The 144,179-nt window shown below is 38.7% G+C and overlaps 2 protein-coding genes, 3 non-coding genes and 2 pseudogenes across 7 annotated transcripts; 5 read left to right on the top strand and 2 right to left on the bottom strand.

Moving 5' to 3' along the window:
- Positions 1-34,181: 34,181 nt before the first annotated feature.
- LOC148568792 (uncharacterized) lies at positions 34,182-37,166 on the top strand (annotated as a pseudogene).
- Positions 37,167-37,244: 78 nt separating this feature from the next.
- Positions 37,245-38,132, top strand: LOC148568793 (uncharacterized). Its single transcript, XM_088484785.1, has 3 exons — positions 37,245-37,254; positions 37,348-37,874; positions 37,956-38,132. Exons 1-3 carry the CDS (start codon positions 37,245-37,247, stop codon positions 38,130-38,132), a joined length of 714 nt encoding a protein of 237 aa, XP_088340911.1.
- Positions 38,133-39,500: 1,368 nt separating this feature from the next.
- LOC107639550 (thioredoxin-like 4, chloroplastic) lies at positions 39,501-44,182 on the top strand. Of its 3 annotated transcripts, none has more exons than XM_021121407.2 (6): positions 39,501-39,968; positions 41,470-41,526; positions 42,034-42,258; positions 42,589-43,227; positions 43,325-43,378; positions 43,860-44,182. In XM_021121407.2, exons 4-6 carry the CDS (start codon positions 42,757-42,759, stop codon positions 43,986-43,988), a joined length of 654 nt encoding a protein of 217 aa, XP_020977066.1. In that variant the 5' UTR covers positions 39,501-39,968; positions 41,470-41,526; positions 42,034-42,258; positions 42,589-42,756; the 3' UTR covers positions 43,989-44,182. The 3 variants fall into 3 exon arrangements, with proteins under 3 accessions (XP_020977066.1, XP_020977068.1, XP_088342036.1); XM_088485910.1 differs by having other exon boundaries at positions 39,602-39,968; positions 42,085-42,258; XM_021121409.2 differs by lacking the exons at positions 41,470-41,526; positions 42,034-42,258.
- A 457-nt stretch (positions 44,183-44,639) lies between these two features.
- Positions 44,640-88,511, bottom strand: LOC107636764 (uncharacterized; annotated as a pseudogene).
- LOC148568794 (small nucleolar RNA R71) lies at positions 66,253-66,360 on the bottom strand. Its single transcript, XR_015882436.1, has one exon. It is a non-coding gene; the product is annotated as a small nucleolar RNA R71 (small nucleolar RNA).
- Positions 88,512-106,858: 18,347 nt separating the features above from the next.
- Positions 106,859-106,966, top strand: LOC148568795 (small nucleolar RNA R71). The gene has a single exon (XR_015881482.1). It is a non-coding gene; the product is annotated as a small nucleolar RNA R71 (small nucleolar RNA).
- An 11,871-nt stretch (positions 106,967-118,837) lies between these two features.
- Positions 118,838-118,944, top strand: LOC148568796 (small nucleolar RNA R71). Its single transcript, XR_015881883.1, has one exon. It is a non-coding gene; the product is annotated as a small nucleolar RNA R71 (small nucleolar RNA).
- The last annotated feature ends 25,235 nt before the right edge of the window (positions 118,945-144,179 follow it).

Below are 144,179 nucleotides of genomic sequence, written 5' to 3' on the forward strand. Positions count from 1 at the left end.
AAGAAGCGCTTGTTGGGAGGCAACCCAATGTTATTTAATCATATCTATTTTATTTTCTTTTTGTTATTTCGTAATTTATTAGGTTGATGATCATGTGAAGTCATAAAAACTATTGAAAAATCAAAAACAGAATGAAAAATAGCATTAAAAACAGCACACCCTGGAGGAGAGCAGTCTGGCGTTTAAACGCCAGAAACAAGCATCTGTCTGGCGTTTAATGCCAGAAACAAGCACCAAGCTGGCGTTTAACGCCAGAAACAAGCATCTGCCTGGCGTTAAACGCCAGAAACAGGCTACATTTGGGCGTTTAACGCCAGAAACAAGCAGCAGTCTGGTGTTAAATGCCAGAATTACACAGCAAGGGCATTTTACACGCCTAATTAGAGCAGGGATGTTAAGTCCTTGACCCCACTTGATCTGTGGACCCCCCAGGATCCCCACCTACCTCACCATTCCAATTCAAACCATTTCCCTCCCATACCCACCCATTCACACTTCTCCTTCTACTCCCTTCTATCTTCTTGTGCTCGAGGACGAGCAAACCTTTTAAGTTTAGTGTGGAAAAAAGCGTTGCTTTTTGTTTTTTCATAACCATTTATGGCACCTAAGGCCGGAGAGACCTCTAGAAAGAGGAAAAAGAAGGCAGTTGCTTCCACCTCCGAGTCATGAGAGATGGAGAGCTTTATTTCAAGGGTCCATAGTTCAGTGGTAGAGCATTTGACTGCAGATCAAAGAGCTATGAGGGAGGAGCAACAAAGGCAAGGAAGAGACATAGAGGAGCTCAAGAGCACCATTGGTTCTTCAAGAAGAGGAAGATGCCACCCTCATTAAGGTGGACCCATTCCTTAATCTCCTTGTTCTTATTTTCCTGTTTTTTGTTTACTATGCTTCCTGTTTAATTATGTTTGTGTCTTTACTATATGATCACTAGTATCTAAGTGTCTATGTCTTAAAGATATGAATGTCTTATGAATGAATCCATCACCTTTTTTAAATGAAAATTGTTTTCTGAAAAAGAAAAAGAAGTACATGAATTTTGAATTTTAAAATAGTTTAATTATTTTGATGTGGTGGCAATACTTTTTGTTTTCTGAATGAATGCTTGAACAGTGCATATGTCTTTTGAATTTGTTGTTTATGAATGTTAAAATTGTTGGCTCTTGAAAGAATGATGAAAAAGGAGAAATGTTATTTGATAAACTGAAAAATCATCAAAAAGATTCTTGAAGCAAGAAAAAGCAGTGAAGAACAAGGCTTGCAGAAAAAAATGCGAAAAAAAAGAGCAAGAAAAAGAAAAAAGCAAGCAGAAAAAGCCAAAAGCTCTTTAAACCAAAAGGCAAGAGCAAAAAGCCAATAGCCCTTAAAACCAAAAGGCAAGGGTAATAAAAAGGATCCAAGGCTTTGAGCATCAGTGGATAGGAGGGCCTAGAGGAATAAAATCCTGGACTAAGCGGCTAAACCAAGCTGTCCCTAACCATGTGCTTGTGGCGTGAAGGTGTCAAGTGAAAACTTGAGACTGAGCGGTTAAAGTCGAGGTCCAAAGCAAAAACAGAGTGTGATTAAGAACCCTGGACACCTCTAATTGGAGACTTTAGCAAAGCTGAGTCACAATCTGAAAAGGTTCACCCAGTTATGTGTCTGTGGCATGTATGTATTCGGTGGTAATACTGAAAAACAGAGTGCTTAGGGCCACGGCCAAGACTCATAAAATAGCTGTGTTCAAGAATCAACAAACTGAACTAGGAGAATCAATAATACTATCTGAATTCTGAGTTCCTATAGATGCCAATCATTCTGAACTTCAAAGGATAAAGTGAGATGCCAAAACTGTTCAGAAGCAAAAAGCTAATAGTCCCGCTCATCTAATTAAGACTGATCTTCATAGATGTTTTTGGAATTCATTGTATATTCTCTTCTTTTTATCCTACTTTGTTTTTAGTTGCTTGGGGACAAGCAACAATTTAAGTTTGGTGTTGTGATGAGCGGATAATTATACGCTTTTTGGCATTGTTTTTAGGTAGTTTTTAATATGTTTTAGTCACTTTTTATTATATTTTTATTAGTTTTTAAATAAAAATTACATTTCTGGACTTTACTATAAGTTTGTGTATTTTTCTATGATTTCAGGTATTTTCTGGCTGAAATTGAGGGAGCTGAGCAAAAATCTTATTCAGGCTGAAAAAGGATTGCTGATGCTATTGGATTCTGACCTCCCTGCACTCAAAGTAGATTTTCTGGAGCTATAGGAGTCCAATTGGTGCGCTTCCAATTGCGTTGGAAAGTAGACATTCAGGGCTTTCCAGCAATATATAATAGTTCATACTTTGCGTGAAGATAGATGATGTAAACAGGCGTTCAATGCTAGTTCCATGTTGCAGTCTGGCGTCAAACGCCAGAAACAGGTTACAGATGGGAGTTGAACACCAGAAACAGGTTACAACCCGGCGTTTAACTCCAAAAACAGCCTAGGCATGTGAGAAGCTTAAGTCTCAGCCCCAGCACACACCAAGTGGGCCCCAGAAGTAGATTTCTGCACTATCTATCATAGTTTACTCATTTTCTGTAAACCTAGGTTACTAGTTGAGTATTTAAACAACTTTTAGAGATTTATTTTGTAACTCATGACATTTTAGATCTGAACTTTGTACTCTTTGACGGCATGAGTCTCTAAACTCCATTGTTGGGGGTGAGGAGCTCTGCTGTGTCTCAATGAATTAATGCAATTACTTCTGTTTTCCATTCAAACACGCTTGTTTCTATCTAAGATGTTCATTTGCACTTCAATATGATGGATGTGATGATCCGTGACACTCATCACCATCCTCAACCTATGAACGTGTGCCTGACAACCACCTCCGTTCTACATTCGATTGAATGAGTATCTCTTGGATTCCTTAATCAGAATCTTCGTGGTATAAGCTAGAATCCATTGGCAGCATTCTTGAGAATCCGAAAAGTCTAAACCTTGTCTGTGGTATTCCGAGTAGGATTCAGGGATTGAATGACTGTGACGAGCTTCAAACTCATAAGGGTTGGGTGTAGTGACAGACACAAAAGGATCAATGGATCCTATTCCAGTATGAGTGAGAACCGACAGATGATTAGCCGTGCGGTGACAGTGCACTTGGACCATTTTCACTGAGAGGACGGATGGTAGCCATTGACAATGGTGATCCACCAACACACAGCTTGCCATAGGAGGAACCTTGCGTGCGTGAAGAAGAAGACAGGGGAAAAGCAGAGATTCAGAAGACAAAGCATCTTTAAAACTCCAACATATTCTCCATTACTGCATAACAAGTATCTATTTCATGCTCTCTTATTTTTCGCAATTCAAACTGATAAATATAATTGATATCCTGACTAAGAGTTACAAGATAACTATAGATTGCTTTAAGCCAACAATCTCCGTGGGATTCGACCCTTACTCACGTAAGGTATTACTTGGACGACCCAGTGCACTTGCTGGTTAGTTGTGCGAATTTGTAAGAAATAGTAATATTGACATTGATATATACAAATTCATGCACCAAGACCCTTACCTAACCCTAGACTCAGTGAAATCACACCGAATTAGTCCCTACAATGTTTGGGGCCAGGCCGGGTCTTCGGGGCGAGCCGAACCATGCACACCCCTAATTTAAATGCATACTATAAAATAATTAACATTTCCATCTAATCAACACTTTATTGATAAAAATCTGAAAAATGGCTAGATGTTGGTTCTTTTCCGAAACCATTAGTTTTAATAATGATTTGATGATTGCTTTGAATCTGATTTTGTATATGGTAGCATGAGTCGCTGGTTTATCCGGCTCTGTATTTATGAACTTTACTTTTATCTTTCTCTTTTTATGGTTAACGTTGAAGTATTCCTTCCATAGCATAGATGGTTGTTGTACTGAATACATGAAGTCATTCATGGACCTAATAAGATCAATAAGCATGCTAACAAATATATGTATATATATGAATTTTGACAATATAAAATCTTAGCAGATAGGAATTGCGACTGAACTAATATTTAGCATCAAATACACATTGGATTAAGTTATTTTCCATGGGATTCATGTCTGTTGTGTATACAGCACGGGCAATGTGATACTTCAACTTTCTATTGTTGATCAAACTCTTATTGTATGGTTGACTAATGAAAAATCTGCTACTCAAACTCTACCTTTTTTTGTACTTTCACCTCAGAGACTGGAACTCATTTTTGTACAAACTCCTTTGCTAACAAGAATAAATCTAGTTGAATTAATCAAGATTGCAACAACTGTTTTCAATGGCTGAAATAACCACGGAATCGGAAGACCCCTTTTACTAAGTTTTCATTGTCATTGAAATTTCAAACATCTCAGGTGACAAAGGTAGTTACAGAGTGATCACACTGATGACTAAGACAAAAAATGGGAGTATAAAAAACTTGAAGAAGTTAATTGTTATAGGAAAGAGTCTTAATATAATATTGGTGTACATGTTTGTGAATGAGAAGTGTGAGATCCTAAATCCATTTGAGTGAATAAGTGAAGAGTGTTGAAAAGTTTAACTAGAAACATGGTAAGTTTTAGTCTATCAGTATGTCTCGTCTGGTTAAATATGGAGTAGTATTTAATAACAGTGATTTGATATGTGTTTAATTATGTAAAAATTTACTGTTTGTGACTCTGTATTCGAGTTGAGATTATTACAGCATCTTTTCCATCTGGAACTAGTCATTGCATTAGGTCGAATTGCAAGTGGATGGATGATGATCATCTATTATTGTTAAAATCTGGTTTAGTTATTTACATATACTTAGGTTGTGTAACTTCTTAATCCGTTGTACGATTTTCTTCATTGACATCCGCCTTAAATGTTTATGACACCGAATTTATGCAGCAATAATAAGTAATCAATATATATCTATTTTTATACAAAGTCGGACTTTCTATTATTCAAAAATGTTTATGCCATGTAAAAATTTTGTACGAGGACATTCTGTACTATGACTTTTCATAAGCTATGTTGTATAACATGTACGAAAATTAATAATTAGTAATACTTGTCATGCAACAACGGAATTTTAAATCTTTTTTATTTGATAAATCAAATTGTTTTGTCCTACAAAATAACTGAATGTAACCTATTTAATTTAAATTATTTTTCAAAAGGGTTACAAAAAGATTACTATTACATAATAATAATAATAATAATAATAATAATAATAATAATAAGAAGAAGAAGAAGAAGTAGTTTTGCAAACACAGTAATTTTATTTTTTGTGATACATTTTGTAGTTAAATAATTTTATGTTATGAAAGTATTATTCATAGTTAGTTTGTTTTCAAAGTTATTCGAGTAAAAAAGGGGATTTTGATTCAACTCGACTCCTTCTTTGTTTATTAAAACATGGGAGATCTTTAAAGAACCACATTATGCTTTCTTCCTAGTAGAGTCAGCCTTTTGTTAATTCTACTAAAATACAAAAGAATACTGACAATATTAAAAAAAATAATAATATTTATTTAAATATCTTTCATAAAAATATAGGGTAACTAATAATAATTATATAAATTTATGTGCGTTAGAGTTTTTTGTTTTTTATAAGTGCATCTGAATAATCTGCTCCAATCAAATGTTTACTAGGTATTAAAACCCACTTTTTTGTAAATTTATTTTCTACTCTATTAATTGTTATATCTAACTGCACATTTTTTAGTGTAGCAAAGTTAGCAAGACAACATACAAGTTTGATGGTGACTCACGTCGATAATTCATACATACAAATATATTTTATAAGTATTTTAAAATTAAAATATAGAGATAAAATTGCATTAGAATTGTTTCTCTTAGTTATAAATATCAAAGTCCCGAGAATTGATCAGTTTAACTGGATTAATCAACAATAAATTTTCAGATCGATCCGATTGAAGTAAAAAAGCACGAGCAACACAACATCGGTTTCGAGTCTGCATCAGTCATACCGTACATTCTAACAACAACCTATAATAAAAATAAATATATAAAATAAAATAAAAACATGAATTAGACAAACCAGTAACTTCCTTCATAACTAAAATTAACATATTAGCCTGTACAAATATTGGTGGTTAAACGTACATTTTTTCTGGTGAGTGTATGCTACCTTCAGAAATCCCTCCTCGATGCACATCCGAAGGGTAATCGCCGTCATCAACGGTCCGGATTTCTTCCCCCTTATCCGAAGGTGTCTTAGGTCCGTTGGAATCCAGATCTCACTGACAACTTGATTTCACAATGAATCAAACATTAAATCACAACGAAACACACGGAGTTTCAAGATCAATAATGCACAAATTCACACTTCTGAATCCAAGAAGATAGGGTCGAGGACTTACGATGAAGATCGGACCGTATGATACGAAATAAGGGGTCGATGATTTTGATTCTGTGTATGATGAACTGGGGTTAGGGTTTTCATTATTTTTTTTATTTTTCACGGTATCCCCCAACCTGACAGGTAAAGGACTAATCCGTTGCGGATCTGAGCTTCCTTTAAGGGTCTGTCGCTGGCCAATGAGTTGTTGCATGCACAAGGCGGGATTCGAACCCCCGACACTTATTTAAGCGGACGAGTGAGCTAACCACTCAACCAACCCAAGTTGGTTCAGGGTTTTCATTATTATTTACCGGTGCCTGCTATCTTCTTGTTTCACCTTTTTTGTTTTCTAGGTCTTGGGCTAAGCCCAAAAAATCCTATTGATAAACCACTATTTTATGGTTTATTTTGTATCGAATTGAGTGAATTTTATCAACTATTCTCACACTTATCCATATAAATTGCATGGTTTTATAAATCCTTCCGAATTTGTGCTATGATTGAAAACACGCTTCTTTGGCCTTAAAATTGCTAATTTTCAATCTTCCTTTATTACCATTCGATGTCGTGATATGTGTGTTAAGTGTTTTCAAGGTTTATAGGGTAGGAATGACTTAGAGAATGGAAAAGAAGCATGCAAAAGTGGAAAGAACACAAGAAATTAAGGATTTCAGATTTTGGTAGGGACGCGCACGCGTGACTGTGCAGCAGACAAATGACGCGCATGCGTGGCTGATGCCTACGCGTGGCTAGGTGCAAGGTTTAATAACGCGTACGCATGGCTGACGCGTACGCGTGACAGAGCGTCACGTGTTGCATTAAACAAAAAACGCTGGGGGCAATTTCTGGGCTGCTTTTGACCCAGTTTCAGGCTCGAAATTACAGATTAGAGGCTGGGAGTGGAGCGAAATCAATGATTCATTTTTCATTCATTCACACATTAGGTTTAGATGTAGGTTTCTATAGAGAGAGGCTCTCTTCTCTAGGTTTTAGGGTTTTTAGTCTTGTTCCTTCTCAAATTCAGATTTTTACCTTGCTTTAATTTAGTTTTCTTCTACTTTTATTTGTTCTAGTACTTTAGTTTATCTACTACGCTTGTTGATTTCCTTATGTTTCCAATTTAGTTTATGAAGTCTTCTTGTTTCCTTTGATTCCTATTAATGCAATTTATGTTTTCATGTTTGTGATTGCTTCCTTTAATTTGCTGTTATTGTTTTCTTGCAATTGTCAGTCTTAGATTTTACATTCTCTTATTACTTTTCTATGATTTTATCTTGTGCCTTCTGGTGCACGAAATTGTGTATGTCAATGTCAATATTACTATTTCTCACAAATTCGCACAACGAACCAACAAGTGCACTGGGTCGTCCAAGTAATACCTTACGTGAGTAAGGGTCGAATCCCACGAAGATTGTTGGCTTGAAGCAATCTATGGTTATTTTGTAATTCTTAGTCAGGATATCAATTATATTTATCAGTTTGAATTGCAAAAAATAAAAGAGCATGAAATAAAGACTTGTTCTGCAGTAATGGAGAATATGTTGGAATTTTGGAGATGCTTTGTCTTCTGAATCTCTGCTTTCCCCTGTCTTCTTCTTCACGCACGCAAGGTCCTCCTATGGCAAGCTGTGTGTTGGTGGATCACCATTGTCAATGGCTACCATCCGTCCTCTCAGTGAAAAAAGTCCAGGTGCGCTGTCACCGCACGGCTAATCATCTGTCGGTTCCCACTCATGCTGGAATAGGATCCATTGATCCTTTTGCGTCTGTCACTACGCCCAGCCCTTGTGAGTTTGAAGCTCGTCACAGTCATTCAATCCCTGAATCCTACTCGGAATACCACAGACAAGGTTTAGACTTTTCGGATTCTCAGGAATGCTGCCAATGGAGTCTAGCTTATACCACGAAGATTCTGATTAAGGAATCCAAGAGATATTCATTCAATCGAAGGTAGAACAGAGGTGGTTGTCAGGCACGCGTTCATAGGTTGAGGATGATGATGACTGTGACGGATCATCACATCCATCATATTAAAGTGCGAATGAACATCTTAGATAGAAACAAGCGTGTTTGAATGGAAAACAGAAGTAATTACATTAATTCATCGAGACACAGCAGAGCTCCTCACCTCCAACAATGGAGTTTAGAGACTCATGCCGTTAAAGAGTACAAAGTTCAGATCTAAAATGTCATGAGGTACAAAATAAATCTCTAAAAGTTGTTTAAATACTAAACTAGTAACCTAGGTTTACAGAAAATGAATAAACTATGATAGATGGTGCAGAAATCTACTTATGGGGCCCACTTAGTGTGTGCTGGGGCTGGGACTTAAGCTTCTCACGTGCCTAGGCTGTTTCTGGAGTTAAACGCCAGGTTGTAACCTGTTTCTGGCATTGAACTCCAACTTGTAACCTGTTTCTGGCGCTGAACGCCAGACTGCAACATGAAACTGGCGTTGAACGCCAGTTTACGTCGTCTATCCTTGAGCAAAGTATGGACTATTATATATTTCTGGAAAGCCCTGGTTGTCTACTTTCCAATGCAATTAGAAGCGCGCCAATTGGACTGCTGTAGCTCCAGAAATCCATTCCGAGTGCAGAGAGGTCAGAATCCAACAACATCAGCAGTCTTTTTTTCAGCTTGAATCAGATTTTTGCTCAACTCCCTCAATTTCGACCAGAAAGTACCTGAAATTACAGAAAAACACATAAACTCATAGTAAAGTCCAGAAATATAAATTTTTCCTAGAGACTAATGAAAATAAACTAAAAACTAACTAAAACATACTAAAAACTACATGAAATTAACCCCAAAAAAGCGTATAAAATATCCGCTCATCACAACACCAAACTTAAACTGTTGCTTGTCCCCAAGCAACTAGACAAATAAAATAGAATACAAATAAGTCACGAAGCAATAATATCTCAGAGTTTTTGAGTGAAGCTCAGATTCTAATTAGATGAGCGGGACTAGTAGCTTTTTGTTTCCAAACAGTTTTGGCATCTCACTTTATCCATTGAAGCTCAGAATGATTGGCATCTATAGGAACTTAGAATTCAGATAGTGTTATTGATTCTCCTAGTTCAGTATGTTGATTCTTGAACACAGCTACTTTATGAGTCTTGGCCGTGGCCCTAAGCACTTTGTTTTCCAGTATTACCATCGGATACATAAATGCCACAGACACATAATTGGGTGAACCCTTTCAGATTGTGACTCAGCTTTGCTAAAGTCCCCAATTAGAGGTGTCCAGGGTTCTTAAGCACACTCTTCTTTTTGCTTTGGACCTTGACTTTAACCGCTCAGTCTCAAGTTTTCACTTGACACCTTCACGCCACAAGCACATGGTTAGGGACAGCTTAGTTTAGCCGCTTAAGCCAGGATTTGATTCCTTTAGGCCCTCCTATCCACTGATGCTCAAAGCCTTGGATCCTTTTTATTACCATTGCCTTTTGGTTTTAAGGGCTATTGGTTTTTTCTGCTTACTTTTTCTTTTTCTTTTTCTTTTATTTTCGCTCCTTTTTTTTTCTACAAGCTTTTGTATTCACTGCTTTTTCTTGCTTCAAGAATCATTTTTTATGATTTTTCAGATTATCAAATAACATTTCTCCTTTTTCATCATTCTTTCTAGAGCCAACATATTTAACATTCATAATCATCAAATTCAAAAGACATATGCACTGTTCAAGCATTCATTCAGAAGATAAAAAGCATTTCCACCACATGTAAATAATTAGAATTTTTCTTATTAAAAACTCGAAAGAAAATTGCCTCCTTATTCTAAAGAAAATCTGCTATTTTATTCATGTTTAATGATGATGAGAAAAATAAATTATAGCTTAATTGGAGATAAAATCAAAATATAGATACTAATTACTACTATTTATATATAACTTCTAAGGTAAAACTCAAATAAGAACAATTATCACAGAGTTAAGGCTAAGATTAGAACTCAACAACCTTGAAGTTGGGAAGTGGATGCCTCTTTAGTCTGTGGAGTGCTTGGCCCTTTAAGAGATAGTTTCTGACGCTTTAATTCCTTCAGTTCACGCCCTTGCTCTTCTTGTTCTCTGAGCAGTTTGCAGAGCATGCTGTTTTGATTTTGCTGTTCTTCCTTTATTTGGTCCATAGCTTCTTGCAACTTAGTAACAGATGCTTCAAGATGTTCCCAATATTCAAATTGAGGGATTTCGGGAGAAATTCCTGTGCTCTTCTCTTGATGGGGTCATCCTGCACTTGTTGTTTTTTCATTGTGGTTTTAGTGATTGGTTGCTCCACTGAGATATACTCCGTTATTCCCATCCTTACTCCAGCATCTTTGTAGAGCATAGAGATTAAGCTTGGATAAGCCAACCTGGCATCTTTGGAGTTCTTGTTTGAAATTATGTAAATTCACATGAAATCAGTTGATGAACTTCCACTTCTTTTTCCAACATAATGCAATGGATCATCACTGCTCTTTTAATGGTGACTTCAGAACGGTTGCTAGTGGGCAATATAGAACGCCCAATGAAGTCCAGCCATCCTCTGGCAACTGGTTTGAGATCTTCTCTCTTGAGTTGATTTGGAACGCCCTTGCTGCTGGTGGTCCACCTGGCTCCAGGGATGCATATATCCTCTAGAATCTTATCCAGGCCCTTGTTTGTTCTCATCATTCTTCTATTGAAGGAGTCTGGGTCATCTTTCAGCTGAGGTAGCTTAAAGATCTCCCTGATTTTGTCAGGGTGGATGTGAACAAAATTTTCTCTGACCAAAGTCCGATAGTCATAGAGGGTAGTTCCAGATATTCTCTGCCTATCTATTTGCCACAGATTAGCGTAGAACTCCTGAACCATATTCCTTCCCACTTTTGTTTCAGGATTAGCTAGGATTTCCCAGTTCCTATTTCGAATCTGCTCTTGGATCTCCAGATATTCATCTTCTTTCAGATCGAACTTGACTTCAGGGATCACTGATCTTAGACCCATTATTTTGTAGTAATGGTCTGAATATTCTTTGGTTAAGATCTTTCCTTGATTCCAAAGTGGTTTTGGAATACTCTCTTTCTTGCCTCTTGGATTGGGTTGTTTTCCTTTAGGAGCCATGATCTTAGTGGGTATGGTTTAGTGATCACGGATAAATACACCAAACTTAGAGGTTTGCTTGTCCTCAAGCAAAAAAAAAAAGAAAGGAGAGGGATAGAAGGAGAGCTAGGCGCAACTTGTGGAGGAGAGAGGGAGAGGCCGATGATGAGCGGATATTTTATACGCTTTTTGGGGTTAATTTCATATAGTTTTTAGTATATTCTAGTTAGTTTTTAGTTTATTTCCATTAGTTTTTAGGAAAAATTCATATTTCTGGACTTTACTATGAGTTGTGTGTTTTTCTATAATTTCATGTATTTTTCTGGCTGAAATTGAGAGAGCTGAGCAAAAATCTTATTCAGGCTGAAAAAGGACTGCTGATGCTGTTGGATTCTGACCTCCCTGCACTCAAAGTGGATTTTCTGGAGCTACAGAACTCAAAATGGTGCGCTTCCAATTGCATTGGAAAGTAGACATCCAGGGATTTCCAGCAATATATAATAGTCCATATTTTGCACAAGGATAGACGACGTAAACTGGCGTTCAACGCCAGTCCTCTGTCCAATTCCGGCGTCCAGCGCCAGAAAAGAATCAAAAATTGGAGTTCAACGCTAGAAATGGATCCAAACCTGGTGTTGAACGCCCAAAACAGCCTTATGCACGTGAATTGTTTAAGTCTCAGCCCCAGCACATACCAAGTGGGCCCCAGAAGTGGATCTCTGCACCACCCATCATAGTTTACTCATTTTTTGTAAACCTAGGCTACTAGTTTAGTATTTAAACAACTTTTAGAGACTTATTTTGTATCTCATGACATTTTAGATCTGAATTTTGTACTCTTTGACGGCATGAGTCTCTAAACTCCATTGTTGGGGGTGAGGAGCTCTGCTGTGTCTCGATGAATTAATGCAAGTATTTCTGTTTTCCATTCAAACATGCGTGTTCCTATCTAAGATATCCATTCGCGCCTAACTATGGAGAAGGTGATGATCAGTGACACTCATCACCTTCCTCAATCCATGAACATGTGTCTGACAATCACCTCCGTTCTACATCAGATTGAATGAATATCTCTTAGATTCCTTAATCAGAATCTCCGTGGTATAAGCTAGATTGATGGCGGCATTCATGAGAATTCGAAAAGTCTAAACCTTGTCTGTGGTATTCCGAGTAGGATTCTGGGATTGGATGAATGTGAGAACTTCAAACTCGCGAGTGCTGGGCGTAGTGACAGACGCAAAAGGATAGTAAATCCTATTCTGGTACAACTGAGAACCTGCAGATAATTAGCCGTGCGGTGACAGGGCATCTGGACCCTTTTCACTGGAAGGATGGATGGTAGCCATTGACAACGGTGATCCACCTACACACAGCTTGCCATAGAAGGACGTGCGTGCGTGAATCAGAAGACAGAGGAAAGCAGAGATTCAGAAGACAAAGCATCTCCAAAACTCCAACATATTCTCCATTACTGCATAACAAGTAACCTTTAACCCATACTCTCTTGTTTATTCGCAATTTAACGGATAAATAAAAATTGATTTCTTGACTAAGAATTGCAAGATAACCATAGATTGCTTCAAACCAACAATCTCCGTGGGATTCGACCCTTACTCACGTAAGGTATTACTTGGACGACCCAGTGCACTTGCTGGTTAGTGGTACGAGTTGTGAAAAGTGTGATTCATAATTCGTGCACCAAGTTTTTGGCGCCGTTGCCGGGGATTGTTCGTGTTTGGACAACTAACGGTTTATTTTGTTGCTTAGATTAGGAAAAATTTCTCTTTTCTTGTTTAAAGTCTCTTATTATTGTCGTGTTAAAATTTTAGAATCCTTATTTCCTTTTTTTAAAATCTTTTTCAAAAATAATTTTTTTTATTAAACCTTGTGCCAAACTTTAAGTTTGGTGTTTTCTTGTTGGTTTTTCTTAAAACTTTCGAAAATTTATTTTGGTTTTCTAAAAATTTTAAGTTTGGTGTTCTTCCTTCATGTTCTTGTGTTCTTGTGAGTCTTCAAAGTGTTCTTGAGTCTTCCTTGTGTCTTGATCTTAAAATTTTTAAGTTTGGTGTTCCTTGGTGTTTTTCCCTCAAAAATTTTTTTTTTTCGAAAACAAGGAGTATTAGATCTAAAAATTTTAAATCGTGTGCTATCTTATTGCTTTTCTCTCTATTTTAAAGCATCTTTTTCGAAAATCAATTTTTAAAATTCAGATTTTTTTCAAAACTTCCTAACCACTTTCTCTCTCCTCAATTTTTCGAAAATCTTCACCCATTTTTATTTATCTTTATCTTATTTTCGAAATAAATAAATAAATAAATAAATAAAAAATATAATATTTTCTCTATTTTACATCATCTCCCTTTCTCCATCATCGATCTAAGAGGAAATGAACAGTCCAGGAGGACTCTGGGATCATATTCTAACCCCTCTACTGCTTCATATGGGAGTAGCATCTGCATACCCTCCATTGGAGTCAGTAGCTTTGAGTTGAATCCTCAGCTCATTATCATGGTGCAGCAAAGTTGCCAGTATTCCGGTCTTCCACAGGAAGAACCTACAGAGTTTCTGGCACAGTTTCTACAGATTGCTGACACAGTACATGATAAAGAAATAGATCAGGATGTCTACAGACTATTACTGTTTCCATTTTCTGTAAAAGATCAAGCTAAGAGGTGGTTGAATAACCAACCTAAGGCCAGCATAAGGACATGGAAACAGCTAACAAAAAAATTCCTGAATCAATACTTTCCCTCAAAACGGATGACACAGCTAAGGCTGGACATCCAAGGCTTTAAACAAGGAGATAGTGAATCTCTTTATGATGCCTGGGAGAGATACAGAGAGATGCTACGAAAATGCCCTTCTGAAATGTTTTCAGAGTGGGTTCAGTTAGACATCTTCTATTATGGGCTTGCTGAAGGAGCTCAGATGTCTCTAGATTACTCAGCTGGTGGATCTATCCACATGAGAAAGACAATTGAAGAGGCTCAAGAGCTCATTGATACAGTTGCCAGGAATTAGCATCTGTACCTAAGCAGTGACCCTTCCATGAAAGAAGAGGTTAAAACAGCAACTGCTGAACTCAGTCTTGTAAAACAGGCTGCTGAATTCAATCAGCAATTGGACTTTCTAACAAAGCAGTTAGCCGAATTCAAAGATAGACTACAAGAGACAAGGATGGCTAATATACATATGGAAGAACAGTTTAAGCAAACAAAGCAGCAGCTGTCAAGGCAAATAACAGAAGAATGCCAAGCAGTTCAATTAAGAGGTGGGAAAATAATAAATACCCCACCTCAAGGCAGCAAAAAGCTAAGAAATGAGCAAACCACCCAAAATTCACCTGAGGATAGTAAGAGCCCAGAGAAAAGTAATTCTGGAACTAAAACGCCAGAAATTTGGTGGAAGGCTGGCGCTGAACACCCAGACCATGCTCAGGACTGGCGTTCAACGCCAGAAACAAGGCAGGACTGGCATTCAACGCCAGAAATAGGCAAGGATCTGGCGTTGAACGCCCAAAATGGGCAAGATCTGGCGCTGAACGCCCAAAATGGGCACAGTTCTGGCGTTCAGACGCCAGGAACAGACAAGGAGTTGGCATCTAACGTCACTCCAGTTTCTAACTCTGGCACTCAATTGCCAGTGAGGGATCAGACACACACAAATGCTGATAGCAACCCCTCTAAAAAGGCATTTTCAACCACTTCTGTAGGCAATAAACCTACAGCAACTAAGGTTGAAGAATATAAAGCCAAGATACCTTATCCTCAAAAACTCCGGAAAGAGGAGCAGGATAAGCAATTTGCTCGCTTTGCAGATTATCTCAGGACTCTTGAAATAAAGATTCCATTTGCAGAAGCACTTGAGCAAATACCTTCTTATGCCAAGTTCATGAAAGAGATCTTGAGTCATAAAAAGGATTGGAGAGAAACAGAAAGAGTTCTCCTCACTGAAGAATGCAGTGCAGTCATTCTGAAAAGCTTTTCTGAGAAGCTTAAAGATCTTGGGAGTTTTCTGATACCATGCATATTAGAAGGTCAATGCACCAAGACAGCTTTATGCGATTTTGGGGCAAGCATCAACCTAATACCTGCATCCACTATTAGAAAGCTTGGCTTAACTGAAGAAGTTAAACCAACCCGGATATGTCTCCAACTTGCTGATGGCTCCACTAAATACCCATCAGGCGTGATTGAAGACATGATTGTCAGAGTTGGGCCATTCGCCTTTCCCACTAACTTTGTTGTGCTGGAAATGGAGGAGCACAAGAGTGCTACTCTCATTCTAGGAAGACCCTTCCTAGCAACTGGACGATCCCTCATTGACGTCCAACAGGGGGAAATAACCCTGAGAGTCAATGATGATGAGTTTAAGTTGAACGCTGTCAAAGCCATGCAGCATCCTGACACATCAAAAGACTGCATGAAAGTTGATCTTATTGACTCTTTAGTAGAAGAGATCAACATGGCTGAGAGTCTCGAATCAGAGTTGGAAAACATCTTTAAAGATGTTCAGCCTGACTTGGAGGATTCAGAGGACATGAAAGAGCCTCTGAAATCTCTTCTGGAAGAGGAAAAACCTCCTAAACCCGAGCTCAAGCCATTACCACCATCCTTGAAATATGCATTTCTGGGAGAAGGTGACACTTTTCCAGTGATCATAAGCTCTGGTTTAAATTCACAGGAAGAGGAAGCACTTATTCAAGTGCTAAGGACGCACAAGACAGCTCTTGGGTGGTCCATAGGTGACCTTAAGGGCATAAGCCCAGCTAGATGCATGTACAAAATCTTATTGGAGGATAATGCTAAACCAGTGGTTCAACCACAGAGACGGCTAAATCCAGCCATGAAGGAAGTGGTGCAGAAAGAGGTCACCAAATTACTAGAGGCTGGGATTATTTATCCTATTTCTGATAGCCCCTGGGTGAGCCCTGTCCAAGTCGTCCCAATAAAGGGAGGCATGACAGTGATTCATAATGAAAAAATGAACTGGTTCCTACAAGAACAGTTACAGGGTGGCGCATGTGTATTGACTACAGAAGGCTCAATACAACTACCAGAAAGGATCATTTTCCTTTACCATTCATAGACCAGATGCTAGAAAGACTAGCAGGTCATGATTATTACTGCTTTTTGGACGGCTACTCAGGCTATAACCAGATTGCAGTAGATCCTCAGGATCAAGAGAAAACAGCATTCACATATCCATCTGGAGTGTTTGCTTATAGAAGGATGCCATTTGGGATGTGTAATGCGCCTGCAACCTTTCAGAGATGCATGCTCTCTATTTTCTCTGATATGGTGGAAAAATTTCTGGAAGTCTTCATGGATGACTTCTCAGTATATGGAGACTCATTCAGCTCCTGTCTTGATCACCTGAAACTTGTTCTGAAAAGATGCCAAGAGACCAACCTAGTTTTAAACTGGGAAAAATGTCACTTCATGGTGACTGAAGGGATTGTTCTTGGGCATAAAATCTCAAACAAGGGAATAGAGGTGGATCAAGCAAAAATAGAGGTAATTGAAAAATTACCACCACCTGCCAATGTTAAGGCAATCAAAAGCTTTCTGAGGCATGCAGGATTCTATAGGAGGTTTATAAAGGATTTTTCAAAAATTGCAAAACCTCTAAGCAATCTGCTAGCTGTTGACACGCCATTTGTGTTTGACACAGAGTGCCTGCAGGCGTTTGAAACGCTGAAAGCTAAGCTGGTCACAGCACCAGTTATTTCTGCACCAGACTGGACATTACCATTTGAGCTAATGTGTGATGCCAGTGATCACGCCATTGGTGCAGTGTTGGGACAGAGGCATGACAAGCTTCTGCACGTCATTTATTACGCTAGTCGCGTTCTAAATGATGCCCAGAAAAATTACACAACCACAGAAAAAGAATTACTTGCAGTGGTTTACGCCATTGACAAGTTCAGATCATACTTAGTAGGATCAAAAGTGATTGTGTATACTGATCATGCTGCGCTTAAATATCTACTCACAAAGCAGGATTCAAAACCCAGGCTCATCAGATGGGTGTTGCTTCTGCAAGAGTTTGATATAGAAATAAGAGACAGAAAAGGGACAGAGAACCAAGTGGCTGATCATCTGTCCCGGATAGAGCTAGTAGGAGGGACGCCCCTCCCCTCTCTTGAGATCTCTGAGACTTTTCTGGATGAGCATTTATTTGCCATTCAGGAAACACCATGGTTTGCCGATATTGCAAACTATAAAGCTGCAAGGTTCATACCCAAGGGGTACAACAGGATACAAAAGAAGAAATTAATTACTGATGCAAAGTACTACTTGTGGGATGAACCCTATCTCTTTAAGAGATGTGCAGACGGAATAATCCGTAGGTATGTGCCTAGAGAAGAAGCACAGAGGATCCTGTGGCATTGCCATGGATCTCAATATGGAGGCCATTTCGGAGGTGAGTGAACAGCCACCAAGGTCCTCCAATGTGGCTTCTATTGGCCCACACTCTATAAAGATTCCTGAGAGTTTGTACGTAACTGTGACAGTTGCCAAAGAGCTGGTAATCTGCCTCATGGTTACGCCATGCCTCAACAAGGAATCTTGGAAATTGAGTTGTTTGACGTATGGGGAATTGACTTCATGGGACCTTTCTCACCATCATACTCAAACACTTATATTCTGGTGGCAGTTGACTATGTATCAAAATGGGTTAAGGCCATTGCCACACCCACCAATGATACTAAAACAGTGCTGAAGTTCCTCCATAAACATATCTTTAGCAGGTTTGGTGTCCCTAGAGTACTCATCAGTGATTGGGCACTCACTTCTGCAATAAACAGCTTTACTCTACCATGGTTCGGTATGGAATTCGCCATAAGGTGGCTACTCCATATCATCCACAAACTAATGGGCAAGCTGAAGTCTCTAACAGAGAATTAAAGAGAATCCTAGAACGGACAGTAAGTACCCGTAGAAAGGATTGGGCACGGAGCTTGGATGATGCTCTGTGGGCTTACAGAACAGCATTCAAGACCCCTATAGGGACCTCTCCATACCAACTTGTGTATGGTAAGGCATGTCACCTGCCGGTGGAACTGGAACATAAAGCCTACTGGGCAACCAGATTCTTAAACTTTGATGCCAAGTTAGCAGGAGAAAAAATATTGCTCCAGTTAAATGAGCTAGAGGAATTCAGATTCACAACTTTCGAAAATGCCAAGCTTTATAAAGAGAAATAAAAAAAGTGGCATGACAGAAAGCTGTCATCTAGAATCTTTGAACCAGGACAGAAGGTTCTGCTGTTTAACTCTAAACTCAGGCTATTCCCCGGGAAATTGAAATCCCGGTGGAGGGGACCATACGTGATTACAAGTGTATCACCATATGGTTATGTGGAGCTTCAGGATATTGATTTTGATAAGAAGTTCATTGTAAATGGACAAAGAATCAAGCACTATCTTGAAGGCAACGTTGAGCAAGAGTGCTCAAGGCTGAAGCTAGATTAAAAGCTCAGCAAGGTCCAGCTAAAGACAATAAAGAAGCGCTTGCTGGGAGGCAACCCAACCATGGGGCATCAATCCTCTAAGCATTTTGCCCTATCTTTATTTTTTTTATTTATTTATATAGAGTTCATTGATAACAAGGTAAAGAATTAATTGCATAAGTTCACAGGGTTACAGAAGGAATCTGCACACAAAACAGAGAAAAAGAGCTCACTGGCAAGAAAACGCCAGTAAGGGCCTATTTTGGGCATTCAGCGCCCAAAAGGGGCAGCCAGTGGGCGCTGAACGCCAGTAAGGATAGCAATCTGGCGTTCAACGCCAGAAAAGGGCAACAACTGAGCGTTAAACGCCCAGGAGAACAGCATTTGGGCGTTGAACGCCCAAAACAGGCAGTGTTTGGGCGTTCAAACGCCAGGATGATGGGGAGGAGGTAAATTCATTTTTCTTCATATTTTTTTCATTCTAATCTTAATTTTCACACTTCAATTCATGATTTCTTGCATAAACATGTTAAGAACCCTGATTTCCAAAATCCCTAATTTCTAAAAACCCTACCTTAAAAATATCAAATATATCTTAATCCATAAGCACCAACCCTCTTTTGCAAATTCAGTCCAACTCTTTTTCAAATTTTCAAAACAAATCTAATTTTTTTTCAACTAATATCTTTTTTTTAAATCTCCACATTATCTTTTTCAAAATCTAGATTTATCTTTTTCAAAAATCTTTCATATCTTTTCAATTTTAAACTATATCCTCTCTTATCATATCTTCTATCTTATCTTTTCCAAATCAATCTTTTTATCATATCTTTTCAAAATTTTCGAACCCACCCCCCTCCCTTTATATATGGGTTCGGCCTCCACCCTCCTCAATCAACAATTGCACCTAGCTCTCCTTCTATTCCTCTCCTTTCTTTTCTTTTGCTTGAGGACAAGCAAACCTCTAAGTTTGGTGTGTTTATCCGCGATCACTAAGATCATGGCTCCTAAAGGAAAACAACCCACTCCAAGAGGCAAGAAAGAGAGCGTTCCAAAACCACTTTGGAATCAACGGAAGTTCTTATCTAAAGAACATTCAGACCATTATAACAAAATAATGGGTCTGAGATCAGTGATCCCGGAAGTTAGATTCGATCTGAAAGAAGATGAATATCCGGAGATCCAGGAGCAAATTCGAATCAGGAACTGGGAAGTCCTAGCTAATCCTGAAACGAAAGTAGGGAGGAACATGGTTCAGGAGTTCTATGCTAATATGTGGCAAACTGACAAGCAGAAACTATCTGGGACTGCTTTCTATGACTATCGGACCGTGGTAAGAGGAAAGATTGTTCATACCCACCCTGACAGGATCAGGGAGATCTTAAAGCTACCTCAGCTGAAAGATGATCCAGACTCCTTCAATAGGAGAATGATGAGAACAGACAAGGGCCTGGATAAGATTCTAGAGGACATATGTATCCCTGGAGCCAGGTGGACCACCAACACAAAAGGTGTCCCAAATCAACTCAAGAGAGAAGATCTCAAACCAGTCGCCAGAGGATGGCTGGACTTCATTGGGCATTCTCTGTTGCCCACTAGCAACCGTTCTGAAGTCACTGTTAAAAGAGCAGTGATGATCCATTGCATCATGATGGGAAAAGAAGTGGAAGTTCATCAGCTAATCTCAGCTGAACTCTACAAAATTGCTAACAAAAATTCTAAAGAGGCCAGGTTGGCTTATCCAAGCGTGATTTCTCTGCTCTACAAGGACGCTGGAGTAAGGATGGGAATAACTGAGTATATCTCAGTTGAGAAACCAATCACCAAAGCATCAATGGAAAAACAACAAGCACAGGATGATCCCACCAAGAAGAAAACACAGGAATTTCTCCCAGAAATCCCTCAATCTGAATATTGGGAGTATCTTGAGACATCTGTTACCAAGATACGGGAAGCTATGGAACAAATAATAAAAGAACAGAAGGAACAAAGTCAAATTCTTACCTATATGTTTAAAGAACAAGAGGAGCAAGGGCGTGACTTAAGGGAATTGAAATGCCAGAAGTTATCTCTTGAAGGACCAAGCACCCCACAGATCAGAGGAATACCCACTTCCCAGAATAAAGGTTGTTAAATTCCAATTTCTGCTTTAACTCTGTGATAGTGTCATTATAGAAGTTCACCTTAGGAGTCATATAGTAGTAATTAGTATCTATTTTGATTTTATCTCCAATTAAGCCATAGTTTATTTTTCTCATCATCAGCAAACATGAATAAAATAGTAGATCTTTTGAATAAGAGGCAATAAAATTTCGAGTTTTAATAAGAGAAATTCTAATTAGTTACATGTGGTGGCAATACTTTCTTTCTTCTGAATGAATGCTTGAACAGTGCATATGTCTTTTGAATTTGATGTTTAAGACTGTTAAATATGTTGGCTCTTGAAAGAATGATGAACATGAGACATGTTATTGATAATCTGAAAAATCATAAAAATGATTCTTGAAGCAAGAAAAAGCAGAAAAAAAAAAGCCAATAGCCCTTAAAACCAAAAGGCAAGGGTAATAAAAAGGATCCCAAGGCTTTGAGCATCAGTGGATAGGAGGGCCTAAGGGAATAAAATCCTTACCTAAGCGGCTAAACCGAGCTTTCCCTAACCATGTGCTTGTGGCGTGAAGGTGTCAAGTGAAAACTTGAGACTGAGCGGTTAAAGTCAAGGTCCAAAGCAGAAAGAAGAGTGTGCTTAAGAACTCTGGACACCTCTAATTGGGGACTTTAGCAAAGCTGAGTCACAATCTAAAAGGTTCACCCAATTATGTGTCTGTGGCATTTATGTATCCGGTGGTAATACTGGAAAACAAAGTGCTTAGGGCCACGGCCAAGACTCATGAAATAGCTGTGTTCAAGAATCATCATACTGAAATAGGAGAATTAATAACACTATCTGAATTCTAAGTTCCTATAGATGCCAATCACTCTGAGCTTCAATGGATAAAGTGAGATGCCAAAACTGTTCGGAAGCAAAAAGCTACTAGTCCTGCTCATCTAATTAGAATCTGAGCTTCACTCAAAGACTCTGAGATATTATTGCTTCTCAACCAATTAGTCTTCTATTTTATTTGTCTAGTTGCTTGAGGACAAGCAACAGTTTAAGTTTGGTGTTGTGATGAGCGGATATTTTATACGCTTTTTGGGGTTAACTTCATATAGTTTTTAGTATATTCTAGTTAGTTTTTAGTTTATTTTCATTAGTTTTTAGGAAAAATTCATATTTCTGGACTTTACTATGAGTTGTGTGTTTTTCTGTAATTTCAGATATTTTTCGGGCTGAAATTGAGGGAGCTGAGCAAAAATCTGATTCAGGCTGAAAAAGGACTGCTGATGCTGTTGGATTCTGACCTCCCTGCACTCAAAGTGGATTTTCTGGAGCTACAGAATTCAAAATGGCGCGCTTTCAATTGCGTTGGAAAGTAGACATCCAGGGCTTTCCAGCAATATATAATAGTCCATACTTTTCTCAAAGATAGATGACGTAAACTGGTGTTCAACGCCAGTCCTCTGCCCAATTCCGGCGTCCAGCGCCAGAAAAGAATCAAAAGTTGGAGTTCAACGCCAGAAATGGATCCAAACCTGGTGTTGAACGCCCAAAACAGCCTTATGCACGTGAATTGTTTAAGTCTCAGCCCCAGCACACACCAAGTGGGCCCCAGAAGTGGATCTCTGCACCACCCATCATAGTTTACTCATTTTTTGTAAACCTAGGCTACTAGTTTAGTATTTAAACAACTTTTAGAGATTTATTTTGTATCTCATGACATTTTAGATCTGAATTTTGTACTCTTTGACGGCATGAGTCTCTAAACTCCATTGTTGGGGGTGAGGAGCTCTGCTGTGTCTCGATGAATTAATGCATTTTGTTTTCCATTCAAACATGCGTGTTCCTATCTAAGATATCCATTCGTGCCTAACTATGGAGAAGGTGATGATCAGTGACACTTATCACCTTCCTCAATCCATGAACGTGTGTCTGACAATCACCTCCGTTCTACATCAGATTGAATGAATATCTCTTAGATTCCTTAATTAGAATCTCCGTGGTATAAGCTAGATTGATGGCGGCATTCATGAGAATCCGGAAAGTCTAAACCTTGTCTGTGGTATTCCGAGTAGGATTCTGGAATTGGATGACTGTGACGAACTTCAAACTCGCGAGTGCTGGGCGTAGTGACAGACGCAAAAGGATAGTAAATCCTATTCCGGTACAACTGAGAACCTGCAGAAGATTAGCCGTGCGGTGACAGCGCACCTGGACCCTTTTCACTGGAAGGATGGATGGTAGCCATTGACAACAGTGATCCACCTACACACAACTTGCCATAGAAGGACGTGCGTGCGTGAATCAGAAGACAGAGAAAAGCAGAGATTCAGAAGGCAAAGCATCTCCAAAACTCCAACATATTCTCCATTACTGCATAACAAGTAACCTTTAACCCATACTCTCTTGTTTATTCGCAATTCAACGGATAAATAAAAATTGACTTTCTGACTAAGAATTGCAAGATAACCATAGATTGCTTCAAACCAACAATCTCCGTGGGATTCGACCCTTACTCACGTAAGGTATTACTTGGACGACCCAGTGCACTTGCTGGTTAGTGGTACGAGTTGTGAAAAGTGTGATTCACAATTCGTGCACCAGCCGAGCCAATATTTAAGGGGTAGGGGGTGGGTTTCGAAAATTATTTGAAAAATATATGATAGAAAAAGTGATTTAGAAAAGATAAGTATGATATGAAAAGATGTGATTTAAAATTGAAAAGATATGAAAGATATTTGAAATAGATAAATCTAGATTTTGAAAAAAATAATGTGGAGATTTGAAAAAGATATTGATGAGTTGAAAAAATTTTAGAAGGAAAAGAGATTGATTTGTTTTGGAAAATTTGAAAAAGAGTTGGATTGGATTGAAAAATAGGATTTGTGTTTATGGATTAAGATACATTTGATATTTTTGAAATAGGGTTTTTAGAAATTAGGGTTAAAAGATTTTTGGAATTGAGAGTTTGTAACATGTTTATGCAAGAAATCATGAATTGAAACATGAAAATTAAAATTAAAATAAAAATTGTGAAGTAAAAACGAATTTACCTCCTCCCCACCATCCTGGCGTTAAACGCCCAAATGCTGCATGTTTTGGGCGTTTAACGCCTAAATGCTGCTTCTCTTGGGCGTTCAATGCCCAACTGTTGCTTCTTTCTGGCGTTGAACGCTAGGAACTCCTTTGTCATTGGGCGTTTTTCTGAACGCCCAGGATGCTGTAAATCTGGCGTTAAATGCCCAGATGGCTATCCTTACTGGCGTTCAACGCCCAGTAGATGCTTCTTTTGGGCGTTGAACGCCCAAAATAGCCTTTTACTGGCGTTTTCTTGCCAGTGAGCTCCTTTTGTCTGTTTTGTGCTCTGAATCCTTCTGTAGCCCTGTGAACTTATGCAATTGATTCTTTACCTTGTTAATATTAAGCTCATGTAATTAAAAATGAAAAATAAAATAAAATAAAATAAAATAAAATAAAATAAAATAAAATAAAATAAAATAAAATAACAGAAAAAGTCAGCTGATGGCTGGGTTGCCTCCCAGCAAGCGCTTCTTTATTGTCTTTAGCTGGACCTTGCTGAGCTTTTAATCTAGCCTCAGCCTTGAGCACTCTTGCTCAACATTGCCTTCAAGATAGTGCTTGATTCTCTGTCCATTAACAATGAACTTCTTATCAGAATCAATGTCTTGAAGCTCCACATAACTATATGGTGATACACTTCACATATGGTCCCCTCCACCGGGATTTCAGTTTTCCGGGGAATAGCCTGAGCCTAGAGTTAAACAACAGAACCTTTTGTCCTGATTCAAAGATTCTAGATGACAGCTTTCTGTCATGCCACCTTTTTTATTTCTCTTTATAAAGCTTGGATTTTCGAAAGCAGTGAATCTGAATTCCTCTAGCTCATTCAGCTGGGGCAATTTTTTTTCTCCAGCTAATTTGGCATCAAAGTTTAGGAATCTGGTTGCCCAGTAGGCCTTATGTTCCAGTTCCACGGGCAGGTGACAAGCCTTACCATACACAAGTTGGTATGGAGAGGTCCCTATAGGAGTCTTGAATGCTGTTCTGTAAGCCCACAGAGCATCATCCAAGCTTCGTGCCCAATCCTTTCTACGGGTACTTATAGTAAGTTCCAGGATTCTTTTTAGTTCTCTGTTAGAAACTTCAGCTTGCCCATTTGTCTGTGGATGATATAGAGTCGCCACCTTGTGGCGAATCCCATACCGGACCATGGCAGAGTAAAGCTGTTTGTTGCAGAAGTGAGTGCCCCCATCACTGATTAGTACCCTAGGGACACCAAACCTGCTGAAGATATGTTTTTGGAAGAACTTCAGCACTGTTTTAGTATCATTGGTGGGTGTGGCAACGGCCTCTACCCATTTTGATACATAGTCAATTGCCACCAGAATATAAGTGTTTGAGTATGATGGTGGGAAAGGTCCCATGAAGTCAATTCCCCACACGTCAAACAACTCAATCTCCAAGATTCCTTGTTGAGGCATGGCGTAACCATGAGGCAGATTACCAGCTCTTTGGCAACTGTCACAGTTACGTACAAACTCTTGCGAATCTCTATAGAGTGTAGGCCAGTAGAAGCCACATTGGAGGACCTTGGTGGCTGTTCGCTCACCTCCGAAATGGCCTCCATATTGTGATCCATGGCAATGCCATAAGATCCTCTGTGCTTCTTCTCTAGGCACACACCTACGGATTATTCCGTCTGCACATCTCTTAAAGAGATAGGATTCATCCCACAAGTAGTACTTTGCATCAGTAATTAATTTTTTCTTTTGTTGCCTGCTGTACTCCTTGGGTATGAACCTTGCAGCTTTATAGTTTGCAATGTCTACAAACCATGGTGTTTCCTGAATGGCAAACAAATGCTCATCCAGAAAGGTTTCAGAGATCTCAATAGAGGGAAAGGACGCCCCTTCTACTGGCTCTATCCGGGACAGATGGTCAGCCACTTGGTTTTCTGTCCCTTTTCTGTCTCTTATTTCTATATCAAACTCCTGCAGAAGCAACACCCATCTTATGAGCCTGGGTTTTGAATCCTGCTTTATGAGTAGATATTTAAGAGCAGCATGGTCAGTGTACACAATCACTTTGGATCCTACTAAGTATGATCTAAACTTGTCAATGGCATAAACCACTGCAAGCAATTCTTTTTCTGTGGTTGTGTAGTTTTTCTGGGCATCATTTAAAACACAGCTAGCATAATAAATGACATGCATAAGTTTGTCATGCCTTTGCCCCAGTACTGCACCAATGGCATGGTCACTAGCATCACACATTAGTTCAAATGGTAATGTCCAGTCTGGTGTAGAAATAACTGGTGTTGTGACCAGCTTAGCTTTCAGAGTTTCAAACGCCTGCAGGCACTCTGTGTCAAACACAAACGGCGTGTCAGCAGCTAGCAGATTGCTCAGAGATTTTGCAATTTTTGAAAAATCCTTTATAAACCTCCTGTAGAATCATGCATGCCCCAGAAAGCTTCTGATTGCCTTAACATTAGCAGGTGGTGGTAATTTTTCAATTACTTCCACTTTAGCTTAATCTACCTCTATTCCCTTGTTTGAAATTTTATGCCCAAGGACAATCCCTTCAATCACCATAAAGTGACATTTTTCCCAGTTTAAAACTAGGTTGGTCTCTTGGCATCTTTTCAGAACAAGTGTTAGGTGATCAAGACAGGAGCTGAATGAGTCTCCATATACTGAGAAGTCATCCATGAAGACTTCCAGAAATTTTTCCACCATATTAGAAAAAATAGAGAGCATGCATCTTTGAAAGGTTGCAGGCGCATTACACAGCCCAAATGGCATCCTTCTGTAAGCAAACACTCCAGATGGACATGTGAATACTGTTTTCTCTTGATCCTGGGGATCTACTACAATTTGGTTGTAGCCTGAATAGCCATCCAAAAAGCAGTAATAATCATGACCTGCTAGTCTTTCTAGCATCTGGTCTATGAATGGTAAGGGAAAATGATCCTTTCTGGTGGCTGTATTGAGCCTTCTGTAGTCAATACACATGCGCCACCCTGTAACTGTTCTTGTAGGAACCAGTTCATTTTTCTCATTATGAACCACTGTCATGCCTCCCTTTTTGGGGACAACTTGGACAGGGCTCACCCAGGGGCTATCAGAAATAGGATAAATAATCCCAGCCTCTAGTAATTTGGTAACCTCTTTCTGCACCACTTCCTTCATGGCTGGATTTAGCCGCCTTTGTGGTTGAACCACTGGCTTAGCATTGTCCTCCAATAAGATCTTGTGCATGCATCTAGCTGGGCTTATGCCCTTAAGGTCACCTATGGACCACCCAAGAGCTGTCTTGTGTGTCCTTAGCACTTGAATTAGTGCTTCCTCTTCCTGTGGATTTAAAGCAGAGCTTATGATCACTGAAAAAGTGTCACCTTCTCCGAGAAATGCATATTTCAGGGAAGGTGGTAATGATTTGAGCTCGGGTTTAGGAGGTTTTTCCTCTTCTTGAGGAAGTTTCAGAGGCTCTTTCAATTCCTCTGAATCCTCTAGATCAGGCGGAACATCTTTAAGGATGTTTTCCAGCTCTGATTTGAGACTCTCAGCCATGTTGATCTCCTCCACCAGAGAGTCAATAAGATCAACTTTCACGCAGTCTTTTGGTATGTCTGGATGCTGCATGGCCTTGACAGCATTCAACTTAAACTCATCCTCATTGACTCTCAGGGTTACTTCCCCCTTTTGCACATCAATGAGAGTTCGTCCTGTTGCTAGGAAAGGTCTTCCTAGAATGAGAGTAGCACTCTTGTGCTCCTCCATTTCCAGCACCACAAAGTCAGTGGGAAAGGCGAATGGCCCAACCCTGACAATCATGTCCTCAATCACGCCTGAAGGGTATTTAATGGAGCCATCAGCAAGTTAGAGACATATCCAGGTCGGTTTAACTTCTTCAGTTAAACCAAGATTTCTGATGGTGGATGCAGGTATTAGGTTGATGCTTGCCCCAAGATCGCATAAAGCTGTCCTGGTGCAATTACCCTCTAGTATGCATGGTATCAGAAAGCTTTCGGGATCTTTAAGCTTTTCTGGAAAGCTTTTCAGAATGACTGCACTGCATTCTTCAGTGAGGAGAACTCTTTCAGTTTCTCTCCAATCCTTCTTATGACTCAAGATCTCTTTCATGAACTTGACATAAGAAGGTATTTGCTCAAGTGCCTCTGCAAATGGAATCTTTATTTCAAGAGTCCTGAAATAATTTGCAAAGCGAGTAAATCGCTTATCCTGCTCCTCTTGGCGGAGTTTTTGAGGATAAGGTATCTTGACTTTATATTCCTCAACCTTAGTTGCTGCAGGTTTATTTCCTACAGAGGTGGTTGGAGAAGCCTTTTTAGAGGGGTTGTTATCAGCACTTGTATATGTCTGATCCCTCACTGGCATTTGAATGCCAGAGTTAGAAGCTGGAGTGACGTTGGACGCCAACTCCTCACCTGTTCCTGGCGTCTGAACGCCAGAACTGTGCTTCCTTTGGGCGTTCAACGCCAATTCCTTGCATGTTTCTGGCGTTGAACGCCAGGACTGAGCATGGTTTGGGCGTTCAACGCCAGCTTTCCACCCAATTTCTGGCGTTTGAGTGCCAGAATTATTCCTCTTCGGGCTCTTACTGTCCTCAGATGGATTTTGGGTAGTTTGCTCATTTCTTGGCTTCCTGCTACCTTGAGGTGAGGCATCTAATGTTTTTCCACTTCTTAATTGAACTGCTTGGCACTCTTCTGTTATTTATTTTGACAGGTGCTGCTTTGTTTGCTTTAATTGTACTTCCATATTTATATTAGCCACCCTTGTCTCTTGTAGTCTTTCCTTGAATTTGGCTAACTGTTTTGTTAGAAAATCCAATTGCTGGTTGAATTTAGTAGCTTGTTCTGCAGGACTGAGTTCAGTAGTCACTATTTTAGCCTCTTCTTTCATGGAAGGTTCGCTGCTTAGGTACAGATGCTGATTTCTGGCAACTGTATCAATGAGCTCTTGAGCTTCTTCAATTGTCTTTCTCATGTGGATAGATCCACCAGCTGAGTAGTCTAGAGAAATCTGAGCTCTTTCTGTAAGCCCATAATAGAAGATGTCTAGCTGAACCCACTCTGAAAATATTTCAGAGGGGCATTTTCTTAGCATCTCTCTGTATCTCTCTCAGGCATCATAAAGAGATTCATTATCTCCTTGTTTAAAGTCTTGGATGTCCAGCCTTAGCTGTGTCATCCTTTTTGGAGGGAAATATTGATTCAGGAATTTTTCTGACAGCTGTTTCCATGTCCTTATGCCAGCCTTAGGTTGGTTATTTAACCACCTCTTAGCTTGGTCTTTTACAACAAATGGAAACAGTAATAATCTGTAGACATCTTGATCTACTTCCTTATCATGTACTGTGTCAGCAATCTGTAAGAACTGTGCCAGAAACTCTGTAGGTTCTTCCTGTGGAAGACCAGAATACTGGCAACTTTGCTGCACCATGATAATGAGCTGAGGATTCAACTCAAAGCTACTAACTCCAATGGAGGGTATACAGATACTACTCCCATATGAAGCAGTAGTGGGGTTAGCATATGACCCCAGAGTCCTTCTGGACTGCTCTTTTCCACTTAGGTCCATGATGGAAAAAAGGGAATTGATGTGAATTGCAATTAAAATATATTTTTATTTTTATTTTATAAAAAGAGAACGAATAATCAAAAAAATAAATAAAAATGAAATAAAATAACTAGAAATTAAATATAGATTTCGAAAATTAAGAATAAAAAATTTTAAAATTAAAATAATTACTTAATTAAGAATATTTGAAAAACTTTGGATATGATTTTTGAAAAAGGTTTTAAATTTTGAAATAAAAATCTGAATTTTAAAAGCAATTTTCGAAAGTTTGCTTTAAAATAGAGAGAAAAAATACTTTTGAATTTAATAAGGAAAGAGAAAAATAATAAAGTAGCACAAGATTTAAAATTTTTAGATCTAATGCTCCTTGTTTTCGAAAATTTTGGAGGGAAAATACCAAGGAACACTAAACTTAAAAAATTTTAAGATCAAAACACAAGGAAGACTTAAGAACACTTTGAAGACTCATAAGAACACGAAGAACAAAAATTCAAAGACTCAAAAGAATCAAGAACATAAAAAGAACACCAAACTTAAAATTTTTAGAAAATCACAATAAAATTTTTGAAAACTAAAGAAAAGCTAACAAGAAAACACCAAACTTAAAGTTTGGCACAAGATTTAATCAAAGAAAAATTATTTTTGAAAAAGTTTTAAACCCAATTACCAAGAACATAAACACAACGCTCTAGCCAATTGAGTTATAAATTTAAAGTGTTTTAATATGGTATATAATAAATAATATATATATATTTTTTAGATACTAATAATTCGAAAAATGCACAAGAAAAACAAGAAAAATCACAAAACAAGAAAAACTAAAGATCAAACAAGGAAAATAAACAAGAACAACTTGAAGATTAAGAAAGAACAATGAACACAATTTCGAAAATTTAAAAGAAAATAAAAACATGCAATTGACACCAAACTTAAAATATGAAACTAAAGTCAAACAGAAAAACTCAATTATCAGTTTATAAAATTTTTGAAAAATTTAAAAAGAGAAAATAAGGATTTAAAAAAAAATTTCAACCAAAAACAATAATAGAAGACTCTAAACCAAAAAGAAAAAATTTTTCCTAATCTAAGCAACAAAATAAACCGTCAGTTTTTCAAACTCAAATAATCCCCGGCAACGGCACCAAAAACTTGGTGCACGAAATTGTGTATGTCAATGTCAATATTACTATTTCTCACAAATTCGCACAACGAACCAGCAAGTGCACTGGGTCGTCCAAGTAATACCTTACGTGAGTAAGAGTCGAATCCCACGAAGATTGTTGGCTTGAAGCAATCTATGGTTATTTTATAATTCTTAGTCATGATATCAATTATATTTATCAGTTTGAATTGCGAAAAATAAAAGAGCATGAAATAAAGACTTGTTCTGCAGTAATGGAGAATATGTTGGAGTTTTGGAGATGCATTTTCTTCTGAATCTCTGCTTTTCCCTGTCTTCTTCTTCACGCACGCAAGGTCCTCCTATGGCAAGCTGTGTGTTGGTGGATCACCGTTGTCAATGGCTACCATCCGTTCTCTCAGTGAAAAAGGTCCAGGTGCGCTGTCATCGCACGGCTAATCATCTGTCGGTTCCCACTCATGCTGGAATAGGATCCATTGATCCTTTTGCGTTTGTCACTACGCCCAGCCCTTGTGAGTTTGAAGCTCGTCACAGTCATTCAATCCCTGAATCCTACTCGGAATACCACAGACAAGGTTTAGACTTTCCGGATTCTCAGGAATGCTGCCAATGGAGTCTAGCTTATACCACGAAGATTCTGATTAAGGAATCCAAGAGATATTCATTCAATCGAAGGTAGAACGGAGGTGATTGTCAGGCACGCATTCATAGGTTGAGGATGATGATGAGTGTCACGGATCATCACATCCATTATATTAAAGTGCGAATGAACATCTTAGATAGAAACAAGCGTGTTTGAATGGAAAACAGAAGTAATTGCATTAATTCATCGAGACACAGTAGAGCTCCTCACCCCCAACAATGGAGTTTAGAGGCTCATGCCGTCAAAGAGTACAAAGTTCAGATCTAAAATGTCATGAGGTACAAAATAAATCTCTAAAAGTTGTTTAAATATTAAACTAGTAACCTAGGTTTACAGAAAATGAATAAACTATGATAGATGGTGCAGAAATCTACTTCTGGAGCCCACTTGGTGTGTGCTGGGGCTGGGACTTAAGCTTCTCACGTACCTAGGCTATTTCTGGAGTTAAACGCCAGGTTGTAACCTGTTTTTGGCGTTGAACTCCAACTTGTAACCTGTTTCTGGCGCTGAACGCCAGACTACAACATGGAACTAGCGTTGAACACTAGTTTACGTCATCTATCCTTGAGCAAAGTATGGACTATTATATATATCTGAAAAGCCCTGGATGTCTACTTTCCAACGCAATTGGAAGAACGCCAATTGAACTCCTGTAGCTCCAGAAAATCCATTCCGAGTGCAGAGAGGTCAGAATCCAACAGCATCAGCAGTCCTTTTTTCAGCCTCAATCAGATTTTTGCTCAGCTCCCTCAATTTCAGCCAGAAAGTACCTGAAATTACAGAAAAACACACAAACTCATAGTAAAGTCCAGAAATATCAATTTTGCCTAGAAACTAATGAAAATAAACTAAAAACTAACTAAAACATACTAAAAACTACATGAAATTAACCCCAAAAAGCGTATAAACTATCCGCTCATCACCTTCCAAGTGTTTGATAAAATGCTTGGTTGGATTTTAAATTAGATTTTTATGTTCTTGACTTGGATTGATTAATTAGAAAATTTTGAATTGTCAAAGTTTCTTGTTGAATGGCAATTGAAGATTGCCGGTTAGCTTGAACTTCACTAAATCTAGTCTCTCATTATGAGTTGACTAGGACTTGTGAATTCAAGTTGATTGTATGCACTTGACCTTCCTCCATTGCTTAGAGGCTAACTAAGTGAATGCAATTCACATTTACCATCACAATTGATGATGATAATGAGGATAGAATTTCTAATTCTCAATCCTTGCTAAGAGCTTTCTTAGTTATTAGTTTATTTTTCTCGCAATCTATATTTTCTTGTTCCTTATTTCAAAAACCCCAAAAATATACTTTTCCATGACCAATAATAAACTACACTTCCTTGCAATTCCTTGAGAGACGACCCGAGGTTTGAATACTTTGGTTAATTTTATTGGGTTTGCTTAAGTGACAAACAATTTAAACATTGATTGAGGATAATTTGTTGGTTTAGAACTATACTTGCAATGCGATATTTTTGTGAAAATCTTTACCGACATTTTTCCTCTGTCACCTATCCAAACCAAAACCCTAGCCCACCCGACCCAAACTCCACCTGATCGTAGTGAAGACAGGGCACAAAGCTTCTTCTTTCCATGGCTGCTGCCACCAATGATGACCAAAAACAAAATCCAAACAACAACGGCCTAGTCCAACTCCCTAAATCCAATTGGGGATCTATAAAATTGGCTCCTTATTCCCTGTTTCCAATAGCTGGCTCCCCCTTCAACAACCAAGGTAGACAAGCTTATGAGCTCTGCCAAGCCTGTTCATTACAACCAACATTTTGCCACTTGTCAACACATCCTTGCATCTGTATGCATAAATTTGTACCATATAATTGGCCTCTAATTTTTCATAGTCATTCACACTATGGTTCTAAAAACTAGATAGGATCGGTCAATCGTACTGGTTCAATCGTAAAATGGCAGCACAAACGGTTCTATTTGTTTTGTAAAATTCCTGCCTCCAAAACCGGACGCGAGCCGCTGAACTGTTTAGGAACCAGTCGGTCGAACTGGATGGGGAACTTGGCCGAGTAAATACTCATAGTCGTCCCTGAGATTCACGTAATTACTCATAGTAATCCCTAAGATTCCGATTTCCCCATTGTAGTCATCCAGATAGAGCTCCGAGCACTCAAAGTGGTCCCCGGCCATATTTCAGGTGATGACTCATCACCGGAGTGCTGACGTGGCCACGGATTGCCATGTGGGAAGTGGTCCAAAACGTCGTCGTTTTGGGTTTGGCGCCCTTGAAAGCAAAAAAAGACGCCGTTTAGGTGTTATTTAGTATGAAAAACAGTTTTCTCCCCCAACACAAACACTTCACTTCACTCGTCTCTTCTTCTTCCACCCTCTGACTTCTTCTTCATCTCCCCATCAATGGCGTAGTCGTAGGGTTGTATTCGCTGGGTTTAGAAAAATTTGAGAGAAGAAGCAATCCAACCAGAAGTTGTTATCGTTCTTCCCCTGCTTCACCATAAGTATGAGGTTCTGACTTTGTGATTGAACTCAAGGTAACCTTCATCTTTTTTACTTTGCATTTTCAATACAGTATTGGTTGATGATATGCAAGTTGTTAGTGTAGTTGAGGTTCTGGAGTTTTAGTGTCATTGTAGTATCTAGGGTTTGAAGGCAGGCTGGGGTTTGTGGGGTTGCTCTATTTAACCCGAATGAAACAGAGATGAAACAGAGAGTTGTATGCAGGATTGGAAAAATATGTTTTCTTGTGGTGATTAATTTTTTTTAATGCATTTGTAGGTTTTCAAATTCTTCCTGTACTAAGGAAAAATTTAAAATTTCTTGCAGATGGAAGAGAAGTTGGACATCATGTTTCATCATGGGGGTGACTTCAAGAAAAATGCAAAAGGCTTTATGGTATATTCTCTGGACATCAAGGCCTGTTTAGGTGATATAGACACTGATACTCTAGATGTCTTCTACATACGGAACTACCATAAGGAGCTTGGGTACAATGACATAAAACAGTGCAGATGGTATGTTCCTGGAAAAGGCTTGGATAATAGGTTGAGAAATGTAAACAGTGACAAAGAGATAAGAGAGATGGTGAATTGTGCTAGGACAAATGAGGGATTGATTGATGTATATTTCGAATATGGAGTGTCAGTGCCGGAGGTGTTAGAGGGAGACAACACAGTTGTGTACTTGGATGACGATGGTGGAGAGGGGTGTAATGTAGGTACAGATGCTGATGTGAGTCCCCCACTCAATGAGACTAATGCACTCATAGTTGCTCCTATCCCGAAGGTTGTACCCAATAGTTCTCGCAAATTCATTCCCAAAGAAAACAAAACATCTCCACGGCAATCACAACCATCACACTCCAAAACCAAGATGCCTACAAAAAATGTAATCCTCCCAAGACAACCAACTCTCGCAAGAAGACTAACCCCCAAAGCCCACGAAGCCCACCAAAACCAGCCAGCCCACGAAGCCCAGTCAGAGTACTAAATCAGATAAGAGCAACAAGCAGAAACTGTCCAAGAGATCAAGTATTTTCAGGAGACCCTGTACACGGTCAGCTGCTAGAGGATTCAGGAGCAAAGTGTTTAACAATGAAGTTCCTTTTAATGTATCTTCTGACTCCTCTGACAATGAAGATGATAGCTTGTTTAAGCTAGGTCCGGATGAGGGTAGTTCCTCTGATTCTGAGGCTACAGGGAATGATCCTAAAACTGGGAGTAGGATTAGGAGAAACATAGTACATGCAGCGGCGGGTAAGAGAAATACTAATCCACTAGGTAAAGGCAAGGAGAAGATATTACATGAAGATGACGGTTTGGTGCAGGAGGTGAGAGATGCTGAAGTTGACCTTGGGTTTGTGGGTTGTGTTCATGAAGGTGCAGAGGATGGACTAGACCCAAGTGTTGACTCAGATGGCACCAATTCTTGGTACTCAGAGGAGATGAAGATGCCTCCAAATTCAGAAGATGAGCTGGAGGATGGAAATGATTCTAAAGAGGCAAGTTCGCTGTTTAGGGAGGGTGCAAGGTTTGGAGAGCTGCATCTTGAGGTTGGCATGAAGTTCGGAACGAAATGGGAATTTAGAGAAGCTGTGAGGGAATACACAATCCAAGAAGGTAGAAGCATAAAGCTAGTGAAAAATGATAACATAAGGTGTAGGGCGGTGTGTAAGGTTGAAGAGTGTCCATGGGTAGCTTATGCATCAAGAGACCATGAAGACACCTGTTGGCAAATTAAGACCTTCAACGATGACCACACTTACCCAAGAGAGGACAAGAATAGGGCTGCCAACAGGAATTGGGTATGCAGCAAGCTTGTAAAGAAGGTGAGAAAGTATCCAAATTTTAGACATTGCGAGGCTACAACTTACTTCAAGACACGGTTTGACTTGACACTGAATAAGAATTCAATATCCAGGGCATTAATGGATGCTAGAAATGTAGTGTATGGGGATGAGAAAGAGCAATATAGGATGGTTAGGGATTATGGTATGACGCTGTTGAAGACTAATCCCGGTTCTAGTGTACAAATATGCACCACCCCCCAACCAGATGGTGAAGTTACCTTTGATAGGATGTATGTATGCTTAGGCGGCTGTAAAAATGGGTTCAAGGATGGCTGCCGTCCATTGATTGGTCTGGATGGTGCTTTCCTGAAGACAAAGTTTGGTGGCCAGATTTTGTCAGCCGTGGGGTTAGATGCAAATCACCATATCTATGTCATAGCCTGGGCTGTTGTGAGAGTGGAGAATACAAAGACATGGAGATGGTTTCTTGAGCTACTTCATCAGGACTTGGATTACTATAAAGATCATGACTGGTGCTTCATATCAGATATGCAAAAGGTATATGCTTATATTGGATATTCATTGTTAGATGGTCCATTAAGAATTGTGCTGTTATATGCTTATATGCTTGTATGTAGAACTTGTAATTATGGTGTGTAAACTCAAACTTTGCTGCTATATGGAGAATGTTGCTTTCATTGGATATTGATGCCGTTAACAATTGTGCTTTCGTTATGCTTGTATGCTTATATAGAGAACTTGTAATTATTGGCTGAAATCTGATTAATCAGGGTGTCCTGTAAGCATGTTATATACTGCCTGAGTCATTATGTGCACGCTGGATAAATGTTAGGGACTTGTATGGGTCACGACTACGAATTGTAGGGACCATTATGGAGATACTAACCAAATTTCAGGGACTTTTATGTGTCACGATTATAATTTCAGGGACGTTTATATGCAAATTACTTTTATAGTCATGTATGTATAATGTTTATAATGTTGCAAGAATCTGGCAGGGACTGATATCAGCAGTGAAAGAGGTGATGCCTAATGTGCATCACCGTTTCTGCGTCTGGCATTTATAGAAAAATTTCAACAAGAATTGGAAGGACTTACAGCTACGGGGACTTTTATGGGAATGTGCAAGGGCAACAACATACCAAGAATTCAGGGATGGAATGGACAAGATCAAAAGGTTAAATGAGGATGCTTGGGTATATTTGGAGAAGTGGCCGATGGATGCTTGGACCAGAAGCTTATTCAGCCATAAGCCGAAGTTGGATAATATTTGTAACAACGCATGCAAGGTGTTCAATTCTAAGATCAAGGATGCACGAGCCAAACCCATCATAACATTGCTGGAGGAGGTAAGGATGTTTGTTATGCGCACCATAGCGAAAAACAAGGTAAAACTGAAGAATCATACTGGAAAGCTCACACCAGTTATAAAGAGCAGGCTGGAAAAGGTTAGGAAAGAATCCAAACATTGGAAGCCTATTTGGACTGGGAATAACAGATAAGAAAAATTTGAGGTGCACGGACATCCAACTAACCATGTTGTGGACATAGGAAAAAGATTGTGCACCTGCCAATTTCGGATGCTAACGGGTATGTTGATTGTGTAACACAATTGTCTTTATGCATTTTACTCACTTCAACCATAAATATTATAATGTTCATGTCAATATTTGGTACCTGTAGGTATTCCGTGTGTGCACGCTTGTGCTGCCCTCTCTCGTGTGAATAAGCAGCCAGAGGACTTCTGTCACAGATGGCTGACCATGGAATCATACAGGAAAACTTATAACCACCACATTAATCCAATTCCAGGGCAACCAATGTGGGAGCAAGCAGAGTACTGTCACATACCACATGCCCCTAAAATCAAGACAAAACCTAGAAAACTAAAGATGAAGAGGATGATGGATGCAGATGAGAAGAGTGGTTTTGGACCTAAGAAGCCTAAGGTTGATCCAAAACTGTCGGGCAACACTGTAGATGGTGTGCACCTAAAAAGACAACTGGGGACCTTTACATGCAGTTTCTGTGGTGAAAAGGGGCATACGAAGAGAGGCTGCAAAAAGAAGAAAAATGATGAAGAACATCCTGCGCCTGAGCAGCCTATTCAGCAGCACCAAGACGATTCTGGCCAAGTAGATTTGGAAAGCAATCCCCAGGAGATCGACATAACTCAGCCTATTACTTCTGAGCAAGAGGATTCTCAAAAGGTAACTAAAATTTTACATATTCAAGCTTTTATTATTTCCATGCATCAATCATGTTTATAATGCCAAGTTTTTCTCGTATAGGATCCTGGACAGAAAAGACATTCGAAGCTGTCACCAAGAAGACGATCCTCTCTGCCGCCAACCGCACCAACGGTGGACCTTTTGCAGGGTGCATCTTCAGCCACAGCTTCAAAGTTTGCCAACTTGATGCAGTTCATCCCAATGCCAGGATTTAAATCGCCAAAAAAGAAGAACTGAAGACTTTAGATACATCTACTTAGGAGTTTCTTTTTTGTGTTATTAGTCTTCTCCATCGTACAATGACCAGATCGTGAATTGTGATCCAAAGGCCTTTTTGATATGCCTTGGCCTTGCTTTTGATGAAACTACAGAGTGTAGCATAATGGTTTCTAGGCTACCTTTTACCTTCATCTTTTGTTCTTTTTTGACAAACAATAAAATTTATCTTAATATACTATGCTTTTTGGTTTACCATTCAAGCAGCAATTTTTTTATTTTTTTCATAAACAATAGAATTTATCCTAACAACAGTTTCATAGTTAATAGCATTTTTTATTCCATCAAGAAGCAGTTTTTTTGATAAACAATGGAACTTATCTTAACAACAATTTCATATTTAACAACATTTTTCATTCCATCAAGAAGGATTTTTTTACATTTGTCGCTAACAGGGAACCCTAAACCACCAACTAATTCATCATTTACAATACAGGATCACCACCAACACTATCAATACAAACACAGCTAACACTAACATATGGGTAATCAATTTCTGCATCTGGACATCCTCCTCCAACCTTCGAAGTCTCCAATCAAAGTTCATCTTCACTTCATTCCCATATGATTCTGACTTCTCAACCTGTTCCTCATTCACAGAATCTGCCCACACAAAAAGCCCATACCATCTCTTCCCACTTGTCTGTAACCAAGAAAGGATTAAAGTTCAGAGAGGAACAACACAAGAACAGTCAGGGGAGGAGAATCATAACAACACAAGTAATTATTTTAATCCACATTATAGTTGGGGCAGCCATAAAACGGTTTGTTCGGATTCGAATCTGTGCTAGACTATCTGAGGACCGGCCTACAGCCACAGCCGCACCATTCTGGCGGGACCGATCTTCTGCTCTTCGTTTGCGTTCTACTCCGGTTCCAGCTAGATGGGGGAACGAACAGAGCTTCCACCTACAGTGCTACCACCGCCAATAATCGACATGAGTAGCAGCCCCAACTGGAACTGTGTGAGAACAGGAAGAAGTGTATGAAAAAAGAAGAAGAAGAAGAGATGAATAAGACGAAGGGATGAAGTATCTGAGAATTTGGGAATTTAGGGTTACATATAGTACGAGGGACCAATATGAGTACAAATTGCAAATTAGCCAGTTCAGCTAGCCGTTGAGAGCCCTCCAACGTGGTAATCTGCGGCCACGTCAGCGCTCCAGTGATGAGTCATCACCTGAAATATGGCAAAGGATCAGTTTGAGTGCTTGGAGCTCTATCTGGAGGAATACAATAGGAAAGTTGAGATCTTAGAGATTACTATGAGTAATTGCGTGAATCTCAGGGACGACTATGGGTATTTACTCGAACTTGGCGAGTTCTCCCAAACGGCGCGGTTTCATTCATATCAAAAAAAAAAAAAAAAAAAAGAAGAAAAACAATCACTTCAGTTCAGTAGCTGAGCCAAGCCCATTCTCCCCTTCTCCAGAACTCAGAAGCAAGGTCCGAGAACCCTTGCCTCTCTTCGTCCGTCCGTCCGTCCGTCCGTCCGTCGAGCCACTATCGCCGTCCGTCGAACACAGGGGCTTCTCTTCGTCCGTCGAGCAGAACTGCGAGTAGCCCTAGCCCCTCACTGAACCTCGCAACTTCTTCGTGGAGCTTGGCGGCCGTCGTCTTCGTCTGCTCAGCCGCGCTTCCACCTTCGTCCGTCGCGCTCAGGATATTCCGTCCTCGCCTGGTCGCCAGCCTCCAAGTCTCGAACCCCTCTCATTCCCCAATCGTGTGGTCGTCCTCTGGTCTTTGCCTGGTCGCCGTCTTCCGTCGTGCTCAACCGCTCTCCGGCGTCCGTGGAAGGTCAGTGCTCACTGCTAGTGCTGTTTATTCGTTTTTTATGCTCTGTTCAGAAATCAAACCCTCTTCCTGGTTTTTTTATGCTCACTGCTACTGCTAGTATTTTGTGTTTTTATTGAATAATTAATTGATTAGCTCTGGCTGCTCTGCTGTGCTGCTGTTTTGTATGATCCACTTACAAATCCTTTTTATGATCCACTTTGTATTTGGAATGTGAAGCATAGAAAGAATTAATCTAAATTATTTACTCAAAGCATTGAACTGAGTGCAAATTATAATCAGAACATTTTTTATCGGAGAGTTGTGAGAAAACCCTAGTCGATCATCAAATGAAAAACTTTGAGGCTGATTTAGATTCTACTTCTCCAACAAATGTTGGTGTGCAAGCTTGAAGCAACAAAACTTTCGTAGAGAATGCTGGGAAGAAGAAACTAGATTAATTGAAACTAATTAGCACTTTTGTTAAAAACTCATCATATGTATTTTGGATATGTGATTAGTCGTAGGAGCTTTTCCAAATCTTAACTAATTATAAGAAATTTCTTCAGGTTAGTTTATATTTCGTTGGTTGGTTAAATTTGTTTCAAAGATGGAAATATCTTGATTTTAATTATTTTGTGTGCTTAGGCTTTTACTTATGCTTTTGGTTCTATCATCATGGAGAACATTAGTAGGGGATCAAGTAGTACTAGTACTTTATTAGCATATAAGCATCTAATTTGGTTCAGATGGGACAATAATTGCTTAACAAAAAAGTTATTATTATTATTATTAATTTCCATTCTCATCAATAATGAGATTAGAGTTAGATTCAAAATATATTCAAAATATATTCTAATTTCATCTATCATGGTGGAGCTAACATAGTGCTTCATTTCTCCCTTGATCGTCTATTTATTATGTAGGTGTACTATGAAATGAAAAATTAGATTTTTACTTGTCAAAGTAGACTTTGGGTTTTTCACAATTTTTCTATGTTTATTTACTCTTACATGTGCTTTTAGTTTATTAACCTTTGTGCATATGTTGACTATGAATAAGATTGTACTATGGTTTATGTCTCTGCTGCTGATTCTGATGAAAAGGAATGTTACTTGAAAATTTATCCATGAAATCTTATTGAAATTGACAAGAATAAATTTGGTTATGAAGTAAGACAACATTAATAAAATATAATGCAAGGTTAAAGTACCAAACCTAATATGCTTTTAGTTCAAAGATTAAGCCAAGCTGCTGCACAATTAGTTTTGCTTTCAAACAAATGCATGCACATTTATCAAACAAGCAGCGCAAATCTAAAAGTTGAATGGTTTAATTTCTTTTAATTTGATGCCTGAAAGTTGCTGCATCTATATTCGGATACTATGAATTAAATTTTGTAGCACTCTTATTCATTGGAGAGAATGAATTTAAGGAGGATTTGATTTTCTTCTTCTGAATGGAGCTGAAATTATTTCGTTGACTTGTGTAATTAATAATTAATTAAGTTCTACTGCCTTTGCAGCCTGTAACTGAAAACAATGCCAATCTAAAGACATGCTTTTTTCATGTTCTCTTCAAGGTTTGGTTTATCTGATTATTATCTCTTGCCATATCTTCCTCTTCCTATGAGTCATATCTTCCTATTAGTGTGGATGAATAATCAAATGTGTTTTTGTTTTATTTTTTAAATTATTTAAAGTTTGAAATTATAAGATTAAAATTAGTTGAATTTTCAAATTTGATTAATTTAAAGGGGTAGTTTTTGTTTAACATAAAAAAAGATATTTAAGCCTTTTCATAACATTTAAAAAAATATTTTTATTTTTATTAAATTATAAGGGTATTTTAGTAAAAGTATTGATATGATATATATTTTTTGAAAAAAGATTAGATGCTGACGTGGAAAATATAGTCCACGTGTCGTTTTGTTATTTGTCCACGTTCTTAACGTATCGGTACGTATGAATTTATCATTGTACCGAAATAAACACCTTTGATGTATATTGACTTCTGCAATAGAATTAGATGTCACAATGAAAATAATAATAAATATTAATAATAAGATAATGAATAATCGGAAAAACAGGGAGGATATGGTGAGTGCGTGTCTTGTTCCCATTCGAAGTTAATTGTGCAGAGAGATATCGCAAAAGCATGCTTTTGGACAAATCCCCTCCAACACCAAAGCAAAAGAAACTGTGCCTTCTTCCTTGCTTATTATTCTCTTCTCTTCTGACACCAATCCGAAATTGATTCTGAGAGCATCTTGTCTTTTTTATCTGCAAATTAAAGGCACCGATGTGTTTCCCAGGTAAGACATCATTGCTATCTTGTTTTTTGCTCAAATTAAGATTCACTAATGGATCAAGTTAAGTACCTTCTGAAAAAGCATTAGTTAGGTAGAGCTTAGGAGTTAGGTAGTGACTCTGTGGCCCTCTCTCACGATCCCAAGTTAGATCTAAATACAATTCGCATCCATCAAATCAAAATACTACTAGTTTGAAACTACAACTCTTGCTGATTCACTTCAAATGTTTAACCCTTCAGTGGCTTTGTTCTAATCTTAGTAATTTATTCATCACTAGTTGCTACTGAATCACAACCATTTATAATATTTTATTTATTTTCATTTTCCAAATAGGTGGTGTGTCTTGACTTGCGTCATTTCGTTTGTAAATCGTACTCAATCTAGCTTGGGAAAGTGGAAGTCATGAACGCTTATGCTCAACTTCATTAGCCCTTTCTAAGAGATATCAACAGCTAGCAGCAAGGATTATAAAATTTTGATCACAAGCCATACAAATAAAAGATGCCACAGGTTGTAAATCCCAGGCAGGGTATTTTGCATACCTATTCCTTTGCCTGTTTCAGAGAGCACTTGAAGGAGCCAGCTGATTCTAGGATTTCCCATGTGGTTTTCAGCTTGTTTTCAAGGCACCATCGCGGGAAACTTTGTCTTGGTGACACAAAAATTAAGCCTTTAAAATTGATGAGGCGCACATTATGCCCTTGTAGTAGAACAGGAGTTGTTGCAGATGAACATCAAGAAGACTTTCCTGATGAAGATGAGGACCTGTGTCCCGTTGATTGTGTAAGGGAATTCACGACGGATGAAGAGTTCTGCAGGATTCTGGACAAGGCTAAAGGAACAGGATCTTTGGTGGTAGTAGATTTCTACCGCACCTCTTGTGGAAGCTGCAAATATATAGAGCAGGGTTTTGCCAAATTGTGCAAGAAGGCTGGTGATGATGAAGCCCCGGTTATTTTCCTAAAGCATAATGTTAGTATATATAAATCAGTGATTCTTATCTTTTGTTGATTACGGGACTGAGCACTCATGCTATCTAGAAAGTCTTTTATAACGCTATTCCTTGCAGGTAATGGACGAGTATGATGAGCAATCCGAAGTTGCAGAGCGACTAAGAATCAGGGTATCTCTCTTTAGTTTGTTATGACATGTCGTTGTAATTTTTCACAGAATCCTCAAGGAATTCTAAATCAGACAGTTTGGTCCCAATAAATCTTTATTCACTAAAAGTCCTCAAGAATTATTCTCATAAATACAAATTGGTCCCTCCATGATGTTCAATTAGGTAAACTAATATTATTATAAGATAAATTAATTCCTCTTCAAAATGACAAAAGAACCAATATGTCCAACGTAAATAACTCTTGAAGATTTATAAGAATAAAAATTTATTAGAGGTTCTTTGGGTACCAATTTGAGTGTTTATTCTTTTTTTAATATCTCTCGAAATATCCTCGTTTCTCCCCTCTCTTTTTTGGATGATCAATCTTCTCTATGTATGGCAGTAGGTATTTGATAATGTATCATTTGTGCTGAAAACAGCATTTTAAGTCTTCATGTTTTATGATCCTAGGAATTCTAAAATAGTAATTCAATTTATGCAGGCTGTGCCTCTTTTCCAATTCTACAAAGATGGGGTCCTGTTGGAAGCATTCCCAACCAGAGATAAAGAAAAGATTGTCGCAGCCATCCTCAAGTATTCATCTCTTGAGCCCCAAGATATTGTGTGTTAATTTTATGGGAAGGGATCACTCATGCAAAATTAGTTCTACATGACACAAGTTCTTTAAACATAATTTTGTAGACCACAAAATATTTTAGCCATGTGATTATATTTCACTTAATTGGAACACTTGCTTAGTCAGTGATTCTCAATTTCTCATAGACCCTTCAGGGGGTTTCAATAAATATTTTTTTTTCTTGTTAACCTTGTACGTCTCGTTTGTTTATATTTGACCAAAACCTTTCACTGCATATAGATTTAAATAATAGTTCAGGCCTACTGGTCTACAGTGCCTGTGGATGTTATTTAATTACTAGTAATACGATAACTTGTGTGTGTATGTCATTAGGAAGAAATATATATGTCCTATTTACATAAACCAAGAAGGGATATGCGATAGCTTTTTTCCATTCCAGGCCACTTTTTTTCAGGAAAAGAAAAATTCATGTTAAATTCAGGTCATTTTTAAGATTGTACAGAGTGTATTGTAGAATTTATCTACACAAATTACAAATATCACCGGTATTAGAAACAGAAATGATTAATCGTATTCATTCAGCATTGGGCGGCACACAATAAAAAACCTTTCCGATTAAAGCTGAACCTGTAAATTGACCTTAGCCCTATTCGAGGCAAGAAATTGATGTTCAAACCAATTAAATTATGCCCTTTTTCCATATGACCTTTCATGGACCCGCACTTCTGGTCCATATATCAAAGGACAATGCTGAACCAACCATCTTAGAGGCTACCTCCTTGAAGAACATAGATGCAATTTGACCAACAGAAAAGGAACGTTGATTAGTCACCACCCGAAAAATACATAATAATGTTAACATTGATTTTATAATGTTAACATTAACGGAGTTTATTATGATGGAATGAGCTGCATAGTAGATTGTATGAACACAGATGCAGGCATATAAGAGGGTTAGACATGTCAAGTTAACATAAAAGTGAGGATAGAATATTGATTCCAAGAAAGCATAATGACATTTAAAATAAGTTGATCAAGACAGATACAGAATGACAGATGTAACACCCTACCATACTTAATCTTATGCTTAAATTATAAGAGTGAGATAGTAAGGTATTATGACCTCAAAAAAAAAAAAAAAAAAATATATATATATATATATATATATATATATATATATATATAGGAAAAGAGATACTTAACTAGGAGCCTTGAAAAACAGATAAAACAAAATCGCAAAATTTAAAAGCGCAACCCACAGAAAACGTGGTTACTTGCGTGAGAAGAAAACTAAAGTTCAATAACATATATGTACAGATGATACGAGTAGAGGGCCAAGAACACAGCATAACTAGCTCCTGACCCAAAGTAAAACACTTCGCCGCAGAACCTTCAGACGCCTACCGAGGTGCCGCTCGACCTGCATCTGAAAACAACAACACAGTATGGGGTGAGAACCGGAGGTTCTCAGCATGGTAAAGGTGCCACACATATAATATATAAGGTCTTGGGAATGCTAGAGGCAATCCTAGAACTCCAACATACAGTTATAAGTCTTAAACTCTAAGCAGAAGCCATAAAAGGGTGGTCTTCTAAGGGTACCGAAACTTAACTAAAACTTGACCTACACACTAAACCCTTCTATTCTTCCTCCGTTCCTCCATCCCCGGTAAATACAGGGACAAACAAACAGACAAGGCAAACACATGTAAAATACAGATAATACAGATATCAATTATGACAATTAGCATATTATAATCAATTAGGCAATCTCAATTAATGCACAAACAAGTCATACATGCAAATGCATATGATGCATGCCTGTCCTATGGCTGTTGATATCAACTGTCAGTTACGTAGCCATCCCGACATGTTCTCAAGCTCGAAACTACACCATGGGGAGAATTCCTAAGCTGACATGGGGAAGAGAATGCCCCCAAGCTCAATAATATCCATGGGACAAATCCCAAGCTGACATGGGGAGAAGAGACAACACCCCAAGTTGACATGGGGAAAACAATACCCCAAGCTTAATGTTATCCAATCTTTAGCTTACATATGCAACCCCGGCATACTCGCGACACTACTGCACTTTCTTAATAAATACCACGGGAAAATTCCGGCTGACATGGGAGAGACAACGCCCCAAGCTCAAGTCATTCAATCGTTTCTTACAATTTATCATTTTCAATCTTACAGTGATTCATATCTCATCTCATTATTCTCAGTTTTACTTAACCCATTGATCATACATTTTCTTATTCTTGATTAATTATTAACATTATCAATTCTCAATTCCTTACATTACTCTCTTACTTGCCTCATATACTTCATAATGTAGAAAATTAATCATTCAAGTCGTAACGTCATAATTCATTCCTATATACACCTTCTTATACAATTCATCATTTTTAACCTTTACTTCATTCCCAAGTTATCTCTATTTTCTAGCTTTAACTAATTACTAGGTTTAATATCCCTTTATATGACTAAAGGAATTAAAATAGAGGTTTGGAAGTCTGAAATTTGATTTTAAAACACATCAACCAGTTTTGCAAAAAACAGGGGCCACGCGTACGCGTGGTAGTATGAAAAGGTAGCATGCGCGCGCATTCCCTTACCATGCGTACGCGTTGGTGAGAACATCATGTCACGCGTACGTCTGGGTCATGCGTACGCGTGGTCATGCATGTGGACTCACCGCGCGCACGCATGGGCTATTCGCGCATGCGCAGTTTAAAATGCCATGCCACGCGTGCGCGTGGATGTACGTTTTTCCAAAAAAAATAACTGATTGCCCAGAAAGCTGCAAAACCAGAATTTAGCCACCTGCATACCCATTTTTCACACCAAACTTCTGTTGTCCATAACTTTCTCTACAAAATTTATATCGTTCAAAAGTTTGCAAAACCATCTTTTATTTGAAACAAACCGCATTTCCATCCAAAATTTGAGGAGCAAGCTATGGACTTCCAAAGTTCATCAAAAATCACTTTTTACCAAATTACACCAAACCTCATTTTTTACCAAAACCACATTTTTCCTTTCAAATCTCTTTTTCATTCAACTTAACATACCATAACCATCAATCTAACTAGCCTTTAATCATAGCACAACAATCCTATCATTTCCTTAGCTCATTAATATCTCATTACAATCCAACTCTACAAGTTTTAATCACAACTAACATAATATTCTATATGCACCTATTGTCACTACCACAAAATTCTCCAACCATCAACACATCATTAATCATCATACCAATGCCAACAAATTCAAATAAACACCACTCAACCTCAACCACATCATTATGATATCCAACCTACATTATTAATTGCTCAATTATAACCAAACACCAAGAAAACATCACACATTCACCATATTCCTCAACACATACTCAACATCAATTTATCCAACAATATCATAAAGACTAATCATTTAACACCTTTAACCACTTCAACCTATCCTATAGTTCTCTAGCCTAAGTTTTCACAGAGCCTTACATATTAAATGCGTGAAACCTAAACCATACATTGGCCGATCGCTATATTTAATCCAAGACAGCCACACTAGTCACAAGCACAGCCCCTCAAGCTTGAGAAATCAACCAAAATCTTAGCTCCAATCACCACCAAGCTTCCAATGCTCACAATTCAAGCTCCAACATATACACTTATACACCTAATTTCACATATATCACCACACACTCAAAATTCACAATCTAACATGCTAGAACCGAGATTGGCTAGGGTTGATGAACCTTACCTTGTATATGCCTCAATCAAACCAAAGCCCACCAATTTCTCAAGTCAATTTGATCCTATAACATCAATTTAACCAAAATCTTACCACACCAAAAACCCTATCATTTCAGATTTGAAGAAGAGATAATAGGAGCTGAGATTATGATTGTTTCACCTTGAAAGGTATCGGGTTTTGTAGAGCTCATTACTGTGAACGCGTGGCCACAAACGGGGCGGCGATCGGAGCTTCGGATCAAAATTTATCTTGGTTTAAAGATTGAGCTAGGGTTTGAGAATCTCCTTCCTTCTCTCTTTTCATTGTGCAGCGTGGAAGTGATGAAGAAGAAGGATGAGCTGAAACTCATGTTTTAAATATATTGGGCTGGGCCTTGGGCCAATACGGGCTCGGTTCGTCCGGTTCAGCCCGTTCGGCCCAATCTTGGGCCAAATCCTTTAAAATTGGTGTCAAAATTCTCGTTTTAATTAGCTCTATCCTATTTTACTATTAAATTTGCATTTCTAGTTTTCTTTATTAGAATTTAATTTATTGACTAATTATTCACTAATTTAGCGGGGTTTACAACAGAACCATACCTATATGTGAAGTGGTGACTGAAACTTCAAATCTACCAAAAAATAAAGATTGCAAGTCTCTGGAACTGGGCCTTGATTGGATTTCCATATGTTTATCAAATGATCAAACAGTGTACTTGATGAATCTACATTTCATGATATTTATTTGTTCTATTTGGGTGGATTTCATCAACTTTTCTTGCACTTATCCATTAAAATAGCATAGTTTCATGATTTCTTCCTAAATTGTACTTGAAGGTAAAAACATGCTTTTTAGGCCTTTTAATTGCTAAATTTTATTCGCTTTAATCCTATTTGGTGCCTTGATGTATTTATTAAGTGATTTCAGATTTTCAAGGCAAGTATGGGTTGAAGAAGTGAGAAAAAGAGCTTGCAAAAGAGAAGAAACCATGAAGAAATGGAGTTTGGAAGATTCAGCAGCCGTGGCGTACGCATAGTGATGCGTGCGTACCGTCAGGTGTGAGCTCATGGCGACTCATACGTGTGACTCACGCGTACGCGTGAGGATGAATTTCGCCAGGTGGTCACGCGTACACGTGACCCTTGTCACGTGAGCTCATTAATTGCAAATCGTTGGTGGCGAATTCTTGGCCTCCAAAATCCAGTCCAACTCATTTTTGAAGCTATTTCAAGCCAAAGTGAGGAGGAATGAAGGGGAGAGCAATTAGGGTAGATTAGAAACATGCTTTAGGTCATATTCTAGAGAGAGAAGCTCTCCCTTCTCTCTAGAATTAGGGTAGATCAGGTTAGATCTCTCTGAGATTTAGGTTTAATTCTTGTTTTCATTCAGTTTTCTTTGCCATTTATTGTTATTGCACCTTGTTCTTTACTCCTATTTGTTATTTCCCTTCTTTTGTTCTTTTATTTTATGGTACTTTGTTACTTTTAATTTTAATTAATGCAATTCATGTTTTATGTTTCTTATTGTTTAATTTAGTTGTTATTATTGTTTTCTTGCAATTGGTAGTTGTAGATTTTATTATCTCTTGTTATTTTACCATGCTTCTCTTTTAGGCCTTCCAAGTGTTTGATAAAATGCTTGGTTGGATTTTCGCCTAGTTTTTCACACTCTTGGTTGGGAAATTGGGTAATCAGGTGAACTTGAGTTGTGGATGTCCATTCTACATTGTGTTAGGATTGTTAGTTAATTTGGTTTCCACTAACTCTAAGCCTTCCATTAATAGAGTTGGCTAGGACTTGTGGATTGAGATCAATTATGCTCACTTGACCTATCCTACTATCGTAGGTGGGAGACACCCTACCATGGTAACATTGTTCTAACTCTTCTCTATTTGTTTATAGTTCTTTGACTTAATTGCTTTTTGTTATGTTGATTCACTTAGGATTAGTTTAATCTTTGAGTTACATAGGTTAATTTGCTTATGGGTCATGAATGTTTGAATGTTTGTATGTTTGGGGTTGAAATTTTGATTGAGCTAAGGTTGAGTACCTTAGAAATTAAGAAATTTTTTTGGAAAAATAGGGGATCGTGCGTGCGCACAAAGCCTCTATTTTCTGCATCCTGTGCGTGCAAACCAAGTTGTGCGCGCGCACACTCATGTTTATGCCCTCTGTTCGCAACGCCCGCACGGCTTGTGCGTGGGCGCTCCCCTGGTTCTTTTGCGCCTTGTGCGTGTGCACCTGCTTGTGCGTATGTACGCATCACTCTTTCGCACACTCTGTGCGAACGCACAGGCTTGTGCGTCCGCACACCAGCTTGCAGCCATTCTGTTGGGAGCGCTAGCACAGCCTGTGCGCATCAACCCCTGCAACTTTTCGCCCTTGTGCGTGCGCACGGACTTGTGTGCGCACGCACACATAACCCTTCCCCAATTAATTGCAAAAAAAAAAAAAAAAGAAAAAAGAGCTACCTGTGCGCGCGCACAACCTTCAACACACCCATCCTGTTCGTGACGCTCGAACCCAGTGTGCATGGGAACAACCCTTTAATTTCCCTTGTGTGCGCACACACACACCCTTGTCCGCGCGCACAGACCTTGATACCTCTTTTGTTCGCAGCGCTCACACGCTACTGTGTGTTCGCACACCCTTCCATTTCCCTAGTGTGCATGGGCACAAAGCCTTGTGCGTACGCACAAGGCACCTTTCGAACGTTAATTTGAAAGGGGATACCATCGTGCCCCATCAGATAACCCCCCAAAACCCCTTTCTTCTTCTTCCTCCTTTTAGCCCAACCTAAACACACCTCCCAATTACCCCCCGTCCGACGACAACACCACCGGCGACCACCGTCGCCTACCTTCCCTCTCTTCTTTCTTCTCTTTCTTCCCCCTTCCACCATTTCTTCTTTCGCTGCGCGCGACAACTCTACTTTCTGCACGCCAGCCCTAGTCCGTGCTCGTCAAGTTTTCGGCGAGCAACCACCAGCGGTGGCGAAGTTCTGTGCCACCGCAACATCACCACCACCCTTAAGCTTACCCCATTCTTCTTCTTTCTTCATCAACGCAGGTTCTCTTCCTCAGTTCCCTGTCGTTCTTTTCTTTATTTTCACTGCTTTTTAATTTTGATTTTAGAAATTTTAGTTAGGCTTAGTGACAGAGGAAAAATATCAGTAAAGATTTTCATAAAAAAATATCGCGTTGCAAGTATAGTTCCAAACCGACAATTAAACCTCAATCAATATTTAAATTGTTTGTCACTTAAGCAAACCCAATAAAATTAACCGAAGTATTAAACTTCGGATCGTCTCTCAAGGAATTGCAGGGAAGTGTATTTATTATTGGTTATGAAAAAATATATTTGGGTTTTTGAAATAAGGGATAAGAAAATATAAATTGCGAGAAAAATAAACTAATAACTAAGAATGCTCTTAGCAAGGATTAAGAATTAGAAGTCCTATCCTCATTATCATCGTCAATTGTGATGGTAAATGTGAATTGCCTTCACTTAGTTAACCTCTAACCAATGGAGGAAGGTCAAGTGCATACAATCAACTTGAGTTCACAAGTCCTAGTCACTCGTAGTGAGAGACTAGCTTTGGTGAAGTTCAAGCTAACCGGCAATCTTCAATCACCAATCAACAAAAGAGTTTTGATAACTCAAGAGTCTCTAATTGATCAATCCAAGTTAAGAATATAAAAATCTAATTCAAAATCCATCCAAACATTTTATCAAACACTTGGAAGACATAAAATAAAAGCATAGAAAATTAATAAGAGATAATAAAATCTAAACAGCCAATTGCAAGAATCAATGACTATCAATTAAAGAGAGCAACAATAAACATAGAAAACATAAATTGCATTAAAAGATATCAAACGTAACAAGAGCTCATAAACATAAAAATGGTGAAAAAGGGAAATTAACAAGAGAAGAAGATGAACTAAAGTGCTTAAACAAATAAAAGTAAGAGAAAACTAAATTAAAGGAAGATTGAACCTGAACCTAAGGAGAAATTGAAAGAAAAAACCCTAAAACCTAGAGAGAGGAGAGAGCCTCTATCTAGAAACCTACATCTAAATCTAAAATTGTGTGAATGAAAGTTAGTTCCCTTTCCAGCTCCACTCTGTAACATCTAATCTGTATTTTCGGGCCAGAAACTGGGTCAAAAGCAGCCCAGAAATTACCCCCAGCATTTTTTATAAATTGCAACACGTGACGCTCTGTCACGCGTACGCGTCGTCCACGCGTACGTGTCGTCCACGTGTACGCATTGCTGAACAAATTCCTGGTCACGCATACGCGTCATCCACGCGTGCGTGTAGCTTGTCTCCTGCACCAGTCACGTGTACGCGTCATCTACGCGTGCGCGTTGCTACCAGATTCTGAAATACTTAATTTCTTGTGTTCCTTCCACTTTTGCATGCTTCTTTTCCATCCTCTAAGCCATTCCTGTCCTATAAACCCTGAAAACACTTAACAAATATATCACGGCATCGAATGGTAATAAGAGAGGATTAAAATTAGCAAATTTAAGGCCAAAGAAGTATGTTTTCAATCATAGCACAAAATGAGGAAGGAAAATATAAAACATGCAAATTATATGCATAAGTATGAGAATAATGGATAAAACTCACTCAATTCAATGCAAAATAAACCATAAAATAGTGGTTTATCACTTAGGTTAGTTAAACTTGTGTATCTGGACTGAAATTATTGTTTGCTGTTTGAAACTAATGCACACTACATGTTCAGTGAAATGCCTGAATGGAGTTTTTGTTTTGATTCTCAAGTCTGATAAGCATGAGCTTTAAATTTTGTTTTCATTAGACATTTGGATTTGTACTTGTGCAATTTTATATAATTTATGATGATGTTTAACATGAGATTCTCTTCTGCACTTGATAGATATTCTTGCTTAACACCAAATTGAACTGAAATTTTAGATTTAATTCCTTGTTTGGTGTTATATGTTAAGTGCATACAGAGTTAGCAAGTGAATTGATGATATTGCCTATCCATGTAGTTGTTGAACATAAATGATCATATACGCAATCACTTGTGTCTTGAAATTTTTGAGCAATTCAATTTGATTTTAATCAAGTAATTGCTTTTTAAACAAGGATTATGGTTATATGATTATTTCCTACTTCTTGACATGGATAAGCAAGCTCCTTTAGTGTTGAATTGGTTGTTGCCTTTGAGCTAATTTTTATGAAATATTACACTTTCAAGGCACAATTAGGCAACAATCAACTTTTGATTCAATTCACTCTCCCTATTTCTACCTATTCCAAGGGTTACCTGAAACTGTAGGTCGATCTCGGACGAGATCTTCTGTACTGGTCGGAGATGACGTGTCCGGCTGGTGGGTGGCGGCCGGAGCTGTCGTGTCCGACTTGTGGGACTGGCTGCACTGCTGATCCTTCGTCACCAGAGGGTGGGAGGTACTTGCAAGAGACTCTGATGCTTAAGTTAGCATGGGTATTAAACAGGTTTTTTGTAGAATCAGAGTATGAGTTATACCTGGGTGCCCCAGTGTATTTATAGTAGTTGTAGAGTGACCTTTTTAGATAAGATAAGTTAGTTATCTTATCTTATCTTATCTTTTTGAGTTGAGGTCAGCTTATCTTCAAGGGAACCGCCCTTATCTCTATAGGCTTGGGCTGCCTTTGGATTCGGGTCGTGTTCCTCTATTTGGACCCTTTACTGGGCTTTCCTGTCGATTTGTCCGAGCTCTTTGAGAAGAGGTCGGATAGTCGGACCTGAAGAGGTTGGTCGCTTTGTTGCTAATCATCCCGGGTCGGACATTGTGACCCAGGGTATGAACAGTGCCCCTGCTCGAGCTCGGTCTTTCTTCTGGGAGGTCGAGTCTTTGACTTCGAACTTTTTCTAGTGAAGCCGAACTCGAGCATTTTGTCGACTTCTTCTTTGTAGATTTCCTCATTTTTTGAATGCGGAACGTTTTCTTCTAAAAGCGCGCGCTTTTGTATTAGCGCTTTGTTCTTGGGAACGTGCGAGGGTTTAATACCTTCATTAATTGGTATTAATTGCCCCGTTTCTCTTGGCTTTATTTTGAATTTTTGCTTATCAGAAACGATTTCTCTTCCTCGTAACCTCTCCTTACTTTTCTTTCTTTCTGTTTTTCGCCTAGACTTCATAGTTTCTCCGAAGCGACGCCTGCTTGCTACTGCTTTCTGTAGAAGAGGGGTGATTCTGGATTTCACCTTCCGTTTCCTACTTTTGGCGAGTTTTTTCGTTTGAGGGGTGGCTCTTTCGCCTACCGCTTCTGCTCTTCAGCTTTCTTTTGAGGTTTTCTCCTGTTTTCCCAGGTTTGATTTTTCTCCCTCTCTCTTTTCCGTGTCACTTTTTCATGTTTGATTTTGAGAAAGTTTGGATCTTTCTGCTTTTGCTGTGCCTGATTGCTGTTGTAATGTGTGTTCTAGGAGTTTCTTCGCCCTTTTGCATGAACCTTTTCATCTTTCCTGTTGCTTGATGCTCTTAGGGCTTTTGCATGTTATCACCGTTTCTGTTTGTGCTTTTGATGATGATTTTGTTTGATTCTAAAAAAAGGTTGTGCCTTTGACGATTTCCGCTTGGCGTGTTTGATGTTGTTGATGCTTTTTGCTGATAGACTGTAAAAAGATAGTGGCTTTGATGACTTTATGTGTTTTGTCTTTCTCCTATGAAAATGTTTGCTGTTTGAAATCTTCTTTTCTTGTTTGAGAGATGCCGGGACGTAAGCTGTAGATTTTTCCTGAAACCTTGCTTTGTTACTGCCTCCAAAGGATGCCTCAGGACTTTGGTTTGAGTCTTGGAGTTTTTCTTTTCTGTTTGTTCTTCTGTATCATATTAGTTGAGTTGTTTTGCCCCTCGTCTGAGATGTTTTTTAGTAATCCAATCTTCTTTTCTTATTGTAGGATTAGTTGGCCTCATGTCTTCTCGCAATAACATTATAGAGATGTCTTCTAAAGTTCCCGAGGGGATGTTCGATTGGCTAGACTCCCTTGTCTTAATGTGTGTCTCTGTTGTTGATGCTGAGTTTTGTGTAGAGCTGAGGAAACGTCATAGAGTTTGTGGTGGTGGTGCCCGAGAGAGAGATTATGAGCTTGTGGCGCCTGACTCTGACGAGACGGTTTATTTTCCTACTTCTGTCGAGGGGGAGCGTCCCTTTCTTCTATGCCTATGAATATTTCTTCAGCCAGTTGGACATTACTTTTCCTTTTATTGCTTTCGAGACCGACTTGTTGTGGTCGTGTAACATTGCCCCATCCCAGCTTCATCCGAATTCCTGGGGTTTTATCAAGATTTTTCAGCTGCTTTGCCAAGAGTTAGGCATAACACCTTCTCAGACTCTTTTCCTCTATCTTTTTGTTTCTGCCAAGCCTGGAGGTTCTTCCAAAAAGAAAACTTCCTGGGTTTCTTTCAGGTCGGCCCAGGGGCATAAAGTTTTTTCCATGTACGATGAGTCTTTAAGGATTTTAAGAATTATTTCTTTAGAGCCCGCGCTGTGGAGGGGGCCCGCCCCTTTTTCTTGATGAAAATGATGAGCCTGCTTTTCCTCTAGAATGGCAAAGGAATGTAAGAGTGTCTCGCTATACGTGGGAGATGCTTGACGAGGTTGAGCGGGCTTTTGTAATTGTTCTTGAAGATTTATGGGGGGAACCACCCCATCTTGATAGAAAAAAGTTTTTGAGTGACCCGTCTTTGGTTCGAACTGCTTTGGGTACTGTTCGACTTGTTTCTATACTTGCTTCTTAGTTTTGCTTCTTCTAGATTGTAACTCATCACTACGGTTGATTCTGTATTTTCAGAGATGTCAAAAAATAACGATTCCATGAAGGCATTCAAGAAGGAAAGGAAGGCTGCAGCTGCTCAAAATATCTCGGCTAAGGTGGCAGGAGAGGGATCTTCTCACGTTTCGGTGAAGCCGCCCGTGCCGAGTTCTCCTGGGCTAAGGAAAGTGATCCCCACTCCTCGAGTTCGTCTGGCTGACCCTCCACAGACTTCTGCCGCTATTTTTGGTGCTCCTCCCAACAAAAAACAAAAAAAAATTGAGTCTTTCAACCTTGACGCTCCTGACTTTGATGCGGTGGAGTTTGTTGACCAACAGATCGGTCCGTATGGTGCCCTCCCCATGGATGATGTTTCGCTCCTCCGCCACTTAGATTTTATAACTCGGAGTAGCATCAAGATGGCATACATGGGAGCTGCCCTATATCGGACTGCTCAAAATCTTCCTCTCCATGCCACCAAAGCTTTTATGGAGGAGGCAAAACAGGAGTTCGACCGGATGAAGGGCTTGAAGGAGGAGCTTGAGGTGAAGGTGGCCAAACTGGAGAAGGATCTGAAGAATGAGAAGGCGAGTTCCCTTGCTCTGGCGGCTTCTGTGCGGTTGGCCGAGGACACGACATTAAGGCATAAAGACAGCTACGTCACATCCTATCGGGAGGGAATGCATTTGAAGGAGGAGTTGGAGAACGCCCGAGCTAATTACTCCGAGCTCCAGGGTCATCTTGTTGGCAGTGTGAATGCTACTTACGAGAACCTGAAGGAGCAGGTTCGAATTATTGCTCCCGAGGCCGACTTTACTCTTTTTAGCCTGGACGATGTTGTGAAGGATGGTAAGATTGTCCCTGATGACCAGGATGATGACGATGTCGAACCTCCCCCTGTGCCTTCTGCCAAAGTGTCAACTTCCACAGTTCCTCTAGTTGAGGTCGGTTATTCCGCTTCTAATCCGGACTGTCAGATCTTGAATCGGGATGATGGTACCGTGGATGCTGTGCCTATTCAGACTCGCCCTCCTTCTCCCCGTACTGATGCTACCGAGAAGGCTCCCGATCTTAGGTGATTTTTCTTGGATATTTGTGTAGATAGCCCGGCTTGTGGGCTTTAAAACTCTTTATTTTGTAGTTTGAATATTTTGCTGACTGTTGATACTCCTTCTGGTTGCTTGTTTAGCAACTTTTTATTTTGAAAAAACAACAAGTAGCTTTCAAGCTTTTGGGCCTGACCCTGAAGCTTGTTATAATATTGTATTTTATATCATGCTTGTTTGCACTTGTCTTGGTGCCTTTCTGGGTTTTGAGAATGCTGGAGTCTTGCTGCTCGGCCTCTTTGGATTGCTTTGTACTTATTGCTTGTAGCTTGGATCCTTTGAGGTCGTGGATGTGTGGATCCAACTTGTATTTCAGTTTTCTCGCTTTTACTTGTATTTATTTCTAGCAATCCATAACCAATTTCGTTACGTTGGTCCTTTTTCCAGTTATTTTTGTAGTCCTCTTTTTTGGACCTTTGTTAGGTATCTTTCAGGGACTACTTTTATAACTTGTTTGTGGGAGACCGACTTCTTTGCGTCGTCCTTTTCCAAGTTATTTTTGTAATCCTCTTTCTTGGACCCTTGTCAGGTCTCTTTCAGGGATTACTTTTATAACTTGTTTGTTGTAGGAGACCGACTTTGTCATGTCGATCTCTTCTAAGTTATTTTGTTATCCTCTTTCTTGGACCTTTGTCAGGTCTCTTTCAGGGATTACTTTTATAACTTGTTTGTTGTAGGAGACCGACTTCGTCATGTCGATCTCTTCTAAGTAATTTTGTAATCCTCTTTCTTGGACCTTTGTCAGGTCTCTTTCAGGGATTACTTTTATAACTTGTTTGTTGTAGGAGACCAACTTCATCATGTCGATCTCTTCTAAGTTATTTTGTAATCCTCTTTCTTGGACCTTTGTTAGGTCTCTTTCAGGGATTACTTTTATAACTTGTTTGTTGTAGGAGACTGACTTCGTCATGTCGATCTCTTCTAAGTTATTTTGTAATCCTCTTTCTTGGACCTTTGTCAGGTCTCTTTCAGGGATTACTTTTATAACTTTATGTTTTGGGCCGACTTTGTCATGTCGGGCCCTTCGAAGTTAAAGTAATCCTCTTTAATAGGGTTGGCCAGACCTCTTTCCAGGGTTTACTTATAACTTGGGTTGACTTGGTCCGACTTCTTAACGTCGGCCAGTCTTTAAGTTATTATTTAGCAATCCATAAGACCTCGTCAGGTTCTTTTTCCGGATCACTTTCGATAACTTCTTGCATTATTCTGTGTTAGTCTTTGCCGATTTGTAGAAGGTGGTTTCTATCTTTGTTTGGTCAACCTTTAGATGAATCGCGTTTTCATCTCTATTGGTCTTTATCGTGATCGTGTAGTGAATCTGTTTTTCACTTTCTGCCGATCTGTTGCTTTATAATTGGACGATGAATGCTTCAGATTAATGCGTCTTGAGAATTTGTAGAATATCTAAAATATATTTTATTCAAAAGAAAGTGCAAATATATACATGCGGGAGTTTTTCATCCCTTTAAGTCGGATAATTTCTGAATCTCAACTTGGTGCCTCATTAAAAAACCTTTTCAGGGAAAAGAGTGCATCCTATGATGAGATCTTTTACCTTCTCTAGCTATAGTACCTTCTTAGGTTGCAGGCGTGCCATAATCTGGGAAGCTCTCGTCCATCGAGTTCGGACAGTCTGTAGTAGCCCTTCCCAAGTACTTCTATGACTCGGTAGGGTCCTTTCCAGTTTGCTGCCAGCTTTCCTTCTCCGGGTCGAGTTGTTCCAATATCATTTCGGATTAGGATGAGATCATTCTCAGCAAAACCTCTTGGCACTACCTTTCGATTATATCTGGAAGCCATTCGACGTTTTAGTGCTTCTTCCCTGATCCGAGCTCTTTCTTGGATTTCAGGAAGTAGGTCGAGCTCTTCCCTTTGAAGTTGGGAGTTGACTTTCTTATTGTAATGAACGACTCTAGACGACCCTTCTTCGATCTCTACTGGGATCATTGCTTTCGTTCCGTATGCTAATCGGAAGGGTGATTCCTTTGTGGTGGAATGTGGCGTCGTTCCATATGCCCATAGGACTTGTGGAAGCTCTTCAGCCCAAGCTCCCTTTGCGTCTTGTAATCTCCATTTTAACCCAGCCAATATGACTTTGTTCGCAGCTTCGGCCTGCATTTGTGAATTGAGTGCCATTGTCTATGGTGATGGAGTATGGAACCCCGAACCTTGTGACAATGTTCCTATATAGGAATTTCCGGCTTCTTTGAGCAGTGGTGTTGGCTAGGGGCTCTGCCTCGATCCACTTTGTGAAATAGTCTACCCCTACTATGAGAAATTTAACTTGTCCTGATCCCTGGGGGAAAGGTCCGAGAAGATCGAGTCCCCATTTTGAAAATGGCCAAGGTGAGGTTACGTTGATGAGCTCTTCTGGCAGGGCGATGTGAAAGTTGGCATGTTTCTGGCATGGTGGGCATGTCCTTACAAACTCTGTAGCTTCCTTTTATAGAATTGGCAAATAAAATCCTGCCCGGAGTACTTTTTTAGTGAGAGCTTGTGCTCCGAGATGATTACCACAAATGCCACTGTGTACTTCCTCTAAAACTTCCCTTGTGTTGGAGGTCGGCACACATTTTAATAGTGGTATTGAAATCCCTCTTTTATATAGGGTGTTGTTTATGATAGTGTAGTACCGAGCCTCTCGTTTTAACCTCTTTGCCTCATTTTCATCTGTGGAGAGTGTTTCTGTTTTGAGGTAATTAATTATGGGGGTCATCCATCCTTGATCCTGACTTGTTATGGCTAGGACTTTTTCCTCTTCCGAGATTGACGGGTTCTGTAGCATTTCCTGGATGAGGCTTCTATTGTTGCCCCCTGGTTTGGTGCTGGCTAGTTTTGAGAGTGCATCAGCTCGGGCATTTTGTTCGCGGGGTATGTGGCAGATCTTATATTCCCCGAGTTGTCTGAGCTGTTCTTTGGTTTTATCCAAATACTTTTTCATGGTGGGATCTTTGGCTTGGTAGCTCCCTGTTATTTGTGAGGTGACTACTTGTGAATCGCTGAAGATGTTGAGTTTTTGAGCTCCAACCTCCTTAGCCAGCTTCAAACCAGCTAGTAACGCTTCATATTCCGCCTGGTTGTTTGAGGCCGGGAACCCAAATTTGAGGAAGAGCTCAACTTGGGTTCCTTGGTTACTTTCTATTATCACACATGCGCCACTTCCACTTTCCAGGGTATTTGTGAATTCTGCAATGAAATCAGCTAAGTACTATGATTTGATGGCTGTCCGAGCTTTATATTGGAGGTCGAACTCGGTTAACTCGACTGCCCATTGTAAAATTCTGCCTCGGAGATCTGTTTTCTGCAATATCTCTTTTATGGGCTGGTCGGTTTGAACCTTAATGGTGTGAGCCTGGAAGTACGGGTGAAGTCGTCGAGATGTCAGTATGAGAGTATAGGAAAACTTTTCTATTTTTTGGTAGTTCAGCTTAGATCCCTACAGCGCTTTACTAATGAAGTATACAGGTTGTTTCCCTTTGTCGTCCTCTCGAATCAGTGCTGAGGCTACTGCCCGACTTCCTACCGCAAGGTACAATACGAGTGGTTCTTCCTCTCGTGGTCGAGTTAGGATAGGTGGTCGTCCCAGGAAACTTTTGAAATCCTGGAAGGCTTGCTCGCATTCCCTTGTCCATTTGAACTTCTTTCCTTTCCTTAAAGTGGCATAGAAGGGGAGAAATCTTATCGCTGATCCTGCTAAGAATCTGGATAAGGCTGCCAATCTCGCAAGTTGGGCTCTTCATGTTGAGTATGGCCTGGCATTTGTCTGGATTTGCTTCAATTTCTCTTTGTGTGAGCATGAAACCTAAAGAATTTGCCCGCTTCTACTGCAAAGGTGCATTTTGTGGGATTGAGTCGCATGTCATGCTTCCTTATAGTGTCAAACACTTGGGCCAGGTCGGACAATAATATCTCTTCGCTTTGTGTCTTTATTAACATGTCGTCCTCGTAGACTTCCATGATTTTTCCGATATGATATGAAAAGACTTTATTCATTAGCCTTTGATAAGTAGCTCCCGCATTCTTGAGACTGAAAGGCATCACAATGTAGCAGTAATTTGCTTTTGGTGTTAAAAACGAGGTCTTTTCTTGATTTGGTGGGTACATGGGGATTTGGTTGTATCCTGAATATGCATCCATAAACGAGAGGTATCTATATCCAGATGAAGCATCTACCAGAGCGTCGATACTTGAGAGTGGGTAAGGATCTTTTGGGCAGGCTTTGTTGAGATCAGTGTAGTCGGTGCACATCCGCCACTTCCCATTTGATTTTTTCACCAAGACGACGTTAGCTAGCCATAGTGGGTACTTGACTTCTCTTATGAATCCTGCCTCCAGTAGTGCTTGTACCTGTTCTTCCACAGCTTGGGATCGTTCTGGCCCAAGTTTTCTTCGTCTCTGCTGTACCGGCCAAGATCCTGGATAGACCGCCAACTTGTGACACATTAGCTTGGGGTCTATGCTTGGCATGTCTGCAGCTTTCCATGCGAAGAGATCGACATTATCTCGTAAGAACTGTACTAGTAATTCTTTTGCGTTTCCTTTCAGGATCGAGCCAATATTAGTTGTTTTGTCCGAGGTGTCTCCGATCTGAACTTTCTCTACTTCACCTTCGGGCTGTGGACGGAGTTCTTCTCGTCTCTGAACTCCACCAAGCTCAATTGTATGGAACTCTTCTCCTCTGCCTCTGAGGTTTAGACTTTCGTTATAACAGCGGCGTGCCATCTTTTGATCTGCTTCTATCGTAGCTATCCCTTCTGTAGTTGGAAATTTCATGCATAGATATGGAGTTGAGACTATTGCTTCGAGTTGATTTAGTGTTGTCCGACCTATTAGGGCATTGTAGGCTGAACTCACGTCGACCACGATGTAGTCTATCTTGAGTGTTCTGGATTGGTTCCCTTTTCCGAAGGTTGTATGTAGTGGCACGTATCCTAGTGGTTGTACTGGGGTATCTCCCAGTCCGAACAGGCTGTTCGGGTATGCTCTAAGCTCCTTTTCTTCTAAGCCGAGCTTGTCGAAGGCAGTTTTGAATAAGATGTCGGTGGAGCTCCCTTGGTCTATTAATGTGCGGTGGAGATTGGAGTTTGCCAGTATGATGGTGATGACCATGGGATCGTCGTGTCCTGAGATGATACCGGATGCGTCTTCTTTTGTGAACGTGATTGCAGGGATGTCGGGTGCTTCCTCCTTCCCTTCGACATGATATACTTCTTTGAGATATCTTTTGCGAGATGATTTGGAGATTCCTCCTCCTGCAAATCCACCGTGTATCATATGGACATGTCTTTCTGGTGTACGAGGTGATCGCTTTGCTCGTCCGACATCTTCATCCCTTCGTCTCTTTCTTTGCTCATCATCTCGGGTGGCCAGAAACTGATATAGCTTTCCTTCTCTCACCAATTTTTTCTATGACGTTTTTTAAGTCAAAGCATTCGTTGGTGGAGTGCCCACGGACTCGATGGTATTCACAATATTCATTCCGGTTTCCTCCTCCTCTTTTGCCTTTGAGGGGTCGAGCTGGGGGTATTTTTTCCGTATGGCAGACTTCTTTGTAGACATCTGATGAGCGGATAATTTATACGCTTTTTGACATTATTTTTAGTATGTTTTTAGTAGGATCTAGTTACTTTTAGGGATGTTTTCATTAGTTTTTATGTTAAATTCACATTTCTGGACTTTACTATGAGTTTGTGTGTTTTTCTGTGATTTCAGGTATTTTCTGGCTGAAATTGAGGGACTTGAGCAAAAATCAGATTCAGAGGTTGAAGAAGGACTGCTGATGCTGTTGGATTCTGACCTCCCTGTACTCAAAGTGGATTTTCTGGAGCTACAGAACTCGAAATGGCGGGCTTCCAATTGAATTGGAAAGTAGACATCCAGGGCTTTCCAGCAATGTATAATAGTCCATACTTTGCCCAAGTTTAGATGACACAAACTGGCGTTCAACGCCAGTTCTCTGCCCAATTCTGGTGTCCAGCGCCAGAAACAAGTTGCAAAGTGGAGTTCAACGCCCAAAATGGCACAAAAGGTGGCGTTCAACTCCAAGAAGGACCTCTACACGTGCAACACTCAAGCTCAGCCCAAGCACACACCAAGTGGGCCCCGGAAGTGGATTTATGCATCAATTACTTACTTCTGTAAACCCTAGTAGCTAGTTTATTATAAATAGGACCTTTTACTATTGTATTAGACATCTTGGATTGTATTCTGATCCTGTGATCACGTTTTAGGGGGCTGGCCATTCGGCCATGCCTGGATCTTTCACTTATGTATTTTCAATGGTAGAGTTTCTACACTCCATAGATTAAGGTGTGGAGCTCTGCTGTTCCTCAAAGATTAATGTAAAGTACTACTGTTTTTCTATTCAATTCAACTTATTCCGCTTCTAAGATATCCATTCGCACCCAAGAACATGATGAAGGTGATGATTATGTGACGCTCATAATCATTCTCCCTTATGAACGCGTGCCTGACAAACACTTCCGTTCTACATGCAACAAGCTAGAATGAATATCTCTTGGATCCCTTAATCAGGATCTTCGTGGTATAAGTTAGAACCCATGGATGGCCATTCATGAGGATCCGAAAGGTCTAAACCTTGTCTGTGGTATTCCGAGTAGGATTCAGGGATTGAATGACTGTGACGAGCTTCAAACTCGCGATTGCTGGGCGTAGTGACAAATGCAAAAGGATAGTAAATCCTATTCCAGCATGATCGAGAACCGACAGATGAATAGCCGTGCCATGACAGGGTGCGTTGACCATTTTCACTGAGAGGATAGGATGTAACCATTGACAAAGGTGATGCCTCCAGACGATTAGCCGTGCCGTGACAGGGCATTTGGATCATTTTCCCGAGAGAAGATCGAAAGTAGCCATTGACAATGGTGATGCATTACATAAAGCTTGCCATGGAAAGGAGTAAGACTGATTGGATGAAGATAGCAGGAAAGCAGAGGTTCAGAGGAACGAAAGCATCTCTATTCGCTTATCTGAAATTCTCACCAATGATTTACATAAGTATTTCTATCCCTATTTTATTATTTAATTTCAAAAACTCCATAGTCAATTATATCCGCCTGACTGAGATTTACAAGATGACCATAGCTTGCTTCAAGCCAACAATCTCCGTGGGATTCGACCCTTACTCACGTAAGGTATTACTTGGACGACCCAGTGCACTTGCTGGTTAGTTGTGCGAAGTTGTGAACCATGGTATTGGCATCATGTTTTTGGCGCCATTACCAGGGAAAGAAAGAGCGATGAATTTTATATAATTAAAGTGTAATCACAATTTCTACGCACCAAGTTTTTGGCGCCGTTGCCGGGGATTGTTTGAGTTTGGACAACTAACGGTTCATCCTGTTGCTCAGATTAGGTAATTTTCTTTTTGTTTTGTTTTCAAAAAATATTTCAAAAAATCTTTCAAAAAATTTTTCATCTGTTTTCGAAAAAAAAAATTTTTTAAAATAAAAATATTTTCAAAAATAAATTATTCTATGGCTTCAAAACTTTCAAGAATGAATTCTAGAGTTTCATGGTAACATGTTGAATCCTATCTGGCTGAAAAGCCATACCCAAACTCCTTTGGGATTGGTCTTCAACTAATCACCTCAATGGATGTAAATCCATTCTAAAGCTTGAATGGCTTTTAAGCCATGCCTGACCCTTTGATTGGAGCTTTAGAGCATAAGATTCCTGGAATTCATATTAAAAATTTTGGAATCCTTATTTTTGTTTTTCAAATAATTTTTGAAAAAAATACAAAAAATTTATAAAATCATAAAAATCAAAAATATTTTTTTGTGTTCTTGTTTGAGTCTTGAGTCATGTTATAAGTTTGGTGTCAATTGCATATTCATATTGCATTTTTCGAAAATTCATGCATTCATAGTGTTCTTCATGATCTTCATGTTGTTCTTGGTAAGTCTTCTTGTTTGATCTTTGCATTTGCATGTTTTGTGTCTTTTCTTGTTTTTCATATGCATTCTTGAATTCTTAGTGTCTAAGCATTAAAGATTTCTAAGTTTGGTGTCTTGCATGTTTTCTTTGCATTAAAATTTTCAAAAATGTGTTCTTGAGGTTCATCATGATCTTCATAGTGTTCTTGGTGTTCATCTTGACATTCATAGCATTCTTGCATGCATTCATTGTTTTGATCCATAACTTTCATGCATTGCATCATTTTTCTTGTTTTTCTCTCTCATCATAAAAATTCAAAAAAAAAATATCTTTCCCTTTTTCTCTCTTAAAATTTTGAAAATTAGATTTGACTTTTTCAAAAATTTTCAAAAATCTAGTTGTTTTTATGAGTCAAATCAAATTTTCAATTTAAAAATCTTATCTTTTTCAAAAAATCAAATCTTTTTCATTTTTCTTAGTTATTTTCGAAAATTTTAAAAATATTTTTCAAAAATCTTTTTCTTATCTTTATCTCCTAATTTTCGAAAATAACAATAACAATTAATGTTTTGATTCAAAAATTTCAAGTTTGTTATTTGCTTGTTAAGAAAGATTCAAACTTTGAGTTCTAGAATCATATCTTGTGATTTCTTGTGAATCAAGTCATTAATTGTGATTTTAAAAAATCAAATCTTTTTCAAAAACTAATTTCAATCATATCTTTTCAAAAATATCTTCTTATCTTATCTTTTTCAAAATATGATTTCAAAATATCTTTTCTAACTTCCTAACTTCTTATCTTTTCAAAATTTGTTTCAACTAACTAACTAACTTTTTGTTTGTTTCTCATCTTTTTCAAAACCACCTAACTAACTCTCTCTCTCTATTTCCGAAAATATCTTCCCCCTTTTTCAAAAATTTCTTTTTAATTAACTAATTATTTTATTTTTTTTATTTGAATTTTCGAAAAACTACTAACCTTTTTCAAAATTATTTTTCGAAAATTACTAACTCTTTTTCAAAAATTATTTTCGAAAATCCTCTCCCTCTTTCATCTTATTCTATTTATTTATTCATCTACTAACACCTCTTCCTCACATCACTCACCAAATTCGAACCCCCTCTTCTATCTGCGTTCGAATTTTTTTTTCTTCTTCCTCTCTTCTTCTACTAACAATAAGGAACCTCTTTACTGTGACATAGAGGATTCCTCTTCTTTTCTTTTTCTCTTCTCTTTCTTATGAGCAGGGACAAAGAAAAAGGCATTCTTGTTGAAGCTGATCCAGAACCTGAAAGGACTCTGAAGGGGAAACTAAGAGAAGCTAAATTACAACAATCCAGAGAAAACCTTATTGAAAATTTCGAACAAGTAAAGGAGATGGCAGCCGAACCCAACAACAATAATGCAAGGAGAATGCTTGGTGACTTTACTACACCTAATTCCAATTTACATGGAAGAAGCATCTCCATTCCTGCCATTGGAGCAAACAACTTTGAGCTGAAACCTCAATTAGTTTCTCTAATGCAGCAGAACTGCAAGTTTCATGGACTTCCATCTGAAGATCATTTTCAGTTCTTAACTGAATTCTTGCAGATATGTGATACTGTTAAGACTAATGGAGTAGATCCTGAAGTCTACAGGCTCATGCTTTTTCCTTTTGCTGTAAGAGACAGAGCTAGAGTGTAGTTGGACTCTCAACCCAAAGACAGCCTGAACTCTTGGGATAAGCTGGTCACGGCTTTCTTAGCCAAGTTCTTTCCTCCTCAAAAGCTGAGCAAGCTTAGAGTGGATGTTCAAACCTTCAGACAGAAAGAAGGTGAATCCCTCTATGAAGCTTGGGAAAGATACAAGCAGCTGACCAAAAAGTGTCCTTCTGACATGCTTTCAGAATCGACCATCCTGGATATCTTCTATGATGGTTTATCTGAGCTATCAAAGATGTCATTGGATACTTCTGCAGATGGATCCATTCACCTAAAGAAAATGCCTGCAGAAGCTCAAGAACTCATTGACATGGTTGCTAATAACCAGTTCATGTACACTTCTGAAAGGAATCCTGTGAGTAATGGGACGCCTATGAGGAAGGGAGTTCTTGAAATTGATACTCTGAATGCCATATTGGCTCAGAACAAAATATTGACTCTACAAGTCAATATGATTTCTCAGAGTCTGAATGGAATGCAAGCTGCATCCAACAGTACTCAAGAGGCATCTTCTGAAGAAGAAGCTTATGATCCTGAAAACCCTGCAATAGCAGAGGTAAATTACATGGGTGAACCTTATGGAAACACCTATAATCCATCATGGAGAAATCATCCAAATCTCTCATGGAAGGATCAAAGGCCTCAACAAGGCTTTAATAATGGTGGAAGAAACAGGTTTAGCAATAGCAAGCCTTTTCCATCATTCACTCAGCAACAGATAGAGAATTCTGAGCAGAACCCATCTAGCTTAGCAAACTTAGTCTCTGATCTATCTAAGGCCACTGTGAGTTTCATGAATGAAACAAGGTCTTCCATTAGAAATTTGGAAGCACAAGTGGGCCAGCTGAGTAAAAGGATCACTGAAATCCCTCCTAGTACTCTCCCAAGCAATACAGAAGAGAATCCAAAAGGAGAGTGCAAGGCCATTGACATAACCAAAATGGCCGAACCCAATGAGGGAGAGGAGGACGTGAATCCCAAGGAGGAAGACCTCCTGGGACGTCCAGTGATCAATAAGGAGCTTCCCTCTGAGGAACCAAAGTACTCTAAGGCTCATCTAGAGACCATAGAGATTCTATTGAACCTCCTTATGCCATTCATGAGCTCTGATGAGTATTCCTCTTCTGAAGAGAATGAGGATGTTACTGAAGAGCAAACTGCCAAGTTTCTTGGTGCAATCATGAAGCTAAATGCCAAATTATTTGGCATTGATACTTGGAAAGTTGAACCTCCCTTGTTCATCAATGAACTAAGTGATCTGGATCAACTGACATTGCCTCAGAAGAGACAGGATCCTGGAAAGTTCATAATACCTTGTACTATAGGCACCATGATCTTTAAGGCTCTGTGTGACCTTGGTTCAGGGATAAACCTCATGCCCCTCTCTGTAATAGAGAAACTGGGAATCTATGGGGTGCAAGTTGCTAAAATCTCATTAGAGATGGCAGATAATTCCAGAAAACAGGCTTATGGATAAGTAGAGGACGTGTTAGTAAAGGTTGAAGGCCTTTACATCCCTGCTGATTTCATAGTCTTAGATACTGGGAAGGAAGAGGATGAATCCATCATCCTAGGAAGACCTTTCCTAGCCACAGCAAGAGCTGTGATTGATGTGGACAGAGGAGAATTGATCCTTCAATTGAATAAGGACAACCTTGTGTTTACAACTCAAGGATCTCTCTCTGCATCCATGGAGAGGAAGCAGAAAAAGCTTCTCTCAAAGTAGAGTCAAACAAAGCCCCCACAGTCAAACTCTAAGCTTGGTGTTGGGAGGCCACAACCAAACTCTAAGTTTGGTGTTGAACTCCCATATCCAAACTCTAAGTTTGGTGTTGGAGAGTCTCAACAATGCTCTGAACATCTGTGAGGCTCCATGAGAGCCCACTGTCAAGCTATTGACATTAAAGAAGCGCTTGTTGGGAGGCAACCCAATTTTTATTTATCTAACTATATTTTTCTTAGTTATATGTCTTTATAGGTTCATGATCATATGGAGTCACAAAATAAATATAAAAATTGAAAACAGAATCAAAAATAGCAGAAGAAAAATCACACCCTAGAGGAAGCATCTGCCTGGCGTTCAACGCCAGAACAGAGTATGGTTCTGGCGCTGAACGCCCAAGATGGGCAGTATCTGGGCGCTGAACGCCCAAAATGGGCATCATCTGGCCGCTGAACGCCAGAAATGCACCCTGGAGAAGAGCTGGCGCTGAACGCCCAGAACAAGCATGGTTTTGGCGTTCAATGCCAGAAATGGCCATTAAATGGGCGTTGAACGCCCAAAATGGGCACCAACCTGGCGCTAAACGCCCAGAGTTGCGTGCAAGGGCATTTTGCATGCCTAACTTGGTGCAAGGGTGTAAATCCTTGAACACCTCAGGATCTGTGGACCCCACAGGATCATCTCAGGATCTGTGGACCCCACAGGATCCCCACTTACCTCCACTCACTTCTTCTCACCCCTCTTTCACACATTCCCATAAACACTCTTCCCCAAAACCCTTCACCAATCACCTCAATCTCTCTTCCCCATCACCTCACCACCACTCACATCCATCCACTCTTCCCCATAAACCTACCTCATAAACTCCACCTACCTTCAAAAATTCAAAATTAATTTCCCACCCAAACCCACCCTAAATGGCCGAAACTTAACCCCCCTCCCCCCTATATAAAGCCTTCCATTCTTCCTCATTTTCACACAACACAACCCTCTCTTCTCTTCTTGGCCGAAACACAACCCCTTCTCCCTCTCCTCCATTTCTTCTTCTTCTTCATCTATTCTTTCTTCTATTGCTCGAGGGCGAGCAAAATTCTAAGTTTGGTGTGGTAAAAGCATAAGCTTTTTATTTTTCCATTACCATTGATGGCACCTAAGACCGGAGAATCCTCTAGAAAAGAAAAAGGGAAGACAAAAGCTTCCACCTCCAAGTCATGGGAGATGGAAAGGTTCATCTCCAAAGCCCATCAAGACCACTTCTATGATGTTGTGGCCAAGAAGAAGGTGATCCCTGAGGTCCCTTTCAAACTCAAAAGAAATGAGTATCCGGAGATCCGACATGAAATTCAAAGAAGAGGTTGGGAAGTTCTAACAAATCCCATCCAACAAGTCGGCATCCTAATGGTTCAAGAGTTCTATGCCAATGCATGGATCACCAAGAACCATGATCAAAGTAAGAACCCGGATCCAAAGAACTATGTTACAATAGTTCGGGGGAAATACTTAGATTTTAGTCCGGAAAATGTGAGGTTGGCGTTCAACTTGCCAAACATGGAAGAGAACGCACGCCCCTACACAAGGAGAGTCAACTTTGATCAAAGGTTGGACCAAGTCCTTATGGACATATGTGTAGAAGGAGCTCAATGGAAAATTGACTCAAAAGGCAAACCGGTTCAACTAAGAAGATTGGACCTCAAGCCTGTGGCTAGAGGATGGTTGGAATTCATCCAATGCTCCATCATCCCCACTAGCAACCGATCTGAAGTTACTGTGGATCGGGCCATCATGATTCATAGCATCATGATTGGAGAGGAAATAGAAGTTCAAGAAGTCATCTCTAATGAACTCTATAAAATAGCCAAAAAGTCATCCCCCATGGCAAGGCTAGCTTTTCCTCATCTTATTTGCCATCTATGTTACTCAGCTGGAGCTTTCATAGAAAGAGACATTCCTATTAAGGAAGAGAAGCCCATCACTAAGAAAAAGATGGAGCAAGCAAGAGAGCCCATTCATGGAGCTCAAGAGGCGCAAGAAGCTCATCACCATGAGATCCCGGAAATGCCTCAAATGCATTTTTCTCCACAAAACTATTGGGAGCAAATCAACACCTCCCTAGGAGAACTGAGTTCCAATATGGGACAACTAAGGGTGGAACATCAAGAGCACTCCATCATCCTTCATGAAATAAGAGAAGATCAAAGAGCAATGAGGGAGGAGCAACAAAGACAAGGAAGAGACATAGAAGAGCTCAAAGACATCATTGGTTCTTCAAGAAGGAAACGCCACCATCACTAAGGTGGATTCATTCCTTGTTCTTATTTCTTCTGTTTTTTGTTTTCTATGTTATGTGCTTATCTATGTTTGTGTCTTCATTACATGATCATTAGAAGTTAGTAACTATGTCTTAAAGTTATAAATGTCCTATGAATCCATCACCTCTCTTAAATGAAAAATGTTTTAATTCAAAAGAACAAGAAGTACATGAGTTTCAAATTTATCCTTGAACTTAGCTTAATTATATTGATGTGGTGACAATGCTTCTTGTTTTCTGAATGAATGCTTGAACAGTGCATATGTCTTTTGAAGTTGTTGTTTAAGAATGTTAAATATGTTGGCTCTTGAAAGAATGATGACTAGGAGACATGTTATTTGATAATCTGAAAAATCATAAAAATGATTCTTGAAGCAAGAAAAAGCAGCAAAGAACAAAGCTTGCAGAAAAAAAAAAGAAAAATAGGCGAAAAAAATAGAAAAAGAAAAAGCAAGCAGAAAAAGCCAAAAGCTCTTAAAACCAAGAGGCAAGAGCAAAAAGTCAATAACCCTTAAAACTAAAAGGCAAGGGCAAATAAAAAGGATCCCAAGGCTTTGAGCATCAGTGGATAGGAGGGCCTAAAGGAATAAAATCCTGGCCTAAGCGGCTAAACCAAGCTGTCCCTAACCATGTGCTTGTGGCGTGTAGGTGTCAAGTGAAAACTTGAGACTGAGCGGTTAAAGTCAAGGTCCAAAGCAAAAAAAAGATTGTGCTTAAGAACCCTGGACTCCTCTAATTGGGGACTTTAGCAAAGCTGAGTCACAATCTAAAAAGGTTCACCCAATTATGTGTCTGTGGCATTTATGTATCCGGTGGTAATACTGGAAAACAAAGTGCTTAGGGCCACGGCCAAAACTCATAAAGAAGCTGTGTTCAAAAATCATCATACTGAACTAGGAAAGTCAATAACACTATCTAAACTCTGAGTTCCTATAGATGCCAATCATTCTGAACTTCAATGGATAAAGTGAGATGCCAAAACTATTCAAGAGGCAAAAAGCTATAAGTCCCGCTCATATGATTGAAGCTATGTTTCATTGATAATTTGGAATTTATAGTATATTCTCTTCTTTTTATCCTATTTGATTTTCAGTTGCTTGGGGACAAGCAACAATTTAAGTTTGGTGTTGTGATGAGCGGATAATTTATACGCGTTTTGACATTGTTTTTAGTATATTTTTAGTAGGATCTAGTTACTTTTAGGGATGTTTTCATTAGTTTTTATGTTAAATTCACATTTCTGGACTTTACTATGAGTTTGTGTGTTTTTCTGTGATTTCAGGTATTTTCTGGCTGAAATTGAGAGACTTGAGCAAAAATCAGATTCAGAGGTTGAAGAAGGACTGCTGATGCTGTTGGATTCTGACCTCCCTGCACTAAAAGTGAATTTTCTGGAGCTACAGAACTCGAAATGGCGCGCTTCCAATTGCGTTGGAAAGTAGACATCCAGGGCTTTCCAGAAATGTATAATAGTTCATACTTTGCCCAAGTTTAGACGACGCAAACTGGCATTCAACGCCAGTTCTCTGCTCAATTCTGGCGTCCAGCGCCAGAAACAAGTTACAAAGTGGAGTTCAACGCCCAAAATGGCACAAAAGGTGGCGTTCAACTCCAAGAAGGACCTCTACACGTGCAACACTCAAGCTCAGCCCAAGCACACACCAAGTGGGCCCCGGAAGTGGATTTATGCATCAATTACTTACTTCTGTAAACCCTAGTAGCTAGTTTATTATAAATAGGACCTTTTACTATTGTATTAGACATCCTGGATTGTATTCTGATCCTGTGATCACGTTTTAGGGGGCTGGCCATTCGGCCATGCCTGGACCTTTCACTTATGTATTTTCAACGGTAGAGTTTCTACACTCCATAGATTAAGGTGTGGAGCTCTGCTGTTCCTCAAAGATTAATGCAAAGTACTACTGTTTTTCTATTCAATTCAACTTATTCCGCTTCTAAGATATCCATTCGCACCCAAGAACACGATGAAGGTGATGATTATGTGACGCTCATCATCATTCTCCCTTATGAACGCGTGCCTGACAAAGACTTCCGTTCTACATGCAACAAGCTAGAATGAATATCTCTTGGATCCCTTAATCAGGATCTTCGTGGTATAAGTTAGAACCCATGGATGGCCATTCATGAGGATCCGGAAGGTCTAAACCTTGTCTGTGGTATTCCGAGTAGGATTCAGGGATTGAATGACTGTGACGAGCTTCAAACTCGCGATTGCTGGGCGTAGTGACAGACGCAAAAGGATAGTAAATCCTATTCCAGCATGATCGAGAACCGACAGATGAATAGCCGTGCCGTGACAGGGCGCGTTGACCATTTTCACTGAGAGGATAGGATGTAACCATTGACAAAGGTGATGCCTCCAGACGATTAGCCGTGCCGTGACAGGGCATTTGGATCATTTTCCCGAGAGAAGACCGAAAGTAGCCATTGACAATGGTGATGCATTACATAAAGCTTGCCATGGAAAGGAGTAAGACTGATTGGATGAAGATAGCAGGAAAGCAGAGGTTCAGAGGAACGAAAACATTTCTATTCGCTTATCTGAAATTCTCACCAATGATTTACATAAATATTTCTATCCCTATTTTATTATTAATTTCGAAAACTCCATAGTCAATTATATCCGCCTGACTGAGATTTATAAGATGACCATAGCTTGCTTCAAGCCAACAATCTCCATGGGATTCGACCCTTACTCACGTAAGGTATTACTTTGACGACCCAGTGCACTTGCTGGTTAGTTGTGCGAAGTTGTGAACCATGGTATTGGCATCATGTTTTTGGCACCATTACCAGGGAAAGAAAGAGCGATGAATTTTACATAATTAAAGTGTAATCACAATTTCTGCGCACCAACATCTACCAGGGATACCCTAAGAGGAGTGTAATTGTGATATTTTTTAATTTTCTCCCCTTGTCGATCTTCCTTCTTTTTGGATTCTTTATCTTTGTCTCGGTAGGAGAATCCGGATTTTGAGGTTTCTCCCAACCGAGAGTTTTCTTCTATGTTGATATATTTTTCCGCTCGCTCCTGCACCTCATCCAGAGATGTGGGATATTTTTTTGAGATAGATTGGCTAAAAAGTCCCTCTCGTAGGCCATTGATGAGGCCCATGATGGCGGCCTCTGTTGGTAAGCTTTGTATGTCTAGGCATATTTTGTTGAATCTCTCCATGTAGTTGCAAAAACTTTCCCGATCTCCTTGCCTGATTCCTAGTAGACTGGAGGCGTGCTTGGCCTTGTCTTTTTTGATGGAGAATCTGGCCAGGAATTTTTTGGCTAGGTCATCAAAGCTTGAGATGGACTTAGGAGGTAAATTGTCGAACCATCTAATTACTGTCTTCATGAGAGTCGTTGGAAAAGCTTTGCAGTGAACAACGTCTGAGGCGTCGATGAGGTACATTCTGCTTCTGAAGTTGCTGAGGTGATGGTTGGGATCTGTAGTGCCATCATACAAAGTCATATCCGAGAGTTTGAAGTCCTTAGGAATTTTAGTTTCATGATTTCTCTAGTGAATAGATCTTGATCTTTGCGTGAGTTGTCCTCAGGGGTGGTCTGGGTAGCCTTTGCTTTGAGATCGGCTTCGAGTTGTAGGATTTTATCTTCTAATTCTCGACGTCGCCTTACCTCTCTTTGTAGATCCTTGCCAACTTCTCGTTGATGCTGGCTTTCTTTTTCAAGTTGCTTTAAACGATCTTGAAGCGCTTCTATTACTCCTGGATTTGATGAGTTTTTGTCTCCGTTAGATTCCGGAGTATCTTTTGGTGTAGCGTCCGCGTTTTTGTGCGGCGTTCTATCCTCTAGATCTGAATCATGGTCGTTGTCATTGTCGTCCGCCATGGTGGTGGGATGACTTCCAGGTTCTCCGGCAACGACGCCAATGTTCCGAGGGTTACCTGAAACTGTAGGTCGATCTCGGACGAGATCTTCTGTACTGGTCGGAGATGACGTGTCCGGCTGGTGGGTGGCAGCCGGAGCTATCGTGTCCGACTTATGGGACTGGCTGCACTGCTGATCCTTCATCACCGGAGGGTGGGGGGTACCTACAAGAGACTTCGATGCTTAAGTTAGCATGGGTATTAAACAGGTTTTTTGTAGAATCAGAGTATGAGTTATACCTAGATGCCCCAGTGTATTTATAGTAGTTGTAGAGTGACCTTTTTAGATAAGATAATTTAGTTATCTTATCTTATCTTATCTTTTTGGGTTGAGGTCAGCTTATCTTCAAGGGAACCGCCCTTATCTCTATAGGCTTGGGCTGCCTTTGGATTTGGGTCGTGTTCCTCTATTTGGGCCCTTTACTGGGCTTTCCTGTCGATTCGTCCGAGCTCTTTGAGAAGAGGTCGGATAGTCGAACCTGAAGAGGTCGGTCGCTTAGTTGCTAATCATCCCGGGTCGGACATTGCGACCCAGGGTATGAACACTACCTAAGTTGTCTATGCTTTGATTATCATTTATTCCTTTGTTATTCACTTAGGTTTCTTGATTGTGGAAAACTACATTTTCGTTTGAGCATATCACTTCTTTTGAATATGTTTTCCTCAATTAAGTGTCTGTTTACCTTATTGGCTCTAATTTGCATTGTTTGACTATTTCCTCTTTGATTTTGTGATTTTTATCTGTTTCTCCTGAGTTATATCCCATTTTTCTCCTTTTTCAGGATGCGTCGTAAGGGTAAGGAGAAAGCCAATCCTTTGGCTCCTCCTCCTGCACATCCAAGCACTCAGTTGGACACCTTTATTAATGAGGAAGCCCATGAGCAGTATAAAAGTAAGAAAAGAAAGTGTTCTACTATGAGCAGAAGCTAAGCGTGCCGGAGAAATATACGGAAACAATCCACAACCGACTTGATTCTTACCAGTGAAAATTCATAGAATTTGACCCGATGGAAATCAATGAACACCAGGTAAAAAAATTCTATGAAAATCTGCTGAAGAGAGAGGCCACCACTGTTTTTCTCAGGGGGGTGCAGCTAGACACCTCTGACCATGCTTTAGAGGCTCTCTTACAACTTTCGCATATTCCTCCGGGCCGCGATGCTTACCCGAAGATAGTGGCAGATTTGACTACGGGCAAGTTATCGTTGGACAATATTTTGAAGAGGATTGACCTACCTGAGGCCCGATGGGAATACAGCTGAGGAGAGAATGCGGTCCCCATCAGCATTGCATGTGCTCATTTACACCTGGAGGCAAGGATTTGGCAGCAAATCATTGCTGATTACATTCTGCCGAGCACACATGCTACACACATTCGCGTCTGAGTGGCAGTTCTTCTTTGGGCCATTTTGGAGGGCAAGAAGACCTCTGTTTTGCCCTTCAACAGAGAGTCGATGTGGAAGATGAACTAACAACAGAAATATAACATTCCCTTCCCATCGATGATCACCCGCTTGGCCATCTTATTTGGGGTAGAGAGGCGACCAGGAGACCAGACGTCTGTCTATATCAGCACCAATCCCTATCTGCCATACGGAGAGTATGATGGACTACTGCAGAAGAAGAGGAAGACAACAGAGCCATCATCATCATCAGCTCCACCACCACCTTCAGTTCCCATACCTACACCTTGGACCCTTTATGAGTTGGCCCAGGATATACTTCAGGAACTCTACTGATACGAGAGTCGCAGTGAGCGCCGTTTTCAGTTGTTGGCAGCTAGACTAGATGGTAGAGGCCCCGGTCCACTTCCTGTATCTACATTAGAGCCTGAGTCTGAGCTTGAGACTGAGCCGACAGCAGAGGGACAGACAGCAGAGCAAGGAGTTGAGAGAGCTGAGCAAGCAACAAAGGTAGTAGCTAAGGAGGCAGCTGACCAGGCCATTTAGGAGCCGGCAGCTGAGACCACCAGAGAGTCGACCTAGGACATCATCATCCACCAGCCACTATAGCACCTACCACCGCCAGACGGTGGAGCTTCTCAGAGTTAGCCACCCCCGGTCTAATTTTTGGCACGGAGGACCGTGCATTATTTAAGTGTGGGGGAGGATCTGCTATTTTTTGGGTGTAAAATTCTCTCCTATACACTCCTTTATTCTAGTTTTTATCATACTTTTGTGGATATTTTTAGTACTTTGTCTTATACTACATACTTTTGTTTTGATCATTTGTATATATGTTAGTTGCTTCTAGTTTATCTTTTGTATTGCATTTTATATATATATATATATTGCACTTTATTTTACTTGATATATAGCTTATAGATATTGGTTGTGATTGGATGATGTGAATAGCATATGCCTAGTTCAATTTTTCTCCTAATTGTTCATGTTAGTTTTTGGATGTTGAAAATTAGGAATAGAACTAGAAAGATTTTAAAATTGCATCCATCACATCATACATACATATAGAAAATAATTTTGGTAAAAAATAACAAAAATTTTCAAGAATTTTATTTTTAGGGTGTTCTATTGAATTGATTTAGAAAATTATTTTTAAACTTGCTTGAATGATTTTTGTGGAACATAGAAGAGAGATAGAACAAACAACTTTGTGAGTTGTTGAGCCTATAATGAGTGGTTGCATATTTTAACCACTATTTTGTTTTTGTGTGATATGCTCCTTCTATGATTGTGATATTGGTTTTGCTTGATTCTTTATTTCTGATGTTTGATATCTTGAATGCATTTAGCATGATTGAGGCTATTTTTGAATTAAACTCACTCACCCATATGGACTTACCCTTGCATCTACCCTTGTTAACCCTTTTTGAGTTTTTTAATCCTTTTTTTTCTAATTTTAAGCACATTATTCTCCCTAAGTGAAAAGCCATTAATGTCCATGTATTGTATCTTTGATTAGCTTGGGTTGAAGAGTGTGTGTTACTCAAGTATGGGAGAAATTTGTGGAAAAACATTGGTAGAAAGTTCACTTTGGGTATTCATGGTGAAATTTTGGAAAAATTGGTAAACACTCATGCATTCATTACTTAAAACATGTACATTTCTTTTTGGTGATAAAATAAAAAGAGAAATTTTGGTGTACATACTTTGTTTATAAAAAAAAGAAAAGAAAATAAATGATAATAAAAATATAAGTAAAGAATGCATATGTGTGTGAATTAGAAAGAAGATGTATGAGTGAATGTGAGAAAAGAAATGAATGGGAAGTTAGGTTGTTTTCTTTTGTGTAAATAGGTTAATATAGGATTAGGTGGGATACTTGAGCTAATCAAAGGTCCAATTTAGTAGTCCACCTAACCATATTAATCCTACTGTTACCCTAGCCCCATTACAACCCTCCAAAGACCTCATGATATTTGCATTCATTCATCAAGTATTTGTTGATTGTTAGATGACTAGCAAATCCTAGAAAACATGATTAAAGGAGAATTGAGTGATTAAGCCCTAAACACTGAGCGACTAGAGTGTATACACATCTGGTGAGGGGTTCGATCGCTCAATTCTATGTTTCCATCTCTTATCTTGGCTTTCTTACAAGTTGTTGAAAATAATTTTGAAAACTTCAAATCACATCTTTGGACACTGGTCATATTGCTATATTTTCTTACCTTAGTCCTAAGGTTTTATTTTGGATTGATTGAGATTCCATTGTTTGTTATTTTTCCAAACTCAATAGGAAACCATATTATAGATATAGGTAGTTAACATTTAGCATAGTTACATGCATGTAAGTAGTTGTATTAAACAAGTTGCTTGTCCTTTTATCCTTCTCATTTGATTGTGATTAGCATGAGGACATGCTATTGTTTAAGTGTGGGAGAATTGATGAATCCATATTTGACGATATATTTTGGTTTGATTTGAGTGGATTTCATCATATAAACCCACATTTATTCATCTAAATAGCATACTTTTGTGTTTTCTCTTAAATTGTTCCTAATTGGGAAAACATGCTATTTTGAGCTTAATTTAATCAATTTTATTCTACTTTTATTCCATTCGATGCCTTGATGGTTTTGATGAGTGATTTCAGGTGTAATAGGTTGGAATGGCTTGATAAGAGTGGAAGAAAAGCATGTAATTGGGAGGAAACATGAAGAAATCAAAGGAGAGAAGCATTTCAGAGTGTGCCCACGCACACTTTCTGTGCCTATGCACAAGGGTCAAAATCAGCACCTGTACCCACGCACAGCTCTGTGCATACGCACAGAATAGAAATCAGCAAGTGTGCCCATGCACAACTACTGTGCATACGCACAAGAGAAAATTCAGCATGTGTGCGTACGCACAGGTACCAGCACGTGACTTCATTAAAAAGTCACGTGGCTCGTGATTTGAGTGGCTTTTTGGCCCATTTCTGATAGCTTTGGAGCTTATAAGGAGGCTAGCAACATACCGCAAGAGAGGATTCATACCATACATTATAGAACATACTTAGGGTAGTTTTAGGGTAGTTTATTTTAGGTTTTTCTATCAATTTTCTTTAGGGTTTAATTAGGGTTTGTAGAATTTTATAGTTCAAGTTTTGATCCTTGGTCTCTAGCCTATCTCATTGTAAGTATTCCTTAATTTTCCCTTTTATCACATTACTTGTTCTACACTTTCATATATTTTAATTTCCTTTGTCAATATATATAGAGTTTTGCAATTTTGAGTTTTGGTTAATGAATTTGATGTTTGATAGTTTTTATATGTTTATTGGATTGCCTTTGTTGATTTTGATCATTTGGTTGTTCATAGTTTTCATCATTTTTCTAATTTTGCCATGTTTTATGATTATGCCCACTATGTGTTTGATAAAATATCAATTTTGATTATGGGTTAAATTTTCACCTCTTGACTTGGGAAAAATGAGCATATGGGTTCCTAGAGTTGGAATGTCCAACATTTAGTGATAATTTTTGGATTGTTAATTGTTCTTGTTTTCACTAATGCTAACTTGTTGCTAAGGCAATTAGCAAGTGAGTTAGGATTTGTGGATTAAGAACAACTATGCTCACTTAACCTACTCTCTGATGTAAGGGTTAACTAAGTGAGATTAATCCATTACAATTGTCATAGTTGTGGTTGCAACAAAGAAAGGATCCCCTAACTCATCCCAAGCCAAGATTTCATTTATGCTTGAACTACACACACACATACATACATCAATCACTTTTACATCTTACTTGTTCATATTACATAGATAGTTCTTTAATCCCTTTATTAGTTCTAATTGCAATTTTAAATGTTCTTTTATTCCTTTAATTGTTTATCTCTTTATTGAAAATATCTTTTGCCTTCACAACCAAAATTGTGCACTTATTGATCACTAGTCCTTGGGAGACGACCCGGAAATTAAAACTCCTGGTTTATATTTGTTTTGAATAGTGACAATTTGTCCTTCTAAACTTTGGTGTTGCCCGATTGTTGGGTTGGGGCTATACTTGCAACGCTAATCCCATTTTTGGAGGAAAATCCCTAACTCGCTTTGGGACAACCACCAAGTTGTTGATTTGGGCTATACTTGCAACGAAGAGATTCTATTTCGTGAAATTCTAGATCAACACTAATTCTCGCATCAAGTTTTTGGCGCCGTTGCCGGGGATGCAATCGGTGTTACGTTTTTTGTTGTTGTGAATATGTTAATAGTGTAAATAGCACTTTTTAGTTGTTTGTTTACTTTTGTTAGTAAGTTTTGTTTATACTTTCTCTATGACTTATCCACACCATTACCACAATTCACCCCAATAGAACCCAAACACTTACCATTCTAGTCATCAATCTACACACCACCACCTCACTACATACAAAATCAAAATCCTTACTCTCATGAGCTTAATTATCAACCTTCATCACCCTAAATTTCATCTTCATATATGGATCAAGCCACACAAGAAGCACTCTAAGTGCTTATTTAAGAACAACAAGAGTTCTGGAAGAAGCAAGATCAAGTCATGTCTACCTTAGCGAAAACCTTGGATCGGTTAGCTTCAATGCGTTCATGCCACAACCAAGAAATTCTTGTGGATGAATGTGTGGAATCAAGCGGAGAGTGTGGAATGAAGAAAAGATTGAAAAATCTAGTAGAAGATGTCAAGTCACAACATGAAGTGCAAGAGGAGATGAATGAATAGTTGATGGAAATTGATCAAGTGGATTCCATCATTCATGATTTTTGTCCAACTTGGTCAATCCCTTCAATGACCTTCATGAACCTCCCTTGATTGAATTTGAAGGAGTGTTGATGTGGACTTCACACAACCTCCAATTTTTGACTTGAGTGATAATGAGGAAGATTTAAAGGAGGTTGAGGAAGATTTTAGCTACAAAGAAGTGAAGGTACATGTACAAGAGCAAATTGAGTGGGTGAAAATTTTACCAACAAGCTTCTTAGGCCCACATCAATAGGCCATCTTGGAGACGGATCATCAACTTCGAACCCTTCTTAGAGTAGTGGATGATGGAGAGAAGAATGTCAATTGGCAACGAAATAGAAAGTTCATCAAAGAAGTTAATTCAACATTTGAAGGTCAACTATGGTGCAAGAGTCAATTGAGTGGATTCCAGGGAGTGTACAAGTGTGTCAATGGTGATTCAAGAAGTTGTTCATCTAAGTGCAAAAATGAAGATCAACAAGAAGGTGAACAAGAAACTAGAGTATGGGATCCGAGTATTAGGTTCAACACTCAATACTTATGGATCCTAGTTGCTAGCTTGGAATTTCTCAAGAGTTTGATGCATTTCATTTGGGACCCCGGAGGTCAAATCAAGAGCAAACTCGGATGGTGATTCAAGGAGGAATGGAAACATAAGCCGCCCTAACAAGAATCTCCTTAAAAAGTCCAACTTAAGGACTTTAAACCAAAGTGTTAGGTGGGAAACACCCCACCATGGTAATATCTTTCTATCCCCTTCTCTCTTTTAGCTTTTATTTCTTGAATAATTGGTTATGTTGCTTAGTTAGTTAGTTGCATTTTGAAGTTAGTTAGGTAATCTTAGTGGAATAATGTGTTTTTAGAGTTTTAACATGTTTTGGAGCTTGAAAACATGTTTTGGATGTCATGTTTAGTGCCTTAAAGGCATTAAAATTTTTGCAGAAACAAAGCTCCGTGCGCACGCACGTACCTGTGCGCGCGCACACTTCCCTTATTTTTCACCATCTGTGCGTACACTCCTTATCATCCAGTCTGTTCAGGACGCTCGCACCAGTTGTGCGTGAGCACCCTATCCGTTTTCTCTTTCGTGCGTTCGCACACTCGTTGTGTGTAAGCACACTCACCCCTTTTTACTTTAAAAAAAAATAGCTACCTGTGCGTGGGCACAACCTTCAACACACCCATCTTGTTCGTAGCGCTTGCATCCAGTGTGCGTGGGAACAACCTTCTAATTTCCCTCGTGTGCGCACGCACACAGCCTTGTGCGCGTGCACAGACCTTGATACCTCTTCTGTTCGCAGCGCTCGCATGCTACTGTGTGTTCGCATACCCTTCCTTTTCCCTAGTGTGCGTGGGCACACTACCTTGTGCGTACGCACAGGGCACTTTTCGAACGTTAATTCGAAAGGGGATATGACAAAGAGAATTTGTTGTTGATCTAGAATTTCAAAATATAGAATTCCATCGTTGAAAGTATAGTCCAAACCAACAATGAATTCTCTCAATCAAATGTTTTATATTCAAATTATAATAACCGAGATCAAGAGTACTTCAACCTCGGGTCGTTCTCCCTAGGACGCAATTGGAAGTGTTTCTCTTTCAATTAAGAAATAAAAGAACTAAGAAGTGATCAAAATTGTAATTAATGCAAGTAAAGAGAAGGTAAGATCAAAACTAGTGAAAATGCTAAAAATACAATAAAAGAGCCTTGACTTGGGAGTGAGGATCCAAAGAATCCTATCATTGCCATAACCACAACTATGGTAATTATGATGAGTCAATCTCGCCTAGTCAACCCCAACCATCAAGGAGTAAGTCAAGCAAGCATAATTGATCTTAATCCATAAGTCCTAGCCAACTTACCAAACTAGTTGATAAAAGGCTAGTGTCAATGGAAACAAGAGTCAACTAACTACCCAAGAATTACCACTAAATATCGGACATTATGACTCTAGTATCCTAGGAACTCAAACCACAAGTCAAGGTGGAAAAATCTACTCAAAATCTAAGGTTGGCATTTTCACAAACACCTTGTGTGCATAAAAGTAAAACATGGGAAATTGTAAAGGAAAATAGAAACTATAACCAAGCTATCAACAATATCAACAATAAAAATCCAAACAAACATAAAGAAAGCATGAAACACTAAATGCATTGATCAAAACTCCAAGAAACACAAAATTGCAAATATGAACAAGTAACTTGAACTAAAAGGAAATGAAAGTAAAGACAATGTAATTAAAGAGGAATTGAAGAGTACTTATAATTAAAGATGATCAAAATCCAAAATTAAGCTTGCTATAAAATGCTACAATTGAAATTGCATAAACCCTAGGAGAGCTCTCTACTCTACACTACTCCTACTCCTAATACTATTTTCTATCTAATCTACTTAATGAAAAGCCTCCTCTCATTTGTATTGAATCCCCCTTATATAGCACTCCAAAATCAGCATCCAAGCCTTCCAAAATGGGCCAAAGGCCTTCAAAAAATGCTCAGCACGCGTTTCATTAACAAAATCACATGCAGGTACCTGTGCGAACGCACAGACGTGTGCGTCTGCACACTCGACTGAAAGTTGACCTGTGCGTACGCACAGGTGCCTGTGCGCACGCACACATGGAAATTATCGCTTGTGCGCACGCACGCACACTTCGCTGTGTGTGCTTTTCCTTGTTTTCTTTATGTTTTCTCCCTTGTACATGCTTTCTTCCACTTTTGGCCATCCATTCTTGCCTCTAAGGCCTGAAATCACTCACAAACCATATCATGACATCGAATGACATAAAAGTGGAATTAAAAATCACTAATCTAAGCATTAAAACGCATGTTTTCACATTTAGAATCAAATTAGGGATCAAACACAAAAGTATGCTATTTTGGTGATTAAGTGTGAATTCATGTGCTAGAATCCATTCAAATCAAGCCAAAATACATCGAAAAATATAGACTCATCAAGATACCATCGCACCCCATTAGATACCCCCCAAAACCCCTTTCTTCTTCTTTTTTCTCTCAACCTAACCTAGCCACACCTCCCAATCACCCCCCGTTCGATGACAACACCACCGGCGACCACTGTCGCCTACCTTCCCTCTCTTCTTTCTTCTCTTTCTTCCCCCTTCCACCATTTCTTCTTTCTCTGCGCGCGACAACTCTAGTGAAACGGTTGTCTGAAAATACAAAACATATAATATAAGGCTATAAGCACAACAAAATAGCAATCAATAGAAACAAAAAATTCTATTGCCATAAACAAGTTAATTTTGTGCTGCCCCTTTCAACAAACCATCCAACCCCAGTCCTGCTAGTGGTCACTTGGCTTGACCCACTCTATAGAAGTGGAAACAATTGCTAGAAGGCCAAATGACACATGCATTTTTGCTGTCTCTAGTTTTGAGATATAGCATGATACCCTCTTAACTTATAGCAATTTTCACATCAGAGTGATACCAATGGCTGATGACGTAATACATTATGTAGAGTTGTGTAGCGACGACATATTGGCAAAGCAACTCTATTGCATTAGCATGAACAACATACTGCCCACATTTTTGTAGAAACAGAATCCAACAGATTTTAGTGGTAGAAAAAGAGAAAGTAACCATAATCATCTTGAGTAGAAAAATGAACTACCTTTATATGCTTTGGTCTCTCCAATTCAACATGAGAAATATAACTTTCAACAAGGAATTTAAATCCAATCACCAACTCAGCATCAAATGATCCATCTGGATAGTGCCTAAGTATTTCCAACCTTCGACACCAGGGGACAATCCTATGGTAGAAGTCAACAACTGCAACAACATCAAATAATTGTTCTACCGAGTACCTGATAATAAAAAAGCATATCAGCTCACAAATACAAAGCGTATTCTCTATCAATCCAAATGTGTCGAGTTCCAATTAATTACACATTAAAATGATCAAATTATTTAAATTCAACACAGGGATTAGTGATTGGGGAGGAACTCAGGAAGAGAAGTGTGTTTCCCAAAATGCACTTCTCCTTGTAAATTTTGGAGAACACCTTCTTCACCATCTTCACATCCAAGAAAGTGCCTCGTTTGGACAACAGCATTGCTATTACTCAATGCTCCCGTAGACGGGGAACTGGCAACGTGGCATCCAAGAGACTGAATCTAATTGGTGGCACCACCATGAGCAATGCCGCTTCTGCTTAACGCTAAGGAGCGGAGTGCCTTCGTGGTGGACAAAAATGCCGGCATTTTTTCTTCAACTCGGAAAGAATAGGAACATGGAAACCTAAATTGAGAAATTGGGCAGGTTTTAAAATGAGAGATTGAGAATGGAAGAATAGAATATTGGGATTGGAAATTGAAAGTGAACCCTAGAATATGGGAAAGCAGGGGATTAGGGAGAAATCTTGGAATGTGAGAAGACACAGAATCGTTTATTCAAAACAGATAGGCTCTACTTCGAATCATTTATTCAAAACAGAAAAATTTTTTCATGATAATCCTTGAAGAGAACATGAAAAAAGCATGTCTTCAGATTGGCATTGTCTTCAATTACAGGCTGCAAAGGCAGTGGAACTTAATTATTAATTACTCAAATTAAGGAAATAATCTTAGCTCCATTCAAAAGAAAAAAAATAAACCCTCCCTAAATTCATTTTTTTTAAATAAACAAAAGAGTACTACAAAATCTAATTCATGATATCCGAATATAGATGTAGCAACCTTCACTCATCAAATTAAAAAAGCATAGTAAATGATTCCGTGCGATGTACGAAAATAAATAATTTGTACTTAATGATACAATGATTCATAATTATTTTCTGTAAAAATTGAATTAAAGAAAGAATGCTTGATCATAATAATATATAAAAGAATGATATTAGAAAAATTTAAATTTTAAAAATTCTAAAATGAGGGACAAAATTTGAAAAACAATAGATAAGAAGGGGCGAATGAAGAAAATGTGTATGATTTCATACTTAAAAGTAGGGAATAGAGATATAAAGCAATTGATTTTATTGGCTAAGAAGAGGAACTATAGGAAGATGTTTTGAGTAACTAAAGCAAGTATTAGATGGAAGAAAAATTACGATGTAAAACACCAAAAATCCTTGTATGGTGTGCATAAGCTATCTAAACATCATACCTGTGAATATTATGATGTTGAGAGATGCTGGTGGCCAATTGTTATGCATATATACACCATGACATAAATAGTGTCACCCTGTTTAGGAGAGTTGTTAGCTTGAAATTCTACTACAACATGCTCTCTTTTATAATAATAGTAAGAGATTAAACCATTCAATTTTTAGATTTGTGTTGCTTGTTTGATAAATGTGCATGCATTTATTTGAAAGTAAAACTAATTGTGTAGTAGCTTGACCTAATCTTTGAATTAAAAGCATTGTAGATTTGGTACTTTAACTTTGCATTATATTATGCTAGGAAAAAATTCACTCACTCAGACAAGGAATATAAACCTAGTTATACATGGAGAAGCATCTGGGAAACAAAGTGGGTGCTAGAGCTGGGTGGATTATGAAAAATTAGCTAAGAAAAAATACAAAGATCTGGGAAGATTTGTGATTCCTAACCAAAACGGGTTCAAAGTGTGGAGCACAAAAACATGCTTTTATAAGAAAACCACAGTGGATAGCCTAATTAACTAAGAAGACAAAACATAGAACTAGGAGATAATCAATAATACTTTTCTACCTTTTGAAGCAGAGCAAATTCTAGAGCTGCTTATAGAAATATTCATGCACAGGAAGATAACTACTATTGGAAGTACAATAGAAAAAGAGATTATGAGGTAAAAGAGTTACCACCTCATCAGAAGCCATAACTAGACCGCAGTTTGTACCAGCACCCCAATCCAAGCAAAGCAACAATTCTGAAAAAAATTTTGGAAGATGAGAATTTTCTTGAGAGACCAAAACTTCATTTGGAGACTGATGAACCGATCACAACCTACAAAGCCAAATTTACAAAAAAGAGGCGTGGGAAGAACTGCAATGTGCCCTAGGTGCTGGGAAAAGGAAGAGACAAATTCTCACCTATTCAGGGACTGTAATTAAGCGAGGCATTTCTAGTTTATCTCCCCATTTATGCTCAAAACGGAAACAGCAACCAACACCTCCTTGCAACAATGGATTCAGTCAATGCTTAATCATTCTGGGGATGAAAGGGGTGGGCTCTTTCTTTGTTGTCTTAACACAATTTGACTTGGTAGGAACAAACTAATCTTCGACTAGGAACACTCTCTACCAGAGACTCTGCTGGAGAAAGTGCACCGAGCCTTCACGGAAGCAACCAGGCCCGACCTGCCTATCACCTTATCACGAAGAACACCTCCGGAAAGCCAGAGTGTGAGCAAATGGAGGTCTCTAGAGCAAGGAAGATACAAAGTTAATATACATGCTGCCATCATTACTGAAAGGAGATGAGGAGTTGGTGTTGTAATTAGAGACTGGGAAGGGGTGGTTGTGCTTGCTGCCACGTTGGAAGTTGCTGCATCACCAGTTACAGAGGCAGAAGCATGGGCTATCTTTATGGGCCTGAGCTTGGCGGCACAAGGGTGTTTTTTAGAGGTAGAAGTGGAAGGGGATAATGTTGAAGTAATATAAGCTCTGAAAGCTACATAAACTTTTACGGCTCCCTTCGGCACTATCATAGTAAACTGTAAAGCTTTTTTGAATAGTTATAGGTTTTACAACTTTACACATGTGAAAAGAAGTGGAAATTCAGTAGCACACACAATTGCTAATTTAGCTCTAACCAAGCCAAATTTACTGTAGTTGGAAGAAACCCCTATAATTATTTGTAACTTGGTCCACCTTGATATTATGAGCCTTTCTTCTTAATATAAATCTTTCCTTCAAAAAAAAATTTTTGCATTATATTTTATTAATGGTATCTTACTTCGTAACCAAATTCATTCCTGACAATTTCGATAAGATTTCATGGATAATTTTTTAAATTAATTAATAATATTTCTTTTAATCAGAATTAGTAACAGAGACATAAACCATAGAACAATTTTATTTATAGTCAACATATGCACAAAGGTTAATAAATTATAAGCACAGGTAAAAGTAAATAAACAAAGAAAAAATGTGAAAAAACCCAAAGTATAAAAAATCTAATTTTTTATTTCATAGACCTACATAATAAATAGATGATCAAGTGAGAAATGAAGCACTGTCTGCACTATGATAGTTAAAATTAGAAGAACAAAACTTATATTCTAAGAAATACAAGGAGAAGGGGAATCTGAAAAAGACAAAATAGGGAAAGCAATGGTCCACAGTCCATCACGACGGCAAAGAGTGAAAACCAGATGACGACGAGTGACAACCCCACAACGGTCCATGATCCAAGGTGACTCGACGACGACAAGAACCCAAAACCAGAAGACGACAAGCGACGATGATTCGACGAGTTGCTTCTGTAACTGGAAACGAGGGGCCCAGGAAAGTTTGTGAGATATTGAAACACTTTGTGACGAGACGAGAGGAGCAACGAGAGGTCAGCAAGTGTGAAGGAGAAGAGACTCGAGTGAGACCGAGACTCTAGTGGCAGCGAGAGAGAAGAGAGAGTTCAAGTCTGAGACTTGAAAGTGAGAGATTGAGAGTGTGAAGGTGGGCTGAGAAAACCCAATGAAGATGAAGAGCTTCTTTGATATTTTTTAGTTTTTCATATGTGTTTGTAGTAGGAAGCGTGCTGAGTTACTTTGCTGTGTTCCATAGGAGATTCAAGGATATGTTCCCATTTAGGGTGATAAAAGCATCCAACTAGTTTTGCACATGGGGGAGGAACGCGCAAACTGCTGGGGGAGGAGAGTTATTGATTGCTCGTTAACCTAACTCTAAGTTTGAAAGAAGAAAGCCACTTTCTTTTCATTTTAGGTTATGAAGGTGATTGTAACTGAAAAGCTGCTTTATGACCTACGCTTCCTTCTAAGGAATTGTGAATCTCCAAAACTACAAAGTAATTTTCATCCTCCATCCCTCGTAAGTTCGAAAGCTCTCTCTCTCAACCATGTATTATCTTTCATTATTTTTCTTTCTTATTTCCCGTCCTCCATCCCTTGAAAGTTCGAAGGCTCTCTCTCAACCCTGTTATGTCATTCATTATTTTTCATTCTTATTTCTAGGAATTTTGCAATAATCTCTATTACCAGTTACCACTTTCTCTTTCTTTCCACCACCCCCAGCCCCAATTATTCCTCTATTGTAATCTGATATCTTCTCTTCCTCCATTTTCTCTCCAAAGATTAAACCTTTACCTTCCACACAACAACCCCTTTTCTGCTCACTCCTCAAATTTTACCCTTCTTATCTTCTTCTCTAAGCACCTTTTTTTTCTCAACAAGAGTGGTATCATTTTCAACAAGTAAGGGCCCGGTTGTAGTGTGGTGTAGCTTGAGCCTACCTTCGCACAATTCCATTACTCTTTAGGAGGCATCCTCCATAGATAAACTACCCACCCCACAGTGTTTTCCTTCGAAAGCTATCTCATAATCATGGGGTCACTGGTGCAGTTGGAATCGGGGTCAGCACCAGTGCAGCCAAAATTGGGATCACCATTGGCGCAGCCAATACCAGCCTACGAGGTTCTCAGAGTACCGCACAGACGGACCTCTTTGGTCTGGCTCGGCGGCGTCGTTTCTTACTTTGTTCTCCATTCCATTCTCAGTTACTACGGCAACCGATCCACCTATAAACTTAGGCGCCACCGTCCTTTCATCCTTGCTGGGGCCGTTGCCATCAACATATCTCTTTTGACGATTGGCTTCATCGTAGACATCAGCAACGCCTTTGGAGACATCCTCTTGGAGAAAACTCGGCCATGCGCCATAGCCATTTTTGGGATTGGATTCTGGATTATGGATACGTTGATCAACATAATTGAGGTCCCCTGCAAAAACTTCCTTGAAGACCTTGCCGCCAGCGACCAACGGAAGATCAGACTGGTATACACGTTCTTTTCATTCTTCATAGAAGCGGAAAGTGTGCTGGGTTACTTCGCCGCATTCCTTAGGAGATTCGGGGATATGTTCCCATTAACAGTGACAAAAGCATGTGACCGGTTCTACACGTGGTAGTGGAATGCGCAACCCGCTAAGAGAGGAGTGTTATTGATTGCTCGTTAGCCTAACTTTAAGTTTGAAAGAAGAAAGCCACTTTTTATGTTAGGTTATGAAGGTGATTGTAACTGGAAAGGTGCTTTATGACCTAGGAAGTCTCCGAAACTTCAAAGTAATTTCCATCCTCCATCCCTCGAAAGTTTGAAAGCTTTCTCTCTCAACCCTATGTTGTCTTTGATTATTTTTCATTCTTATTTTCCATCATCCATCCCTCAAAATTTGGAAGCTCTGTCTCTCAACCCTGTGTTGTCTTTCATTATTTTTCTTTCTTATTTCTAGGAATTTTGCAATAATCTCTATTACTAGTTACCACTTTCTCTCTCTTTCCACCACCCCAACCCCAACTATTCTTCTTTTGTATTCTGATACCTTCTCTTCCTCCATTTTTTCTCCAAAGATTAAATCTTTACCTTCCATACAACAACTCTTTTTCTGCTCACTCCTCATATTTTACCCCTCTTATCTTCTTCTCTAAGCACCTTTGCTTCTCAACAAGAGTAGTTTCACTTTCAACAAGTAAGCGCTCAGTTGTAGTGTGGTCTAGCTTGAGCCTACATTCGCACACCTCCGTTATTATTTAGCAAGCATCCACCCCAGATAAACTACACACCCCACAATGTCTCTCGATTGATAGCTGATTCAGTTATTCTAAATAAAATTTTTTTAAGGGTGATTCTTAAATCACCTATTATAGTATTTAAAATATAAGTTAATTCGATTATGGAATTATGTTATTTATATATAATGTATTTTGTAAATATTTGGTATGAGCATTTTCCGTGCGCAGGTACGGAACCAGGAATTTGGTGGAGGAGGGGCCGAAAATTAAAATATCATATAATAAAATATAATATTATATATTCATTAATATATATAATCATAATTAATATTTTTTGATTAAAAAATACTAATAAGTGCTTGTTATATAAAAAATTTATCTTAGTTCTTATAATTTTTTTTATTTTGGATTCAATAAAATATAAAAATTATCTTTTTTTTATTAGTTTACTTTATTTAGTATTATTGTGACAGTAAATTATATTTTTATGCTTCATATAAAAAAAAACATATACTATAAAATAATATAAATAAGTTATTTTAATAATTTTGTTATATGCATTCAAAACATATTCATGAATTAAATATATAAAATATAATTATTTTAATGAATTTACTTAATATGTTATTAATATAATATCATGAAAAAAATAAATAATTTTTAAAATAATTTACTTTTATGTATGTACTATAATATATAAAGATTTTTTTAGTTATTATAAATATTAAAATATTTTTATATGATAATAGGGGTAATAATTAAGAGAAAAAATATTTAAAAAGAGAAAAAAGTTTAAATATTTAAAGATTTGAAAATTTATTTAATTGGAAAGTGATTGGCAATAATATTTTTTTAATTTAAAGATTGTTATTTATTTTTAAGTTTAATAATTTAATTATTTATCTAAGATAATTATTTACTCTATTTTTTAAATAAAATTATATAATATATAATAATTTTATATACTTAAAATTGTTAACTTTGTTCAAAACGTTGGGGGACCAAGGCCCATACTTGCCCCCCATGGATCCGTCTCTGCCTATGCGATCCTAGTGCGATCCCTGTGCATCGCAGGAGTCACTCGCTAGTATTTACACTATAGCATCCCCGTTTCTAGGTCTGTTCTCCATCTCATCCTCAGTTACTACAGCAACCGATGCACTTGTAGACTTGGGCGCGACCTTCTTTTCATCCTTGCCGGTGCTGTTGCCGTCACCATACCTCTTTTGACGATTGACTTCACCGCAGAAATCAGTTACGCCTTCAGAGACAATCTCTCTGAGAAAATTCGGCCACGCGCCATAGGCATTTTTGGGATAGGATTCTGCATGTTGGACACGTCGATCAACATGATCGAGGCCACCTACAAAGCCTTCCTAGATGACCTTGCCGTCAGCGATCAACTAAAGATCAGACTAGCATACACGTTCTTCTCATTCTTCATGGTAATGGAAAGCGTGCTGAGTTACTTCACTGCATTCCTTAGGAGATTCGAGGATATGTTCCCATTCACGATGGCAAAATCATGCAACCGGTTTTGCACGTGGGGGAGGAACGCGCAACCCGTTGGGAGAGGAGTGTTATTGATAGCTTGTTATCCTAACTCTAAGTTTGAAAGAAGAAAGCCACCTTCTTTTCATTTTAGGTTATGAAGGTGATTGTAACTGGAAAGCTTCTTTATGACCTACGCTTTCTTCGAAGGAATTGTGAAATGCTCTAGGGGGTGGAAACGAATTGTCCAAAACTACAAAGTAATTTCTATGCTCCATCCCTCGAAAGTTCGAAAGCTCTCTCTCAAAACCCTGTGTTGACATTCATTATTTTTCTTTTTATTTCCTATCCGCCATCCCTCAAAATTTTGAAAGCTCTCTCTCTCTCTCTCAATCCTGTGTTGTCTTTCATTATTTTTGTTTATTATTACCAGACAATTTGCAATAATCTCTGTTACCAGTTACCACTTTCTCTCTCTTTCCACCACCCCCCAACCCTAATTCTTCTTCTGTTGTATTCTGATACCTTCTCTTCCTCTAATTTCTCTCTAAAGATTAAAAATTTTCCTTCTAAACAACAACGCATTTTCTGCTCACTCCTCAAATTTTACGCCTCTTATCTTCTTCTCTAAGCACCTTTGCTTCTCAACTAGAGTGATTTCACTTTCAACAATAAAGTGCCCAGTTGTAGTGTGGTGTACCTTGTAACGACCCAATTTCTGGTACGTCATGATCATACTAGAAACTGAGCACTACCAACTTGTCTTCTTAATTATTATCTATCATTTATTATATGAGCCTGATTCGTTATTAAAAGCGTAGTTATTTTGCAAGGTACTTATTTTTGAAAACGTTTGGATTAATAAACAGAATCATTCATAATCAATTCACAAATAATAACAGATAAAATAGTTATAAACAATCACACATAAATACATCTGAAGCAGTTGACAATATTCGGTGGTTCAACCTTTATTAGATTATAGACTTTTAGTTAGAACACCCCTAGATATAGCTAGATAATAACTATATACATATATATATACATACAACATCACAGGTCCTGACCTATTACAAAAATCCCTAAGCTGGCACCCAAGCTAGCCTAGGCTCTATACTCACCTAGTCCCTCTAAACTACTAAAGCGAGGGAAAGTATGTTCTAAGTCTTCAAAACTCAAGTCAGATGGAACGTCATCAATAGGTGGAAGATCACCTACTACTCCTCTACACGATCATACATTGTCATATGATGTCTGGTGCGCAGAAATCATGACGGTTCCATTCCTTGGTAACGGAGCTGAAAAATTTATACGCACGTTCATAATCTTAATTCTTTGTCACAACTTCACACAGCTGACCAGCAAGTGCACTGGGTCGTCCAAGTAATACCTTACGTGAGTAAGGGTCGAATCCCACGGAGATTGTCGGCTTGAAGCAAGCTATGGTCACCTTGTAAATCTCAGTCAGGTGGATTCAAATGTATTAAGAGATTATAGTGTACTGAAAGATAATTAAAATAGGATAGAGATACTTATGTAATTCATTGGTGAGAGTTTCAGATAAGAGTATAGAGATGCTGTCTCCATCCAACCATTCCTACTCCTTTCCATGGCAAGCTTTATGTAGGGCATCACCGTTGTCAATGGCTACATCCCATCCTCTCTGTGAAAATGGTCCAATGCGCTGTCACTGCATGGCTAATCATCTGTCGGTTCTCGATCATACTGGAATAGGATTTGCTATCCTTTTGCTTCTGTCACTAAGGCCAGCACTCGCGAGTTTGAAGCTCGTCACAGCCATCCCTTCCCAGATCCTACTCAGAATATCATAGACAAGGTTTAGAATTTCCAGATCTCAAGAATGGCCATCCATGGGTTCTAACTTATACCACGAAGATTCTAATATCTCGGACTCGGTCCTCTGTATTAGATATCCAAGAGATATTCATTCTAGCTTGTTTGCATGTAGAACGGAAGTGTTTGTCAGGCACGCGTTCATAAGTGAGAATGATGATGAGCGTCACATAATCATCACATTCATCATGTTCTTGGGTGCGAATGGATATCTTAGAGAAGGAATAAGCTTGAATTGAATAGAAAAACAGTAGTACTTTGTATTAATTCATGAGGAACAGCAGAGCTCCACACCTTAATCTATGGAGTGTAGAAACTCTACCGTTGAAAATACATAAGAATGAAGGTTCAGGCATGGCCGAGAGGCCAGCCCCCAAAACGTGATCTAAAGATGAAACTAAAGATGTAAATACAATAGTAAAAAGTTCTATTTATACTAAACTAGTTACTAGGGTTTACAGAAATAAGTAAATGATGTAGAAATCCACTTCCGGGGCCCACTTGGGGTGTGCTTGGGCTGAACATGAAGCTTTCACGTGGAGAGGTCATTCTTGGAGTTGAACGCCAGTTTGTAACATGTTTCTGGCATTTAACTCCACTTTGCAACCTGTTTCTGGCGTTTGACTCTAGAATGCAGCATGAAACTGGCGTTCAATGCCAGTTTGCGTCGTCTAAACTCGGGAAAAGTATGGACTATTATATATTTCTGGAAAGCCCTGGATGTCTACTTTCCAACGCAATTGAGAGCGTGCCATTTGGAGTTCTTTGGCTCCAGAAAATCTACTTTGAGTGCAAGGAGGTCAGAATCCAACAGCATCTGCAGTCCTTCTTCAACCTCTGAATCTGATTTTTGCTCAAGTCCCTCAATTTCAGCCAGAAAATACCTGAAATCACAGAAAAACACATAAAATCATAGTAAAGTCCAGAAATGTAATTTTTAATTAAAAACTAATAAAAATATACTAAAAACTAACTAAATCATACTGAAAACTATGTAAAAACAATGCCAAAAAGCGTATAAATTATCCGCTCATCACAACACCAAACTTAAATTATTGCTTGTCCCCAAGCAACTGAAAATCAAATAGGATAAAAAGAAGAGAATATACTATAAATTCCAAAATATCAATGAAACTTAGCTCCAATCATATGAGCGGGACTTGTAGCTTTTTGCCTCTTGAATAGTTTTGGCATCTCACTTTATCCATTGAAGTTCAAAATAATTGGGATCTATAGGAACTCAGAGTTCAGATAGTGTTATTGATTCTCTTAGTTCAGTATGTTGATTCTTGAACACAGCTACTTTATGAGTCTTGGCAGTGGCCCTAAGCACTTTGTTTTCCAGTATTACCATCGGATACATAAATGCCACAGACACATAATTGGGTGAACCTTTTCAGATTGTGACTCAGCTTTGCTAAAGTCCCCAATTAGAGGTGTCCATGGTTCTTAAGCACACTCTTTTTTTTGCTTTGAACCTCGATTTTAACCGCTCAGTCTCAAGTTCTCACTTGACACCTTCACGCCACAAGCACATGGTTAGGGACAGCTTGGTTTAGCCGCTTAGGCCAGGATTTAATTCCTTTAGGCCCTCCTATCCACTGATGCTCAAAGCCTTGGATCTTTTTTCATTACCCTTGCCTTTTGATTTTAAGGGCTATTGGCTTTTTGCTCTTGCCTTTTGGTTTAAAGAGCTTTTGGCTTTTTCTGCTTGCTTTTTCTTTTTTTTTTCTTTTTCTTTTTTTCGCCATTTTTTTTCGCAAGCTTTTGTATTCACTGCTTTTTCTTGCTTCAAGAATTATTTTTATGATTTTTCAGATTATCAAATAACATGTCTCCTTTTCAGCATTCTTTCAAGAGCCAACATATTTAACATTCATAAACAACAACTTCAAAAGACATATGCACTGTTCAAGCATTCATTTAGAAAACAAAAAGTGTTGCCACCACATCAAAATAATTAAACTAGTTTCAAGGATGAATTCGAAACCATGTACTTCTTGTTCTTTTATAATTAAAACATTTTTCATTCAAGAGAAGTGATGGATTCATATTCATTACTTTAAGGCATAGACACTTAAATACTAATGATCATGTAATAAGACACAAATATAAATAAACATAAAGCTCAAAAATCGAAAAACAGGAAAATAAATAAACAATGAGATTAAGGAATGAGTCCACCTTAGTGAGGGTGGCGTCTTCCTCTTCTTGAAGAACCAATGTTACTCTTGAGCTACTCTATGTCTCTTCCTTGTCTTTCTTGCTCCTCCCTCATAGCTCTTTGATCTTCTCTAATTTCATGGAGGATGATGGAATGCTCTTGGTGCTCCACCCTTAGTTGTTCCATGTTGGAACTTAATTCTCCTAGGGAAGTGGTGATTTGCTCCCAATAATTCTGTGGAGGAAAGTGCATCCTTTGAGGCATCTCAGGGATTTCATGGTGAGGAATCTCCTCATGCTCATGTTGAGGTCCATGATCTCTTATTTGCTCCATCCTTTTCTTAGTGATGGGCTTATCCTCTTCAATGAGGATGTCTCCTTCTATGTCAATTCCAGCTGAATTGCAGATGTGGCATATGAGGTGAGAAAAGGCTAACCTTGCCCAAATGGAGGACTTGTCAGCCACCTTGTAAAGTTCTTGAGGTATACTCTCATGAACTTCCACCTCCTCTCCAATCATGATACTATAGATCATGATGGCCCAGTCTATAGTAACTTCAGACTGGTTACTAGTAGGAATGATTGAGCGTTGAATGAACTCTAACCATCCCCTAGCCACTGGTTTGAGGTCATGCCTTCTTAGTTGAACCGGCTTGCCTCTTGAGTCAATTTTCCATTGAGCTCCTTCCTCACATATATCTAGGAGGACTTGGTCCAACCTTTGATCAAAGTTGACCCTTCTTGTGTAGCGGCGTGCGTTCTCTTCCATCATTGGCAAGTTGAATGCCAACCTTACATTTTCTGGACTGAAATCTAAGTATTTCTCCCGAACCATGGTAAGCTAATGCTTTGGATTCGGGTTCACACTTTGATCATGGTTTCTAGTGATCCATGCGTTTGCATAGAACTCTTGAACCATTAGGATCTCGACTTGTTGAATGGGGTTGGTGAGAACTTCCCAACCTCTTCTTTGGATCTCAAGTCGGATCTCCGAATACTCATTCTTTTTGAGCTTGAAAGGAACTTCAGGGATCACTTTCTTCTTGGCCACAACTTCATAGAAGTGGTCTTGATGGACCTTTGAGATGAATCTCTCCATCTCCCATGGCTCAGAGGTGGAAGCAATTGCCTTCCCTTTCCTCTTTCTAGAGGTTTCTCTGGCCTTAGGTGCCATAAATAGTTATGGAAAAACAAAAAGCAATGCTTTTACCACACCAAACTTAAAATATTTGCTCATCCCCGAGCAAAAGAAGAAAGAAAGTAGTAGAAGAGGAAGAAAATGGAGGAGAGGGAGAGAGATGTGGTTTCGGCCAAGGGGAAGAAGAGAGGGTTGTGTTGTGTGAAATAAAAGAAGGAATGAGGGGTTTATATAGAAGTGGGGAGGGGTTTAGGGTTCGGCCATTTAGGGTTTGGGAGGGAAAATATTTTGAATTTGAAGGTAGTGGGGTTTATGGGGAAGAGAAGATGGATGGAGTGGTGAGGGTGATGGAAAAGAGTAATTGAAGTGATTGGTGAAGGGCATTTGGGGAAAAGAGTTACAAAAAGGTGTGAAGAGGAGAGAATAGGGTTAGCTGGCGATCCTGTGGGGTCCATAAAGAATTGAAGATTGATGGTTTAGAAGTTATGGTAAATACTCGTTGCAAGTATAGTTACTAAACCAAGCAATCAACCTTTCTTACAAACGTTTTGGTTGTCACAAGTAACAAACCCCTTTAAAATTGATAACCGAGTATTTAAACCTTGGGTCGTCTTCTCAAGGAATTGCAGGGAGGTATGTTCTTATTATTGGTTATGAGTCTTGTAAATTGGGGGTTTTTAATGTATAAGATAAATAGCAAGAATAGTAAATGGCAAGAAAGTAATATTGTATTAAATTAAATAAATAATAAAACTCTTGGCAAGGTATTATAACTGGAAGTCCTATCCTGGTTATCCTTATCAATTGTAATGAGAATTGGATTTTTCTCCCACTTGTTAACCTCTAACTATGAAGGTAAGTTAAGTGGATGAATTAATTCTGATTCCTCAGGTCCTAGTCTTTCCTTGAGAAAGGCTAGAGTTATTGGAACTTGAATTAATGAGATGAAGAAATCCAATTTTCAATCAACAATGAGTTTGATAACTCAAGTGTCTCCAATGACTTAACCAAAGCCAAAAGGAAGAAAATATCTAAATTAAATTGAAAGCACTTATAAATAAAGCAAAACAAAATTAAATCTGAAAATACCTCGACTTGCATTAATAATAGAAGATCAATCTAAACATAAAGAGTTCATAAATTAAATTAAAAAAGTAAATAAAAAGAACATTGAACCTGGGATTGAGAGTCACTCTAAAACTAGAGAAATTCTAAATCTTAATCCTAAGAGAGAGGAGAGAACCTCTCTCTCTAAAAACTACATCTACTCCTAAAATTGTGAATAAGAGAGCCTGTTTTTGAATGAGTGCATTTTCCCACTTTATAGCCTCTAATATGTGTTTTCTGGACCGAGAACTGGGTCGAAAACAGCCCAGAAATCGCTGGAGAAGAATTCAAACACGCTGATTTCTGTCACTACGATGTGGCCGCATGGGTCACGCGGTCGCATCGCCTAGCGTCAGGGTAACTATGGCATATTATATATCAAATCGAAGCCCCAGACGTTAGCTTTCCAACGCAACTGGAACCGCATCGTTTGGACCTCTGTAGCTAAAGTTATAACCGTTTGAGTGTGAAGAGGTCAGGCTGGACAGCTTAGCAGTTTCTCCAACTTCTTGTATTCCATCCACTTTTGCATGCTTCCTTTCCATCCTCTGAGCCATTCCTGCCCTATAAACTCTGAAATCACTTAACACACATATCAAGGCATCTAATGGTAATAAGAGAGGATTAATATTAGCAAATTAAGACCAAAGAAGAATGTTTTCAATCAAAGCACATAATTAGGAAGGCAAATGTATAACCATGCAAATAGTATGAATAAGTGGGTAAAGAGTTGATAAAATCCACTCAATTGAGCATAAGATAAACCATAAAATAGTGGTTTATCAACCTCCCCACACTTAAACACTAGCATGTCCTCATGCTAAGCTCAAGAGAAACTATAAAGAATGAAGAGGAATGGTAGAATGTATGAAATGCAACCTATCTATATGAATGCAACTACATGCAAAATGTTTCTACCTACTTGGTTAAAAGTAAACAAATCTTTTAAGAACAAATATGAATTGGATTTCACTAATTCAAATCATGAAAATGAAGTACAAATAGACTTGCAAGAAGAAAATAGCTCATGAAAGCAGGGAACAAGGAATTGAGCATCGAACCCTCACTGGTAGTGTATACACTCTAATCACTCAAGTGTTTTTAGGTTCGATTCTCTCAATTCTCTACTAACCTTGATTTCTAAGGCTTGCTCTTCATCTAACAATCAACATAAATTTAATGCACAAATACACATATCAAGAGGTCTTTTAAGGGTTGTAATGGGGTTAGGGTCAAGGTAGGATTGTATTTGGCCAAGTGGACTAAAATCTGAATCCTTAATTAACTTAAACTTTCCACCTAACTTTAGACAATTCATGTAATTATAATACCACATCTAACTATCCATTAACTATGTTTTCCACATATTCATGCATTCTAATTTCAAGTACAGTATATATGCATTACTTTCACCACTTACTTTAGGGCATTTTGTCCCCTTTTTCTTTTTTTTTTCTTTTTCTTCTTCTTTTTTTTCTTTCTTTTTTTATATTATATTTTTTTTCTTTTATTTTTTTCAATGCATATGATTAAATTATTGAATGCATGAACATGTCCTAAACATTTCTTTCACATTTTCAGAAAATTCTAACATACTCAATTCTCAAACCAAATGTTTCCAAATTCAACTTTTTCCATACTTAATTCATGAGCACTCTCACTAATCTAAGCTAACCAAGGATTCAAATTAAGGGTATTATTGTCTTTCGCTTAGAGTTAATGATGTGCTAAAATGAAGAACAAAGGGGTAAAAATAGGCTCAAAATTGGTTTGCAAAGGATAATGAAAGGTAAGGCCATATGGGTATGTAAGCTCAGTGAAATAAGGCCTCAATCATGTAAGTGTATGCATACCTTAAACAATGGAAATATAGAATCAAGCAAGACAAAGATCACAATTTTAGAGAGAAAAATACACACTAAAAAAATAAAATATTGGTTGATAAAATGCAACCAATTTAAATAGGCTCAAAAATCTCACAGGTTTTGTGTATTCGAGTTCTAAACCATGTTCCAGTATAATATCCCTTCAAACAAGTGTAACATTAAATTTTATTCAAATTAGTGAAATTCTCTAAAAATTTTCTTGAAAAAGAAAATATTACTTCAACCAAGTGGTAAAATATGCAAAAAAAAAAATCAAATAATTATGCAATCAAACATGTAAATGCAACAATGAACAAACAAATAAATTAAAAAATTTGGTGTTGAGTCAAGAAATAACTAACCCATGGAGATCGGTATCGACCTCCTCACACTTAAATATTGCACCGTCCTCGGTGCATGCTGAGATGTGCAGGTGGACGGGTTGCTTCAACTAATACTTTTCTCATCAAGGAATGTGCGTAGGAACTTGTGTGTCTTTCCCATGTAAACGTCTTCCGGTTCTCTTCCTGGTGGCCATCCTGAAAGAAAAAGAGAAGAAAAGTAACCCAAAGCAAAGATAGAAAACAAATAAAACATGGGTTGGTTAATGCCAATAAATGAGGGTCTCAATTACATGGTAGCTACAACATGCAAATGAGAAAACAGTAGGAGTACATGGCAAACAAGAGTGCAAAAATTTGCATAAATAGGGAAGAAAGTGTGGGTAAGGAGAGATAATATAAATTCATGTCAATGTAAAAGTAATACAGGTATAAAAGGTTGGCATTGATATAAATAATATTACCTATCCAGAATAAAAGAAGTCACTAAGCACCCAAAATAATTCAAGATAAGATGCAACAGTTAAATAAGAAAATCTTAACACCAAAGGAAAAATAATGAATTTAGAAAAGAAAACAAAAATATGCATAAAATTAAGATGCAATGAATAAAATATGTAATTAAGTAAAATAAAATAAAAGATAAGAAGAATGAGAAGGGAAGGAAGGGAAGAAGAAGTAAGTAAGAAAAGAGGGAGGAAAAATTAAGATTGGGGGAGAAAAGATAAGATATTTGGCAAATTAGGATAAGCTGTGCGGCGCAAGCGACGCGGTCGCACGGCTTGCGCTTTAAACTGATTGACGCGGTCGCGTGACCCATTTTAGGCTAATGGCACGAGGGCAGCCTCGCGCTCGCACAACTCTCTGTTCAAAATCATTAAATGCCAAATTTTGGGTGACGCGATCGCATGGGGCATGCGATCGCGCGAGTGGCCACTTAGTAGGATGTGACGCGGCCGCATGGGGCATGCGGTCGCGTGAGATGGACTGCGCGTCCAGCGCCGGTCCAGCACCACTCTAGCACAACTTTCGGCTGTGCACCATTATTACGTCGAAATCCTGGTCACGCGGTCGCGTGAGAGGCCATTATTCCCGTATGACGTGGTCGTGTCAGCGACGCGGTCGCGTGGGATGATTTGTGCTATTGGCACGCCTCCAGCCACGCTCTCGCGTGACTCTCTGTTCATTTTATTATTCTCTCCCACACCTGCGACGCGGACGCGTCAATGAGGCGGTCGCGTCGCATGAAATTTTTTTTATATGCAATATGCAGATGCAAATGTAGTGCTGATATGGATGTTATGAATAATTCCAGGTTCACTAAAATAAAATTCAAAAACAAACAAAACTAAATAAAATTAAAATTGAAAAAGGAACGATCATACCATGGTGGGTTGTCTCCCACCTAGCACTTTTAGTTAAAGTCCTTAAGTTGGACATTTGGTGAGCTCCCTGTTATGGTGGCTTGTGCTTGAACTCATCCAGGAATCTCCACCAATGTTTGTGATTCCAGTAACCTCCGGGGTCTCAAACTAGGCGCAGAAAGCTTTCAAGTAAGTTAAAGCAAGTTACAAGGCCCCAAGAGTGTTGATTGCCAGAATGAATTCCGGGGTCCCAAATCTTGCTTTTGCACCCGTCTTCAAGTTGATTATCATGATTCCATCCGGGTGATTCAGCTTTAGAATTCTCACTGAAGCATCCAAACAACTTCCTAGACCCATTCAATTGAGCTCTACACCAACCTTTGCGTTTAAACTTAAAGCTTCCAACCATAATGAACTTTGCAGGACAGTTCTTACCACTGACCATCTTCCTCTTACTCTTAATGCCACAAAGAGTTCTAAGTTGACAATCCGTCTCCAGTAGCCCATATTCAAGTGGAATTAGAAAGCTAAGGGATATGAATTTTACCCACTTGAATGTTGTGAAGGATGATGGCAACTTAGGGGGAGGTGTTTTTAATGAAATTGCAAGCTCCACTCCCTTGTGCTCTTCTCTGATAATTATCACCTCTTTGCAAGCTTCTTCAATTTCAACCTCTTTCTCTTGGTAGCTTTCTTCCAATTCAATCTCATCTTCATTGCTTTCCAAGGGCATGGGAGGTTATGCTTCTTCTTCTTGAATCTCCATCTCTTGATCAACCTCTTCCAAGTCTTCAACTGTGATATGCCTTGGAGGTTGTACACCCTCCTCAGCATCAATTTCAAACGTCTTGGAAGGGGGTTCTATGACTGGACTTTCCCATGGAGGTTCTGCATCTCCTAAGTCTTCAACCACTTCTTCTTCTTCAATAATTCCGGCTTCCTCCACTTGTTCCAGTACAAAGTCATGCTCCGTACTATTCACTGGAGTTTCTAATGTCTTATTCATGCTACGTTCTTCATTAGATTGTGCACATGAAGCCATGGGGGTTCCTTGAGTATCCGAACGTCGGGAAGCTAATTGATTTATCGCTTGCTCCAATTGATGAAGGGTTGCCGGAAATCAATCCACTGTTTCCTTGAAACGATCCTTTGTCTCTTGATGCGCTCGGCTTTCATAAATAGGATCATAGTGCTCTTGGATTGATGGATATGGAGATGGTGAATATTGAAGTGGTGGTTCTTGTGAGTAATTGGGTTGGAATTGGGGTGGTTCTACATATGGTTCATATGGCTCATAAGGTGGTTGGTATGGTGGTTGAGGGTTAGGGTCATATGGAGGTGAATGGCGGAAAGGGGCTTGTGAGTATGGTGGTCCAAAGTTATGTTGAGGAGGGGGTTCATAGGCGTATGGTGGTGGTTGTTGATAATTGAAAGAGCGCTCACCATAGCCATTGCGTTGATATGCATCACAGAATGGTTGTTGATAGTCCATTGGAGGTGGTTGTTGCCATGAGGGTTGATTAAATCCTTGTGGCTCCTCCCATCTTTGATTCTTCCAACCTTGATGCCTGTTCTTATTATAGTTTCCATTCCTAACAACAACATTGGAATCAAACTTGAAGCGAGAGGGGTAAGAACTCATAGTTAGTTAATAAAAATTTAAAAACAAAAATAAAAGCAAATTTAAATTAAAAGGTTATTTAAAATTTGAATTTGAAAATTAAATTTGGAAATTTGAATTTTAAATTTTGAAATTTGGAAATTTGAATTTTAAATTTTGAAATTTGAAATTTTGAAATTTTAAATTTTAAATTTTTGAAATTTGAATTTTTGAAATTTGATTTTTGAAATAAGATAAGATAAGATAAAAATTTTAAAATAAAAATCAATAACCTCTTAATTTACGAAAAAGCAAAAATCAAAACAAAAATAAAAACAAATAAACAAGCAAAAAGCAAAAAAATATTTACAATAACCAATAATAAGGCACACGTTTGCAATTCCCCGGCAACGGCGCCATTTTGAAGAACTGAAGATTGATGGTTTAGAAGTTATGGTAAATACTCGTTGCAAGTATAGTTACTAAATCAAGCAATCAACCTTTCTTACAAACGTTTTGGTTGTCACAAGTAACAAACCCCTTTAAAATTGATAACCGAGTATTTAAACCTCGGGTCGTCTTCTCAAGGAATTACAGGGAGGTATGTTCTTATTATTGGTTATGAGTCTTGTAAATTGGGGGTTTTTAATGTATAAGATAAAGAGCAAGAATAGTAAATGGCAAGAAAGTAATATTGTATTAAATTAAATAAATAATAAAACTCTTGGCAAGGTATTATAACTGGAAGTCCTATCCTGGTTATCCTTATCAATTGTAATGAGAATTGGATTTTTCTCCCACTTGTTAACCTCTAACTATGAAGGTAAGTTAAGTGGATGAATTAATTTTGATTCCTCAGGTCCTAGTCTTTCCTTGAGAAAGGCTAGAGTTATTGGAACTTGAATTAATGAGATGAAAAAATCCAATTTTCAATCAACAATGAGTTTGATAACTCAAGTGTCTCCAATGACTTAACCAAAGCCAAAAGGAAGAAAATATCTAAATTAAATTGAAAGCACTTATAAATAAAGCAAAACAAAATTAAATCTGAAAATACCTCGACTTGCATTAATAATAGAAGATCAATCTAAACATAAAGAGTTCATAAATTAAATAGAAAAAGTAAATAAAAAGAACATTGAACCTGGGATTGAGAGTCACTCTAAAACTAGAGAAATTCTAAATCCTAATCCTAAGAGAGAGGAGAGAACCTCTCTCTCTAAAAACTACATCTACTCCTAAAATTGTGAATAAGAGAGCCTGTTTTTGAATGAGTGCATTTCTCCACTTTATATCCTCTAATCTGTGTTTTCTGGACCGAGAACTGGGTTGAAAACAGCCCAGAAATCGCTGGAGAAGAATTCAAACACGCTGATTTCCGTCACTGCGATGCGGCCGCATGGGTCACGCGGTCGCGTCGTCTAGCATCAGGGCAACTATGGCATATTATATATCAAATTGAAGTTCCAGACGTTAGCTTTCCAACGCAACTGGAACCGCATCGTTTGGACCTCTGTAGCTAAAGTTATAGCCATTTGAGTGCGTAGAGGTCAGGCTGGACAGCTTAGCAGTTTCTCCAACTTCTTGTATTCCTTCCACTTTTGCATGCTTCCTTTCCATCCTCTGAGCCATTCCTGCCCTATAAACTCTGAAATCACTTAACACACATATCAAGGCATCTAATGGTAATAAGAGAGGATTAATATTAGCAAATTAAGACCAAAGAAACATGTTTTCAATCAAAGCACATAATTAGGAAGGCAAATGTAAAACCATGCAAATAGTATGAATAAGTGGGTAAAGAGTTGATAAAATCCACTCAATTGAGCACAAGATAAACCATAAAATAGTGGTTTATCAGTCCACAGATCCTGAGGGGATCCTGTGGGATCCACAGATCCTGAGGTGTTAAGGATTTTTGATCCCTGTACCCTTTATACGTGTAAAACGCCCTATACATGCAATCCTGGCGTTTAACGCCAGACTGCTGCCTGTTTCTGGTGTTAAACGCCACTTCCATGCTCTGTTCTGGCATTTAACGCCAGGTAGATGCTTGTTTCTGGTGTTTAAATGCCAGACTGTTCTCTTCCATGGTGTGTTATTTTTCATTCTATTTTTCACTCTGTTTTTGATTTTTCAGTAGTTTTTGTGACTTCACATGATCATCAACCTAAAGAAAACATAAAATAATAATTGAAAATAAATAAATATAGTTAGATAACATTGGGTTGCCTCCCAACAAGCGCTTCTTTAATGTCAATAGCTTGACAGTGAGCTCTCGTGGAGCCTTACAGATGTTCAGAGCAAGGTTGGAACCTCCCAACACCAAACTTAGAGTTTGAATGTGGGGGTTCAACACCAAACTTAGAGTTGGTTGTGGCCTCCCAACACCAAACTTAGAGTTTGACTGTGGGGGCTTTGGTTGACTCTGCAGTGAGAGAAGCTTTTCATGCTTCCTCTCCATGGTTACAGAAGGAGATCCTTGAGTTTTAAACACAAGGTTATCCTCATCCAGTTGAAGGATCAATTCTCCTCTGTCCACATCAATCACAGCCCTCGCTGTGGCTAGGAAAGGTCTTCCAAGGATGATGGATTCATCCTCATCCTTCCTAGTATCCAGGATTATGAAATCAGCAGGGATGTAAAGGCCTTCAACCTTTACTAGCACGTCCTCTACTTGTCCATAAGCTTGTTTTCTGGAGTTGTCTGCCATCTCTAATGAGATTCTGGCAGTTTGTACCTTAAAGATTCCCAGTTTATCGATTACAGAGAGTGGCATGAGGTTTATCCCTGATCCAAGGTCACATAGAGCTTTCTCAAAGGTCATTGTGCCTATGATACAAGGTATTAAGAACTTTTCAGGATCCTGTTTCTTCTGAGGCAATCTCAATTGATCCAGATCACTTAGTTTATTGATGAGCAAGGGAGGTTCATATTCCCAAGTCTCATTACCAAATAATTTGGCATTCAGTTTTATGATTGCACCAAGGTACTTGGCAACTTACTCTTCAGTGACGTCTTCATTCTCTTCAGAAGAAGAATACTCATCAGAGCTCATGAATGGCATAAGGAGGTTCAATGGAATCTCTATGGTCTCTAGATATGTCTCAGATTCCTTTGGTTCCTCAGGAAGAAACTCCTTGTTGATCACTGGACATCCTAGGAGGTCTTCCTCACTGGGATTCACGTCCTCTCCCTCCCTTGTAGGTTCGGCCATGGTGATTAAATCAATGGCTTTGCACTCTCTCTTTGGATTCTCTTCTGTATTGCTTGGGAGAGTACTGGGAGGGGTTTCAGTGACCCTTTTACTCAGCTGGCCCACTTGTGCCTCCAAATTTCTAATGGAGGCCCTTGTTTCATTCAAGAAACTTAAAGTGGCCTTAGATAGATCAGAGACTATATTTGCTAAGCTAGATGGATTCTGCTCAGAATTCTCTGTCTGTTGCTGAGTGGATGATGGAAAAGGCTTGCTATTGCTAAACCTGTTTCTTCCACCATTATTAAAGCCTTGTTGAGGCTTTTGTTGATCCTTCCATGAGAAATTTGGATGATTCCTCCATGAGAGATTATAGGTATTTCCATAGGGTTCACCCATGTAATTTACCTCTGCTATTGCAGGGTTCTCAGGATCATAAGCTTCTTTTCAGAAGAGGCCTCTTTAGTACTGTTGGATAATTCCTTCAATCCATTTAGACTCTGAGAGATCATATTGACTTGCTGAGTCAATATTTTATTCTGAGCCAATATGGCATTCAGAGTATCAATTTCAAGAACTCCCTTCCTCTGAGGCGTCCCATTACTTATAGGATTCCTCTCAGAAGTATACATAAACTGGTTATTAGCAACCATGTCAATGAGTTCTTGAGCTTCTGCAGGCGTTTTCTTTAGGTGAATGGATCCACCCGCAGAATGGTCCAATGACATTTTTGATAATTCAAACAGACCATCATGGAATATATCCAGGATGGTCCATTCTGAAAGCATGTCAGAAGGACACCTTTTCGTCAGTTCCTTGTATCTCTCCCAAGCTTCATAGAGGGATTCACCTTCCTTTTGTCTGAAGGTTTGAACATCCACTCTAAGCTTACTAAGCTTTTGAGGAGGAAAGAACTTGGCTAAGAAAGCCGTGACCAGCTTATCCCAAGAGTTCAGGCTATCTTTAGGTTGAGAGTCCAACCATACTCTAGCTCTGTCTCTTACAGCAAACGGGAAAAGCATAAGCCTGTAGACCTCAGGATCAACCCCATTGGTCTTAACAGTATCACAGATTTGCAAGAATTCAGTTAAGAACTGAAAAGGATCTTCTGATGGAAGTCCATGAAACTTGTAGTTCTGTTGCATTAGAGAAACTAATTGAGGTTTCAGCTCAAAATTGTTTGCTTCAATGGCAGGGATGGAGATGCTTCTTCCATGTAAGTTGGAATTTGGTGCAGTAAAGTCACCAAGCATCTTCCTTGCATTGTTATTATTTTCGGCCATGTATTTTTTTTCAAGATTCTCTGTAAGGTTTTCTCTGGATTGTTGTATTTTAGCTTCTCTTAGTTTCTTCTTCAGAGTCCTTTCAGGTTCAGGGTCTGCTTCAACAAGAATGTTCTCGTCCTTTCTCCTGCTCATATGAAAAAGAAGAGAACACAAAAGAAAATATGGAATCCTCTATGTCACAGTATAGAGATTCCTTATTCAGGTAGAAGAAGATATGAATAAAAGAAGGAGAATTCAAACGCAAGGGTGAGGAGTAGGTTCGAATTCTTAGATGAAGAGGAGTGTTAGTAACTAAATAAATAAATAGAAGGAGGTGAGGGAGAAGAATAATTCAAAAATTAAAATAAAATAAAATTAAAATAATTAGTTAATTAAAAAGGAAATTTGAAAAAGAGGGAAGGGATTTTCAAAAATTAGAGAGAGAGAATTAGTTAGGTAGTTTTGGAAAAGATATGATTTGAAACAAAAAGATAGGATTGATTAAAAAATTTGAAAATCAATTTTAAAAAGGTAAGAAGTTATAAAGGAGTTAGAAAAGATTTTGAAATTGATTTTGAAAAAGATGTGATTGAAACTTAATTTGAAAAAGACTTGAAAAAGAAATTTAAAAAGATTTGATTTTAAAAATTAAAGTTGATTACTTGACTAACAAGAAACTAAAAAGATATGATTCTAGAGTTTAAAGATTGAACCTTTCTTACTAGGTAAGTAACAAACTTAATATTTTTTTGAATCAATCACATTAATTGTTAGTAAAGATTTGAAATTATGAAACAAAATAAGAAAAAGATTTTTGAAAATAAATTTGAAAAGTTTCGAAAATTATGAAAGAAAAATGAAAAAAGATTTGATTTTTGAAAAAGATTTGAAAAAGATAGAATTTTTAAATTGAAAATTTGATTTGACTCATAAGAAACAACTAGATTTTAAAAGGTTTTGAAAAAGTCAACTCAAATTTTCGAAAATTTATGAGTGAATAAGGGAAAGATATTTTTTTTATTTTTGAATTTTTAGTGAAGAAAGAGAAAAACATCAAAAAGACTCAATGCATGAAAATTATGAATCAAAACACATGATGCATGCAAGAACACTGTGAATGTCAAGATGAACACCAAGAACACTTTGAATGTCAAGATGAACATCAAGAAATTATTTTTGAAAAATTTTCAAGAAAAGAAAACATGCAAGACACCAAACTTAAAAATTTTTATTCTTTAGACATTATGAATGCAAGAATGCATATGAAAAACAAGAAAAGACACAAAACATAAAAATGCAAGGATCAAACAAAGAAATTCATCAAGAACAACTTGAAGATCATGAAGAATGCAATGCATGAATTTTCGAAAAATGCAAGAAAGAGATAAACATGCAATTGACACCAAACTTAAAATTTGACTCAAGACTCAAACAAGAAACACAAAAATACTTTTGATTTTTTTTTATTTAAAATTTTTTTTTTGGATTTTTTGAAAATATTTTGGAAAAAGAAAAATAAGGATTTCAAAATTTTTAATAGGAATTCCAGGAATCTTGCAATATTAGTCTAAAGCTCCAGTCCAGGAATTAGACATGGCTCACTAGCCAGCCAAGCTTTCAGTGAAAGCTTCGGTCCAAAACACTAGACATGGCCAATGGCCAGCCAAGCTTCAGCAGGACATTACATGCATTAAAGTGATTTGTTGAAGCCTCAGTTCAAAAGAATTTAGACATGGCTTTACAGCCAGCCAGGATTCAACAAATCATCATGAAACACTAGAATTCATTCTTAAAAATTCTGAAGAAAAATATATTTTTGAAAATATTTATTTTTATTCATTTTCGAAATTAAGAATAAAAAAGGCTTAAAATTAAAATAAAATTACCTAATCTGAGCAACAAGATGAACCGTCAGTTGTCCAAACTCGAACAATCACCGGCAACGGCGCCAAAAACTTGGTGCGCAGAAATCGTGACAGTTGCATTCCTTGGTAACGGCGCTGAAAACTTTATACGCATGTTCATAATCTCAATTCTTCGTCACACCTTCGCATAGCTGACCAGCAAGTGCACTGGGTCGTCCAAGTAACACCTTACGTGAGTAAGGGTCGAATCCCACAGAGATTGTCGGCTTGAAGCAAGCTATGGTCACCTTGTAAATCTCAGTCAGACGGATTCAAATGTATTAAGAGATTATAGTGTACTGAAAGATAATTAAAATAGGATAGAGATACTTATGTAATTCATTAGTGAGAGTTTCAGATAAGAGTATAGAGATGCTTTCGTTCTTCTGAACCTCTGCTTTCCTGCTGTCTCCATCCAACTATTCCTACTCCCTTCCATGACAAGCTTTATGTAGGGCATCACCGTTGTCAATGGCTACATGCCATCCTCTCTGTGAAAATGGTCCAATGCGCTGTCACTGCATGGCTAATCATCTGTCGGTTCTTGATCATACTGGAATAGGATTTACTATCCTTTTGCGTCTGTCACTACGCCCAACATTCGCGAGTTTGAAGCTCGTCACATCCATCCCTTCCCAGATCCTACTCGGAATACCACAGACAAGGTTTAGACTTTCCGGATCTCAAGAATGGCCATCCATGGGTTCTAACTTATACCACGAAGATTCTAATATCTCGGACTCGGTCCTCTGTATTAGATATCCAAGAGATATTCATTCTAGCTTGTTTGCATGTAGAATGGAAGTGTTTGTCAGGCACGCGTTCATAAGTGAGAATGATGATGAGCGTCACATAATCATCACATTCATCATGTTCTTGGGTGCGAATGGATATCTTAGAGAAGGAATAAGCTTGAATTGAATAGAAAAACGGTAGTACTTTATATTAATTCATGAGGAACAGCAGAGCTCCACACCTTAATCTATGGAGTGTAGAAACTCTATGATGCACGGAAACTTGTCTCTCAACAATTTCCTTCGGTAAGTATACCGAATTATCGTCAAGTAAAAACTCACAATAGAGTGAGGTCGAATCCCACAGAGATTGATTGGTCAAGCAACTTTAATTAGAAGAATGTTCTAGTTGAGCGAAGCAGAATTTGGTTTGAGAATTGCAGAAAATTAAATGGCGGAAAAGTAAATAGCAGAAAACGAAAATGCTGGAAATAAAGAGCTGAATGTAAATGGCGGAAAGTAAATTGCAGAATCTTAAATGGGAATGGGGAAGATGCTCATAAAAGTAAATTGCAGAAATTAAAGAGAATGGGTAAGATCAGAAATGGGGAATTCATTGGGCTTAGGAGATGTTGCATTCTCCGGATCAAGTTCATTTTCATCTCTTCCTCAATCAATGCATTCATTGATCTCCTTGGCAATCTTAAGTGATTGAATTCTAATTCATTGGTAATTCAATCTCTCAAATCTTGATCAATAGCCAATTCCTTAGTCAATTGCTCATGAGAAGAGATGAAGTATGGTCACTGATTATACCACATGCATTCCCAAATCAAGTGTTGGTAGGATTATAGTCACCATACCCATCCAAACCCCAATTTGGTCCAACATGAGAAAGTATTTCTAGCATGATCTCTTCATTCCTCTTCCAAGGTTCAGAAGAGATCCAAGTATGAATAGCTTCTTTTCCAAGATAACTACCCAATTAGATGAAGATTGAAAGCTTTCTAGTAAAATCAAGAGAAAAGAAAGAAGAAGAGTAATGAAAACTATTATTGATCCATCAAATTACAACAGAGCTTCCTAACCCAATGAAAGGGGTTTAGTTGTTCATAGCTCTGGAAATGGAAAATAAAGCTGGAAGATACATCATGAAAGTAAACAAGAGGTGCAGAGAAAGTAAAATTATACAGAGAGTAGTTCTCAAATTTCCCAGCTGCTCTCTTTTCTAATTCAAAACTACCCCTATATATACTACTCTTTTGATCTTCTAGTTGGTTCTTCAAGTCTTGGATATGGGCCTTTGGATCTTGAGTTTGAAGCAGTTATCCTCTTTAGTGGGCTTAGCTTTACTTGCAGAGAGAAAGTGTGAAGCAGGCAAGGACTTTAGCTTAGGACGTTAGTGGCGTTAACGTTAAGTGAAAGTGTGGGTTCGAGAACGTTAGTGACAATCACCTTTTTCACTAACGTTCCTAACCCAGGGATGATCTACGTTAACTTCAACGTTAGTGGCATCAACATGACCACTAACGTTGCCTCTTGGTCCTTCGCACACGTTATTGGGAATTACCTTTTCCAATAACGTTGAGAGTCCTCCCTTCCCCCTACGTTAGAGTTCACGTTTGTGAGGCTAACGTGACCTTTAACGTAGGCTTGCCAAATCATTGAGAACATTAGTGACACTTACCTTTGTCACTAACGTTTCAAAGCGCCCCTACTTCCCATGTTAGAGTTCACGTTAACTAGGTTAACGTGGCCTCTAACGTGGTGGTGATAGCCATCTCCGACGTTAGTGACAAAGGTGAGTGTCACTAACGTTGGCTCATCATTCTTTCATCCACGTTAGCTTCCGCGTTAACTAAGTTAACGTGGGAGTTAACGTTGAACATAGTGGTTTAGTCCAATGTTAGTGACAAAGGTGAGTGTCACTAACGTTGGCCATTCTTTTGCTTCCCTACGTTAGAGTCCACGTTAACTAAGTTAACGTGGCTCTTTACGTGGCCAAATTTGAGCTTGGTCCAACGTTAGTGACAAAGGTGAGTGTCACTAACGTTGGCTTCATTTTCTTCTTCCACGTTAGAGTTCACATTAACTTGGTTAATGTGACTCTTAACGTGGGTTATGATGGCTTCAAGGACGTTATTGGCGATTACTTTTCTGATTAACGTTGCAAGCTAGCTCCCATTCCACGTTAGTGGTCACGTTAGTTAGACTAACGTGGCTGCTAACGTGGTTCTTTCTAGCTTCCTTTGTCCTGAAATCAAGCAATAAAGTGCATCAAAGTTCTAATCCAAGTCATGAGACATACATCATCCAATTTGTCATTTAATTCTTGCATAATTCTCATGAAATCATGTAAATTGCACAATGTTTACTTGAACCAAGATGCAAGTGAAATTCTACCCAAAACTTGCTTATTTTCTAAGGAAATGCATGAAACTACCCTAAAACAGTAAAGAAAAGGTTAGTGAAACTGGTCAAAATGCCTTGGCATCACAACACCAAACTTAAAGCTTGCTTGTCCCTAAGCAAGTACTGGAACAAGAGAATGATGAATGAAATGCTAAGAGAAATGAGTCATTATTGTGTAAGTCATGTCCTTGTTTTTATGGTGGTTTCATGCATAGCAACTTAGGTTCATTCCTTCACTGGCTTTCAGACCTTCACCATGTCCTGGAATACTCACTTGATTGCACCCTATGAGACTTTTATTCATTGATCCTTTTATTGTTTTTAGGGTTTGATTGTGTTCTTAGGCTGAGTGCTATGTGAGGGGGCGACTCTTTAAGATAAGCTTTCAGTCAGCACTCCCAATCCAGTTGGTTCAAGGTGCTAGGTGTTGAAACACCCCTAAGGACTTACTCCCTCAAGTCTCTTTCCCCCATACATACACACCACAGGCACATGGCTTATTTATTTTCTTTCTTGAGACCTTGGTGTCCAGCACCTCTTTGGGTTACTAAGTGTTCTGTAGCAAGGGTTACTCTTGATAGTGGACTTTCAGCTGATAATCCCGAGTTAGTTAACCCAAGTTACCAAGTGATAAGGCACCCCTAAGAGCTTATTCATCCAAGTAAATCCCTTACACAGGAGCACCACAGACACATACCTCAAGATTCAAACCCTTGGTGCCTAGCCTTATTTCTTACTCTTTTTCTTTTATTCTTTAACTTTCATTTTTCTTTCCCTTTTTCTTATTGGGATCTTGTTATTCAGCTAGTCTCATGGGGTGTGTTTCAAGCATATGATTCCAGATAGATAGTTGCCTTCCCACCTTATTGGTGAACTAACTTAGCTAATCTATTTCCACCCCACAAACTTAGGAACTTACTCCACAATATGAACATTACTCTGGTCTTCCATAACATCTCTCTTTTTATTTGATCTTAAGGGGACAAGCTTACAAGTAAGCAAGGTGAGAATGTAGCAGGTATCGTGGACAGCACACATATGACAAAAGTAGTAAAAACAAACATTAAATTCTACTAATTTAAACTACTAAGTAACTATTAATCAAGTGCACCTTTGGACTTCCAATTTTTAGCATTTCAAGTATATGGAATTAAGTAACAACACAACCTTTGGGTGATGGTTTCTAGCTGTCCCCTTGTTGTCATCATTCATAGTTTTTGCTCCTTCACTTTCTTGGATGATGTTGCACCATTTCCTCAGAAGGTTCCTGCAAAATTATTGGAAGTTGCTTGTTCCCAAAGCACTTGAGAAATAGTTAGCTTGCACGTATGCTTGTGAATTTCTGAACTTAATTTAGTGTGTGAACACCAATCTTAGTTCCTTGCCTAGTACAACAGATTGCATACTTACAGAGAGCCTCATATGTTGTTATTAACAAAACAACTATTAACTAAAGACTAAACTACTGCTAAGTGGTTCCCCTGATTGGTTGGAGCTAGCAATTTGTCATTGGGGTGTAGTGTGATTCTAACTAATATCTTTGGTGGAACACCAAACTTAGAATTACACTTTCACTCTTGGATTTGTTTTGGTGTGGAACACCAAACTTAGCTCCTCGCAATACAGGAAAAACAGCTTGCGATCTTTATTGAAATGACGATGAAAAAGAAACTACCTTAGGTTGGGTTGCCTCCCAACAAAGCGCTCTTTTAGCGTCGCTAGCTCGACGATTCCTCCATTACTTGAGATGATACTTCACTTTGGGGTTTTCCCCCATGTTGCCCATATAGTGTTTGAGCCTTTGTCCGTTCACAGTGAAAGTCCTCTCAGAACTTTCATCCATGATTTCTATGTGTCCATATGGGGAGACTTTTGTGACAAGAAAGGGTCCTTACCACCTTGATTTGAGTTTTCCTGGGAACAGTCTCAATTTGGAGTTGTAGAGGAGTACTTGCTGCCCTTTTGCAAAACTCCTGGGTGCCAGATGGAGGTCATGCCTTCTCTTCGCCTTTTCTTTATAAATCTTGGCATTTTCATAGGCTTCAGATATAAATTCCTCCATCTCTTGCAGCTACAGAATCCTCTTTGCACCAGCAGCAATGCTGTCAAAATTTAGTATCTTGAGAGCCCAGAGAGCTTTGTGTTCCAGCTCCAGTGGTAGGTGACAAGCTTTCCCATACACCAGTTGATATGGGGACATCCCGAGTGGTGTTTTGAATGCTGTTCTGTATGCCCAAAGAGCATCATCCAACTTCTTCGACCAATCCTTTCTTGATGCTCCTACAGTCTTTTCCAAAATCCTTTTTAGCTCTCTGTTAGATATCTCAGTTTGCCCACTTGTTTGGGGATGGTAAGGCATTGCAACCTTGTGTTTCACCCCGTATCATAGGAGAAGATCTTCTAGTGGTCTATTACAAAAATGGCTTCCTCCATCACTAATGAGTGCTCGTGGGACTCCAAACCGGCTAAAGATATTCTTCCTGAGGAAGTTCATGACCACCTTGTTATCATTTGTTGGGGTTGCAATAGCCTCCACCCACTTGGAAACGTAGTCCACTGCTACCAAAATGTACTTGTTTGAATATGAGGTTGGGAATGGTCCCATAAAATCGATTCCCCATACATCAAACAGTTCCAGTTCTAAGATGAAATTTTGTGGCATCTCATTTCTTCTGGGCAAGTTTCCAGCTCTTTGGCATTCATTGCAGTTCTTTACTAGTTCTTTGGCATCCTTGAAAATGGTGGGCCAAAAGAATCTGCTTTATAACACCTTGACTGTAGTTCTGTCCCCTCCAAAATGGCCTCCATAACATGAGCCGTGACAATTCCACAAGACCTCTCGTCCCTCTTCTTCTGAAACACATCTTCTCAGGATTCCATCTGAACACTTCTTGAAGAGATATGGCTCATCCCAGACAAAATATTTTGCATTATTTATGAGCTTTCTTTTTTGATGTTTGTTGATCTCTGGAGGTAAAGCCCCAGTTGCCTTGAAGTTGGCAATGTCTGCAAACCATGGTGCTTTGTGAACTGTCATCAACTACTCATCAGGAAAGAGCTCATTTACACTTGTATCATGTGCTCCACCTTTATCATGAGAGATTCTGGATAGGTGATCCACTACCTTGTTCTCCACTCCTTTCTTGTCTCTAATTTCAATATTGAATTCCTGCAATAATAAGATCCATCTTATTAGTCTTGGTTTTGATTCTTGCTTGGCAAATAAATATTTAAGTGTTGTGTGATATGTGAAAACAATCACTTTAGCACCAATGAGGTATGATCTAAACTTGTCAAATGCAAATACTATTGCCAGCAACTCCTTTTCAGTAGTGGTATAATTTCTTTGAGCATCATTGAGGACTTTGCTAGCATAGTATATCACATAGACTAAGTTATCTTTCCTCTGCCCTAACACGTCCCCAATTGTAAAATCAGATGCATCACACATCAATTCAAAAGGTAGGTTCCAATCAGGTGGGGAAATGATAGGGGTAGAGGACAACCTCTGTTTCAAATTTTCGAATGCTAGCATGCATTTTTCATTAAAGACAAACGGTGTATCAGATACAAGGAGATTTCTCAAGGGCTTGGATATCTTTGAAAAATCTTTAATAAACCTTCTGTAAAAGCCAGCATGCCCTAAAAAACTCTTAATTGCCTTGACATCACTGGGTGGAGGAAGTTTTTCAATAAGTTCCACCTTAGCTCTGTCAACCTCAATGCCTTGGTTAGAAACCTTATGGCCAAGGACTATTCCTTCAGTTACCATAAAGTGACATTTCTCCCAGTTCAAGACTAGATTGGTCTCTTAGCACCTTTTCAATACCAAGGCTAGGTGATTTAAGCAACTAGGAAAGAAATCTCCGAATACCGAAAAATCATCCATAAAGACTTCAATGAATTTCTCTATCATATCCGAGAAGATAGAAAGCATGCAGCGTTGGAAGGTTGCAGGCACATTACATAGCCCAAATGGCATGCGCCTGTAAGCAAACACTCCATATGGGCAAGTGAATGAGGTTTTCTCTTGGTCTCTGGGATCAACCACTATTTGGTTATATCCTAAATAACCGTCGAGAAAACAATAGTATGCGTGTCCTGCGAGTCTTTCCAACATCTGATCCATGAATGGAAGGGGAAAATGATCTTTTCTTGTAGCTTCATTTAGTTTTCTGTAGTCTATGCACATCCGCCATCCTGTGACGTTCCTGGTGGGGATTAGTTCGTTCTTCTCATTTGGGACTACAGTGATTCCTCCCTTTTTTGGTACGACATGCACGGGGCTGACCCAGGGGCTGTCTGAGATCGGGTAAATTACCCCTCCCTGCCATAACTTCATAACTTCTTTCTGTACCACTTCCTTCATGATTGGGTTCAGCCTTCTTTGGGATTGAATGGATGGTTTGGCATCATCTTCCAACAGTATTTTATGCATGCATATGGCCGAACTGATCCCTTTCAGGTCAGCGAGGGTCCATCCAATGGCATCCTTATGCTTTCGCAACACTTGGAGTAGTTCATCCTCTTGATCTTGGCTGAGGGATGAGTTTATAATCACTGGGTAGCTTTCATTCTCGCCTAAGTATGCATATTTGAGAGCGGGTGGCAGTGCTTTGAGTTCAAGTTTTGGTGCTTCTAACTTTTCATTCTCTTTCTTTGGTGCACCTTGTATATGAATCTCTGTTGTTGTGGCCTCTTCACTGGACATTGATTCATCCTCTGTCAACCCTTCAGGTTCTTCTTCTTCAAAGCTCTCCTGCACTGCATCTTCCAGTGAGTCCAACCTCATACATTCTCCCAATTGTTCTGCTGGGTAACTCATGGCCTTGAACACATTGAATGTCATCTTTTCATTGTGTAATCTCAGGGTGAGGTCACCCTTTTGGACATCAATTACAGCTCCAGCAGTGGCCAAGAATGGTCTTCCCAGGATGATAGAGGCCTTGGCTTCCTCTTACATGTCCAACATTACAAAGTTTGCTGGGAAGATAAAATCACCCACCTTCACCAGCAAATCTTCTACTACACCATGAGGGAACTTGAACGATCGGTCTGCCAGTTGTAGGGCCATTTTTGTTGGCTTAGCCTCCTCGATTTTCATTTTTCTCATCATAGCTACTGACATCAGATTTATGCTGGCTCCTAAGTCACATAGAGCCTTCTCCACTGTGATCTCCCCTATAATACAAGGGATCTAGAAGCTCCTAAGATCTTTCAATTTCTGAGGTAATTTATGCTGAATGATAGCACTACATTCTTCGGTTAGTATTACAGTTTCGTTGCTCTTCCAACTTCTCTTCTTAGTCATTAACTCCTTGAGAAACTTGGCGTAGAGCGGCATTTGCTCTATTGCTTCAGCAAAGGGTATGTTGATTTGTAGTTTCTTGAAGATTTCCAAAAATCTTAAGAACTGGTTGTCATCCCCCTTCTTCTTCAATTGCTGAGGGTATGGGACTCTTGGAACGTCTGGCTTCAGTATTTCTCCTTTTTTTTGCGGACTCGAAGTGGAAACTTGAGCTCCATCTTGCTCTTCTTCCCTTTCATTTGAGCCCTTTTCTTGTGGTTTCTGGGAGGCTTCTTTCAGTTCCTTCCTACTTCTGAGGGTGATAGCCTGACACTCCTCCCTTTGGCTTGAGTCAGTATCACTGCGAAGGTTGTTGTTGGGAATTTGCTTGAATAGGTAGCCAATTTGTGTCTCAAGTTTCTTGATGGCAGCATCTTGATTCTGCATATTGGACCGCACTTCTTCTCGAAATGCCTTACTATCGTGAATCTCTTTGCATATGCCTTCAAGTAGGTTCTCAATCCTTGAAAGTCTGTCATTAGATGATGGTGGGTTGGGATTGGAGGGATGAGAAGGGTTATTTTAGTTTTGGTATGGATGTGGAGAGGTGTTGTTAGGGTGGTGTTGATATGATCTCTGTATGGAATGTTGATGAGCTGCATTGTTGTTGGTGTTGTGACATCTCTGATCTTGGCCTTGATCTTGTTGATTTCCCCACCTAAAGTTTGGGTGATTCCTCCAGCCAGGGTTGTAGGTCTTGGAGTATGGATCATGGGTCTGCTTGGGTGAGTTTCCAATGTAATTGGCTTGTTCATGCTCACCCTCTGCCTCTACATTCACCCCCTCTTGGGTTGCTGCTGAAGTGATGATTGCTGCTACTTGATTCCTCTCCATCTTCTTGGTGAGGTCAGCTAATTGCTTGGTAATGAACTTGTTTTGGGCCAGTAGTGCATCTACATTGTTTAGCTCCATCACTCCTCTAGTGTTGCCTCTTTTAGAAGCATATAAGTAATCATTCTCTGCTACCGTCTCTATGACATCTATGGCTTCTTCAATGGTCTTCTTCTTGTTTAGAGATCTCCCGGATGAGTGGTCTACTGCCTTCTTTGATTCATAAGAAAGGCCTTCATAGAAAATGTGTAGCTACACCCATTCATTGAACATATCTGGTGGGCACCTTCTTGTCAAGTCTTTAAACCTCTCCCATGCTTCATATAGAGTCTCACCATCTTGTTGTCTGAAGGTCTGTACCTCGCCTCTCAACCTGTTGATCCTTTGAGGAGGGTAAAATCTTGCCAGGAATTTATTCACCACATCTTCCCAGGTTGTTAAGCTCTCTTAGGGAAAGATTCCAGCCATTTAGATGCCTTATCCTTGAGTGAGAATGGGAATAAGAGCAGTCTATAGGCATCTGGGTGAACACCATTAGACTTCACAGTATCACATATCCTCAGGAAGGTGGTTAGATGTTGGTTGGGGTCTTCTTGGACACCTCCTCTGAACGAACAGTTGTTCTGAACAAGGGTGATGAGCTGTGGCTTTAGTTCAAAGTTGTTGGCATGTATGGTTGGCTTTTGGATGCTACTCCCACAGTTTCCTGGGTTTGGATTGATGTAAGAGCCTAGAACTCTTCTCTCTTGCCCAGCATGATTTGCTAGACCTTCTCTGCCATGGTTGTGAGCCTCTTCTTCATGATGGTTCTCCATATTCTCCTCCATGTTTGGTTCAAAGTATTCTTCCTCTTCCTCAGCACCAACTACTCTCTTTTCTCTTGCTTCCCTCCTTAATCTAAGGAAGATCCTCTCTGGTTAAGAATCAAAGGAAGTTGAAGCCCCGCTTCTTCTACCTGTCATACAACCAATAAGGCAAAAGCAACAAAATGTATGCAGAAAGTGTTTCTTGTTAGAAATGCTGTTAGTGTGAGGGATGCAATATATCAAACAGTTAGTGGGTTAGTGAACTGAATTGTAAATAACGAAGAAAGAGGAGTAGGGGGGAAGGGAAGAAAGTAACTAAAGCTGAAAGTAAATTACTCAAACAGAATTTAAATCAAACAAAAGAAAAATGCTCAATCTAGTTATCCTCCAATTTAATCATTGTTGATACAAAATCAATCCTCGGCAACGGTGCCATAAACTTGATGCACGAAAACTTGTCTCTCAACAATTTCCTTCGGCAAGTATACCAAATTGTCGTCAATTAAAAGCTCACAATAGAGTGAGGTCGAATCCCACAAGGATTGATTGGTCAAGCAACTTTAATTAGAAGAATGTTCTAGTTGAGTGAAGCAGAATTTGGTTTGAGAATTGCAGAAAATTAAATGGCAGAAAGTAAATAGCAGAAAACGAAAATGCTGGAAATAAAGAGCTGAATGTAAATGGAGGAAAGTAAATTGCAGAATCTTAAATGGGAATGGGGAAGATGCTCATAAAAGTAAATTGCAAAAATTAAAGAGAATGGGTAAGATCAGAAATGGGGAATTCATTGGGCTTAGGAGATGTTGCATTCTCCGGATCAAGTTCATTTTCATCTCTTCCTCAATCAATGCGTTCATTGATCTCCTTGGCAATCTTAAGTGATTGAATTCCAATTCATTGGTAATTCAATCTCTCAAATCTTGATCAATAGCCAATTCCTTGGTCAATTGCTCATGAGAAGAGATGAAGTATGGTCACTAATTATACCACATGCATTCCCAAATCAAGTGTTGGTAGGATTATAGTCACCATACCCATCCAAACCCCAATTTGGTCCAACATGAGAAAGCATTTCTAGCATGATCTCTTCATTCCTCTTCCAAGGTTCAGAAGAGATCCAAGTATGAATAGCTTCTTTTCCAAGATAACTACCCAATTGGATGAAGATTGAAAGCTTTCTAGTAAAATCAAGAGAAAAGAAAGAAGAAGAGTAATGAAAACTATTATTGATCCATCAAATTACAACAGAGCTCCCTAACCCAATGAAAGGGGTTTAGTTGTTCATAGCTCTAGAAATGGAAAATAAAGCTGGAAGATACATCATGAAAGTAAACAAGAGGTGCAGAGAAAGTAAAATTATACAGAGAGTAGTTCTCAAATTTCCCAGCTGCTCTCTTTTCTAATTCAAAACTACCCCTATATATACTACTCTTTTGATCTTCTAGTTGGTTCTTCAAGTCTTGGATATGGGCCTTTGGATCTTGAGTTTGAAGCAGTTATCCTCTTTAGTGGGCTTAGCTTTACTTGCAGAGAGAAAGTGTGAAGCAGGCAAGGACTTTAGCTTAGGACGTTAGTGGCGTTAACGTTAAGTGAAAGTGTGGGTTCGAGAACGTTAGTGACAATCACCTTTTTCACTAACGTTCCTAACCCAGGGATGATCTATGTTAACTTCAACGTTAGTGGCATCAACGTGACCACTAACGTTACCTCTTGGTCCTTCGCACACGTTATTGGGAATTACCTTTTCCAATAACGTTGAGAGTTCTCCCTTCCCCCTACGTTAGAGTTCACGTTAGTGAGGCTAACGTGACCTTTAACGTAGGCTTGCCAAATCATCGAGAATGTTAGTGACACTTACCTTTGTCACTAACGTTTCAAAACGCCCCTACTTCCCACGTTAGAGTTCACGTTAACTAGGTTAACGTGGCCTCTAACGTGGTGGTGATAGCCATCTCCAACGTTAGTGACAAAGGTGAGTGTCACTAACGTTGGCTCATCATTCTTTCATCCATGTTAGCTTCCACGTTAACTAAGTTAATGTGGGAGTTAACGTTGATCATAGTGGCTTAGTCCAACGTTAGTGACAAAGGTGAGTGTCACTAACGTTGGCCATTCTTTTACTTCCCTACGTTAGAGTCCACGTTAACTAAGTTAACGTGGCTCTTAACGTGGCCAAATTTGAGCTTGGTCCAACGTTAGTGACAAAGTTGAGTGTCACTAACGTTGGCTTCATTTTCTTCTTTCACGTTAGAGTTCACGTTAACTTAGTTAACGTGACTCTTAATGTGGGTTATGATGGCTTCGAGGACGTTATAGGCGATTACTTTTCTCATTAACGTTGCAAGCTAGCTCCCATTCCACGTTAGTGGTCACGTTAGTTAGACTAACGTGGCTGCTAACGTGGTTCTTTCTAGCTTCCTTTGTCCTGAAATCAAGCAATAAAGTGCATCAAAGTTCTAATCAAAGTCATGAGACATACATCATCCAATTTGTCATTTAATTCTTGCATAATTCTCATGAAATCATGTAAATTGCACAATGTTTGCTTGAATTAAGATGCAAGTGAAATTCTACCCAAAACTTGCTTATTTCCTAAGAAAATGCATGAAACTACCCTAAAACAGTAAAGAAAAGGTCAGTGAAACTAGCCAAAATGCCCTGGCATCACTCTACCGTTGAAAATACATAAGAATGAAGGTTCAGGCATGGCCGAGAAGCCAGCCCCCAAAACGTGATCTAAAGATGAAACTAAAGATGTAAATACAATAGTAAAAAGTTCTATTTATACTAAACTAGTTACTAGGGTTTACAGAAATAAGTAAATGATGTAGAAATCCACTTCCGGGGTCCACTTGGTGTGTGCTTGGACTGAGCATGAAGCTTTCATGTGGAGAGGTCATTCTTGGAGTTGAATGCCTGTTTGTAATGTGTTTCTGGCGTTTAACTGCACTTTGCAACCTGTTTCTGGCGTTTGACTCCAGAATGCAGCATGGAACTGGCGTTCAACGCCAGTTTGCGTCGTCTAAACTTGGGCAAAGTATGGACTATTATATATTTCTGGAAAGACCTGGATGTCTACTTTCCAATGCAATTGATAACGCGCCATTTGGAGTTCTGTAGCTCCAGAAATCCACTTTGAGTGCAGGAAGGTCAGAATCCAACAGCATCTGTAGTCCTTCTTCAACCTCTGAATATGATTTTTGCTCAAGTTCCTCAATTTTAGCCAGAAAATACCTGAAATCACAGAAAAACACACAAACTCATAGTAAAGTCCAAAAATGTGATTTTTAATTAAAAACTAATAAAAATATACTAAAAACTAACTAAATCATACTGAAAACTATGTAAAAACAATGCCAAAAAGCGTATAAATTATCTGTTCATCAATGTCTCACTGGTACTTCATCACGTAGCCACGTAACAGGAGTCTCATATAGAGGATTTAGGTTAAAGTTTGCATACACATGAGGTGCAAACGTTGGTTGGTCTCACAGTATATACATATAAACAGAAAACGAATCTCGCTCTAGACTCAGAAGACTACCCAGAGCAGAACCCTTTTGCAGAACGATCATCAGTGGACTACGGAAGGATACTCTTGCTTCCATCTAGAGGGGGAAGGGAGAGAGAAGAGGTAAGAACTGGGGAGTTCTTAGTAGGGTTGGGGTTATTAGTTACGTTCACTAATTCCGTATTGTTTAGCAGACAAGTACCAGAATACAAGAAGCAGTAAATAGAAGATATAGATAAATAGAGAAGATGGAGAAAATAGATAGCAGAACATAAACAGAAGAATACAAGAAAATAACACAAACACAGAGAATCGAATACAAACAACGAAAGTATACATTCATACAACAATCATAACAAAGGAAATGCACAACCAAGTATGATGCATGTCTAGCCCTAGTGCAGGTAATGAGCTCATTTGTCAGTTACATACCCGCTCCCGACGTTACCCGGAGTCCTCTGACCAGGTAAGGCTTCCCTGTTGGCAATCCCCTCGCAAGAGTCTTTTGACTTGTGAGGAAAACCATTGTAACAGTCCTTTGACTTGCAGGGTGGCACTAGCAACCCACTCCAAGAGTCCTTTGACTTGCATGGCGGAGCTAGTTAACTTATATCTACCCAACACACTCACTGTAAGAGTCCTTTGACTTGCAGGAGCACACACGCACACACTCACTATAAGAGTCCTTTGACTTACAAGAGTATATGCTAGTTGTGTTTTCTCGATACCTATGTAAGAGTCCTCTGACTTACAGAATAACATTATAGCTAAGTATCCCAAGGAAGCGCTCTTAGTGGTCATACCACTATCTATCTGACTGCCTCTCTGCAGCAGATTCTTACATAGCCATTCTCATTATCATCATTCATTATCATTCTCATTATTCATCATCACTTTCACATTCTTATGCAATACCTCTTTCTTTCTCTGTTCAATTATACTATATAAACTTTACAGCTTTTACTTTTACAACATCTTAACTCAAACTATTTCTATTTATCAGATCACTCTTTTCTCTTTGTCTTTTTACTCTGATCTGATTACTCTTTTCTCTTGATCTCTTTACTCTACTCTGGTTACTCTATTCTCTGTATCTATTTACTCTGCTCTGATTACTCTTTTCTCTATATCTCTTTACTTTGCTCTGGTTACTCTTTTCTCTGCTTAACATATATATTTAAAGCTTTTGTAAATTTTGATACGAATAGTTAGCCTGTCCCAAGTATAGGTTCATTAAGTCTATACTGAAACAGTTTAACTTTTCATATAATACCTAACCCTAGCCACAACTCAAGGGCTAACTATGTTTTCCTAGTTCGTTCACTAATCTCTGTCTGTTTTTCTGTCATTAAAACTTTACAAACTTTTCTTTGGTTTTTACCTCTTCTCTAACTTTTTATCTTTCCTTTATCTTTGCCTCACTAACATGTTATTACCACTCCGTAAGTATTTGATGAAGGTAATTATGAGATTCTGTGCTTAAATTTATCTTTGTAAAGCTTTTACGAAAAACTGCCTTTTCTGCATTATTTTATTATTTTTATTAAAATATTATTTCTAATTAAATATTAATATTTAATATTTTATTATTATTTATTATTTTATTAATATATTTTTGAGATTTACCATTCCTTACCCTAAAAGTTATATAAATTCACTTTTTACCACCCGTAACTTTAATATTTTTGCTTTAACCACCCTAACTTCCAGAAATTACAAAATAACCCCCAAACACCAAAATTTTTACTTTCTTGCCCTTTTTAAGATCTAAGGCCTGTTCTTCAATGTTTTTCATCACACTCAAAGTGTTCTTCATGTTCTTCGTAAATTTTTCAGATTCTTTCTCTATTTTTACCCGTTTTTCAATCTTTTCAGTAACCAATTTTTACCATAATTCAAAATAAAATTGCAGCCATTAAAGCCCCATCATTTTCACATAATTTCAACACAAATTGAATCCCAATTTAAGGATTAGGGTTCATTTTTCCAGCAGCCACAAGAACACAAGTTCATAGCTTGAATTTCATCAAATTTCATCAAATTTTCACCAAAATTTCAACAAGAATAACTCATGTAAACAATAAATTTCAAGCATAACCAAATCATATCATAATCACACATCTCAAATAAAATTAATCAAGATTAATTTTTACCAAATTCTACCTTGATTTGCTGCTCCAAATCCGGTTACTCTTTGAAGTGTTCTTAAAGCACTTTTTCCTCCTAAAACACATCAAGAACAACTTTGAATCCATAAAACCTCAACTGACCAAACCTTAATCAACATGTTAGGAAGGGATTCCTCACCTTAGACGTGCTGGGAATTGAAGATTCTTGGCTCACAAGTCAAGCTAAGCAAGAGATCTAAGGAAGAACATCAAGAGACACATGTTTTATACATGCTTCCTTGAAAACCGAATTCAAAGGGGAAAGGGACAGCCATCTAACCTTATTTCCAGCCTGGATAAGTTACATGGTTATGTAGAGGAAGAAGAGAGGATGATTTCAGTGAAATCGGAGTTTTAATTTGAGTTTTTGTTCAGAAGAATTCAAGCTTTGAAGATTTATGAACCAAGAACTTTCTCTCCTTTTTCTCTTGATACGTTTCATCCACAATGAGCAAATGAGGGAGCCTTGGAGGTCTTGGAGGTATAAGGTGAGTTGTGATTGGTTGGCTTGGAGGTGAATTAAAATAATATTAAAATATCTCAGGTGTATAACTACTAAAACTAGATGTATTGGAACACTTGTAAAAACATCTCTAAAAATTCTTTTCTGAGCCACTAGCATAAATGACACTAGTAACATATTTAATATGAGAATAGAACATGTATGATGAGGCCTTAGCATTGCTAAAATCATCAGAGAGTGCTGGTGCTAAGCTGCACCAGTAAATTGTGAACCCGGTTAAACTGATTTTCCTGTTTTTAACTAAAACAAACTAGGTAACCTTATAATATCATTCAAGCATCTTCTAATACTAATATAATAATAATATTATACTATTATCTCTTTTCTCTCATGAACCGAGTCCGGTTCATCAAATAGAGACTATTTACAGAAACCAAAATCAAAACTCCTAACTGATACGGTTCAAAAACTAGGTTCTTCGTGATTGCGTTATCGGGCTTGCCTCAGAAGAAGTTCTAACTTAAGGATGACATAATGACAGTGAGGATTGAGATGCTTCATGATACAGTAGAAGTGTTCCCTCTACTGATCTTCCGAAGAAATCTGTGCCTTCAAAAAAGATCTCAGGCACTCGAAAATCGGGGTTGTTACATTCTACCCTCCTAAAAGAAAATTTTGGCCTCAAAATTTTAGCAACGTGCAAGAATCTATCTTCAAGCAATCTATTTCCTTCAAGCCATCCTGACAAAGAGATCGGTCCATTCCTTAAAGCACCCAAATCTCACATAGTCATAGCCATGGAGATCATAACAGCTATGAAGATAGCTGTGGCTCATATCAATTCGTCGTTCGGAACTCGATTAAACCATGCCTATTCACAGTCATTGAAGTCTTATCCATACCAAACAATCAATGTTAAGGTGATCAATCTTAATATCTCAAGTTAAGCACGAACATTCCTAAAATGAGTGCTCATAGACATTCATGCCCAATGTATCTTAGAGATACCCTGATAGCATGAGACACACAAGCAGAGTATGCAGTAAAGCATGGTCAGTCCACTCCCCAGGCCCTACTGGGAACGAACTGCTCTGATACCAAATTGTAACGACCCAATTTCTGGTATGTCATGATCATACTAGAAACTGAGCGCTACCAACTTTTCTTCCTAATTATTATCTATCATTTATTATATGAGCCTGATTCATTGTTAAAAGCGTAGTTATTTTGCAAGGTACTTTCTTTTTGAAAATATTTGGATTAATAAATAGAATCATTCATAATCAATTCATAAATAATAACAGATAAAATAGTTATAAACAATCACACATAAATACATCTGAAGCAGTTGACAATATTTAGTGATTCAGCCTTTATTAGATTATAGACTTTTAGTTAGAATACCCCTAGATATAGCTAGATAATAACTATATACATATATATATACATACAACATCCCAGGTCCTGACCTGTTCAAGAAGTCCTTAAGCTGGCACCCAGGCTAGCCTAGACTCTATATTTACCTAGTCCATCTAAACTACTAAAGCGAGGGAAAGTATGTTCTAAGTCTTCAAAACTCAAGTCAGATGGAATGTCATCAATAGGTGGAAGATCATCTACTACTCCTCTGCACGATCATACGTTGTCATATGATGTCTCACTGGTACTTCATCACGTAGCCACATAACAGGAGTCTCGTACGGAGGATTTAGGTTAAAGTTTGCATACGAACATGGTGCAAACGTTGGTTGGTCTCACAGTATATACATATAAACAGAAAACGAATCTCGCTCTAGACTCAGAAGACTACCCAGAGTAGAATCCTTTTGCAGAACGATCATCAGTAGACTACGGAAGGATACCGTTGCTTCCATCTGGAGGGGAAAGGGAGAGAGAAGGGGTAAGAACTGGGAAGTTCGTAGTAGGGTTGGTGTTATTAGTTACGTTCATTAATTCCGTGTTGTTTAGCAGACAAGTAGTAGAATACAAGAAGCAGTAAATAGAAGATACAGATAAATTGAGAAGGTAGAGAAACCAGATAGCAGAACACAAATAGAAGAATACAAGAAAATAATAAAAACACAGAAAATAGAAAACAAACGACGAAAGTATACATTCATACAACAATCATAATAGAGGAAATGCACAACCAAGTATGATGCATATCTAGCCCTAGTGCAGGTAATGAGCTCATTTGTCGGTTACATACCCGCTCCCGATGTTACCCGGAGTCCTCTGACCAGGTAAGGCTTCCCTGTTGGCAATGCCCCTCGCAAGAGTCCTTTGACTTGTGAGGCAAACCACTGCAACCGTCCTTTGACTTGCAGGGCGGCACTAGCAACCCACTGCATGAGTCCTTTGACTTGCATGACGGAGCTAGTTAACTTATATCTACCCAACACACTCACTGTAAGAGTCCTCTGACTTACAGGAGCACACACACATACTCACTGTAAGAGTCCTTTGACTTACAGGAGTATATGCTAGTTGTATTTTCTCGATACCTCTGTAAGAGTCCTCTGACTTACAGAATAGCATTTTAGCTAAGTATCCCAGGGAAGCGCTCTCAGTGGTCATACCACCATCTATCTGACTGCCTCTCTGCAGCAGATTCTTACATAGTCATTCTCATTATCATCATTCATTATCCTTCTCATTATTCATCATCACTTTCACATTCTTATGCAGTACCTCTTTCTTTCTCTGTTCAATCATACTATATAAACTTTACAGCTTTTACTTTTGCAACATCTTAACTCAAACCATTTCTATTTATTAGATCACTCTTTTCTCTTTGTCTTTTTACTCTGATCTGATTACTATTTTCTCTTGATCTCTTTACTCTACTCTGGTTACTCTGTTCTCTGTATCTCTTTACTCTGCTCTGATTACTCTTTTCTCTGTATCTCTTTACTCTGCTTTGGTTACTCTTTTCTCTGCTTAACATATGTATTTAAAGCTTTTGTAAATTTTGATACGAATAGTTAGCCTGTTGGTGCACGAAATCACAATCACACTTTTGCAATTTCGCACAACTAACCAGCAAGTGCACTAGGTCGTCCAAGTAATACCTTACGTGAGTAAGGGTTGATCCTACGGAGATTGTCGGCTTGAAGCAAGCTATGGTTATCTTGTAACTATTAGTCAGGATATCAATAATTCTCTGATTTAATTGTAAAAGTAAAAGAGCATGAAATAAATACTTGTTATGCAGTAATGGAGAACAGGTTGAGGTTTTGGAGATGCTCTGTCTTCTGAATCTTTGATTTCCTACTGTCTTCTTCTTCACGCACGCAAGGCTCCTTCCATGGCAAGCTGTATGTTGGTGGATCACCGTTGTCAATGGCTACCATCCATCCTCTCAGTGAAAATGGTCCAAATGCGCTGTCACCGCACGACTAATGATCTGTCGGTTCTCACTCATGCTGGAATAGGATCCATTGATCCTTTTGCGTGTGTCACTACGCCCAGCACTTGCGAGTTTGAAGCTCGTCACAGTCATCCCTTCCCAGATCCTACTCGGAATACCACAGACAAGGTTTAGACTTTTCGGATCTCAAGAATGGCTGCCAATAATTCTAGCCTATACCACGAAGACTCTGATCTGAATCAGAAGGCTAAGAGATAAGCACTCAGTCTAAGGTAGAACGGAGGTGGTTGTCAGGCATGCGTTCATAGGTCGAGAATTGTGATGAGTGTCACGGATCATCACATTCATCAAGTTGAAGTACGAGTGAATATCTTAGAATAGAGACAAACGTGATTGAATGGAAAACAGTAGTAATTACATTAATTCATCAAAACACAACAGAGCTCCTCACCCCCAACCATGGGGTTTAGAGACTCATGCCGTAGAAGATACAAAATTCAGATGTAAATTGTCATGAGGTGCAAAATGAATCACTAAGAGTAGTCTTTACAATAAACTAGTGACCTAGGGTTACAGAAAATGAGTAAGCTAGAATAGTTAATGCAGAAATCCACTTCTGGGCCCCACTTGGTATGTGCTTGGGCTGAGCATTGAAGCTTTCACATGTAGAGACTTTTTTTGGAGTTAAACACCAACTTTTGTGCCAATTTGGACGTTTAACTCCAGCTTTTATGCCAGTTCTGGCGTTTTGACGCCAGAATTTTTATGCTGACTTGGAACGCCAATTTGGGCCATCAAATATTGGAAAAAGTATGGACTATTATATATTGCTGGAAAGCCCAGGATGTGTACTTTCCAACGCAATTGAGAGAGCGCCAATTGGGATTTTGTAGCTCCAGAAAAACCACTTCGAGTGTAGGGAGGTCAGAATCCAATAGCATCTGCAGTCCTTTTTCAGCCTCTGAATCAGATTTTTGCTCAGGCCCCTCAATTTCAGCCAAAAAATACCTGAAATCACAGAAAAACACACAAACTCATAGTAAAGTCCAGAAATGTGATTTTTGAATAAAAACTAATAAAAACATAATAAAAACTAACTAAAATATACTAAAAGCATACTAAAAACAATGCCAAAAAGCGTATAAATTATCCGCTCATCACAACACTAAACTTAAATTGTTGCTTGTCCTCAAGCAACTGAAAATCAAATAGGATAAAAAGAAGAGAATATACTATAAATTCCAAATTATCAATGAAACTTAGCTTCAATTAGATGAGCGGGACTAGTAGCTTTTGGCCTCTGAACAGTTTTGGCATCTCGCTTTATCCCTTGAAGTTTAGAATGATTGGCACCTTTAGGAACTCAGAATTTAGATAGTGTTATTGATTCTCCTGGTTCAGTATTGTTGATTCTTGAACACAATTACTTTATGAGTTTTGGCTGTGACCCTAAGCATTTTGTTTTCCAGTATTACCACCGGATACATAAATGCCACAGACACATAACTGGGTGAACCTTTTCAGATTGTGACTCAGCTTTGCTAGAGTCCCCAATTAGAGGTGTCCAGAGCTCTTAAGCACACTCTTTTTGCTTTGGACCACGACTTTAACCGCTCAGTCTCAAGTTTTTACTTGACACCTTCACGCCACAAGCACATGGTTAGGGACAGCTTGGTTTAGCCGCTTAGGCCAGGATTTTATTCCTGTGGGCCCTCCTATCCACTGATGCTCAAAGCCTTGGATCCTTTTTATTACCCTTGACTTTTGGTTTAAAGGGCTATTGGCTTCTTCTGCTTGCTTTTTTCTCTCTCTTTTTTTTGGAAGCTTTTTACTGCTTTTTCTTGCTTCAAGAATCAATTTTATGATTTTTCAGATTATTAATAATATTTCTCCTTTTTCATCATTCTTTCAAGAGCCAACAATTTTAACATTTCTAAACAACAAATTCAAAAGACATATGCACTGCTCAAGCATTCATTCAGAAAACAAAAAGTATTGTCACCACATCAAAATAATTAAACTAATTTCAAGGATGAATTCGAAATCATGTACTTCATGTTCTTTTGTGATTTAAAACATTTTTCCTTTAAGAAAGGTGATGGATTCATAGGAAATTTATAGCTTTAAGACATAAACTTTAAATTTTATAAATCATGGAATAAAAATAAGACTCAAAAATAAATATAAGAGCAGACCAATAATAGTAGAAGACAGAAAATTTAAAGATAGAAAAATAAATGACTCTTAAAATAGATTCCTAATAATAAAGGTTATCACAGAGTTAGGACTCAACAACCTTGATTTTGAGAAGTGGATGCTCCTTCAATTTGTGGGGTGTTTGGTCCTTCAAGGGAGAGCTTCTGGCGCTTCAGCTCCTGTAGCTCACGCCCCTGCTTCTCCTGTTCCTTAAGCAGCTTGCAGAGCATGCAGTTTTGATTTTGTTGTTCTTCCTTAAGTTGATCTACAGCTTCTTGCAGCTTGGTAACAGATGCTTCTAGGCGGGTCCAGTAGTCAATTTCAGGGATTTCTGGGAGGAACTCCTGCGCCTTCCTTTTGATGGAGTTATCTTGCACTTGTTGTCCTTCCATTGACTTCTTGGTGATTGGGTGTTCGATTGGGATGAATTCATCTACTCCCATCCTCACCCTAGCATCTTTACATAGCAGAGAAATTAAGCTTGGGTATGCCAGTTTGGCTTCAGTGGAGTTCTTATTTGCAATTGTGTAAATCTCACATGAAATCAAATGATGAATCTTCACTTCATTTCCCAGCATAATACAATGAATCATCACTGCTCTTTTGACAGTGACCTCAGAGCGGTTGCTAGTGGGCAGTATAGAATCCCCAATGAAGTCCAACCAGCCTCTTGCAACTGGTTTGAGATCTCCTCTCTTGAATTGGTTTGGGACATGGTGCACGAAATTGTGATCTCAGGCAACGGCGCCATAAACTCTGTACGCACGTCTTAATAAATTATTTTTCATTCACAACTTCGATACAACTAACCAGCAAGTGCACTGGGTCGTCCAAGTAATAAACCTTACGTGAGTAAGGGTCGATCCCACGGAGATTGTTGGTATGAAGCAAGCTATGGTCACCTTGTAAATCTCAGTCAGGCGGATAATAATTGATTATGAAGTTTTCGAAAATAATACTTATTAAACAGAAAATAAAGATAGAAATACTTATGTATATCACTGGTGAGAATTTCAGATAAAGGTATAGAGATGCTTTCATCCCTCTAAACTTCTGCTTTCCTGCTGTCTTCATCCAATCAATCCTACTCCTTTCTATGGCTGGCTTTATGTAAGGACATCACCATTGTCAATAGCTACTTTTGATCCTCTCTGGAAAATGGTCCGATGCGCTGTCACTGCATGGCTAATCGTCTGGAGGCATCACCCTTGTCAATGGCCGCATCCCATCCTCTTGTGAAAATGGTCCAAATGCTCCATCACAGCACGGCTAATCATCTGAGGTTCTCGATCATACTGGAATAGGATTCACCCTCCTTTTGCGTCTGTCACTATGCCCAGCACTCGCGAGTTTGAAGCACGTCACAGTCATTCAATCCCAGAGTCCTACTCGGAATACCACAGACAAGGTTTAGACTTTCCGGACTCTCATGAATGCCGCCATCAATCTAGCTTATACCACGAAGATTCTGATTAAGAGATCCAAGAGATACTCATTCAATCTAAGGTAGAACGGAAGTGGTTGTCAGGCACGCGTTCATAGGGAATGATGATGATTGTCACGTTCATCACATTCAGGTTGAGGTGCGAATGAATATCTTAGAAGCGGAATAAGTTGAATTGAATAGAAAAACAGTAGTACTTTGCATTAATCTTTGAGAAACAGCAGAGGTCCACACCTTAATCTATGGAGTGCAGAAACTCTACCGTATGAAAAATACATAAGTGAATAGAGGGTAAGCATGGCCGAGTGGCCAGCCTCCCATGGAGGTCTAGAGATCTAAAAATGATCAAAAGATGTCTAATACAATAGTAAAAAGTCCTATTTATAATAAACTAGCTACTAGGGTTTACAGAAGTAAGTAATTGATGCATAAATCCACTTCCGGGGCCCACTTAGTGTGTGCTTGGGCTGAGCTTGAGTGTTACACGTGCAGAGGCTCTTTCTGGAGTTGAACGCCAGGTTGTAACGTATTTCTGGCGTTCAACTCTGGTTTGTGACGTGTTTCTGGCCTTTAACTCCAGACAGCAACGTAGAACTGGCGTTCAAAGCCCTTTTACGTCATCTAAAGTCAGTTAAAGTATGGACTATTATATATTGCTGGAAAGCTCTGGATGTCTACTTTCCAACGCAATTAGAAGCGCGCCATTTTGAGTTCTGTAGCTCCATAAAATTCACTTTGAGTGCAGGGAGGTCAGAATCCAACAGCATCAGCAGTCCTTCTTCAACCTCTGAATCTGATTTTTGCTCAAGTCCCTCAATTTCAGCTAGAAAATACCTGAAATCACAGAAAAACACACAAACTCATAGTAAAGTCTTGAAATGTGAATTTAACATAAAAACTAATGAAAACATCCCTAAAAGTAACCAGATTCTACTAAAAACATACTAAAAACAATGCCAAAAAGCGTATAAATTATCCGCTCATCACAACACCAAACTTAAATTGTTGCTTGTCCCCAAGCAACTAAAAATCAAATAGGATAAAAAGAAGAGAATATACTATAAATTCCAAACTATCAATGAAACATAGCTCCAATCAGATGAGCGGGACTTGTAGCTTTTTGCCTCTTGAATAGTTTTGGCATCTCACTTTATCCATTGAGGTTCAGAATGATTGGCATCTATAGGAACTCAGAGTTCAGATAGTGTTATTGATTCTCCTAGTTCAGTATGATGATTCTTGAACACAGCTATTTTATGAGTCTTGGCTGTGGCCCTAAGCACTTTGTTTTCCTGTATTACCACCGGATACATAAATGCCACAAACATATAATTGGGTGAACCTTTTCAGATTGTGACTCAGCTTTGCTAAAGTCCCCAATTAGAGGTGTCCAGGGTTCTTAAGCACACTCTTTTTTTTCTTTGGACCTTGACTTTAACCGCTCAGTCTCAAGTTTTCACTTGACACCTTCACGCCACAAGCACATGGTTAGGGACAGCTTGGTTTAGCCACTTAGGCCAGGATTTTATTCCTTTAGGCCCTCCTATCCACTGATGCTCAAAGCCTTGGGATCCTTTTTATTACCCTTGCCTTTTGGTTTTAAGGGTTATTGGCTTTTTGCTCTTGCCTCTTGGTTTTAAGAGCTTTGGCTTTTTCTGCTTGCTTTTTCTCTCTATTTTTTTTTCGCTATTTTTTTTTCTACAAGCTTTGTTCTTTGCTGCTTTTTCTTGCTTCAAGAATCATTTTTATGATTTTTTAGATTATCAAATAACATGTCTCCTTGTCATCATTCTTTCAAGAGCCAACATATTTAACATTCTTAAACAACAACTTCAAAATACATATGCACTGTTCAAGCATTTATTCAGAAAACAAGAAGCATTGTCACCACATCAATATAATTAAACTAAGTTCAAGGATAAATTCGAAACTCATGTACTTCTTGTTCTTTTGAATTAAAACATTTTTCATTTAAGAGAGGTGATGGATTCATAGGACATTCATAACTTTAAGACAATGTTACTAAATACTAATGATCATGTAATGAAGACACAAACATAGATAAGCACTTAATCATAGAAAACAAAAAACAGAGAATTTAAGAACAAGGAATGAGTCCACCTTAGTGATGGTGGCGTTTCCTTCTTGAGGAACCAATGATGTCCTTGAGCTCTTCTATGTCTCTTCCTTGTCTTTGTTGCTCCTCCCTCATTGCTTTTTGATCTTATCTAATTTCATGAAGGATGATGGAGTGCTCTTGATGTTCCACCCTTAATTGTCCCATGTTAGAACTTAATTCTTCTAGGGAGGTGTTAATTTGCTCCCAATAGTTTTGTGGAGGAAAGTGCAGCCCTTGAGGTATCTCAGGGATTTCTTGATGATGAGCTTCCTCATGTGCCTATTGAGATCCATGAATGTGCTCTCTTGTTTGCTCCATCCTTTTCTTAGTGATGGGCTTGTGAGATAAATCTTTCCATCTCCCATGGCTCAGAGGTGGAATCAATTGTCTTCCCTTTCCTCTTTCTTGAGGTTTCTCTGGCCTTAGGTGCCATTAATGGTAATGGAAAAACAAAAAGCTTATGCTTTTACCACACCAAACTTAGAATATTGCTCGCCCTCGAGCAAGAGAAGAAAGAATAGAAGAAGAAGAAGAAGAAGATATGGAGGAGATGGAGGGACGTGTGTATGGATGTGAGTGGTGAATGAAAAACAGAAGGGATGACCATGAATGGAGAGAGAGAGGGTGAGGTGGGTGGGGATCCTGTGAGATTCACAGATCCTGAGATGATCTTGTGGTGTCCACAGATCCTGAGGTGTCAAGGATTTGCATCCCTGCACCAATTAGGCATGTAAAATACCTTTGCACACAACTCTAGGCGTTCAGCGCCAGATTGGTGCTTGTTCTGGGCGTTGAACGCCCATTTGTTGCCCATTTCTGGCGTTGAACGCCAGAACCATGCTTGTTCTGGGCGTTCAGCGCCAGCTCTTCTCCAGGGTGCAATTCTGGCGTTCAAACGCCCAGATGCTGCCTATTTTGGGCGTTCAGCACCAGAACCATGCTCTGTTCTGGCGTTGAACGCCAGCCAGCTGCTTCTTACTGGCGTTTAAACGCCAGTAAGGTCTTCCTCCAGGGTGTGATTTTTCTTCTGCTGTTTTTGATTCCGTTTTCAATTTTTATATTTATTTTGTGACTCCACATGATCATGAACCTAATAAAACATGAAAAACCTTGAAAATAAAAATTAGATAAAAATTGGGTTGCCTCCCAACAAGCGCTTCTTTAATGTCAATAGCTTGACAGTGGGCTCTCATGGAGCCTCACAGATGTTCAGAGCATTGTTGAGACTCCCCAACACCAAACTTAGAGTTTGGATATGGGAGTTCAACACCAAACTTAGAGTTTGGTTGTGGCCTCCCAACACCAAACTTAGAGTTTGACTGTGGGGGTTCTGGTTGACTCTGTTTTGAGAGAAGCTTACTGTGCCTCTTTTCCATGTTTACAGAAGGATAACCTTGAGTTGTAAACTCAAGAGAGTCCTCATTCAATTGAAGGACTAATTCACCTCTGTCAACATCAATCACAGCTCTTGCTGTGGCTAGGAAGGGTCTTCCAAGGATGATGAATTCATCCTCATCCCTCCCAGTATCTAGGACTATGAAATCAGTAGGGATGTAAAGGTCTTCAACCTTTACTAGCACGTCCTCTACTTATCCATAAGCCTATTTTCTTGAATTGTCTGCCATCTCTAATGAGATTTTAGCAGCTTGCACCCCATAGATTCCCAGTTTCTCTATTACAGAGAGGGGCATGAGGTTTATCCCTGACCCAAGGTCACATAGAGCCTTCTCAAAGGTCATGGTGCCTATGGTACAAGGTATTAGGAACTTTCCAGAATCCTGTTTCTTCTGAGGCAATCTCAGTTGATCCAGATCACTTAGTTCATTGGTGAACAAGGGAGGTTCATCTTCCCAAGTCTCAATACCAAATAATTTGGCATTCAGCTTTATGATTGCACCAATAAACTTGGCAGCTTGCTCTTTAGTAACATCATCATTCTCTTCAGAAGAGGAATACTCATCAGAGCTCATGAATAGCATAAGGAGGTTTAATGGAATCTCTATGGTCTCTAAATGAGTCTCAGATTCCCTTGGTTCCTCAAAGGGAAACTCCTTATTGATCACTGGACGTCCCAGGAAGTCTTCCTCCTTGGGATTCACGTCCTCTCCCTCCCTTACAGGTTCGGCCATGGTGATTAATTCAATGGTCTTGTACTCTCCTTTTGGGTTTTCTTCTGTATTGCTTGGGAGAGTACTAGGAGGGATTTCAGTGATCCTTTTACTCAGCTGGCCCACTTGTGCTTCCAAATTTCTAATGGAAGACCTTGTTTCATTCATGAAACTTACAGTGGCCTTAGATAGATCAGAGACTAAGTTTGCTAAATTAGAGGTATTTTGTTCAGAGTTCTCTGTCTGTTGCTGAGTGGATGATGGAAAAGGCTTGCTATTGCTAAACCTGTTTCTTCCACCATTATTAAAGCCTTGTTGAGGCTTTTGTTGATCCTTCCATGAGAAATTTGGATGATTTCTCCATGATGAGTTATAGGTGTTTCCATAAGGTTCACCTAAGTAATTTACCTCTGCTATTGCAGGGTTCTCAGGATCATAGGCTTCTTCTTCAGAAGCTGCCTCTTGAGTACTGTTGGATGCAGCTTGCATTCCATTCAGACTCTGAGAAATCATATGGACTTGTTGAGTCAATATTTTATTCTGAGCCAATATGGCATTCAAAGTATCAATTTCAAGAACTCCCTTCTTCATAGGTGTCCCATTACTCACAGGATTCCTCTCAGAAGTGTACATGAACTGGTTATTAGCAACCATGTCAATGAGTTCTTGAGCTTCTGCAGGCGTTTTCTTTAGGTGAATGGATCCATCTGCAGAAGTATCCAATGACATTTTAGCTAATTCAGACAAACCATCATAGAATATGTCCAGGATGGTCCATTCTGAAAACATGTCAGAAGGACACTTTTTGGTCAGTTCTTGTATCTCTCCCAAGCTTCATAGAGGGATTCACCTTTTTTCTGTCTGAAGGTTTGAACATCCACTCTAAGCTTGCTCAGCTTTTGAGGAGAAAAAAACTTGGCTAAGAAAGCCTTGACCAGCTTATCCCAAGAGTTCAGGCTATCCTTAGGTTGAGAGTCCAACCATATTCTAGCTCTGTCTCTTACAGCGAAAGGGAAAAGCATGAGCTTGTAGACTTCAGGATCTACTCCATTAGTCTTAACAGTATCACATATCTGCAAGAATTCAGTTAAGAACTGAAAAGGATCTTCAGATGGAAGTCCATGGAACTTGCAGTTCTGCTGCATCAGAGAAACTAATTGAGGTTTTAGCTCAAAATTGTTTGCTCCAATGGTAGGGATGGAGATGCTTCTTCCATGTAAATTGGAATTAGGTGCAGTAAAGTCACCAAGCATCCTCCTTGCATTATTATTATTTTCGTCTGCCATCTCCTCTTCCTGTTCGAAAATTTCTGAAAGGTTATCTCTGGATTGTTGTATTTTAGCTTCTCTTAGTTTCCTCTTCAGAGTCCTTTCAGGTTCAGGATCTGCTTCAACAAGAATGTTCTTGTCCTTGCTCCTACTCATATGACAAAGAAAAGGGCACAGAAAAATAATAATAGGGATCCTTTTTACCACAGTATAGAGGTTCCCTTATGTGAGTAGAAGAAAAGAAGAAGAGAAAATTCGAACACAGATGGAAGAGGGGGTTCGAATTTTGGTGAGATAAAGTGTTAGTAGATGAATAAATGAATAGAAGGAGATGAGAGAGAAAGAGGATTTTCGAAAATAATTTTTGAAAAAGAGTTAGTGATTTTCGAAAATAGTTTTTGAAAAAGGTTAGTAATTTTCGAAAATTAAAATAAAAAATTAAAACAATTAGTTAATTAAAAAGAAATTTTGAAAAAGAGAGAAGATATTTTCGAAAATTAGAGAGAGAGAGAGAGAGTTAGTTAGGTAGTTTTGAAAAAGATAAGAGACAAACAAAAAGTTAGTTAGTTAGTTGAAACAAATTTGAAAATCAATTTTGAAAAGATAAGAAGATAAGAAGTTAGAAAAGATATTTTAAAATCAAATTTTGAAAAAGATAAGATAAAGAGATATTTTTGAAAAGATATGATTGAAATTAGTTTTGAAAAAGATTTGATTTTTAAAATCACAATTAATGACTTGATTCACAAGAAATCACAAGATATGATTCTATAACTTAAAGTTTGAATCTTTTTTAGCAAGTAAGTAACAATCTTGAAATTTTTTAATCAAAACATTAATTGATGATGTCATTTTCGAAAATTATGTGATAAAGATAAGAAAAAGATTTTTGAAAAATATTTTTATAATTTTCGAAAATAAATAAGAAAAATGAAAAAGATTTGATTTTTGAAAAAGATTTTGAAAAAGATAAGATTTTTAATTTGAAAATTTGATTTGACTCATAAAAACAACTTGATTTTAAAAATTTTTGAAAAAGTCAAATAAAATTTTCGAAATTTATGAGAGAAGAGAGGGAAAGATATTTTTTTTTATTTTTGAATTTTTATAATAGGATAGAAAAACAACAAAAATACTCAATGCATGAAAATTTTTGGATCAAAACAATGAATGCATGCAAGAATGCTATGAGTGTCAAGATGAACACCAAGAACACTTTGAATGTCAAGATGAACATCAAGAACTTATTTTTAAAAATTTTTATGCAAAGAAAATATGCAAGACACCAAACTTAGAAATCTTTCATGTATAGACACTATGAATGCAAAAATGCACATGAAAAATAAGAAAAGATGCAAAACAAGAAAACATCAAGATCAAACAAGAAGACTTACCAAGAACAACTTGAAGATCATGAAGAACACTATGAATGCATGAATTTTCGAAAAATGCAAGATGAATATGCAATTGACACCAAACTTAAAAATTGACTCAAGACTCAAACAAGAAACACAAAATATTTTTTATTTTTATGATTTTCTAATTTTTTTGGATTTTTTTTTCGAAAATTATTTGTAAAAGAAAAAATAAGGATTCCAAAAATTTTTAATATGAATTCCAGGAATCTTGCCATGTTAGTCTAAAGCTTCAGTCCAGAAATTAGACATGGCTCACTAGCCAGCCAAGCTTTCAATGAAAGCTCCGGTCCAAAACACTAGACATGGCCAATGGCCAGCCAAGCTTCAGCAAGAATATGAGAGTAATTCATTCAATTTTAAGCCAAAACCTCAGTCCAAAAGAATTTAGACATGGCTTTACAGCCAGCCAGGCTTTAGCATGATTCATGAAACACTAGAATTCAGTCTTAAAAATTCTGAATTAATTTTCGAAAACAAAGGGAAAATTTTTGAAAAATTTTTTGAAAACAAAATTTTTTTTTGAAAATAAAACAAAAAAAAAATTACCTAATCTGAGCAATAGGATGAACCGTTATTTGTCCAAACTCGAACAATCCCTGGCAACGGCGCCAAAAACTTGGTGCACAAAATTGTGATCTCAGGCAACGGCGCCAGAAACTCTGTACACACGTCTTAAAAAATTGTTTTTCATTCACAACTTCGATACAACTAACCAGCAAGTGCACTGGGTCGTCCAAGTAATAAACCTTACGTGAGTAAGGGTCGATCCCACGGAGATTGTTGGTATGAAGCAAGCTATGGTCACCTTGTAAATCTCAGTCAGGCGGATAATAATTGATTATGGAGTTTTCGAAAATAAAGAATAAAATAAGGATAGAAACACTTATGTAAATCATTGGTGAGAATTTCAGATAAGCGCAAAGAGATGTTTTCGTTCCTCTGAACCTCTGCTTTCCTGCTATCTTCATCCAATCAATCCTACTCCTTTCTATGGCTGGCTTTATGTAAGGACATCACCATTGTCAATAGCTACTTTTGATCCTCTCTGGAAAATGGTCCGATGCGCTGTCACTACATGGCTAATCATCTGGAGGCATCACCCTTGTCAATGGCTGCATCCCATCCTCTTGTGAAAATGGTCCAAATGCTCTGTCACAGCACGGCTAATCATCTGAGGTTCTCGATCATACTGGAATAGGATTCACCCTCCTTTTGCATCTGTCACTATGCCCAGCACTCGCGAGTTTGAAGCACGTCACAGTCATTCAATCCCAGAGTCCTACTCGGAATACCACAGACAAGGTTTAGACTTTCCAGACTCTCATGAATGCCGCCATCAATCTAGCTTATACCACGAAGATTCTGATTAAGACAGTAGTTGAATTGAATAGAAAAACAGTAGTACTTTGCATTAATCTTTGAGAAACAGCAGAGCTCCACACCTTAATCTATGGAGTGCAGAAATTCTACCGTATGAAAAATACATAAGTGAATAGAGGGTAAGCATGGCTGAGTGGCCAGCCTCCCATGGAGGTCTAGAGATCTAAAAATGATCAAAAGATGTCTAATACAATAGTAAAAAGTCCTATTTATAATAAACTAGCTACTAGGGTTTACAGAAGTAAGTAATTGATGCATAAATCCACTTCCGGGGCCCACTTGGTGTGTGCTTGGGCTGAGCTTGAGTGTTACACGTGTAGAGGCTCTTTCTGGAGTTGAACACCAGGTTGTAACGTATTTCTGGCGTTCAACTCTGGTTTGTGACGTGTTTCTGGCGTTTAACTCCATACAGCAGCGTAGAACTGGCGTTCAACGCCCTTTTACGTCATCTAAACTCGGTAAAAGTATAAACTATTATACATTGCTGGAAAGCCCTGGATGTCTACTTTCCAACGCAATTGAAAGAGCGCCATTTTGAGTTCTGTAGCTTCAGAAAATCCACTTTGAGTGCAGGGAGGTTAGAATCCAACAGCATCAGTAGTCCTTCTTCAACCTCTGAATCTGATTTTTGCTCAAGTCCCTCAATTTCAGCCAGAAAATACCTGAAATCACAGAAAAACACACAAACTCATAGTAAAGTCCAGAAATGTGAATTTAACATAAAAACTAATGAAAACATCCCTAAAAGTAACCAGATTCTACTAAAAACATACTAAAAACAATGCCAAAAAGCGTATAAATTATCCGCTCATCAGGACACCTTTTGAATTGGTTATCCACTTAGTTCCAGGGAGCATATGTCCTCTAGAACTTGGTCCAACCCCTTATCTACTCTCACCATTCTCCTATTAAAGGATTCTGGATCATCTTGTAGTTGAGGTAGTTTGAAGACCTCTCTTATTTTGTCTAGGTGAAAGTAAATAATCCTCCCTCTGACCATAGTTCGGTAGGTATGAAAGGCGGTTCCAGTTATTCTCTGCTTATCTGTCAGCCACAGATTTGAGTAGAATTCCTGAACCATGTTTCTTGCAACCTTTGTCTTAGGATTTGCTAGAATTTCCCATCATATGTTTTGAATTTGCTCTTGGATCTCTGGATATTCGTCTTCTTTCAGATCGAATTTAACTTCTGAGATCACTGACCTCAGACCCATTATTTTATGGTAATGGTCTGCATGTTCTTTGGTTAAGAACCTCTCTTGATTCCAAAGACTCTTTGGAGTATTCTCTTTCTTGCCTCTTGAATTAGTTTATTTTCCCTTAGGAGCCATGATCTTAATGAGTCTTAGCTCAGTGATCACGGAAAAACACACCAAACTTAGAGGTTTGCTTGCCCTCAAGCAAAAGAAAGAAAAGGAGAGAGATAGGAGGAGAGGCAAATTCGAATGGTGGAGAGGTGGGGATGGCCGAATGTGTATTTATAAGTGGAGGGGAGGGATTTCGAAAAATTGAAAAAGATATGACATAAAGATATGATTGGTGAAAAAAATAGAACCATGATATGAAAAAGATGAGATTTTTAAATGGAAAAGATATAAAGAGGTTAAATCTGAAAATTTGTTGATGCATCTAAAAATTAAGAGATGATATGATGAGTTGGAAAAGATTTGGAAAGAAATTGAAAAGATACTTGAGTTTTTGAAGAGGATTTGGGAAGGATTTGAAAGAAATTTGAAAAGGGATTTAGAAAATTGTTGAATTTTTGAAAATTGAAGATGAATGATGAAAATTTGTAACATGTTTATGCAGAAAATTATGAGTCAAAACATGAAAATTTGAAAAATTTTTGAAGTGGAAAACAAAATCCTCTCCCCCTGCCTTTCTGGCGTTAAACGCCCAGAATGGTATCCATTCTGGCGTTTAACGCCCATATATTGGCCATTGTGGGTGTTTAACGCCCAGCCAGGTACCCTGGCTGACGTGAAACACCAGAAATCTTTTGTTACTGGGCATTTTTCTGAACGCCCAGGATGCTGCAATTCTGGCGTTAAACGCCCAGAATGGTACCCATTCTGGCGTTTAATGCCCAAAATGGTATCTTTACTGACGTTAAACGCCCAGAATGGTATCCATTCTGGCATTTAACGCCCAAAATGCCCCTTGCTGGCGTTTTCTTGTCAGTGAGCTCCTTTTCTCTGCTTTTTGCGCTGAATCCTTCTGTAACTCTGTGAATTCCTACAATTTGATGATGAATCTTGAAGAAAATTTATATCAAACTTCTATAAGTATTAATTAAAATAAATAATTTGCTAGTGGCTGGGTTGCCTCCCAGCAAGCGCTTCTTTATTGTTTTTAGCTGGACCTTGCCTGAGCTTCATTCTAGTCTCAGTGTTGAGCATTCTTGCTCAAAATTGCTTTCAAGATAATGTTTGATTCTCTGTCCATTAACAATGAACTTTTTGTCAGAGTCAATATCCTGAAGCTCAACATATCCGTATGGTGACACACTTGTAATCACATATGGTCCCCTCTACCGGGATTTCAATTTCCCGAGGAATAGTCTGACCCTAGAGTTAAATAGCAGAACCTTCTGTCCTGGTTCAAAGACTCTAAATGATAGTTTCTTGTCATGCCACCTTTTTGCTTTCTCCTTATAAATTTTTGCATTTTCAAAAGCATTGAGTCTGAATTCCTCTAGCTCATTCAGCTGGAGCAATCTTTTCTCTCCAGCTAACTTAGCATCCAAGTTTAGGAATCTGGTTGCCTAGTAAGCCTTATGTTCCAGTTCCACGGACAGATGACAGGCCTTGTCATACACAAGTTGGTATGGAGAGGTTCCTATAGGAGTCTTGAATGCTGTTCTGTATGCCCACAAAGCATCATCCAAGCTTTTTGCCCAATCCCTTCTACGGGCAATTATAGTCCGTTCCAGGATTCTTTTTAGTTCTCTATTAGAGACCTCAGCCTGCCCATTTGTCTGTGGATGATATGGAGTTGCTACTTTATGGCTAATTCCATATCGGACCATAGCAGAGTAAAGTTGTTTATTGCAGAAATGAGTGCCCCCGTCACTAATTAGTACTCTGGGGACACCAAACCTGCTGAAGATATGTTTCTGGAGGAACTTTAGCACTGTCTTAGTATCGTTAGTGGGTGTGGCAATTGCTTCTACCCATTTAGATACGTAGTGTATTGTCTTATTTCTATATCAAACTCTTGCAGAAGTAACACCCATCTTATGAGCCTGGGTTTTGAATCCTGCTTTGTGAGTAGGTATTTAAGAGCAGCATGGTCAGTGTACACAATCACCTTTGAACCTACTAAATAGGATCTAAACTTGTCAATGGCATAAACCACTGC

This window comes from Arachis ipaensis, chromosome B4 (genome assembly GCF_059453495.1).
Source record: "Arachis ipaensis isolate K30076 ecotype BB chromosome B4, ASM5945349v1, whole genome shotgun sequence".
Taxonomy (NCBI): domain Eukaryota; kingdom Viridiplantae; phylum Streptophyta; class Magnoliopsida; order Fabales; family Fabaceae; genus Arachis; species Arachis ipaensis.

Excerpts from the sequence above, each read along its gene's own strand:
- LOC148568793 (XM_088484785.1), top strand. Across the intron at positions 37,875-37,955 it reads AGCAAGAGGATTCTCAAAAG|GATCCTGGACAGAAAAGACA; the intron begins GTAACTAAAATT and ends TTTCTCGTATAG.
- LOC107639550 (XM_021121407.2), top strand. The coding sequence starts at position 42,757 with ATGCCACAGGTTGTAAATCCCAGGCAGGGTATTTTGCATACCTATTCC. Across the intron at positions 43,228-43,324 it reads TTATTTTCCTAAAGCATAAT|GTAATGGACGAGTATGATGA; the intron begins GTTAGTATATAT and ends TATTCCTTGCAG. Across the intron at positions 43,379-43,859 it reads CAGAGCGACTAAGAATCAGG|GCTGTGCCTCTTTTCCAATT; the intron begins GTATCTCTCTTT and ends CAATTTATGCAG.